This window comes from Ornithorhynchus anatinus, chromosome 3 (assembly GCF_004115215.2).
Source record: "Ornithorhynchus anatinus isolate Pmale09 chromosome 3, mOrnAna1.pri.v4, whole genome shotgun sequence".
NCBI lineage: Eukaryota > Metazoa > Chordata > Mammalia > Monotremata > Ornithorhynchidae > Ornithorhynchus > Ornithorhynchus anatinus.
This window is the reverse complement of record NC_041730.1, coordinates 103952408-104096586: the sequence shown is the minus strand read 5'-3', so window position 1 is coordinate 104096586 and position 144179 is coordinate 103952408.

The following is a 144179-nucleotide window of genomic DNA, read 5'->3' as shown; positions in this document are numbered from 1 at the left end:
ACCAAGCTTCCTTACAATTTAAAAGGCTATAGAGTTGAGGAGGTATCCAGCCTTCTAAATGGCCATGAGACTTTCAATAACCAGTATTACTATCACAACTATTTACTGAGCTAAGCTTCCAGGCAGCCTTTTTTGATTGTATTCCATCAGTTAAAAGCACTGCTTTACAGGGTCATCCAGAGGCCACTTGCTCTGATTGGTTGCCAAAGACAGAATCTGTTTGCTGAGATTTCACTCAACAGAAACTGTTCCCTTCAAGGACACCAGTGATCTCCTTCTTGACAATTCCAATGGCCTCTACTTCATCCTAATCCCTCCCGACCTCTCAACTGCCTTTGACACTGTCAACCATCCCCATCTCTTTGAAACATTATCCAACCTTGGCTTCACTGACACTGTCCTCTCTTGAGTCTCCTCCTATCCCTCAGATCAGTCTCTTTCGCGGGCTGCTCCTCTGCCTCCCACCTCCTAAATATGGGACTCAATCAAGCTTCAACTACCATCTTGATATAGATGGTGCCCAAATCTATAACTCCATCTCTGGTCTCTCACCTTCTCTGCATGCTTGCTTTTCCTCCCACTTTCATGACATCTGTACTTGAATGTCCCTCTGACACCTCAAACTTAACATGTCCAAAACAGAACTCCTCATCTTTCCACCCAAACCCTGCCCTACCTCTGACCTTTCCATCATTGTATATAGCACCACTACCCTCTATATTGCACAAACTCATCTTGTCTTATGCTGTCGAGTTGCTTTCTACCCATAGAGATTCCATGGACAGATCTCTCCCAGCAAGCCCCACCTCCACTTGCAGTCGTTCTGATAGTATATCCATAGAGTTTTCTTGGTAAATAACCGGAAGTGGTTTACCATTGCCTTCTTCCGCACAGAAAACTGTCTCCACCCTCGACTCTCTTCCATGCCACTGCTGCCCTGCACAGATGAGTTTTGATTTGTAGCAGATTGCTTTGCACTTTGCTAGCTACTATCCAAGCTAGGAATGGAATGGGTATGCCTCTGCTTGATTCTCCTTCCCATAGCCAAGACTGGTAGAGTACTGGAAACTCTCCAGATGTATCCTGTGAAAGGCACAAGCTCAATACCTTAGCATTATCCTCAACTCATCTCTCTCATTCAACCCACATATTCAATCTGTCACCAAATCCTATCAGATCAACTTTCACACTAAAGTCCACCCTTTCCTCTCCATCCAAACTGGTACCAAGGTAATCCAAACACTTATCCTATCCCACCCTGATTATTATATCAGCCTCTTTGTTAAGCTCCCTGCCTATCTCTCCCCCCTCCACTTCATACTTCACACCGTTTCCTTAATCATTTTCTACAACATTCAGTCCGTATTTCCACATTCTTCAAGAACCTCCAGTGATTTCTCATCCACCTACACATTCAACAGAAACTCTTTACCAACAGCTTTAAAGCACTAAATCACCTTGTCCCCTCCTACTTTACCTCATGCCTTCCTATCACAACCCAGCCTGACCAATCCTACTACTCTAAATGCCAGCCTCCTCACTCTACCTTGATCTCATCTATTTCATCTCGAACCTCTTGCCCATGTCCATGTCCTATTCTCCTCACCTTCACGACCCTATTGAAATAATAATGTTGGTATTTGTTAAGTGCTTACTATGTGCAGAGCGCTGTTTTAAGCACTGGGGTAGACACAGGGGAATCAGGTTGTCCCACGTGGGGTTCACAGTCTTCATCCCCATTTTACAGATGAGGTAACTGAGGCACAGAGAAGTTAAGTGACTTGCCCACAATCACCCAGCTGACAAGTGGCAGAGCTGGGATTCAAACTCATGACCTCTGACTCCAAAGCCCGTGCTCTTTCCACTGAGCCACGCTGCTTCTCCAGGTAGCCTTCCCTGGATAAGGAAACAATGGGAGTGTCCTAGTCAGCCAGTCAGTCAATTGCATGTATTTAGTGCTTACAGTGTGCATAACACTGTACTAAGCACTTGGTAAAATACAATATAACAATATAACAGAAGCATTGCTTGCCTACAGTGAGGAGGTTTGATCATGTCTACTAACTCTTGTTTACTCTCCTATGTGCTTAGTAATGTGCTATGAACAGAGGAAGATCCTTGATAAATGCTATTCATTGAGGGTCCTAATGGAATCCAAAGTAGATTTTTTAGTATGGAAAGGAACCTAATCACTTTTAAAGTCAGAGGAAAAGGAGTGAGTGACTGAGGGAGAGAAAAACGTTGAGGGAACGGGAGCAGAGGTAAAAGGACATTTTGAAAGCAGATGAGAGGTCTCCTCTAGAGAGAGACAGATGGAAAAGAGAGAGAGAGAGTGCATGAAAAGGCAGGAAGATTGGAATTTTGGGAGGCTTGCCCCTTATTGTTTCAGTGTTGTTAATTAGTCCTTGAGTAACCTAGACTTAACCATTCACGTTTTGTGGAAAACTTCAGAGAGGGGAATGAACCAAGTTAAAAAAAAACCTGGCAGGCAAAGAATGGAGAAAAAGATTGCCCTGGATTCAAAGCATTCTCTGATTAGCAAGAAATTAGGTTTTTGAAGAATTGTCACCCAAGAAGGGTGATAGAATATCTGCCCATTAAGGAACTGAAGTCTACATTGGGCAACATCCTTGAAGGCAGATTAAAAGAAGCAGTCCTGCACTGTCAGAAAATTGGCTTGGGAATCTCAGTGATTTTTCCACCCCAGTTTTTACTATTCATCTTATTCAATTTTCAACCCAGTATGACCAATCCCTCAAACTAAATTATGTAAAAAGATACTAGCTAGTAATTTTTCCATTTCTTTCCATTTCTTTCCTTACTTCTTTTACTGACTATGGCTAGATAAAGCTTTGGCTCCTTTTGCCATCTTTGATTAAACCTTATGTTCTCTGAAATAGTATTCAGGTGTTCATTCCAACATCCTATTGAACTTTCAATTCCCTATAAAAGAAGGATGTTCAGCCAGATCAAATATATGAAAACTATAAACAAAATCACTTGTTGACTTTGATTTGATCAATATCTTTGATTTAACATTTTAATAATGCCAATTAAGAGCTAAACCAAAAATCTAGTTTGCCTGGAAATTCCTTAATTCACAAAAAAGAGGAGCCTCAACCTTAAGCATTTTCTAACAAAGTTGTGTTTCTAATATGGGTTTTTTTCTTTGCTGTTTGACCTTTTGTTTCCAGTGTTTGTGGTTTCATCATCTTTGGTTTCATTTTAGGGCAATGTATTAGGGCTCTGGGTGTCTGTTTACTGGAAACCCTAGCCCTGAAGAATTTAATCTTGCTTTGTAAGCATTTCAGGATATGCAAAAGGTTTACAGTTGAATGGAATAATTAGCAAAGAATTGTAATTTTCAACTAAAATCTAGAAAGAAGCTTGAGTAGTTAAAAAGGAAACAAGGGTCTTCAGTATTTCAATATGTTAAATTTGGGGTTCATCTTGTGTTCAAGTACAAAATAAGCCATAATATAAAAATGGGGGGTGATTGTTATTTAAAAGTGTATTCAACACTAGGAACTACAAAACCAAATTAAACCTGATCTCTCTCCTGGTGAATTAACCATCTTAATAGTCAGGCAAAACATAAACAAGAAGAAGGTTAGCATCTGCTCTAAGGAAATACACTCATTTCTGCCATAAAGCAGGTTGTCCCTGTGCATTTTGATCAGAATATTGTTAGGGAAATTAGGCAACATTTTTCCAATAAAGTGAACCTATTTAGATTCAGCATGGAGTTGATTCAGAAGAAACACGCATGTAGTCTTGTCTTATGCTGTCAAGTCATTTCTGACCCATAGCGACTCCATGGACACGACTCTCTCAGACTGCCCCACCTCCATCTGGATCAGTTCTGGTAGTGTATCCATAGAGTTTTCTTGGTAAAAAGACTGAAGTAGTTTACCATTGCTTTCTTCCGTGCAGTAAACTTGAATCTCCACCCTCAACTCTCTCTCATGCTGCTGCTGCCTAGCAAAGGTGAGTTTTGACTTGTAGCAGATTGACTTCCACTTGCTACCCACTGCCCAAGATTGAAACAGAAAGGGTATGCCTCTGCTTGACTCACCCTCCCATAGCAGAGACTGTTAGAATACTGGAAACTCTCCAGTTGTGATCCTGAGAGGGGACATGTAGAGTCAGGTACAGGAAAATACTACGATACATATTTTTCTTAACATGGTGTTTAGCATAACAACCCCCTTGTTACACAAGTGTATGTGCACATACATAGCAATAAGAAGTCATTTCTTGAGGCTTGTTACCGGCGTGTGTGTTTATGTATATATTCACGAATCATTTTCTGTAATGCTAAAAAATAGAGTGAAGGTAAGGAGAAGCTAGAGAAGTGGTTAAATGCATTTCTAGGTTAGAGCTTTGTTCTATATATTGTGTTCCAAAAAGATATAACAAGTTCTTTCACCACACATTCTCATCTCAGTATCTAACCAATCTATATTTTGACTATATATTAGGCTGCTAGTGTGGGTGAGACACCAAACACTATACTTATCATTCACTTACCCCAGAACTTCAAATGCCAAACCATATTTGTGGCGTTGGGTGAGGAGATAAAATTGGAAGGAGCAGGAGGATGGCAATGACAGTTACAGGCAGTGTCACAGGAGTGAATGAATCACAAAAACCAGGATGTTGAAATCAGGACAGTTATGGGCAGAAATGGAGAAGGACAATTGAACTGCAACAAGAATAAGATCAATGAATCAATTATATTTCCTGAGCACTTATTGTGTGACGAGAACCGTGTTAAGTGCTTGGGAGAGTACGATATAATAGAGTTGGTAGACATGTTCTTTAACCACAATAAACTTACAGTCTTGAAGGGATACAAACATTAATAGAAGTACATAATGGATATGTACATAAGTGCTGTAAGGCTGAGAGAGGGGGTGAATAAAGGGTGTAAATCCTAGTGCAAGGGTATCACAGAAAGGAGTGGGAGAAGGGGAAATGAAGACTTAGTTGGGGAAGAACTCTTGGAGGAGATATGCTTTTAATAAGGCTTTGAAGGTGGGGAAAAGGAAAGAAAGGTGTTCCAGGCCAAAGGTAGGATGTGGGCAAGACATCGACGGCAAGATAGACAAAATCAAGGCACAGTGAGTAGGTTGGCATCACAGAAGTGAAGTGTGTGGGTAGGTTGTAGTAGGAAGTCAGGCAAGTAAGGTGGGAGAAGAGCAAGGCGATTCAGTGCTTTAAATCCGATGGTAAGAAGTTTTTATTTGATGTGGAGGTGGAGAGGCCACCGTAGGACGTTCTTGAGGAGTGGGGAAACATGGACTGAACGTTTTTGTAGAAAATTTATCCTGGCAGCAGAGTAAAGTATGGACTGGAATTGGGAGAGACAGGAGGCAGAGAGATCAACAAAGAGGCTGATGCAATCAAGGTAATCACGGTGGTATAGGATAACCTGGTGGCAGTTTGGATGGGGAGGGAAAGATGGATTTTAGCAATGTTTTTGAACAGCAGGATTTTGTAACAGATTGAATAGGTGGGTCTAATGAGAGATGAATCAAGGATAATGCCAAGGTTATGGGCTAGTGTGACAGGGAAGATGGTGGTGCTGTCTGTAGTGATTGCAAAGTCGAGGGAGGACAGCATTTGGGTGGGAGATGAGCTCTGTGATGAAGAGTTCTGTTTTAGGCTTGTTAGGTTTGAACTGTCAGTGGGACATCCAAGAAGAGATGTCCTGAAGGCAGAAGGAAATGCAAGACTGGAGAGAAAGCGATAGATCAGGGTTGGAGATGTACTTTTGAGAATCATCTACATCAAGATGGTTGCTAAAGCCATGGGGTTGAATGAGTTCTCCAAGGAAATGGGTGTAGATGGAGAATAGACGGCGAGCCAAAACTGAGCTTTGAGGGACTTCCATAGTTAGGGGGTTAGAGGCAGGTGAGGAGACATCATCTCCAGAAAGAGTGTCAAAACCATGGTCACAGAATAGGAAAAGGTGTTCTGGGGAACAATCAAAAACAACAATCACAGGGTGAGAAGACGGTCCTCATCCTGGAATGATCAGATAGGGGGTTTGCTGGAAATAAGAGGTATTAATAATAATAATAACAATGTTGGTATTTGTTAAGCGCTTACTATGTGCAGAGCACTGTTCTAAGCACTGGGGTAGATACAGGATAATCAGGTTGTCCCACGTGAGGCTCACAGTCTTAATCCCCATTTTACAGATGAGGGAACTGAGGTCCAGAGAAGTTGACTTGCCCACAGTCAAACAGCTGATGAGTGGTGGAGCCGGGATTCAAACCCATTACCTATGACTCCCAAGTCCATGCTCTTTCCACTGAGCCACTCTGGCATCCCTACCAGTCCCCTCCCGACCCCCCTGAGTTCAGTAGACACCACCATTTTACACACCAAGTCCCACTTTTACCCCATCCATTGCCCCATGTCCCTCCTCAGTTCTGACCATCTCTTAGGGACCATCTGGGTCATTCATTCATTCAAATATATTTATTAAGCGTTTATTGTGTGCAGAGCACTGTACTAAGTACTTGGAAAGGTACAATACAGCAATAAAGAGGAGGAATTCGCACCCACAATGGTCTCACAGTCTACAGGGGCGTATTTTGGGGTTTCCCCTGGTTGAGAATCTATGAGATCTGTGTGATAGTCTGTGCAGTGTGTGTGAGAAATCATGGTTAGTTCAGCTGTTGTTCAGAAGTTGGGAACTATAGTTTCCACTTGCCCCTTTTTTCTGGTTGCACTTGATCTGTAAAGAGCCCTGGAATATCAACACCTCTGTGAAGGGGAAGGGGAAACACTTGGAAATTTCAAAAGTAACCAGCAGAAGGCAAACCTTATGTTGGAGGGATATACATACATTTATATATGTATATGTATGTGCATATATATTTATATACACACACACACACATATATATATATATTTAGTCACCTTGTTCTCCTCTGAACCAGAGTTTTCAAAGCCTCACAGGGCCCTTCACTGGAGCCAGTGAGATGGAAAATCCTATTTCCCATCACTCCATCTTACAGACTCATAGCCCAACTCAGGAATCATGAGTTCCAGAAACTCTTTGAGTCAAAAAAGCATGGTAATGCTTGGCATCATCATAAAATGATTGGGCAACTTTAAAAACTTCTAGTATTTCTAAAATGTTTTAATAGTTTAGAAATATAATTAAATTACTTATTTCTAACAGTCTTGGAATTATTTACAATCCATACCCTTTAAATGCCACATTTTTAATTCATGTCCTTGACTTATGAACATGACTAGGATAGAAGAGAAGGTTAATTGTGTGCTATGATTATCTGAACTGAAGTCAATAAAAGTGGTGGGGAGAAATAAATCTATATTGCAGTTAAACGTTATGAATTATCTTTTCAAATACCATTTTAATTTTCTTTTTCTAATATTTATATATTAAAAACAATCAAATTTTCAAGGAACAAGATGACTATGAATTCCTTGGAAGTGTGTCTATAGGTCTGCTATATATATGACACACAGATATAGGACACGTATATCATGTGTACACGTGTAGCATATATGTATGCATATATGTGTATATGTGTGTGTGTATATAAAAACCCATGCATACGCATACCTCTATGTAGTAAGTACTTACTAAATACCACTGATTGACTGACTGGGTATTTAATCGATCTTCCTAAAGCTATTTAGGGTAATGTTTCAGTGAAGTCTCCTTGGGCTATGTAAATGTACAAAATAATACAACCCCTCAGGAAATAAGCTATTTTTAGATCTAGATGGAAAGTGAGGTTGACCTTGAGTTCATAAAATTACCCATTTTTCACTGACTTTAACCTTTCTTTAGTCTTGTTACCTTGGAGATATTCTCAAGATGGTAGACTCACTATTGAGTGGGTTGATTTTCCAGGTGCTCTTGGCTCTGTCTTCCATTGGATATTATTCACTTTTCCAAAACTGAAGTTATTTCAAAAAATGAAATAACAGAATTATTTATCAATTTGAAGCTTTGTTTCAATTACCATTCTGGAAATACTTCTCAGTCTTTCAAAACACAACTGCATTATGCACCAACTGAAGAACTCACAATCCCCCTTATTTCCACTGGATTACTTTAGCTAGACAATAAGGAGAGGCTGAGTCTAGCAGAGTTTAGAGTAGTAACACATAAACCACTTTGCAAGAGTTTCGGTTATGTGTGACCTTGAGTCTACGGCAAGCAGCCTGAACTGCCCAAACACTCTCCCATCCACTCAGGTATTCATTTTCTTCCAGAGCTTCACTCTTTTTTGCCCTCTCCTTTGTCAGTCCAACAACTGAATTCATCTTTGCTTCCACCCCTCTTTAAGATGCTATGTTTCAAGATGTTCCCTTTCAAAAGTTATGGGGAAATAAAATACTTTGAGTCAAGCCGTTTGTTTAAACTTCTCTGTAAACTTCTCAGAGGTGTTAAAAAGTCATTGCTTTTGGACATGAACTGCTTTATTTCATTTTTATATCATTACATTCCTTTTATTAATTCTCAAACTTCCCTTAGTCTTACTCATATGTCTGTTAGGTACCATTTTAACTGATGAGAACATGCCATATCCAGTGGCCTATTAATTTATTGGACTTTTATCCTCTGCTATTTTCAATTCATTTGTTATCTCCTTTTTGTGGGGAGACGGGTAACAAAACTGCTTCTTTTATGCTGTGCATAGCTGCAGGTTGTACCATCTATCTCTGCCTCATCCCTATGATATAGGGATGAAATAATATGTACAAGATGCTGCTGGTTAGGAAAAAAATATTTCTGAAAGGAATAGATGAGCTCTCTTTAGGAAGTTTCCAATTTCCAAGGAGATAACAGGTAGAGATGTGGATGGTGGAATTGAATGAAAGTAGCAGACCTGGAAACAGAAATCAATCAATCAATCAGTCATATTTAAAGGTAAAATCCAGAGTGAAAGAAAGGTAAATTCATTCATCTACTGCTACCCAAGTCTCAGTCTTAAATAGAAGAGAATCTGAGAAGGTTGGAGAATATATTCAAAATAACATGAAGCTCTCCTAATGGAACAAACGATGGTATATCTGCACCTTGGGTTTTCTAATAAAGCTTAACACTGCATGAAGAAAGAGTACATAGCTTTAAAGAATGTGTTTCCTTTATATTCCTTTTTTTTTTCTGCTTTATGTAATGCTTTCGGTTGTAATTTGCTGATAATTGGAATTATATTTTTAAACATTCTTCCAAGGTAAAATGAAATGAACTGCTTGCTAAAAAAATGTTTTCTAGATTTGTAAACATGCTATCGGATTTGCCAACATTTTAGCAAAAAAAAATACCCTTAGTTAATTAAATTAAAACATTTATGAAGTCTTGAAGAAAGCACCAGGTACTACAATCTATCTGTGACATAACTTCATTCCTGAAAGCAGCTTTAGAGGATGACAACACTGAACAAAGTAAGAGGAGCTGGCAATTTTCTAGTAAATGTAGATAATGCAATGGAAAAGACACCATCAACTCTACCTCAACCAGCTATGCCATAGAACCTGTAGATTTTGCAGGACCTCCTAAGGCAGCAAGTTTGTTGGATGGCTGCAAGAGGCCAAGTCTTTTTGTTGTAACAAACGTTTTTCTAAGGTTTACAAAAATGGTGCAGAAATCTTGGCATTACTCCTTAACCAGTTACTGAATTTGTCAGGCTGTAGAGATCATCTCCATTGACGGGGAATATGTTATATTGTACTCTCCCAAGTGCTTAGTACAGTGGTCTGCAAAGTAATCAATCAATAAATACGACTGATTAACCATGCCTCCTTTCACTGGCTCACTCTCCCTTCTGCATCATCTATGTACTTGGATCTGTGACTTTTGTGCATTTGTTAGTCTCTCCATCCCCAACCCCACAGCATTTATGTACTTATCTTTGAATCACATATTATAAAAAACTCGTTTATTCATATTAATGTCTGATCCCCCTCTAAGCCCCCGTTACGCCGGTTATAGAGAGGGAACTAACTTGTATGCTAATTCTGTCGTATTGTACTTTCCCAAGCACTTATTACAGTGCTCTGTATGTAATAAATGCTTAATAAATACCACTGATTGATATATAACCCTATTGCAATTCTTAGAATCTCTGTATATGTAAATGCTATATCTCTCTCCCTCCCTCGTTAATTGCAGATACAAGTTATAAACTTAAATTGATCCTTGCCCTTGAATTTTAAACTCTCTAGGAATTTCGTTCCATAAAATTTCACTTGAATTTTCCACCTAACAATCATTTTAACTGAAATCACTAAAGAAATCACATTATTATTTCTCACCTTAGATTGGGGTAGCTAAATTTCTGTTTGTTTACTTTCCATTTGAATTTACCCTAATTCTAGCCTTAAAATTCTTAGCGGCAGAAGTCTTGTTCTCCAAGTCAGTGGACATGAGTAGGTTATCACAGATGGGTTAAGGAACTCTGTAGTGATGTGAAACTCATCCATTCAAAAAGAAGCTTGTTTATCTCTCTAGCAAAATAAATACCCTCTAGCTGTAATGAGGTTACTAGGTGGAAAACAAAACTCAAAATGGGGTCTTGGAGAAGAACCTTTCCCATACCTTAAAGGTTGTTCTACAAATTAAAATAATAAATCATCCTTTGACAGGAACCCATTTGAAACAAGTGCTTTCAGACTGTGGTAATGAACTGAGCAATGTGAGCTCTTTATCCTCTTTTCATACTGTGATTAAACCAGAGGACATCATGTAAACTGCCCAAAGATCTAACATTTTAAAATACTGTAATGGTCGTTTCAAACCATTAACCTCAATGTTAGCCAAACTTTTGATCTTAGTTTTCTCTAAACTAGGGCAATTGTTTCCAGGAGACAAGATTGTGAGGTTCTGAAAACCACTGAACCAGCTATCCAAGCAACATATTTTAGTGAAATGTTCAGGGAAACCCTCACCTTACAGGCAGTGGGGGGTGGGATTCAGAAGGGTGGAGGAGGTTAATTCATTTGATTTCCTGAAGATTAAAATGCCAACCCTCTATAGGAGGGACTTGCCTTCATAAAATGCTACTGTGCATGCCTGCTGTGGATGGTTAGCTTCAGTCCTCACATAGAAGATTGGCAGGGAGGGAGAAAGAACATAAGGATAACCGGGACTAAATCAGAAAAGAACAAGGCCAGTTGGAAGGCATTCTCAGCAGGAAATAGACTTGGTTTCTTAGACCAGACGTTCATTCATTTCACTCCATTCCCTCCTGCCTTCTCACTCTCCTTCCTCGAGCTTTGTCCTGATGCTTTACAATCAGTCATATTTATTGAGCACTTACCATTTGCAGAGTGCTGTACTAAGCACTTGGGAGAGTACAATACAATAGGGTGGGTAGACACAGTCCCTCCCCACAATGAGCTCACAGTCCCTATTAATACCCTAAAGTTCACAGCACATGGAGCACTCATGAATTGACCTTGTAAAAAGTAAGGCAGTAAGAGAAGTATAGTCTGTTGTAAGTTCTCTGTGGGAAGAGTACGCATCTACCAACTCTGTTATATTGTACTCTCCCAAATGCTTAGTACAGTGCTCTGCACGCATTAAGTGTTCAATAAACATGACTGATTGATTTAATCCGTGTTGGTTCTTCCTTGTTTTTACTAGAGGCCATGTAGATGATTAATATGAAGTAAAACAAAGTCTTGCTGGATACTTTTGCCCCATGGAAACACAACTTAATGAAAGCATCCAGACGTCTACTGAGAATGTCTTAAACAAGTACCAATATTATTAATAATTATGGTAATAATTATGGTATTTATTAAGCACTTACTATGTGCCAGGCAGTGTACTAAGCTCTGGGGTGGATATAAGAAAATTGGGTTGGACACAGTCCCTATCCCACGTGGAGCTCACAGTCTCAAACCCCATTTTACAGATGAGGTAATTGAGGCACAGAGTGCCCAAGTCACACAGCAGACAAGTGGCAGAGCTGGGATTAGAACCCATGATGTTCTGACTCCCAGGCCTGTGCTCTATCCACTATACCATGCTTAAGCTACTTCTGTATGCAGAGCACTGGAAGAAAATACATGGGTAAGAATTAGATATGCTCCCTGACTTCAAGGGGCTCACAGTCTAAGAATAAGGGGAAGATAGGGGAAAGGCAATAGAAATAAGGACTGGTGAAACACAAAATCAATATAAAAGACAAAAACTGTGATATACATGTACGCAGGAAGAGCCTCATAAAGACAGGACTGTATCCAACCTGTTTATCTTTCATCTACTACAATCCTTAAAAGAGTGCTTGGCATAAAGGTAAGCACTTAACAAATACCATAATAAATAATAATGAATGAAGAATTGAGTATTGTAGCTAGGGGAGGAGGGTTTCAGGCTTCTAATGGCTCGAAGTCCAGCAGTCACAACCTTAACATCATTCTCTGCACACAGTAAGTGCTCAATAATTACGATTGAATGAATGAATTCTCAAAGTTGAAACTGTTTCTACTACTTCCTCACTGCCTCCACTGACTAGAAAAGCAAGAGCTGACAGAAGTCCCTCTACACAACAAGCTTCTTGTAGACAGGGAACATGTCTACCAACTCTGGTTACAGTGTACTCTCTCTCCTAAACACTAAGTACAGTGCTTTTCACAGAGTAAACACTCAATGAATACAGCTAATTGGTCGATTGACTGTCAGAATAGCCTGGATAGGGTGGGACTCTTTCCCCCTCAGCAGTCCATGGTACAGAGACTGGAACATTACCATGCTTCTGAGTTAACCTTGTATTTAAACATTCCCCTTTGTTTTGGCTTTGTTACATGCTCAGAGGGAGACAATGCCAAAGCAAAGGGAATTATTTCAATCTGAATTTACATCAGCCATTTAAAGGATCAAAGCCACTTTAAGATTTTAGCTCTGGGAATAGCGACACATTCAAACCTGGGAAGGCTTAAACCCCAAATTTTCATATGCCTAGGGAAGTCTGATCAGGGGATGCCTGGGGATACTGAGTCCAGGCTCTAAAAATCTAGCTTTTTGCAGACTGGGTTTGGCTCTCCTGCTCTTGACACTTGCCTTTTACTGAGACTTTACTATGCATTTACTTTCTCCATGAAGAAGGCAAAGAATATTCTGTTCCCTTATGTTCCTTCAAAAACAAGTATCTGCTTTTAAAACATGAAATAGTTGGAGCCTTTCATGGTTTAATTATGTAAAAATAGCAGCAGGAGTGAATTTGACAGTGTAGGATCCCTTTTAGCAACAAAGAAACCAAATGAGGCAAGTTCTCAATTTTAGAATGACATTTTACTTGGTCAGGGGAGATATGGCAGACTGTCCACCAGATGATAAAAAGTTGACCCATAAGAAAGCAGCTAGCAAAGCAATCTCTCTTAGACTGTAGCCCACGTGGGGCAAGGGTGGCATCTGATTTGATCATCTTGTATGCCAGCACTTAACACAGTGCTTGGCACATACCAAATAATTAATAAATATTATTATTAGATTCATTCATTCAATCATAAAGCTCTCCATCACTTTGCCCCTTCTTACCTAACCTCCCTTCTCTCTTTCTACATCCCTGCCTGCATACTCCACTCTTCCGATGCTAACCTTCTCACCGTGCCTCGTTCTCTCCTGTCCCACTGTCCACCCCTGGCCCACATTCTACCTCTGGCCTGGAATGCCCTCCCTCCTCAAATCCACCTAACAATCACACTTCCTCCCTTCATAGCCCTACTGAAGGCTCACCTCCTCCAAGAGGCTTTCCCAGGCTAAGTCCCCCTTTTTTCTCAGCTCCCCTACCACTCCACGTCACCTCAACTTGCTCCCTTTGCTCTTCCCCACCTCCCCGCCCCACAGTATTTGTGTATATTCTAGATATACATATATATTATAGATTATATATACATATAATATTATATATTATATATACATTGTGTATGTATAGAATTCTACTTATTTATATTGAAGACTGTTTACTTATTTTGATGTGTATATATCTATAATTCTATTTATTTATATTAATACCTATTTACTTGTTTTGATGCCTGTTTTCCCCTGTGGGCAGGGATCGTCTCTCTTTATTGCTGAATTGTACTTTCCAAGCACTTAATACAATGTTCTGCATACAGTAAGTACTCAATAAATACGATTGAATGAATGAATGAATGAATGAATGAGTGCTTACTATGTGCAAAGAATTGTACTAAGTGCTTGGGAGAGTACTCTACAACAAAAAACATAGTCCCTGCCAACAACAAGTTCACAGTCTAGAGGTGAGCTTTTTTTTAATCAAACTGCTTAACGGCTGTATCGTACTTCTCAGTAGCTGGGGTTTGTCCATTGTAGTGTGAGTGACCAGCAGTGTCACACAGCCATCTTAACATGGAATCAGAATCTGACAATCAAATCATTCATATAATCATAATATTTCTAAAGTTTCTACCATGTGCTAAGCATTGCACAAATCATTGGGGTGGAGTCAAGATAATCAGGACAGACAGTCTGTTCTGGGGTAATTATAATGAAATTGGATACAGTTCCTTTCCCATGTGAGGCATATAATCTAAGGACAAGTGCTCACAGTATATTTTGAGATTTAAATAGCAAATTTAAGAGCACCTGTAAATGGATAGGTCCTAGCAACATGTAAGGTGCTTGCCTTTCTATATGAAATTTTTCTACATTTTCTCTTGGATCCATTTGATTCCTATTATGAAATTTCTTCCTTTATTTTACCCTTAACCAGGAACTCTTGTCTCCTGGCAAACAATAATCTTGAGTCAACAAATGCATACTATGTCCTCCATTCAAGATTCTTGTGTCCCTTTGGTCAGTTCTTAGATGAAAACACAACCATATTAAAAACTTGCAGAAAAGTCTTGCAAAAAATATAATTTGCAATGATTATTGGCTAATATTAATTTGGAAGTGATCTTTCCTTCAAAGGTTTGGTTCGGGGAAACAGTCTCATGCCACTGGATCAAAGGGTAATTATTATTTCTAAATATTTTGTACTTACGAAACTTATAACGTATAAATTAGGGAAAGAAACCAGGGAAGAAAATGCTATTCATATCATCAGGTCATAGACTACAAATGTTTTTCAGCCCCCAGAATGGTAACTTCAAATTTTAGTAGCATTACCTAGTGGATAGAGCATGGCTTGGGAGTCAGAAGCACCTGGCTTCTAATTCTTCCTCTGCCTCTTGTCGGCTGTGTGACCTAGGGCAAGTCACTTAACTTCTCTGTGCCTCAGTTACCTCATCTGTAAAACAGGAATTAAGACTGTGAGCTTAATGTGGGACAGGAAGTGGGCCCAACCCAATTTGCTTGTATCCACCCCAGCACTTAGTACAGTGAAGGGCACATAGTAACCGCTTAATAAATACCACAGATATTATGTAAGACCCATTTCAACATTTAAATTCTCACACAGCAAGCATCATGCCCTCATTAAGCTCAGGAGGTGTTGAATGGCTATGACTGTGATAAGGATGATGAAGTATCTACATATGAAAAATTGAAGTGATAAATGACAGGGATACTGTCACAAACGGTGACAATCTATCAAATGCATTTACTGAGCACTTACTGTACTAAGAACTTGAAGGAGTACAATAGACTTGGTAAACATGACCCCAGCTTAGGGTCAATACAACAGTGCCAAATCCGGACTAATCAATCAGTGTTATTTTTTGAGCACTTACTGTGTGCAGAGGACTGTACTGAGTGCTTGGAAAAGTGCACGGTAATTGCAGATCCAATTCCTGCCCACAAAGACCTTTCAGTCTAGAAGGAGAGACAAACATTTTAATAAACTGCATACAGGGGAAATAGTTCATTATAAGGATATTTACAGAAGTGCTAAGGGGCTGGGGTGAATATCAAAGTGCTTAAGTGGTACACAGCCAAATGTATAGTCGATGCAGAAGGGTGGGAGGGTAGGGGAAATGTAAGCTAAAGTTTGGAGGAGATGTGATTTTAAGAGGGTTTTGAATGCAAAAAACACATGTAATGGTTGACTGTAGTAATGTATTTTTAACTGAGTCAAATCATAATGTAAAGAACATGTAGCAGGGATAAGAACAATTTAAAAGGTTTCTTGGACCATCTTTTCTGAATCAAAATGATAAAAATGGCAGTAGTTTTAGAAATGGTATTTATTGAGTGCCTATTCAAAGCATTGCACCATATAAAGTAATTTGGAAGTCCAACAGAAAGACAGATCATGGCCAAACGCTAAACACTGGCCTGGATAATTCAGACCAAAGATGTGCTCTTGAGGTGTTTTCCAGTAATATGATTCTATAGCCGTCAGATTTTCAATTCAAAAACTCCCTTCTTCATTTGAAGCAAAACTGGTAGTATTTAATAGTGGTATCACATGATGTACAGCATAACAGACTTACAGGAAGGTTGTGTATTTTCAGGGGAAATATAATGAATCTTCAGACTCTCTTGCACCATGATATTTCCATTGTTTTAAGCAACTGTTTAAGTAAATAGGCTATTTTTAATAAAGGATAATTTACTGGAGAAATAACTTGGGTTCAATCAATCAGTGGTAATTATTGAGTGCTTACTAAGTACAGAATACTATACTGAACACTTGGAAGAGTACAATACAACAGATTTAGTCCCTGCCCTCAAGGAGTTTACAGTCTAGAGGGGGAGACAGACATTAAAATAATTACTGACATATATAAGTGCTACAGGGCTCAGGGCCGGGGGGGGTGGCGGATGTCAAGTGCTTAAAGGGTACCGATTTAAATTTATACGGGAGAGGGAGTAGGGGGGTAGAGGGCTTAATCAGGGAAGGCCTCTTGGAGAAGTGATTTTAATAAAGCTTCTAACGTGGGGAGAGTTGTGTTCTGTCAGAAATGAAGCGGGAGGGAGCTCCAGGCCAGAGAGAAGACATAGACAAGGGATCAGCAGTAAGGTAGATGTGATTGAGGTACGATGAGTAGGTCAACATTAGAATAGGAAACTGAGCATGCAGGGCAGTAGTAGCAAATCAGATAGAAGGGAGCGAGCTGTTTGAGTACTCAAAAACCAATGGTAAAAAGATGGATGGCCAAACACTGGAGGTTCTTGAAGAGTGGGGAAATGAGCTGAACATCTTTTTAGAAAATTGATCCAGGCAGCAAAATTAAGTGTAGACCATGCAGTAGGGAGAGACAGGAGGTAGGGAGGTCAGCAAGGAGGCTTATGCAGTAGTTAAGGCAAGATACAAATATTTGGATCAGGATAGTAGCAGTTTGGATGGAGAAGAAATGGCACTATTTCGGTGATGTGGTGAAGGTAGAACTGACAGGATTTGGTGCCAAAATGACTATGAAGTTTGAATTAAAATGATGAGACCATATTATTTGAGGGTCCATCATCAGACCATGTGCCATAAATCTCTGGGCTATTCCTAACCTTAAAAAATAAACAAATTCAATTTCACTTTTTAAATGGAGAGAGGCAAAAGTATTGTGCCTTTAATTTCATCAGGATTGAGAAAGCTATTCTTTGTCCCTTGGGCATCCCAAATGAAGAGATATGTAATTTACATAACACAGCTTAAATATTTAGAAATTTCAGATTAACTCTAAATTTGCTTCTAGGATGTTCAGAGTAAATCATAAATCCCCTGCGTCTATACTGCTAACAATTTACGTTGCCAAACCTTTAAAATGAACAAACTATAAATCCCAACGTTGTGGATTGAGGCCTTCATGATTTCTGGCAGGGGTCCAGGTGGTCTGAGCAGCTCCTTTCACCACACTTATGGCCTTTCAATGTGAATGAGTGTCCATTTAAAATGGTTTTGTCCTGATGAAAAGATGCAGGGACATTTGGATTACCTTGTAGGTAGTTTTGAATATTAATGGCATGCGGGATTATCGGTTCATTGTTAAAATTCACAAAAAATTACCTGGAAAATAATGTTGTCAAATGCTATCAAAATTTTCTTTGGAATGTAAAAATCATGGGTGGTAATGAGTGAGCAGTGGGATATATCTCCACATTGAAAGTTTTAACACACAAGAGGCGGGCCCAGAATGTGGGAGGAAATACAGACCTCTTTCCTATAAACTGACCATTTCTTCATGGCCCTGGCTATGACTCTTCCCTAGTGGGCCAGCTGCAGTGCCTCTGATCTCTTCCAGGAGAAAAATCCAGACTGACTCAATCAGCATAAAAGAGTCCAGTGAGCCTGAAAACAAGCCTCATTGATCTTCTAAACAAGAGCTGATCTGCTTAATGGAATAAGATTCCACAATTTGAATTTAGGGCAAATAGCTCCTTTCAATGCTAGTAATTTGCAATTTATCTCCCAATATAATATTGTGTCAAGCTGTTAGGAGACTGTTAGAATGCTGTCTGAAGCTTTGGCTTCAAAGCTCTCCATCACCTTCCCCCCTCTACCTCGCCTCCCTCCTCTCCTTCTACAGCCCAGCCCACACACTCCACTCCTCTCCGCTAACCTCCTCACTGTGCTTCGTTCTTGCCTGTCCTGCCGTCGACCCCTGGCCCATGTCCTACCTCTGGCCTGGAATTCTCACCCTCCTCACATCCTCCAAACTAGCTCTCTTCCCCTCTTCAAAGCCCTACTGAGAGCTCACTTCCTCCAGGAGGCCTTCCCAGACTGAGCCCTTCCTTTTCCTCTGCTCTTCCTCCCTCCCCATCGCCCCTACTCCCTCCCTCTGCTCTAGCCCCTTCCTCTCCCCACAGCACTTCTCTATTTTTGTACATATTTATCATTCTATTTTATTAATGATGTGTATATATCTATAATTCTATCTAATTTGATGTTATCTATTTTGATACCTGTCTTCTTGTTTTGTTTTCTGTCTCCCCCTTCTAGACTGTGAGCCCATTGTTGTACTTAGTACAGTGCTCTGCACACAGTAAGGGCTCAATAAATATAATTGGATGAATGAGACAAGACTGCACTGGGAATCTGGATAAACCTCTCCTTTCCCAGTCCTTGGAAATAAACAGAGAATCATTTACAAATCCCCTCTGGGGGAAGATTGTAGAGAAAATTGGGGGTATCTCAAACTTATGAGGCACAGAGGTCCTGATACAGCAATTACTTCTACATCAGAAGCTCTAATTCTAATGTTGACTAGGAGAAATTTGAATGTTCCTTGGACATGCGATAAATTATTTTTTCTCAAATCTTCAGTGCTGCTGGAAATATTCAAGGGAGAATCACTAAATAATCATCTAAATTCCCACTAAATACCATTTAGGAGGAGTCATGAAAGTGGCCTGGATTTATGGCGTCACATTCACCAAAACCCCAGACCCTGCAGAGGATCACCTACATGACCAATAAAGAAGATGGCATTATGCATAGCATTGAATGATGAGGTTGTCTCAGGGCCACCAGCTACAGTGGTAGCAGAGATCTGGCAGCTGAGAAATACCTCATTTTGCCATACGTTTCCAGTCAGGCAACCAGGATCCAGTGGCCTATTGTCTAGTTGCCATTAAGAGCTAGATACATCATCTTGGGCTGCCTCATGATGGCCATTTTGGGAAGCACTAAGACAACACCATCATATTGCCCCAAGCAGACCTTGTTGGTAAAGTCAATAGAGGGCACAATTCTGGGAGGTAGCTGGGACTTCTCCTTAGCCTGAGGTCCCAAGGCTGCAACTCTGTTAATGTGTTTCCTGGTTATTTAGCACATTTCTTTATGTCACTGTGATTTTATTGCAGAGTTGGGACTACTTTTAGAAAAGCAGAAAGTTGCCAAAGGAAATAGTCAAAAATCACCAAAGGAATAGTCAAAAACATGGCTTAGCAGCAAGAGCATGGGCTGGGGAATCAGAAGTTATGGATTTGAATCCTGGCTCCACCACTTACCAGCTTTGTGACTTTGGACAAGTCACTTTAGAGAAGCAGCGTGGCTCAGTGGAAAGGGCACAGGTTGGGAGTCAGAGGTCATGGGTTCGAATCCCAGATATGCCACTTGTCAGTTGTGTGACTGTGGGCAAGTCACTTCACTTCTTCTGTGCCTCAGTTACCTCATCTGTAAAATGGGGATTAAGACTGTGGTCCTCATGTGGGACAACCTGATTACCCTGTATCTACCCCAGCGCTTAGAACAGTGCTTTGCACATAGTAAGCACTTAACAAATACCAACATTATTATTAGCTTCTCTGTGCCTCAGTTACCTCATCTGTAAAATAGGGATTAAGACTGTGAGCCCCACGTGGGACAACCTGATTACCCTGTATCTACCCCAGCGCTTAGAACAGTGCTTGGCACATAATAAGCACTTAACAAATATCATCATCATATCACCAGTAAGAGAGTCTTAATATGTCCATGATTTTACACTGACAACTATGTTCGGTCAAATTACCAGAGAAGCAAAAAGATGAAGGTGATATTTAAAAGAACACCTAATTAAGTTCTCATATAGGACACGTTATTAAAATGTAGCATGAAAGGGGACAAAATGCCCTATTGAGAAGTATGTGAGAAAATTCAGTATATTTGAAATATTTCAAAAGTGTATTGGAGCTTATTTTATTTAGTCCTCGTTTATTCAGTAGCACTGAAGGTCTCTGGGACTCCTCATCTATCATTCTGATACTCATGGGAAAGTAATAATACTCTCTTCAATGCAGATCAAATGACTTTTCCCACACAAAGTCCAAGTGTGTGTATGCATGTCTATCATTTTGACCCAGAGATTGGGCCTTTTGACAATGTTCTATTTTAGCACAAAACAATGCAAGGTGAAAGGAATTAGATTCCTTCTTTTCCCCAATTTTTTGAGCAAAAACAACTACATCTCAGAATCCTAAAATATCTTATAGCTTGGATGACAGGGATAGATGTAAGGCATCTGCAAAGGAATTCTACCTCCTAAACGTGGCTCTTCCAGCCAAGGGCTCCCAATAAACTAGAAATAGGAGGCAGGGGAAAATAGAGGAGAGAAAGGATGGGGAGATAACTGGGAAGAAAGAAGGGTAAGGATATAGTAACTTAGACAGAGGAGATTGGGAAGAGCTGAGGAGTGGAAAAGGACAAGGGTTTTATCATTTTGATGGGCAAGAGACCTACAGAGGAAGCATTTACTTTTAATCTCTTAGCAAACAAAATCACCCCATGATTCAACCACCCAAGGATACAATCTGAATTATCAGGCACAGACTTTAATTTGTAATATGCAACCATTCATGAAAAAGCATTTTCAAGTAACAAAACTTAGTTCTATCATTAGGTATGCCTGCATTCACTCTCTCTGTAAAATGTATGCAGAGTCTAAAATTCTGTTATTCATATGCCCCACATCTGTCCCAACCTTGGGTTTCAGCTTTTGTAGTCACATTTACATTATTATCTTTTCTCTCCCATCAGATTTCAGGTTCATTTAAGGAAAGGGCTACATCTTCCTGTCTTCTTTCATGATTCTCCAAGCACCAAGAACAGTAAGCCACCCTAACTAGAACCTCTAATATGAATATAGCTCCTGTTCCTCACCATCTGCTCTCTGACCCACTTTCCTAGTCATGATAAGGGATACCCATCCCCAGCTCCATGTGGTGAGCTGTGTTGGTGATGACCTGTGTGTGTGGACATTTCCAAGTGCTCTGAGATTCCACACAAGCCAGGCTTGTTGTCCAGGTAGTATAAGCTTCAGTAGCCCACTGGAAGTGTCACAGACCCAGAACCAAGGCACTGACTGCAGGGTCACCCATCTCCAGCTCCACCCTAACTGAGCAGAACCCTCTCCACCATGTTGACCGAAAACTCCCCAAAGACCACAGGTGGAAGTCATTCTTGCTCCCTAACACTTCATAGTCAAGCACTCTGCTCTTTTTAAGGAAAAAAGTAGATAAGGAAATTTATTGTCATTTACATGCCTGAAGGCAGGGGCTGGGGTAAATGTTGGCCATTATAAATTGCTCATTTATCATAACATCTGATTAACATTTTGTAGAACAAAATGCACCAAATGGGAGTGGAACCCTTTCCAGGCCTCGTAATTCAGGAATATACTTAACTACCATATCAGTGAGGCCATGACGTGTGTTGACACACTCTCCTCACAGTCCTCCCTACTTCTAGTCTCTTCCCTCCCCAATCAATCCTTCACTCTGCTGCCCAAATCATTTGCACAAGAAATTCTTCTGCACGCATCTGCCCTTTCTTCAAAAAGTCCAGTGGTTGCCCATTCCCCTCTGAATCGAACAGAGTTGTCTGATCTCTGAATTCAAGGCGTTTATTCGGCTTTCCCCCTCTACTTATCCTTTCTCCTTTCCTGTTATATCTCAAATTACATGCTTTGTCCCTCTCAAACAAACCTACTCACTATGCCTCCTTCCCATCTCTCTCTTAGCTAAACTCCTGCTCACACTCTTACTCCTGCCCTCACATCAGGCAAATCTCTGTTCTCCCCATCTTCAAGACTTCATGAAATCACATCTCCAGGAGGTTTTCCCTGTTTAATCTCTCATCTCCCATTCTATATCCCCTCTACTGACACTTCAGCCCTCTTGGGGCCACCTAAGCACTTGGGTGCTCACTCCTTATCACCTGAAGCATTTATGTACATATCTTTAAACTCTACTGCTTCCACTTCTGTGAATTTTTTTTTTAGTGTCTATGTCTCCCCTATTACATCCTAAACTCCTTGAGGGCAGGGATCATGTCTACTAACTCTATTGTATCTTATTCTAGAAAGCACTTAGTACAGTTCTCTGCACAAGGTAAGCACTCAAACTCTACTGATTGATTGATGAAATGTTGCTTTCTAAGGACTACCCTCAACTGAAGAAATCACAGTTTTTGCATTCTTTGAATTTATACAAAAAGGGGAACTCTAAATTGCAATAAAAGTGTCTAGAAAAAATAGACAAAGTATTGGATTTCTAACATTCTCATAAAGTACATAGGGTAATAATATCTCATCTCAGGGTTTGCAGTCGTTACAATCTGGGAATCTTCTAAGACTATATGCCATTATAAAGTGTATATAGTATGCATTTTTTAGTATTTAATACTTGGCTGACCTTAGGTAACATCAAAATTTGCATTCAGTTTAACACTGGCATCAACTAAACTTGATTCAGCACCTCTGAGACTGATGGTTAAACTTCCAGTTAAGCTTTTCATTTTTTGTACTGTGACCTATTTTATGAAGAACTGATAATATCTCTATGAGTATATTTTCTCTCTCATGCCCTTCTTCCTCATCTAGGCTGCCCATGAAATTCCCTGGGATTTCAATGTGCATAATGTTGATTAAACCTGCTGTGGGAACCTGCATTAGAATAAAAATCACTCTTGATCTTCTAATCAGTGATGTTCAGAATTTGCTTTGTAACCTTTAGTTTAAAGTTTAAACAGATTTTCATGAGGTGGGTCCTGTAAATAATAACTCATGATCATATAGGTATGGATTTAAACATGGTGATTTTTCCCTTGGACTATTGAATTCAAATACTGTTAGTAGAATCTGTCCTGCTATTTTTTTTCTCCTCAGACCTTAGCTTCATGGCTCAACCAGGATAGTAAGAAACACAAAACCCCAGCTCAAATGAGCTACCCACAATATGTCCTTTTGCAGGCTGAATGGCTAGGTCAGAATAATAATTATGGTATAATAATTATGGCATTTGCTAAGCACTTACTATGTGCCAAGCCCTGTTCTAAGTGCTGGAGTAGATACAGGGTAATTAGGTTGTCCCATGTGGGGCCCAAAATCTTGATTCCCATTTTACAAATGAGGTAAGTGAGGCACAGAGAAGTTAAGTGGCTTGCACAAGATTACATAGCAGACAAGTGGCAGAGCTAGGATTAAAACCCACGTTCTGACTCCCAAGCCCGTGCTCCTTCTACTAAGATATGCTGCTTCTCTATTATATTAGGGCTACTATCCTTATATATTTCCATTTCTCTCTGCACCTTTTGGCTTGCCCTTGGAGCTTCTCAAGCCAGAACATCAATTTGTCAGTCCACAGAATTTCCACCCAAGAGTTGGTTTGGGCAGTGTTTGGGGTGGACATTCCAAGGATAGTGAAAGGCCTGTGCTCCTTCCATTAGGCCACACTTCTCCAATTCCTTACCTGCTCTATCCTGCCAACCAGGGCCAGAGTTTCTACTTCAGCACACCAAGTGTGCTACATTCCAAAGGAAGGAAAGGGAAACCAGCTAGTGGATTTCTCCCTCTTGCTCACCCACCATGGAGTCACTACAAATAAACATACCTCAGAGACTCACAAACACAACCAGATATAGGGACAGACACAAAGAAGCTGATACCCAAAATCATATCTTCATGGGGAACAGCTACAGTGAAAGGAAAACATTAACCAGTCATGTCACCATAGATTCTAGCTGACAAGAAATTCTGGCACAGAGATTACAGGATCTGGTGTGGAAAACAGGTCAGTCAGTGACCAGGTAATGGCAGCTGTTTGGGGTAGAGTAATCCACTGCAGAATAAGAATGTAATGGAGGCAGGAAAAAGCAAATAAAAATGCAAGTATCCCCACTCTACAAATGTCTTGCTAATTTTTGGCAATAGCTTCTGACAATTCTATATCGGGTTTTCCAGCCAGCAAGTAGCAATGGAGAGATGGCCATGGCCAGCACGGCTCTAGTTAGATTTTTAAGACTGAGGCTGCCTTGCTGATATATCTTGAATGGGAAGTGGCATGGCCTAGTGAAAAGAGCATGGACCTGGATTCTAATCCCACCACCGCCACTTGTCTACCATCTCTATGTGGATGATTCCTAAATCTACATCTCCAGTCCTGATGTCTCTGCTTCTTTGTAGTCTCACATTTCCTCCTCCCTTTAGAACACCTCTTCGATGATTATCTTGGATGGTAACTTTACCTGATTATCTAGTATCTACCCCTGTGCTTAGTACAGTGCCTGGCACAAAGTAGGTGCTTAACAAATACCATAAGAAAGCTTTGTTGGGGGAATAGGCTGAGAAATGAACTGAGAAATAATTCACACTAAAGATAATGATCAACTCTTTTATGGTATTTTTTACTATGTACCAAGCACTGTACTGAGTGCTGGGGTAAATATTAGCTAATCAACTTGGACACCATACATGTCCCACATAGGACTCACAATCTTACTCCCCATTTTACAGATGAGGTAACTGAGGCACAGAGAAGTGAAATGACTGGTCCAAAGTCACAGAGCAGAAGACATGGCTGAGCAGGAACTAGAACCCAGGTCCTTGTGACGCTCAGGTCCTTGCTCTATCCATCAGGCCATGCTGCTTGCCCAAGATACTCTTTTGCCTTTAGGGTAGCTTTAGTATGGAGAAATTTACCACATGAACCTTTGAGATCATGGTCTAGTGGAAAGAGCACAGGACTATGACCTCGTAAAGGCACAACTATTCTGTGATTCAGTTTTTTCATCTGTAAAAGAGGGATTCAATATCCGTTTCCCTCCTGCTTGGGCAATAAACCCATGTAGAATTAGGGACTGATTCCAACCTGATTATCTTGTATCAACCCCATTGCTTATTCCATAGTTTGACAATCAATCAGTCAATCTTATTTATTGAATGCTTACTTTATGCATAACAATTTACTAAACACTTGAGAAAGTACAATACAAAAGAGTTGGTAGAATTGTTCCCTGCACACAAAGAGCTCATAGTCTAGAAAGGGATACAAATATTTATATATAAATAAGTTATAAATTTGTACATAAATGCTGTGTGGCTGGGGGAGTGAAGTATGGACTGGAGTGGGGGGAAATGGAAAGCGGGGAAGTCAGCAAGGAGGCTGATGTAATAATCAAGGAGGGATAAGTGCTTGGATTAATGTGGTAGCAGTTTGGATGGAGCGGACAGGGTGGAATTTAGCAATGCTGTGAAGAAGGTCGAACCTGCAGAATTTGGTGACAGTTTGAATAGGTAGATTGAATGAGAAAAATGTATCAAGGATAATGTGTCAAGGATAGGTTTGTGAGGGAAGATGAGGAGTTCAGTAAGGTCTTAAAAAAATCACAATTATCATTATTAATATTCTGGTGGGCTCTGGGAGAGTGGGACAGTGGCACATCACAACCAAAATGATGTTTCACTTTCCTGACTTCCCTTAGTCTGTCTTCAGGAGAATATGGCTCCACCCTCAAATGGGTTGAGCTTTTTCACTTATTGAATAATAATAATAAAGATGATGATGGTATTTGTTAAGTGCCTATTATGTGCCAAGCAGTGTTCTAAGCACTAGGGTAGATACAAGTTAATCAGGTTGGTCACAGTCCCTGTCCCATATGGGGCTCACAGTCTTAATAATAATAATAATAATGTTGGTATTTGTTAAGCGCTTACTATGTTCCAAGCACTGTTCTAAGCACTGGGGTAAACACAGGGGAATCAGGTTGTCCCACGTGGGGCTCACAGTCTTAATCACCATTTTACAGATGAGGTAACTGAGGCACAGAGACATGAAGTGACTTGCCCTAGGTCACACAGCTGACAAGTGGCTGTCTGTCTCCCCCTTTTAGACTGTGAGCCCATTGTTGGGCAGGGATTGTCTCTGTTGCTGATTTGTACAATCTAAGCATTTAGTACAGTACTCTGCACACAGAAGGGCTCAATAAATACTAATGAATGAATGCATGAATGAATGAATGAATGAATGACTAGTCTTCTCCCAACTGTCCCAATGACTGGGAAGGAGGGTGAAGTTCATCCTCAGACTCTAACAGATAGGCTCCCCTAGAAAAAAATTTCTAGATTTGGGGGTTGAACGGGACTACATCTGATGTCATGCAAAACATTCCCAAAGCAGTTATGCATATCTGCAATTTTTTTTATTTATATTGATGTCTGTTTACTTGAAGTGATGTCTGTCTCCCCGACCCCTGCCTTCGTCTCCTCCCGCCTCAGACTGTGAGTTAGTTGTGGGCAGGGAGTGTCTCTCTTTATTGCTATATTGGAAGTTCCCAAGTGCTTAGTACAGTGCTCTGCAGAGAGTAAGCACTCAATAAATATGATTGAATAAATAAATGAATTCTAACTGCATGTAGCAACATAATGGCATTGCTAACTACAGGGAGAAGAGATAGACTTTTTCCTGCCTCTAAACCATGAATTGTTTGAAGCCAACGCTTCTCATAGCCATGCAAAGCTAATTCTTTCCACCAGTATGCACTTGTTTTTTTATTATAAATTATTGCTTCTTTTTGTGTTTGCTGATATTTAATGGCTGTGTTTATTTCCTACATTGGCATATTTTCAAAGAGGAGGATGCACTGTGTTACCCTTTCATTTTTCATTCCAGGACATCATTAATCAGAGTGTCTGTCTCAGCAGCATGGAAATTAGTCTCTCTTCCCCAAGTTCTAAAATATAGATGATATTTTCCTTTCATATTAAAAACCACAGGGAGGAATTTTGCTTTATGTAGAAACCTGTTTGTAATTTAGAATGATTTATAACAATTAATATAAATGATTTAATTCATGTTTACAAGAGTATAAATGGACATGCTAATTAATATGTGCCAATTATTTGCAGAGAACCTAATTATTTCCATATCCATAATCTTTCTTTGATCTTTCAAACACTTGTAAAATTAAGCACTCAACTTCCTTTTAAAACAAATAAAGCAAAACATTTCCAAAGAGTTCAGGTTCAAGGAAATTAAACTTTAATATGAAATGCATTTCCATTTCATACTAGCTATTCCAACTAAAGTAAAATTATTAGTCAAAGAGCTGCATGAAAAGTGCTTAAGGGCCCAAAATGTTTCTCGCAAGGAAAAAACTGTATTTTGAATTTCTAATAGAAAAATAAGTATACACAAACACAATAGACTATTTCACTCTATGTGCTTGGTTTCTTTTCTAATGTGACTCTTCAGGGGCACCGAGAGCTAGTAATGGATTAAAGAGGTAATAATCACAGCACTCTCAAAAATGGAAATGCTTAAAGAAACGTAGAGCTGAAGTGTAATAAAAATATTGGAAATGAGAAATTCAGCCCCCTATTTCTGATTACCTGGGTAACCCTTTGTGATCACATAACTGTCCCTCTCTCCATCCTTAACAGGGAGTGGTTCTGCTTGGCACACTAAAGAAGAAGGAGAAGAGAGGACTGGTACTATTTGGGTGCCATTGTTATTGCTCGGATTCCTCCTTTTACATGCTGCAGGCTCCTTTGGTGACAGAATGTAAGCTTGCTGTGAGGTGGGAATGTGTTTTTTGTTATATTGTACTCTCCCAAGCGATTAATACAGTGCTCTGCACACAGTAAAAGGTGCCCCCGCTTTCCCGCCTCTACAAGATAAAGACCTGGACCTCACAGAGACTGGAACTACCATTCAACTAACTGTGCATCCCACTTCTCAGACCATTTTAATCATTGTCACCTCTGAGCCACCCTGAACACTCAGTGGTCAGACAGGATCACAATCTGGTTCAGGGGCACACTCAGCCCCAACAGCAATGAGGCAATGCTCATCACAACAGCTTTACCAGTTAGGATATGTGAGGAGATTGCATTATAGGAAGTTTACCCAGCAGATGAAATTGGGGGAGAATAAGTAGAGGGTGGAGAACAGATATTTTAAGTTTAAATTTCAGGTGCAGCATAGCTGTGGAGAACTAGGGGATATCAGCAGATAGATTGGCTTGAAACGATAACTGGCATTCTGAAAGAGTGAGTTTCTGAGAGGGAATGTGTTGAGATGATACAGCATGACATTGCAGACAGCTAATGAAACAGCACAGGTATGGAAGGGATTTCATTCATTCATTCAATCATATTTATTGAGCACTTACTATGAGCAGAGCACTGTACTAAGCACTTGGAATGTAAAGTTCGGCAACAGATAGAAACAATCCCTGCCCAACAACGGGCTCACAGTCTAAATGCATGTAGTCTATCACCTATATATGACTAAGATAGATAAGAGAATGTCTACAAATTATTTCACGGGCACTTTCTACGAAAGGTACCAAATTCCTTTCCTGTGTGTTCCTATGGACACAAGCCACTCAACTGTTGTCCTTTTCACCAAATGATTTTGCCAGATGAATGTGGGGCATCAGAACCAATTGATGATGCTAAGTGCATACCTGTCATCCTTAAAGGACTGAGGACTCTCACCCAAGTTTAAATGAATACAAGGTGTCCTCCCTTCCTAGAACAACCACCAAAAAGGCACCAGGCCATTAAAAAGCAAACACTTAATATAAAATGGAAAAACCATATTTCTCAGATATTGGATCCCTCTTTCTTTTCTGTATAGGAAATCCTCAAATGAATTTTGGATTAGGATGAATTTCAACTACAAAGTTTTTAAACGTACACCCTCTTTCAGCTTTTCAACAGTAGCCTCCTAGTGTTGGTGATGGGAGTGCAGGCAGTGCAGAGCTGAAGCAAACAGTAGCCATAGGAAAAAAGGGAAACAATTTTAGAAGTCAAGATGGGGAAATAAAAGAGAAGAAAATATATAACAGGCCTCTAGCGGCCCAGAGTAGGACAGCACAGGCCTGGGAGTTAGCAGACCTGGGTTCTAATCCTGGTTCTGCCACTTGCCTACTGTGTAGACTTGGGCAAATCACTTAACTCCTTTGGGCCTCAGTTTCCTTATCTGTAAAATGGGGATTAAATATCTGCTCTCCCTTCTAGACTTTGAGCCCAATATAGGACAGGGATTGTGTATGATCTGATTGGATTCTATATATCCCAGCATTAAGTACAGTGCTTGACACTTAATAAATGCTTAACAAAACCACAATTATCATCTCTTCAAATAAAAAAAAAAATGTTGGTATTTGTTAAGCGCTTACTATGTGCAGAGCACTGTTCTAAGCGCTGGGGTAGACACAGGGGAATCAGGTTGTCCCACGTGGGGCTCACAGTCTTCATCCCCATTTTACAGATGAGGTAACTGAGGCACAGAGCAGTTAAGTGACTTGCCCACAGTCACACAGCTGCCAAGTGGCAGAGCTGGGATTCGAACCCATGACCTCTGACTCCAAAGACCATGCTCTTTCCATTGAGCCACACTGCTTCTCCAATACACTAATATAGCTCTACTACTATCTATAATTGATTGAGTACACAATTCAGGTTATCTGAGTTTAGTTCAGGAATCAATTCTCCATTTATAGCATTGTTTCCAGGAGAGAAGTTTGTCCAACTTACATTCAACTTTAGACATAGTTTTCAGTATCCAGTTGTGTCCTAAATATGGATTTTATATATTTTCTCTCCTTCAGCATTCAAATATCAAGCAAAAAATTTATAAGTGAATACTTGGAACATCACTTCTAGGAATCTTATCCACAGTTTCTGTTATGAGAGTAGAACAAAAGACTTATTCTGAGTTTACTAAGAGGTTTGTGGAAGTTTTCCCTCCAAAAAATCATTTGAAGAGATCCATTTAAGTAGTTTGAATGAGAGTAATAAAATAGCTCTATCAACTAGCTGTCCATCTCTTAATACTATTAATAATAACAGTAGCACTCATTAAGCACTTATTATATGCTTAGTACAGTGCTCTGCAGACAGTAAGCACTCAATAAATATGATTGAATGAACAAATGAATGTGTCAACCACTGTTCTAAGCATTGGAATAGATGAAAGATAAGCAGGTTGGACACACTCTCTGTCCCACAGTTTAAATAGGAGGGAGTAGGATTGAATCCCCATTTTACAGATGAGGAAACTGAGGCACAGATAAGTTAAGTGACTTGCCCTAGGTCTCACAGTAGGCTAGTGGCAGAGCCAGGATTAGAATCTAGGTATCTAGGTCATTCTGCTTCCCCATTATCTGGATAAGAAGGCTGAGAAGTGACCTAATCTTCCAGGGGTATGTAAAGGTCAGCAGGCTAACAAAATGGTAGGAAAAGGAGAGTAAGAAAAGAGAGGGCTATAGAGGTGACCAACCTTTCCCAAAGAGTCACACACAAACCACAGTAAGTTGAGAGACTATTCAGACCTCTCCCTCCCTAGAAAGATCGTTCATGGATCAGCCATCTGCAGATAACAGTGTGTCTTCTCCATCCTTCACAGAAGCAAAGGGTAGACTAAATGGCCTGGATCTCCTGCCTGTCTGGTAAGCTTTTAATCCTCAGGTTGAGGGTTTTGGTTTTACATATCAGCTTCTATTCCTAAACTATCTAATTATTTCATCAGAATAGCCAGGGAGACTTTAGGTAATTTATTTCATTAACAAAGATGAGGCCTTATCATTAAGCACAAAAGGTGTTAAGTATGAATAAAATTAATAAAAAGCTAGCCCTATTTTAGGTCAAAAGTCCCTGTTGGATTTCTTTGAAAAAGCACTCCCATTTTCTTTGGTTAAATTTATCAGATTATTTGCTTCATAAGCCTTTAGCAAAGAGCTCAATTATCTCATAGGTGTTTCTCAGCCTTGAAAATTTAGAAGGATTCTCTCCCCTAAACACATAGGAAGGATAATTACACTACATATAATTTACCCAGCCCAACCATTTAAGACAGCTTGGGTTTCCCCCTAGAGTAGATTTCCTGGAATTTTGTAATTACTCCAAATGAACAATTTTCCTTCATTCCACTAGAGAGACGTATCCAAACGTCTTCCAAGAGCTCACTATCACCATTATCTTTCCTATAATCATCATAAATTTCGGGGTTTTTTAAGACTTTCACCCATTATTTTTAGTCCCATGTCAACACAACTTGTTCTTAATTCAAAACTGATTGTTTTAAAATGTATCATGGATTGAATAAGAACCCCTGAATACTCAAGGCAAATACAAAAACCTTTTTTTAAAAAAAATCTCTGTTCTAGACATAAGTGAATTACTGTTTGGAGTAATAATCATGAAAATGCATTGAACTGCATCCTAACTCAATCAATGTGTACAGGACACTATATTAAGTTTGGGAGACTATATGATAATCACCATTGCCAGCCCTCAGAGAGGTAATCATCATCACCATTGGTGGTTAATTAAGCACTTCCTCTGTGCAGAGCACTGTACTAAGCACCTGGGAGAGTATACTACAACAGTGTTGGTAGACCCATTTCCTGCCCACAATGAGCTTACAATCTAAAGGAGGATACAGACATTAATATAAATAAATAATTTATAATATATAATAATAATAATAATGTTGGTATTTGTTAAGCGCTTACTATGTGCAGAGCACTGTTCTAAGCGCTGGGGTAGATACAGGGTAATCAGGTTGTCCCACGTGAGGCTCACAGTCTTCATCCCCACTTTACAGATGAGGTAACTGAGGCACAGAGAAGTTAAGTGACTTGCCCAGAGTCACACAGCTGACAAGTGGCAGAGCCAGGATTCAAACTCATGACCTCTGACTCCCAAGCCCGTGCTCTTTCCACTGAGCCACGCTGCTTCTCTATTATATTATACTTATGCTTATGCTTATGCTTATATTTATGAGTAATTACATTTATGAGTAAATAATTTATAATATATACAATTTAGTTCCAATCCTGTTGTTCCCACCACCCCAATGTATATGTCTGAATTGGTAACTACCTTTGAAAAGAGTAGATGCAAATATTTCAGGTGTCAGAGGAAAAAAAAACCACAGCCATATAAACCTCCCTCCACCTTTCCACTCACCTTACCCTTCTAAACTCACCAGCAACAATTTGCAAGAAGATACACAGTTTGAAGGAAACTCATTTTCAGTGAATTCTGGCCATAAGACATCTCATGTGTTGAAAGGATTGTTGAATTTAGGAGTGGAACAACAATAAATAGATCCGATGTTATCTTTAATTCTAGAAATACACAGCTGTGGTTCCTGGCTTGCCTTATCTTTTATACAGCCACACTCTGCTTTATCTACAAAACATTTTAAATGAAATTTCCTGGAAATACAGTTGGTTGATATAGATATAATGTGGGAAGCCAAGAAGCTGAACACTGATGCCAGTTTCTGGGAACAAGATGGGAGAATTGCCCATGTGAGGTGAATCCACTAGCTTCCTTCCCACAGCTTTTAGGACAGGATTGGAGCCAGAGCCAGCTGAAAGTAGAACTGCCAAGACGGTAGATAGACAGTCCCTGCATTTTGACGGGCTTACAGTCTAATCGGGGGAGACAGGCAGACAAGAACAATGGCAATAAATAGAGTCAAGGGGAAGAACATCTCATAAAAATATGGAACACTTCATGAATTTGCGTATCATGTTAAATGGGGATTTAAATACCCATTTCCCTCCTACTGGGAGACCCATCAGGACAGGGGTTGTATCTGGCCAGATCAACTTGTATCTACCCTAGCACTTAGAACAGTGCATGACACATGATAAATGCTTAACGAATACCCTAAAAAAATAATAATAATAATTGACATCCTTCTATATCTGTCCAAGTCAACAGGATTGGATGGCAATGACCTGGTGCTTTGTTAAAATAATATCACAGCATTTTATGGAAATTCAGTTGAATGGGTTATGGCCTTGTCCTCAGGATGAAATATGATTGTACTTGAATCTATATGTAAAAATGTGTGCTCAAACGATGGTTGATATTGTTGACTTCAAAATGCATCCTCTGCTATCAAAGTAAATTACCCAATCTGTTGCTAAATAGAGTGTATGGATTATTTCCCCTTTTGACTCAAATTTTTTTCACAGTTCCTCTTTTTCCTCAGTTACTGGGCACCCACGGGTGGAGCCACTTCACTAGGGGTCCACATATTTATGGTATCAATCAGTGTATTTACTGAACACTTACTGTGGGCAGAGCTCTGCACTAAATGGTTGGGAGAGTAATAATAATAATTATTATGGTATTTGTTAAGCACTTACTATACGTGCCAGGGACTATACTACACACTGGGGTGGATACAAGCAAATTGGGTTGGACACAGTCCCTGTCCCGCAGAGAGAAGTGAAGTGATTTGCCCAAGGTCATACGGCAGACCAGTGGCAGAGCCTGAATTAGAACCCATGACCTTGTGACTCCCAGGCCCATCCACTACGCCTTAATGCTTCCCATCTAGTGGGGGGGCAAGGAGGGAGTACAGAGTTCCAGGCCAGAGGGAGGACATGGGCAAGGGGTCAGCATAGGAGGTGAGGAAAGGTTAGGGTAGCTGGTTGGGGGGTGGAATACTTGGGGAGAAATATACTATTCTGGAAGCTCACTGTGGGCAGGGAACGTGTCTATGAACTCTGTTATACTGGATTCTCACAAACACTTAGTTCAATGTTCAGTGCACAGAAAGAGCTCAATAAATACGATTGATTGAAAGCTTCTCTCTAGACTGTAAGCTTGTTATGGGCAGGGAATGTGTCCACAAACTCTGTAGTACTATGCTCTCCCAACTGTTTAGTACAGAGCTTGGCACACAGTAAGAGCTCAATAAATGTCATTGATTTTAAGCTCATGTCTAGACCTTGAGCCCGTTGTGGGCAGGAAATGTGTCTGCCGACTCTGTTGTGTTGTATTCTCCCAAGCACTTATTGCAGTGCTCTGCACACAGTAGCTCAATAAATACCACTAATTGATTGATTATGTTGTTATGTTGTACTCTCCCAAGTGCTTAGTACAGTGCTCTGCACACAGTAAGTGCTCAATAAATACCATCGACTGGGAGTTGGGAGAAAGGATCTCTGCCCACAAAGAGTTTATGGTCTAGAGGGAGGAAAAGACATTAAAATAAATTACATATAAGGGAAGTAAACATGAATAAGGATATGCACATTAGTGGTGTAAAAGCGAGGGTTGGAGAAGCAGCTTTATATATTATATTATATATTAGAGAAGCATCACAGCCTAATGGAAAGAGCACAGATCTGAGAGTCAGAAGACCTGGATTCTAATTCCACCTCTGTCACTTGCCCGCTGTATGGTCTTGGGCAAGTCACTTTACTTCTCTGTGCCTCAGTTTCCTCTTCTGTATAATGAGGATTAAATATGTGTTCTCTCGGGTCCATGCTTTATCCACTAGGCCATGCTACTGCCTGTTAAATTTTATGTATTTCATAAATACTATAAAGTTGAATTTTATAATTTCTAGGAAACAATTTTGAAGCTCTTTGAATTCTGTCATAATGATTTTATGTATCTATGTGTGTAAATCTGCATAATATTATTGAATGCCTGTGCCAGGTTTATATTTTGAATGACAGCAGGGAGAAAGGTGGACCTGAAGTGGGGATTTGATGGGGGATATGGATTTAGAGAAAGAGATAGAGAGGCCAGCATCTACTCCGGTACTTAGATCAGTGCTTGGCACATAGTATGCTCTTAACAAGTACCATAATTATATATATACATATTTATAAATACTTTTACATTTATAATGTATTTTGCTAATCTTTCAAAGTGCTCAGTGTCTCTGTAGGATAGAAACAGATATTCTAACTTACATTTTACAGCTAGAGAATCAGAGACAGGAGTAGGTCTGCAACCGCAGACTGCAAGATCCTTGTAGACAGGGAATATTTCTTCCAATTCTCTTGCATTGTACTCTCCCAAGTGCTTAGTGCAGTACTCTGCATACAGTAAGTACTAAATAAATGTCATTAATACCTGTAGGCAGTAGGCTTGTTGAGGGCAGGAAATGAGTTTACCAACTCTGTTGCAAACTGTACTGTATTCCCCCAACTCCTTACTACAGTGCTCTGCTCACAGTAATCATTCAGTAAATACCATCGATGACGACTGGTTAATTGATTGATGATTTTACCACCTCACATTATCTCCCTTGAGGCTGTTTCCTTTTAGGTCCAGCCCAGAGCTATGTGGTCATATAAATGAACTGGATTCTTAAGCCACAGTATGTAGCATTTAAACTACAGAGGGGTGTAAGAAATCCAGGGAACAGAATGAACTGGGACATGAAGGGGTTGCATTAATCAGAAGATAATTATATGCATTATGCTTTAGGGCCAATCTGCTGCTGATTGTGAACGAAGATATTTTATGGGAGGATTTTTTAAGCTGAATGTGGAGAACATCACAATTCTCCTGAAATGACTGAAAGTAGTGATTTTAATCTCAAATAGCTTCTTTGTAAGGCCCATTTCCATCTCACAATAAGTGCTAGCAATTCTGTGAAAATCTTCCATTTTTATTTACCGCATCTTGAACAAGCAAATACTCCCTATATTTTCCCAGAATTTAATGATGAGGAAAAACTGCCATTGTAAACATTAAAAAGTACAGATTTCCAAGCTCAGTGAGCTCCCTCTTTCCAGCAGATAATTTATTGTAATGCAGATATGCTCAATCATCTATGGGCTTCCACAATTCCATCACAGCATAACACAACACAAAGTAACTGAGACTGTGTGATCACTGTAAAAGACATGTTAGAACTCCTGTTGGACCCCAAAGGAGCTAAATGTAAAATCTCCAGGAAGTGGGGTCATTCTCTTGCCCCTTGTTCCAATTCTTTTCACCCCCTCTTGCAAGTCAGGTATCAGTGGGGCACTGGAATCAAATGAACTCTCACTGCAAGCTGTTAGGGGAAGCTTGGGACAAGGAGAGGAAAGATAGAGCTGTTGTTACTCCAGTAATAATAACAGTAATTGTCATATTTGTTAAGTGTTTCCTATATGCCAAGCACTGGACTAAGTGTTGGGGTGGATACAAGATAAGCAGTCACCTCTACTACCCCCCAGCCTGCACAATTCTCTCCTCTAATATCAACCTACTCATTGTGCCTCACTCTCATCTCTCGCTGTTCATTCAATCACAGTAGTATTCATTTAGCACTTACTGTGTGCAAAGCACTGCACTGAGCACTTGGGAGAGTACAACGCAACAAAGCTATAGACACTATTCCTGCCTATAAGGAGCTTACAGTCTAGAGGGGCAGACAGACCTTAAAATAAATGAGTGGTAGACGAACTGGTGGTGTATACTGATTTGTACATAAACACTGCGGAGGTGAGGATGGTGTAAATACCATGGGTTTAAAGCGTACAGCAGATTCATTTGTATAAGCAGTGCAGAAGGAAAGTGAGTAGGGGAAATAAGGATTTTAGTTGAGAAAGGTTTCTTGGAGGAGATGTGATTTTAGAATGGCTTTGAAGGTACAGAGAGTGGTGGTCTATCAAATATGAAAGGGAGGAAGTTCCAGACCAGAGGGAGGATGTGGGCAAGGGGTCAGTGGTGGGACTGATGAAATTACAGAAAGTAGCTTGGTATTAGAAGAGTAACCTGTCCAAGCTGTGTTGTAGTAGAAGATCAGTGATATAAAGTAGAAGGGTGTAAGCTGACTGACTACTTTAAAGTCGATTGTAAGGTGTTTAATGTGGAGGTGGCTGGATAATAAGTGGAGGGTTTTGAGGAGTGGGGTGACATGGGGTGAACGAATTTTTAAAGAAAATGATCCAGGCAGCAGAATGAAATATGGACTGGGGTGGGCAGAGACACGAGAAAGGGAGGTTAATGAGGAGGCTGAGGCAATAGTCAAGGCAGGAAATGGTAAGTGCTTGAATCAACATGGTAGCAGTTTGGAGCAAGGATTCTAGAGATATTGTGAAGGTAGAAATGACAAGATGTGGTGATAAAGTGAACACATATGTTGTACAAGACAGACGAGACAAGCTCAAGGGCTTGTGGGACTGGGGGGATGGTAGGGTTGTTTACAGTGATGGAAAAGTCAGAGGGTGGACGTGTTTTGGTTGGGAAGATGAGGAATCCTGTTTGGGTTATGTTAAGTTTGATGTTTCAGTGGGACATCCAATAGAGATGTCCTGAAGGCAGAGAATATGCAAGACTGCAGAGAAGGAAAGAGGTCAAGGCCGGAGAGGTAGATTTGGGAATCACCTGGGTAGAGATGTTAGTTGAAGCCATTGTCCAAGGGGAGGGGGTGTATATGAATAGAAGGGAACCCCAAATTAAGTCTGAGGGTCTCGTACTGTTAGAGAGTGGGAAGGAGAAGAGGAGCTGGTGAAAACAATCATTCATACTGTGTGCAGCTCACTGTGCTAGGCACTTGGGAGAGTAGATTATAACAATATAACAGACACATTCTCTGCCCACAATGAGTTTGCAGTCTAGAGGGGGAGACAGATATTAATATAAATAAATTATGGATATGTACATAAGTGCTGTGGGGCTGGGGGTGAGAGTGAACAAAGCGAACAAGTCAGGGTGACACAGAAGGGAGTGGAAGAAAAGAAAAAGAGGGCTTAGTCATGGAAAGCCTCTTGATGGAGATATGCCTTCAATAAGGCTTTGAAGATGGGGAGTGTAATTATCTGTCATTTTTGAAGAAATGAGATGTTCCAGACCAAAGGGAAGATGTAAGCAAGAGGTCAGCAGCAAGATAAAAGTGATCGAGGTACAGTGAATAGATTGGCATTAGAAAAGCAAAGTGTGTGGGCTGGGTTGTAGTAGGTAAGTAGTGAGGTGAGGCAAGGTGACTGAGTGCTTTAAAGCCAACGGTAAGGAATTTCTGTTTGATGCAGTGGTGGATGTGCAACCGATGGAGGTTCTTGAGAAGTGGGGAAACATGGATTGAACATTTTTGTAGAAAAATGATCCAGGGAGCAGAGTGAAATATGGACTGAACTGGGGAGAGACAGAAGGTAGGAAGATGAGCAAGGAGGCTGATAGAGTAATTAAGGCAGGACTGAATAAGGATTAATGTAGCAGCAGTTTGGATTGAGAGGAAAGGATGGATTTTAATGATGAGGAGGTTGAGAAGGCAGGATTTAGTGATAGATTGAATATGTGGGTTGAATGAGAGAAAGGAGTCAGGAATAATGCCAAGGTTATAGGCTTGTGACACAGGAAGGATGGTGGTGCTGTCTACAGTGATGGGAAAATGAGTAGGAGGACAAAGTTTGGGTGGGAAGATTAGGGTTTATGTTTTGAATATGTTAAGTTTGAGATGATGGCAGGATATCCAAGTAGAGATGTCCTGAAGGCAGGAGGAAATGTGAAACTGCAGAGGGAGAATGATCAGGCTGGAGATTTGGATTTTGGAGTCATCCACATAGAGGTGGTAGTTGAAGAGATGTGAGCAAATGAGTTCTCCAAGGGAGTGGGAGTGGAGAATTGAAGGGGACCCAGAACTTAACCTTGAGGGAACCCCTCATTTAGGGGGTGCAAGGCAGAGGAGAAGCCTGTTGAAAGAGAAGGAAAATGAGCAGCCAGAGAGATATGAGGAGAATCAGGAGGAGATAGTGTCAGTGAAGCAGTGATAGAATAATGTTTCCAGTAGAAAGGGGTGGTTAGTGTCAAAGGCTCAGAGGTTGAGGAGGATTAGGATGGAGTAGAGACTGTCAGAAAGAGATTGATAGTACAAATATAATTATTATTTATTATTATTATCATTATTAAATGGAAAGAGAGATAGGAAGAGAACCATGAGAGGACAGTGTCAGTGAAGCCAAGGGTTGCAGACTGTGGTGTAAGAACAGTGAAGGAGTATGAGGAAGATCAAATTGGTTCAGAAATTTGGAAGTGAGGCTCAGTGGGCATAGGTGGAGTCAGTGGTAGAAGCAGATGGTGTGGGCTTCAAAGGATGGGATAATTGGGAGAAATAATGCAAAAGCAGCATTGGGGCCACTTCCCTTTTCCCAGTGAGTCTCACCAAGTGAGAGAAGATGAGGCCTCCTGGGGAGAGAGAAACCAGGAAGAGAGTGTAAACTGGGGAGAGACAAGTTTCAGTGATGGGGACGAGGTGCACTGACTGGATCAGGAACAGGTCAAAAATGAAGGGAAGCTTACTCATGAAGGATTGGGGCTGTTGGATGGGGAAAGGGGATGGTGGTGCAAGGGTTGGGAAGGGGTTGGGTAGGAGTGAAAAGATGGGAGCTGGCATGGGAGGAGAGGAGACAAAGGGGGGTGCTGGAAAAGAAGGACAGGGATGGAGTGATTGGAAAGAGAGGATTGAGAAGTGCATAGGTCAAAGTGATTTAAGGTACAATTTAATGCAGTTTCTTCCATTAGATGGGAAAAAATACACCCAGCAGCTTCCAGCCAGGATGATCTTTCAGAGTGAATGTTGATGAAATAGGAGTTTGTGTGTAAAATCCTAGGCTGAGTTATCAGTTGTGCATTGTACTCAGGCAGGATGAGGTCCCAGGCAAGCATAAGGAGATCCAAGAGAGGTCAGAGCTGATGAAGAACCACTAGTGTTCCCACCCTGGTAAGCAGCAGGTGATCTCTAGGCTAAGGCAAGATTTCACAGCTTGTCACGGCCATAAGTCTGCCTCACATATCTAATAGACCATCTACTTTCTCCTTCTTTCAAAGCCCTACTAAAATCATATCTTCTCCAGGAAGCCTTTCTTGACTAATAGTTCATCTCCCTAACTCTATGTTCCTTCCCCACTGCATCCTCATACACTTAGTTCTCACCCCTTAAGCACTTATGTACTCACTCCTCCCCTTCCTCCTACCACACTTATGAATTTATCTTTATACTGGGTGGCATTCCTGCCTGTAATTTACTTTCATTTCTGTCATTCTTGCTAGACTGTAAAATCCTTGTGGGCAGGAATTGTGTCTACTTGCTCTCTTGTAGTCTCCCAAGGGCTTAGTATATTGTTCTGCACAGTGTAATCACTCCTGAAAGGCCATTAATTGATTGATGGATGAGAGAAGCACTGAACCATGTTATTCAGTCACTGCACTCAGGTCCAGATTTGCTTGGACAGTAGGGTTGCTGAAAATGACACTCCAATGTCATTTTCCCACCCAAGCTTGGGGACCATACCACTCACTATCCTAAATACCTCTTCAACCTCCCCTTTCCCCAATAGAATGAGGATTAAATAGCACCCACCATACCTCTCTGAGATATTGCCACTGTAGTATGTAGTCTCCTGACACTTGGTTATTTAAATGCCCCAAATGACAAAGTCATAATAAGTTTCATATCCTTAAGGAATTCCTGCACAGTAGATTCTTCCTAAGGCACTTGCAAGTGATTAATCTGAAACATCTACTCTGAGTTATAGCCTAATAGCCTATTTGAAAATTTTTTTCATTTTATCCCTAGTCTTCCTGACTTCCAGCTTATTGAGAGTAATCATCTTTTGTTGTTCTATAAAGAATTTCCAACTCACAATCTGTTTACCGCCCAGCCCAGTCACACCAAACCCTGGTGGTAGTCAAAGTGCAGAAACTCCTCAAGAGAATAAGTATAGAGCAAGAAGAGATGAGTAGGACAGAGCCTTGAGGGACACACACAGTGAGAGTGAGAGGTGGAAGATGAGGCAGCAAAATAAGTCTTTGGAATACACCCCAGCACTTAATTGCTTAATACCATAATAATTTAAATTTATATCATAGTAATAACTCATTATATTTTTCAAAACAGGGCTTGTATATTTAGCAGTAATAGTGGTATGGCACAGGGACTGGGCATGATCTGATTATCTTCTATCTACTCCAGTGTTTAGTACAGTGTTAGGCATATTGGGCATTTACACACCTTTTTTTCTTTTGAAGTGCTTACTTTGTGCTGAGCAATGTACTAACCACTGGAGAAAAAATTACAGCAGTGAAAATTAGCCATGGTTCCTAGCTATCAAGAGGCTCATTATAAACTTCTAAGGGAGGAGTGGGGGACGGGCATTAGATACAGAAGGAAGGACGAGACTGTGTAAACACAAGGCAGCCGCATTAGGGATAGGGCACTGTGCCTGGAGGAGCAGAGTTTTGGATGCCCAGCTGTTCAGGGTCCAACAGTCAGGGTTACAGACCCAACCCCGTGACAGCCACAGTCTTTCTCAGGTTCTGAAGGTTGCAAGGCCTCATGCTGTTGCTGCTTCCTCACCATTCCAGCTGTTGAACGAGGGGTCAGTGGGAGTCCCCAGGGAATGGGAGGAGGTGGAGTGGGGGTTCCCAAGCAATATATCAGAATTTATTTTCCACCCATTCAAAATAAGTTCTGAAAATATCTCCTCAAAAGAGGTTTAGAAAAATCCATCTATGAAGTGCATTGGAAGTACACTCACCGAATTGTAGACTTGACAAAAGTGTAAAATTGGACCTGCAAAGTACCTGAAAGGGAAATATCTTAAAATTGAGCTTTATTCTCCTGATTGTTGCTTTTTTTCCCTCCACCAGACACTCCCATAGAAATATGGTCTCCTATGTGTTTGATGGCCCTATCAAACTTTCTAGAATTCTGCTAGTATCCAGTTTTGCTGGTAACAGTATATTTGTAATGGAGAAAAAAATTGGAATTGACATTTGAGAAATAAATATATTCCAGTCAAGGTGTTGTTATGCATTTAGTTAGGATTCTGCTATTTATAAAAGTGCTGTTTAGGTAATGATAATTTAATTCTATAAACACCAAACTTGAAGAGAAAGTTTAACTGTCACTTTTTGAAATGAGAGAAAATAATGGTTTGGGTGGACAGGGACTGTGACTGTTATTGAAGTATCATACTCTCCCAAGTGCTTAGTATTGTGCTCCGCACACAGTAAGCTCTCAATAAATAAATATTATTGAATGCATTTCCTCTGGAATACTTTTCAGACTTATTATGGGAGTGACATCACAAAAGGCTCTTTTCTTGACTCTTCTGAATCCTTAGAATAGCAGTACTATCTTTGACATTTTGGAAGATTGTAATTTAACAAAAGACTTTTTGTCTTAAATATGTTGTTTTAACGAGTTATGAAAATTCCCATTTTTTGAACCTAGTCAACTTTGAGCAAAAAGATGATAAAACTTCAGAGATTTTTCTCCCTAATATCTGCTCCTGAAATCCCCTGCTCCAAATGAGCTCATAAAAAAAAAGGACAAAAAACAGGAAGGTTTAGGAAAGAAAGCCATAGGCAACAAGAAAAAAGGGATTTGGTAATAGAAGGAGCATTTAAGAAAAAGAGGAGAGATCCTTGTGTGCTTTAATTCTGTCCTCTCTTCTGCCTGGCAAAATTATTGCTACATCCTTATTGTCACCCATGCCCATAACCCTCACCAGTTGTTCCAGATTTTTAACTCCCTCCTCCAACCCCTTGTTCCCCCACCTCCCTCAACCCTTGCCCTTAATCACCTGGCTACCTACTTTATTGAAAAAATTGAACTATCAGGCATTATTTCCCTAAAATCTCTCCTGCTCCTCTACAGTCCCTCCTTTCTCCTGCTCCTTTCTCAACTTTCCACTCTTCCATCCTTCCCAGCAGTATCTCAAGAGATCTCCTGCCTTCTCTCAAAATCCACCCCCTCCACCCATACAGACGACCCAATCCCTTTGCACCCTATCAAAACACTTGCTACTTCCCTCCCTGACTGCTATCTTCAACAGTTCACTCTCCGATGGCTTCTTCCACAACTGCTTTCAAACACACTCATTTGTTCATTATCCTTAAAAAAATTCTTCCCTTGACCCCACAGCTCCCTCCAGTTATCGCCTCTTCTCCCTACTACCATTCCTCTCCAAACTTCTTGAGCTACTTGTCTACACCCACAGTCTCAAATTCCTCTCCTCCAACTCTCTCAACTTTCAATCTGGCTTCTGTCCACAGAAATTGTCCTCTCAAAGGTCACAGTGATCTCCTGCTTGACAAATCCAATGGTCTCTTGTCCTGTCTTATGTATGCTGTTGAGTCCTTCCCGACCCACAGCAACACCACAGACACATCTCTCCCAGAACGCCCTGCTCTCAATCTGCAATCATTCTGGTAGTGTTTCCATAGTTTTCTTGCTAAAAATATGGAAGTGGTTTACCACTGCCTCCTTCCATGCAGTACACTTGAGTCTCCGCCCTCGATGCTCTCCTGTGCCGCTGCTGCCCAGCACAGGTGACTTTTGACTTTTAGCAATAATAATAATAATAATTATGTTGGTATTTGTTAAGCGCTTACTATGTGCAGAGCACTGTTCTAAGCGCTGGGGTAGATTTACAGGGTAATCAGGTTGTCCCACGTGAGGCTCACAGTCTTCATCCCCATTTTACAGATGAGGTAACTGAAGCACAGAGAAGTTAAGTGACTTGCCCACAGTCAAACAGCTGACAAGTGCCAGAGGTGGGATTCAAACCCCTTACCTCTGACTCCCAAGCCCCTGCTCTTTCCACTGAGCCACGCAGATTGCCTTCCACTAGCTAGCCACAGCCCAAGCTAGGAATGGAATGTATAGGCCTCTGCTTGACTCTCCCTCATAGTCAAGACTAGTAGAGTACCGGAAACTCTCCAGGTGTGACCCTGAGAGGAACCAATGGTCTCTACTCCATCCTAACCTTACTCAATCTCTCAGCTGCATTCAACCACCGCTTCTCCTGGAAACATTATCTGACCTCAGCTTCATTGACACTGTCCTCTCCAGGTTCTCATCCTATCTCTCTGGACATTCATTCACAGTCTCTTTAGGGTGTTCTTCCTTTGCCTCCCATCCCCTAACTGTGGGTCCCTCAAGGTTCAGTTCTGCGTCCCCTTCTATTCTCCATCTACACCCACTCCCTTAGACAACGCATTCACTCCCATGGTTTCAACTACCTCCTCTAGTCTTGTCTTATGCCTTCGAGTCATTTCTCACCCATAGCGACACTATGGACACATCTCTCCCAGAACACCCCACTCTCCATCTGCAATCATTCTGGTAGTATATCCATAGAGTTTTCTTGGTAAAACTATGAAATTGGCTTACCATTGCTGCCTTCTGTGCAGTAAACTTGAGTCTCCACCCTCGACTCTCTCCCAAGACACTCTGCCCAGCATGGATGAGTTTTGACTGGTGGCAGATTGCCTTCCACTCGCTAGCCACAGTCCAAGCTAGGATGGCATGGGTAGGCCTTCGCTTGACTTTCCCTCCCATAGCCGAGACTGGTAGAGTACTGGAAACTCTCCAGGTGCAACCCTGAGAGGGACCTCTTCTACATAGGTGATTTCCAAATCTACATCTCCAGCCCTGATCTCTATCTGGGCACTCTCGCATTTCCTCCTGCCTTCAAAACATATCTACTTCCCTGTCTAAGCCCTCTTTTACTTTACTTCCACTCCCTTCTGAATTGCCTTAACTTGCTCCCTTTATTCACCACCCCACCCCCAGCCCCACAGCACTTAGGTACATATCTGTAATTTATTTATTTATATTAATGTCTGTCTCTCACTGTGGACTCTAAGCTTGCTGTGGGAAGCCAATGTGTCTGCTATATTATTGCTTTGTACTCTTCCAAAAGCTGATTACAATTGATTGATTGAGAGCTTTAGATTTGTAACATCATTATACATGATGTTAAGAAATGACAGCAAATGTTGTACGTTGAGTTACAAATATTGAAAGCCTCCCTAAAGTCTTTTTTTGTTGAACTACTTGTTTTGTGCTATTTTTAAGTTTTGTATTGTATATGTGTCATATTTCCTACAACTGTACTGGTGATTGGATATTCCATTTATATGCTTTTAGAAATGCTTTTAGCCAGGGCAATTTTTTTATGGTATTTGTTAAGCTATGTGCCAGGTACTGTACTAAGAGCTGGGGTACAAGTTAATTGGGTTGGACACAGTCCATATCCTATATGGGGCCCACAGTCTTACTTCCAATTTTATAGATGAGGTAACTGAGGCACAGAGAAGTTAAATGACTTGCCCAAGGTCACCAACAGATAAGTGTCCAAGCTAGGAGTAGAATCCAAGTCCTCTGATTCCCACGTTCATAATCTTTCCACCTGGCTACGCTGCTTCTCAGTTCTGAAGGAACAAAATTTTCCAAATAACAATAGTTCAGAAATTATTGGATTTCTCCCTCATGAATTGGTCAATCAGTCAATGATATTTATTGACCACTTACTGTGTGCAAAACACTGTATTAAATTCTTGAGAGAGTATACTACAGCTGAGTCGGTTCAGTAGAACAGCTTTGATTGTTGGCAAAAGATTTGTCATATCTCCTCCCTTAGAATACTAAATATTCAGAACCTTAAATATTCAGTACTGGATATGCTAAATGCCCTTAAAAAATCTTTTCTTCAGTGTAAGTAACTGTTCATATGTAGCAAAACTCTTCAACCAAGTGACTTTGCATGTTCTTTAGGAACACAGCTCCTATCAAATTTTAAAAGAAACAGTCTACAGAGAGGAGTACTGAAGAAAAAACTTTGTACTGAGCTAATATGAAGTATGAAGCAGTGTGGCCTAGTGGAAAGATTACAGGCTTGGAGAGCCAGAGAATTTGGGTTCTAATTTCAACTTCACCACTTTTCTGCTGTGACCTTGGATAAGTCACTTAACTTCTCTCAGTTTCTTCATCTATAAAGTGCGTATTCAAAACCTGTTCATCTTTCCTCTTGGACTGTGAGCCCCAAATGGGATAGGGTGTGTGTCTGACCCGAATGCCCTGTCTCCATCCCAGTGCTTAGTACAGTAGTTGGCACATCATAAGCACTTAAAACAAATATTGCACTTATTATTTATGATTACTAGTGACTTCCTTACCCGAACCTCCAAACAAGAAGCATAAATCATCTTTATCGATACCCCCAATATATGAAGGACTTGAATGCCAATTTCATTCATTCATTCAATAGTATTTATTGAGCGCTTACTATGTGCAGAGCATTCATTCAGTCTCCTTTGCAGGCTCCTCCTCCTCCCCCTCTCATCCTCTAACTGTTGGGGTTCCTCAAGAGTCCGTTCTTGGCCCTCTTCTGTTCTCCATCTACACTCACTCCCTTGGTGAACTCATTCGCTCTCACGGCTTCAACTATCATCTCTATGCAGATGACACACAAATCTACATCTCCGCCCCTGTTCTCTCCCCCTCCCTTCAGGCTTGTATCTCCTCCTGCCTCCAGGACGTCTCTACCTGGATGGCTGCCCACCACCTAAAACTCAACATGTCCAAAACTGAGCTCCTTATCTTCCCTCCCAAGCCCTGTCCTCTTCCTGACTTCCCTATTACTGCGGAAAATAATAATAATGTTGGTATTTGTTAAACGCTTACTATGTGCAGAGCACTGTTCTAAGCACTGGGGTACATACAGGGTAATCAGGTTGTCCCACGTGAGGCTCACAGTCTTCATCCCCATTTTAAAGATGAGGTACCTGAGGCACAGAGAAGTTAAGTGACTTGCCCACAGTCACACAGCTGACAAGTGGCAGAGCCAGGAATCGAACCCATGACCTCTGACTCCCAAGCCCATGCTCTTTCCATTGAGCCACGCTGCTTCCCTAACCTTCCCGTCTCTCAAGCCCGCAACCTCAGTGTCATCTTTGACTCGGCTCTCTCATTCACCCCATACATCCAATCCGTCACCAAGACCTGCCAGTCTCACCTTTATATTATCGCCAAGATCCGTCCTTTCCTCTCCACCCAAAGTCAGGAAGAGGACAGGGCTTGGGAGGGAAGATAAGGAGCTCAGTTTTGGACATGTTGAGTTTTAGGTGGCGGGCAGACATCCAGGTAGAGACGTCCTGGAGGCAGGAGGAGATACGAGCCTGAAGGGAGGGGGAGAGGACGGGGCAGAGATGTAGATTTGTGTGTCATCTGCATAGAGATGATAGTTGAAGTTGGAGCAAATGAGTTCACCAAGGAAGTGAGTGTAGATGGAGAACAGAAGAGGGCCAAGAATTGACCCTTGAGGAACCCCAACAGTTAGAGGATGGGAGAGGGAGGAGGAGCCTGCAAAGGAGACCGAGAATGAACGGCCAGAAAGATAAGAGGAGAACCAGGAGAGGATGGAGTCTACTGAAGCCATGGCAAGATAAGGTGTGAAGGAGAAGGGTATGGTCTATGGTGTCAAAGGAGGTCAAGGAGGATTTAGGATAGAGTAGGAGCCATTGGATTTGGCAGAAGGAGGTCATGGGTGACTTTGAGAGAGCAGTCTCGGTTTCTGTTTCAAACACTGCCTCCTTCTCCACTTCCCATGTTCTTTACATTTGTCTAATCTTCCTGTCTACCTGTAATCCCTTGGTCATACTCATATTTCATTTAACCAATTACAGTCTCCTTTTTGTCAACTTCTTAGCTTCCATCTCTCTGTCCTCCCATTGCTTCTCAGTTCTACTGGTGTCAAAATGACCACTCTTTCAGACAATTTAGGGAAAACACTTACCTCTTCAAAGTCTCCCAGTGACTCCCTATTATTAACTGCAAGGTGAAACTCCTTGATAGTAACATTTTACAAGCCCTGGTCTGTCTATGATATCCTATATCTTTCCTTTTTGAATCTCCCTCTACTGCTCCAACTCCTTTATTAACCATTTGTAAAGGTAACCAAAAATTAGGGGCAGTGGGAAGGGACAGTACATATGTACTTCTACACAAATGCATAAACACACAACACTAATTCCTTTTCTTCTATTGTTGCTTGTGTTGCAACAGCCACTCACACTGGCAAAGCAGATTAAACCCTAGATGTTTATGGTCTGGCAACAGTTCTTGCAACTTGGCAACAGCCCAAGTGTGGGCAACTCTGCTAATGTGCTGGTCTCCTTTCCTGTCCAAACTCCACCATCTTCCCCAGATCTCTAGCCTATAACTTTGGTATTATCATTGATTCCTCTTTCAACACCAATATTTAGCTGGTCCTTTTGGTTCTTACTTCACAACATTTCCAGTGTCCACCCATTTCTCTTCATCCAAGCAGTCACAACACTGGTCCAAATACTTGTCATATCCCAGTTGAATACTTCATTATTCTCATTGGTGATCTATCAGACTCAAATCTCTGCCCTTTCCATTCCACATGTCACTCTGTTGCCCTGATCTTTTTTCAAAAATGTCATTCTTCTGAAAACCTCATATGGTTACTTAGTCTACTCAGCATCAAGCAGAAACCCCTGGGATATTGCTTCAGTAGACTAGTCTTTCAAACACCAGTTCTAAGAGGACATATAAGACCACATATAAGGCAATGCTGAGAAGCAGCATGTTTAGTGAAAAGAGCCCGGGCTTGGGAGTCAGAGGTCATGGGTTCTAATCCCACCTCCGCCACTTGTCAGCTGTGTGACTTTGGGCAAGCCACATAACTTCTCTGCGCCTCAGTTACCTCATCTGTAAAATGGGGATGAAGACTGTGAGCCCCACGTGGACAACCTGATTTCCCTGTTATCTACCTCAGAGCTTAGAACGGTGCTGGCACATAGTAAAGCGCTTAACAAATACCACAATTATTATTACCACATCCAGTCTAGAGGGAAGACCTCCTTGTAGATAAATAGAATATAAAAGTCTCACAATTTATTGAAGTGAGTTGGAATGTTGACAAATGGAGTCCAGGATTCAAAGATCTTTCCCAATTGAGGGCATTGCCTCATTTCATCATATTTGCAAGCATCCCTTTCTTTTCCTGTGAACGTGTGAAAAAACATCCCCAGACACATCCCAAAACTGCTGTAAATTAAAGTGCTATGAAATCTTTCTACCAGCAAGATAAATATAAAGGTCTTGAAACACCCATAGCAGGATCCAGACCAAAAAAGTGCCATCAACTCATTGTTATTATTATTATTTGCTGAGTGATTCTTTGTGTCAAATATTGTTCTAAACACTGGGTAGATACACACTAATCAGATTGGGCATAATCCATGTCCCTTATGGGGCTCACAGTCTTAATTCCCATTTTACAGTTGAGAAAACTGAGGCAATAAGAAAGAAGTAAAGTGAGTTTCCCAAAGTCAGACAGCAGACAAGTGGTGAGCCAGGATTAGAACCCAGGTTCCTGCTGCTTCCTTTCTAGAAAGCACCGATAGTGTTCAATGGCATGAAGTGAATCCAGATGAATTTTTGTGGCTCCAAAGTCCCTCCAAATAAACTACCAAAGTTGAATGTTTAATTTTTCACTATCTTAAATAAAATGAAAAACTTTTGGATTTCCATCCCTCCATCCTCAAGCCTCAAGGCTTTTTAAAATGGGATGTTTGCTTTAATGAAGGCTGCAAGCTACAATATTTCCCTTAATGTCCTTTTCTCTTGGTGTTGGGTATGTTTATAATTATTCTTTTGGAAGAAAAATTGCATCCAAAATGCTGAGCTAGAATTTTTTTGTCATCATATTAGCAAGTTGTTTCCCAGAGAAGATTAGTCTAGGGTATTCAGGAAAATCTAAACCTATTATTTAATATCAAAGCCTAGAGCAAGAGATATACTTTATGCACGCATCTTCAATAATGCAAAACTGATGTATGTTGTTCATTAGCAGGAGTGAAAATCAGGCCATACATATTTATTAATAATGCAATAATAATAACTAAAATATAAACATGGAGACTTCTAAACAATTTCCATGGGCAAGTATTTGTGGCTTTCAGGGCAGTAGACTGTGAGTCTGGAGTTGTAATAAGATGGCAGAACTTGCCCAGTTTTTCTTGAAGAGATGTCCCTGATCCAGATCTTGGAGGAAAAGGAAATCTGTATCCTTAGGGCTCGCCAGTGCTGTTTTTACTCTCGAGCTCTCCTATTGGCCGTCTCCCTCTTCCCTATCTGCTCTCTGCCCATTCCAAGACAATTTCTGATCCTCCCTCCCCTGATCCACTTTTCCCCACTCTTACCTTCACTAAATCCCATTGTACTCACTGTACCTCGATATCGTCTATCTCATCATCCCTCTGGCCTGGAACTCCTTCCCCTTCATTTCTGACAACCACCACTCTCCCATCTTCAGAGCCCTTCTAAATCACATCTCCCTCCGCAGAGGACTTCCCTGTAGGCCCTCATTTCCCTCTATGTCCTCTGTTCTGCATTACCTATGACTTTACTCTTTTAAGCACTCGATATTCACCCCACCCTTAGCCCCATGGTACTTTCATTCATTCACTCAATCCTATTTAATGAATACTTACTGTGTACAGAGCACAGACTGTGAGTTTGTTGTGGGAAGGGACTGTCTCTCATTATTGCTATATTTACTTTCCCAAGCGTTTAGTACTGTGCTCTGCACACAGTAAGTGCTCAATAATATAACTGAATGACTGAATGACTGAATGAATGAATGTACTAAGTGGTGGGACAATACAAACAATAAACAGACATATTCCCTGTCCAAAGGAGCTTACAGTCTAGAGTTGGGATCAGACAGATGTTAATATAAATACTAAATAAATATACATAAGTGCTATGGGACTGGGAGGGGGGAAGAACAAAGGGAGCCAGTCAAGACAATGCAGAAGGGAGTGGGAGAAAAGGGGGGCTTAGTCAGGGAAGGTCTCTTGGAGGAGATGTGCCTTCAAAAAGGCTTTGATGGGGGGAGAGTAACTGTCTGACAGGTTTGAGGGAGGAGGATGATCCTGGCCAGAGGTAGGACGTAGGCCAGGGGTCATCGGGACGATAGATGAGATCGAGGCACACTGAGAAGGAATGTGAGGGCTGGGTTGTATTAGGAGAGTAGTGAGGTGAGGTAGGAGGGGGCAAGGAGATTGAGTGCTTTGAAGCCAATGGTGAGGAGTTAGTAAGCACTTGAACTCACTGTTCAAATCAAAATGTGTCTCTGCCCTATTTAAACTATGAGCCCATGTGGGACAGGACTGTGTCTGACCTGATTGACTTGTATCTTTACCTCAGCACTTAGAACAGTGCTTGACACATAGTGAGTGCTTAAATGGCTTAAATGCTAGAGTAGCAGCATGGTGCAGTGGAATAACCATGGGCCTGGGAGTCAGCAGGTCATGTGTTCTAATCCCAGTTCCGCAACTTGTATGCTGTGTTACCATGGGTAAGTCATTTCACTTCTCTGTGCCTCAGTTACCTCATCTGTAAAAAATGGGAATTAAGAGTGTGAGCCCTTTTTGGAACAAGGACTGTGTCCAACTCGATTTGCTTCTATCCACCCCAGCGATTAGTACAATCCCTGGCACATAGTAAGTGCTTAACAAATACCATTATTATTATTATCATTAATGCCAAAACTGTAATAATATCCAGAGTATATTCAGTGTGTTCATGTATACTATACAATATAGTATACTATACATATACTAAACTTGCATAGGAAGCACTTTTTCCCCTGTGACATTCTGAATCAAGACTCAGTGATTGGGCAAAATGATCTCTCATGGACTTTTGCAGCTCTAAGATTCTACAGTATTTGTCTAACAAAACCCTTTGCCCAACAAAAATTCCTTTAGTTGCAGCAATCTGATATACTTTAAATATGCTTTTTAAAGATCCTGCTTAAAGAGGTTCTGTTGAAACAAAGACTTCAGTTTTATTATAAAAAGGTTTCACTGTACTGAGTGTTCAGTCTAGATCAACTTTTTTTCCTTCCGTTCTTTTACTACTCACTACTAATTACAAAAGGTAAAGGCCAATAACTTCTGAATTCTTATGAAGAATGTCCTCGAAAGCCAATTTCTGGACAGCCATATGAAGAAAAAACAACTCTGTCAATAAAGACAACCAATGTTGAAATGGAAATTCCTAATTCACTTCCTCCATCTCAAGGTAGTCTTTTTCAGAAACTTGGAAGTAAATCCAGAATCACCTTCATACTTGGATGAGATTTCACTTAATTCCAACAAAAGTACCCAGTTTGATAATGAATCAGTGAACAGTATTGAACGCTTACTATGTGCAGAACCATTAAGAAAGTATAATTCAACCAGAATTGGTAGACATGATCCCTGCTCATAAGAAGGGCATGGTTTGTAACTTTGCAGCTTCGGAATAAAAGGCAGACCTCAGCCAAATAACATTTGCTCATGCTTTCTTTTCCCATCTTAAAGGGCAGGAACTTCTGTCAAAATGTGCTGCCTTGCTTACTGTAGTGGGAGATGAACAGGAAAAGAAAACATTATAAACAGTTCCAAAGTGCTCCCCTTTCAGAGTCACTCAGTCTTCACAGAAAGATGTTTTCACAGCAGTTGGAGTTGCAACGTTGATGAAAGGTCTGTGGAAAAGGCAATTGTGATTTTTACTTTGAATTAAGCCAGGCTCTGGTTGAATTTCATCTTAGTAAGGTTGGACACTAAATTGTAGTGGTTGTTCCCCTGAGGCAGGGCAGGAAGAAGCAGAGAAGAGGCAGCAGTATAGAGGTGAGAGGACAAAGGAGGAATGAAAATAGGCTGGCACAGAATAAGAAGGAAACTGAACACCCTGTGTTGGAAGATTAGATGGGGGCAAGAGGAAGGTAATCACACAAGCCTGGTGGCAAGAAGGACAGATTCTGTTCACTGTCTCTCCCCTTCCCTATCACCTCCCACCTGGAACAGTATGGTTCATTAACAAGATACCGCCATGGTTGCCCAGGGCCACCAAACCAAGTGAGCCAAAGGCTGGATGAGAAGTGACCCAAAAGTCCATTTCAGTGAGCACTCTGGAGCATGCAAATATTAGTCCCACAAGTTTCCAGCCCCTTCCAATCTTGCCAGTTCACTTGTTATGGGAGGCAGGGGGGCAGGGGCAGAGGCATTGTATCCCACACCCACCCCATCCCTCAGCCAGCTGGACAGAGAACCAAACCAAGCCACCGTCCCATCTCTTCAGGACAAGGAGGCAAAGCCAGGAAAAATTTACCCCACAGTTACTGCCATTCATAATACATCCATGCTTTCTTGAAACACATGACAACTGTATCATGTGTGTACTGCTATTCTCCCTATGCTTTAATTATATATTATAAATTATTTATTGATTTATAATGATGTCTGTCTCCCCCTCTAGACTGTAAGCTTGTTATGGGCAGGAAACTTGTCTGCTAAGTCTGTTGTACTGTACTCTCCCAGTATTTAGTAATATGCTTCGCACTTAGTAAGTGCTCAAAAAATATCCCAAGTGCTCTGCACATAGTAAGTGCTCAATAAGCACCACTGATTGATTGAGGCAGTATTCAAGGCTGGTTATGATAAGTGCTTAGATCAAGATAGTAGCAGTTTGGGTGGGGAGGAAAAGGTGGATTTTTAGCAATTCTGTGAATGTAGAACTGGTAGATTTGGTGCAGTCCACTGACATCCCCTGCAACCCTCCCTTTTCTTTTTATATTCCCCTTGGTCCTCCAGGGTAGGCACTCCTAGGATTAACCAGGTTGCTGAGAAGCAGCATGGCCTAGTAGACAGAGTATGGGCCTGGGAGTCAGAAGGATCTGGTTTCTAATCCCAAACTCCACACATACTTGCTGTGTGACCTTGGCAAGTCACTTCACTTCTGTGCCTCAGCTACTACATCTGTAAAATGGGGATTAAGATTGTGAGCCCCATGTGGGACGTTGGACACTGATTAGCTTGTATCTGCCCCAGTGCTTAATTCAGTGCCTGGCACATAGTAAGTGCTTAATAAGTACTATAAAGAGACATCCCCTCTCCATGGTGCCCAGTTGGCTGCTGCTGAAGAAATGCAGGACCTGGCAGGGAGGTGATAGCCTGATTTCAGGGCAGTTTCAGTAAAGTACTATGTATCGTTATTTTTTTCTAGAGAGGTAGAAAAGAGGGAAATCAATTAATTAGTATTATTTAACACTTATTGTGTGCAGAGCACTGTACTAAGCATTTGGGAGAGTACAATACAATAAAGCTAGTAGACAGGATCCCTGCCCTCAAGAATTTTACAGTCTAGTGGAAGGACAGGTGAGAGAGGAGTCAGATTAGGAGTCTGGAGTGTAAAACTGTTCAGACCAGGGAAGAGCAGAAAAGAATGGTGTGAGGAGAGGAAAGGGTGAGAAGGCATTTGATTTTCCCACAGAAATTGGATATATTATTTTATTTTGATTTTTTTGGGGTGGAGGAATTCATGGACTCTGGGCTATGTGATCATTCAGAGTAAGTATAATCATCCAAACTAAAGGTACGCCAACAGAGAAAGGAGAGGTAGAAGAAGGGCTGGTTTGGGGAGGGAAGATAAGAATTTCAGTTTGGGACATGTGGAGTTTGATGGGGAAGGAAGAAATGGAAGTCCCTAAAAAGCCTGGTTCATTCTTGATCAAGAGCAAAGGAGCAGCTAATTCCTTTCTGAAGGCAGAATCCCAGACTTACACTTTGGCTCTAGTGGCCACAACTGTTTCTGCCATGTTAAGTTTACTGTTTGTGTGCTGCCAATAGAGTGTCCCAACAGTGGAATTTGCTGCCATCATCTCATATCTCTTAGGCGAAGGCTTTTGAAAGTCACAGAAAGCATTCAGAATTGAGCTAAGGGGTTCTGCCCTCTGTGAATCCGACAGCTGCAAATGGGAGAGCATGCTGAATATTCAGCCCTGTCTTTTGATCAGTAAAGGAAGGGTATATATTGAGCACTTATTATGTGCAGAGGACTATACTAAGCACCATGCTACCTAGTGTCTCCCATTTAGTATTTCTTCCACTCACTGACTACACTGGCATGCTCTTGGTTAAGGCATAGATAACCAGTCTTAGTTCTGAGATTGGCGTATCAGAAATTTTAAAGCAGATCTGGGAATAAGCACACAATCCCTGATTTTTGTATTTGTTCTCAGTCTAAATCCAGTGGTTCCCAAGCCCCTTGAAGTATTGCTGAATTTCCCTTAGCCATTCCCCTGTAGCCCTGAGGAGTACTTACCTGTTTCAGATATTTCCAGGAACATTTGTAAAATTCTACCTATTTGTGTAAAGAGCTAACTTGATCTGAACCCTCACCAGCTGACAGAGAAATAGAGTTACATGCAGAGGAGTATACTCCACAGTGGTGATTTGTAAATTTCAACTATGGAGTACCCAGAACTTTTTATCTTTGCCAGAGGGGAAAACAAAGGATTAGACTAAGTGACCCCTCTGAGACTAAATTTCTTCTATAAAAACAATGGTGTGACTCCCCTGAGTCATATGCCAGAGGTATACGGGGAAGGAGTGGTGAATAAACAAAACGAAGCCCAGATGAGCTGCAGTAAATATATCTAAATTAGCACAGGAGAGATTAGCACAGGAGAGAGCCAATATATGGCTTTCTTGATCCTCAGGCAATAGGATACCTCAGAGAGTCTCCATAGTTGGTGATCCTCAGAAAAGATGATTTAGTTGTTCACCTGCCTGAAGAGAGAGACAGTTCAAATTTCCCCAATTCCCTCACAGCTCTTTTGGTTACATGAATTAATATTCACTGAACAGCTTAAACAACTCTCCTTTTTCCAACCCTCCCCAAAATGCCTGGGGGGCAAATATGTATGAGGGAAAAAAATTGAAATGCATATCTTCTGCAAATCTTGTCTTGACCCTATTGATTGGGGATTTCCCTCTGGTATAATCATCACAAGCATACAAGGAAAAGTTTGCTTGGACAGCAATTTAGTCACGTGATGTGTGCCACCTGGAGTTCTTAAAAATGCACCAAACACCTTTGGTATCAAGATACTAGATGACCAAATGATTTTTGAAGTTGGTCCAGAAATCGACTTGAAGTGGCTAAGACTAGGTTCCACTGAATTAATAATTTAGTACTCCAACTAGTAGAGACAACTTTTTCATCCAAAGCACATATAGAAAAATAAGCATGACTAAGAGTGCTCCAGGGTAAAGAAGGATCTGCTCCTCCAAATTTTTAAATGAAGCATTATTGGGTCCTAGATGTTAAATTAGGAACCTCAATCAGGTCTAGAAATAGAGTCTCTTTGTCACTGAAGGTTTTCAAGAGTTGAAAAATTATTAGACCTGAAAGAGCATTTATATTTATCAACTTGGCTGTCTGGAGGAAAACGAACTCGCAGTTCTGTCAGAAACTGTCTACTTTGGGATGTGTGATTAGTTTCTAAGTAGTGGAGTTGAATTGACAGTCATCCTTCCAGTTCACTGACTCCCAGACCTAAGAATTGTTCATTGGCTAGAGATTACAGCAGGCTTCTGTACCTCAACTGTGGGAGTATCCACTACTTTTCAGAAAAGGAAAGAAAAAAACCCTCCCATCTGATTACATGATCTGAATGAAAATTCATTTTTGCCTGGAAATGGATGTTGAACTTAGCCCTGGGTCTGAGAAATTCGGGGGAAACAGTTCATGGTTGACCAGGAACAAAATCCTTACTTTTCACTTGTGAGAGATACACTTGTAAGAGAGTAACTCTCTCACCCTTCACATGAACAAGACTTTGTCCCATTATCATCCTGGATATGACAGTTCCTGCTGTCTTCAGCAGGATGTAAAAAGTAAGAAGTCTATCAGGCCTGAGAATCGAAATATAATCCTGTTTCAATGTTAATATCATCAATGGAATTTATTCAGTGCTTACTACTAGAGGCACTGTACTAAGTTCTTGGGAGAGTACAATAAAGCAAAACATAAACTCTGCCTCAGGGAGCTTGCAATCTAGCAGTGGAGTTACAATCTACAGTCAACATTAATTTTCCTTGTTATTCCCAACTGGAAAAATGCCTCCTAAATGCTCCAAACTACAAAAAGACTCTACAAAAAGTAGTAGAGAATCTGAGCACAATGGGCCTGGGAATCAGAGGACTCATCTTTGGTCTCATGTATAACCTTGGGCAAGTCATTTAACATGCATTAGTTTCCTCATCTTTAACATGGCTATTAAATCCTACTGCCTCCTGTTTAGACTCTGAGCTCCCTGCGAGACACTGTGTCCAACCTGATAATCTTATATCTACCCCAACAGTAATACAGTGCTTAACACATAGAAGGTGCTTACTAAGTGCTATAAAAAAAGCCCTACACAATATCTTAAGGCTGTTCAGGTGTCCATGTTGGGCACTAGAAGGTTGAAGTACAAATACCATGTGAGCCTCAACATAAGCTCCAGAGACAAGATGGGTAATTGGATTTTAGGAGGGAGAACATCATAATGGTTTTCCATAAAGATAACTGGGAAATAATGGAGTAGAGGGTAAGAAGGAAGAAGTCAGAAAATAGGACTTGACAATAACAAAATGAACCCATACTTCTTAAACCTCCCATTATAGCACAAGAACTCTGATAGTTATCAGTTGTTTCATATTAAGCAAGGGACCACAAATCAGATGAGGAAATGGCTATGGGAAGCAGCATGGCTCAGTGGAAAGAGCACGGGCTTGGGCGTGTGAGGTCATGGGTTCAAATCCCTGCTCTGCCACTTGTCAGCTGTGTACCTGTCGGCAAGACATTTAACTACTCTGTGCCTCAGTTCCCTCATCTGTAAAATGGGGATGAAGACGGTGAGCCTCTTGTGGGACAACCTGATTACCTTGTATCTACCTCAGTGCTAGAACAGTGCTCTGCACATAGTAAGCGCTTAACAAATACCAACATTATTATTATTAACCTCATCTGCAAAATGGAGATTAAGACTATGAGGCCCAGGTGGGACAACCTGATCACTTTGTATCTACCCCAGTGCTTAGAACTGTGCTCAGCACACAGTAAGCACTTAAAAATACCATTGTTATTATTATTACATGAGCATATTTGAAAGCAGTGTGGAAGATGCCATTGGAAAGCGAACATTTGAAAATGCCGAACAGGGAGGGAAGAAGGGAGGAAACAATTACTTTGATAAGGCAAGAAGGTATGGGTCAGAGGCATAGATGGAGGGGTAGATTTTGATAGTAGGCAGGATATCTCCTCTTAAGAAACTGCTTACGGAAGAATGGATGAGTCAGAAAAGGAGCAGGAATGGAGAGGAATTAAGAGGCACAGGGAAGATTTTAGAGAAATCACACCTGGTGGTTTCAATTTTATCAATGAAGTGTGGGGCCAGGTCTTTAGGGACAAGAGATGTGGGGCTTTGAGGAAGGAGTTACTCTGAAACAGCTGTCATGGGCAGTGGGCATGGGGGTCAAGAAGGATGAAAAAATAATGCTGTGTGTGTGAGAAAGCTGAATTAAAGCAAATGAGAATGAATTTGATATAGACAAGGTAGGCCTGGTGTTTAAATTACCACCAGCAGTGCTCCACAGCTTGAGCACCGGAGAGGAATAATCATATTAAGGAGGTGATCCAGGGTTGCAGGTGACACAAGATCAACAGAGGAACAGGGGATTGATTTATGATAATGATTTCTTTACCTTCTATCATGTCAATTAAATTCCAAAGTTCCAATGCAGACTTCACACCAATGGGGTTTAAAAGAAAGTTTGTAATTTTAGCCTTGAATTCCATTGTCTTTCATCTTATATGGGTTCCTTTTTTAAAATGGTATTTGATAATTGGTAATTTGGATGATACAAGTTAATCAGGTTGGACTCAGTCCCTTTCGCACGTCGGGCTCACAGTCTAGGTATTCTTTCTTTGTAGATTCAATAGGCACAATTGTTTTCATATTTTCCATTTTATACGTCTAGAATGGATTTGAGCCATGTTTAAATTAGACATAATCATTCCTACTAGATTTCATTTCTATAAAAGTATAAAAATATTTGTACAGCTGAAAGAACAATAAATGGTACTTTAGTTCTAGAATGTATTATGTAAGAACAAATGTCTTAATCAAGGAAATAAGTATTAAATACTATTGGTTCATTGAGACATATTTAATAATTAAAATTAATCCTATATCAAAACATTTGAATTAGTTCTTTTCACATGGATAATAAAGTCATATGGACCCTCACAACAAATTCATCTAGTTTCACAGAATTTTAAGACCATATAAAATGCCGTGCTAAATCCGATCAATAGAATAATGATAATGATGATGGTATTTGTTAAATGTTTGCTATGTGCCAGGCACTTTACTAAGCTTTGGGATGCATACAAACAAATCAAGATGGACACAGTCGCTGTCCCATGTGGAGCTCAGAGTCTCAATCCCCACTTTACAGATGAAGTAACTGAGGCACAGAGAAGTGAAATGAGTTGCCCAAGGTAACAAAGCAAACAAGTGGAAGAGCAGGGTTTAGAACCCATGACCTTCTGACTCCCAGGTTCATACTCTATCCACTATGTCAGGTTACTGTTTCTGACAACAACCATAGGATGCTTTAGTAACAGGGTGATGGTTCCCCTCATTGACACCCACCCTCATTTTTAGACAGTTATCATCCAAATCCCTAACTTCTGCATCTAATAAGCTAGCATGGATCGCAAATCTCCTTGGCATTTAACACTTCAGAATTTAGGCATATTCTCACATCGGCCTAATCTATATTTCCTTATTCATCTTTCCTATCAACAGCTACACTATTATTAGTTTATATCTCTAAGTCCCTCCTCTTACACTTTACTCCTTTACTCTTTAAAGGGAGGCCCATGCCTCTTATCAGTTGTACCTTCCCAATCATTTAATACACTGCCCTGTGTAAAGTAAATGGTCAATAAATACCACTGGTTGACTGCCTATGAAACCATCAAGATCTTTCTTGAGATTAAGTTCTCCAACTTTTCCTCTCTAATCACCATTATAAATCTCTTGTTCATGGATTAAGTTGCATCCTTCTCACACCTATCGATATTTTCTGCTCTCAAGATTTCCTGAGGTAGCAGTATGTAAGTTTACAAGTCAAATCTGATGTTTCCTATTTAATCAGTCAAGCACCTGCTAACACCATATCTCCCTATTAGACAAAAAGAAGGATGATAGTCATCTAGGTGATTTATGGAGCTTTTAGAGCAGTGGGTCCTATTCTATCCTGCTAATAGGAGTGGAGAAGTGGAAAAGTGGCAGTTTCACAACAATACTGAGGGTCTGTGGGCAGGCACTGTATAAGGTCGATAGGTAGCCTGCAAACTTGGGCAAAACTGTTGCCCAGGAGAGGTTATAAAATCAGACTTCTCAGCAGCAGTCCCTACTACTTTTTCAGCAAGACAAAATGAGGGACTTTTCTCTCTAACCAAGAATAACTCATTTCTCCATTGAGGACACCAAATATTTGGTTCTTTTCCATTCACATTTTATGGCTGTTCACTCAAGTATCCAAGTGTCAAGTTCAACCTAGTGGTTAATCAATAAAAGGAGAAATGAAGTAAAGCAATAAGAACTTCCAGAGTCTCTAAACCCAGGCAAATTGCCCCAGGCCCCGGGCCAAAACTAAGACAATTGTTTTGTTGTGGACCGTTTGCAACCCCTCTTCACCTCAAACAACAATAACTGTTTTCAACCAACCTCTTTGACAGTCCCATTCCAGGTTTGAAATAATATGCTTCTAGTGCTCCCTCTGTTCCCAAGCAGAGCCCTGATTTTCTTCTGATTCTTCACAAGTCAGTAATGTTCAGGGATTTGTAGGAAAGTGGAAGAAACTTGTTGACCACCTAGAGAAGCAGCGTGGCTCAGTGGAAAGAGCACGGGCTTTGGAGTCAGAGGTCATGAGTTCGAATTCCAGCTCTGCCACTTGTCAGCTGTGTGACTGTGGGCAAGTCACTTAACTTCTCTGTGCCTCAGTTACCTCATCTGTAAAATGGGGATTTAGACTGTGAGCCCCACGTGGGACAACCTGATTCCCGTGTGTCTACCCCAGCACTTAGAACAGTGCTCTGCATATAGTAAGCACTTAACAAATACCAACATTATTATTATTAAATGACACAGTAAAAATGAAACTGATGATGTGACATTTGACACTGGAGTACCATCAAATCCTAAGCGGAAACATATTTTTCCCTCTCTGGTCCTCAGGCTTGCTCTGCCAAGCAGTCCCCTAAAGAGAATTTCACCAACTTCACCCAGTGATGAGGTACAGGTTAATTAGATCATGACTGCAAAGAAATATCTCCAGGAAGAGCTCTAAATGAATGAAAAGCATTGTAATACTGGGAGTTTAATCACAGACCCACTCATCTCTTGAACTCAAAGGTTATCTACCCAATGTCTAAAATTAAATGCAGCACACTCAGTTACCTGAAAAAAGTTCAACCCATTCAGCCCAAAGTTCCCTACTCCTCAAAAATCTACAATTGGTACTCAGCCACCTTCATATCAAACAGAACCTCCTTACGATCAGCTTTAAGACACTCAATCAGCTCTATTCATTCATGCATTAGTATTTATTGAGCACTTACTATGTGCAGAGCACTGTGCAAAGCGCTTGGAATATACAATTCGGCAACAGATAGAGCTCTTCCACTTCTACCTCACCTCACTGATCTCCTCCTTCATTCTAATTGGTCCACTTTGCTCCTCTAACATTAAGCACTGTACCTGGATCAAGTCTATATTGCCACCAACCCCTTGTCAAAGTCCTCTTGCCTGAAACTCTCTCCCCTTCCATATACGACAGATCACTATTCCCCCCCACCTTCAAAGCCCTATTAAATCACATGTCCTTCAAGATGCCTTCCCCGACTAAGCCCTCACTTCCCCTACTCCCTCTTCCTTCTGCATCACCCCTGCACTTGGATCTGTACCTTTCAAGTACTTGATAGTCACCCTACCCTCAGTCCCACAAAACTTGAGAAGCAGCATGATGTAGTAGATAAAGTGCAGGCCCGGAAGTCAGAAGGTCATGTGTTCTAATCCCATTCCACCACTTATTTGTTGTGTGACCTTAGGTAAGTCACTTTACTTCTCTGGGCCTCCGTTACCTCATGTATAAAAAATGAGGATTAAGAGTGTGAGCCCAATATGGGACAGGGACTGTGTCCAAACTTGTATCTATCCCAGTGCTTAGAACAGTGCTTGGCACATAGTGTTTAACAAATACAAAAATTATTATTATTATTTACACATGCATCCTTAAACATCACCAGTTCCCCTATCTGTATTTTTATTTCAGTGATTTCCCCCTCTAGAGGGCAGGTATCATGTCTACAAACTCTATTATACTGTACTATCACAGTCCTTAGTAATAACTGTAGTAATAATTACTGACTATATGCCAAGCACTGTACTAAGTGCTGGGGTAGATACAATTCATTCATTCAATCATATTTATTGAGCAGTTACTGTGTGAAGAGCACCGTACTAAGCACATGGAAAGTACAATTCAGCAACAGTAGAAACAATCCCTATCCAACAACGGGCTCACAGTCTAGAAACATTTGAATCAGTTCTTACACTGGGATCACAGCTTAAGTAGGGCATAGGACAGGTATTGAATCCCCATTTTGCAAGTGAGAGAATTGAGGAACAGATAAGTGACTTGACCAGGGTCACATAACAGTTGCGGTAGAGCCAGGATTAGAACCTAGATCCTTTGACTCCAAAGGTTGTGCTCTTTCTGCTAGGCCATGCTGCTTCCCCTAAGCACAGTGAGTGCTCAATAAATACCACTGTTTGCTCCTCTAGACTGTAAGCCCATTGTACAGTGGTCTACACACAGTAGAAAATAAATACCACTGATTGATCAGTTGAGTTCATGGGCAGGGAACATGTCTACCAGTGACAACTAAATTGCTGTGCAAACTGTTTCTTCATTATCTTCCAGTTAAAATGACAAGGTTTATTAAGTTACAAATACCTTAAATAATAATGATAATAACAATGGTATTTTTAAATGCTATGTATCTAGCACTGAGGCAGACACAAGGTAATCAGAGAAGACACAGCCCTTGTGCCATCTGAGGCTTTCAATCTAAGGTGAAACAACTGGTGACTTTTCTCCCTTTTACAGATGAGGAAACAGGCACAGAGAGGTTGGGTGACTTACCCTAGGTCACACAGTAGGCAAGTGAAGCAACATGGCCTAGTGGATAGAATATGGGCCTGGGACTCAGAAGGATCTAGGTTCTAACCCTGACTTCCCTACTTGTCTGCTGTGTGACACCAGGCAAGTCACTTAATTTCTCTTTGCCTCAGTGACCTCATTGGTGAAATGGGGATTAAGACTGTGAGCACTGTGTGTCCCATGCAGGACATGAACTCTCTCCAATCTGATTAGCTTGTATCTACCCCAGTGCTTAGTACAGTGCCTGGTACTCTACGTGGAGGAGTTGGGGACAGAACCTGAGCCTCCTGACTCCCAGGCCTATGCTCTTTCCATATTGTCAGCCAGCCTCTGAATATAAGAAGGTTTGAGTTTAAAATCTAGCCCATATTGTGGCATAATCAATCAGTGGTATTTATTAAGTGATTACCATGCATTAAACAATGTAACAAGTACTCACTCTTTCCTTATCAAAAAGTTGATAATCCAGCACTAACGTTTTAGGAGAGGGGAGGGTACCCCACTGCATGTATATTACATAATAGACAACTGGAGATGAAAGCCAGGTGATTGCTTTCATTAACCTTTCATTCCTATAAAAGGGCAAAATCAATAACAAATTCATTCAGCCAAGTGAAAGGCAATTCAAGCAATCTCACATGGGATTTCATTTCCACTTTTTTTCCTCCTACAAATTCTAATAAAAAGTAATATCATCAGGCCAAACCTCAGGCAAATATAAAACAAAAGATACTGTCAGCCTTTCAGTGGTATTGAGTGAAATCACCGCTTCAAAGCTGGATAATTACCTGACTGAAAATTTGGTTTCCTCCTAATCATACTCCAGCTTCACAACAGTGGTTTATTGGCATCTCCAAGAAACATTTCTAATAATAATAATGTTGGTATTTTTTAAGTGCTTATTATGTGCCAAGCACTGTTCTAAATGCTGGAGTAGATACAAGGTAACCAGGTTGACCTATGTTGGGCTCACAGTCTTCATCCCCATTTTTCAGATGAGGTAAGTGAGGCAAAGAGAAGTTAAGTGACTTTCCCAAGGTCACACACCTGACAAGTGGAGGATCCGGGATTAGAACCCATGACCCATTGTCTTTCCACTAAGCCACGCTGCTTTTCTAAACAACTGTAGAGCAATAATTTACGAGGTATGTACTTTTTGATTAAGATCTTATTCTAAATGTGTCAGAGAAGCTATTTATTCAACAATCACTTCAACTTATATGTTGTCTTTTATCTGAAGAGTGCAAAGAGGAAAAGTGCTTTATCTTCACCCCATTTTACAGATGGGAATGCAGAATTTAATAATTTGTTCCAAAACATATGATTAGAAGTGCCCAGCTTTTTCTGTTCCCCTTTCATGGGCCAACAGTGTATATGTGCTGTTTAGTACAGTGTCCCGCACCAATGTCATGCTTGGTAAATGCTACTTCTATTAAACTATGTTTGACTTTCTATGGGCTATACAAGATCCAGGTTGAATTGAATATGCAGTTCGATTCTTGCCTCCAAAAGAGTTAGCAATCCCTCTGAATTTAACATCATCTGCAGATTTGACAAGTACTCAATTTCTTAAAGTCATCAATTTAAATACCAAAAGAACCAGCCTGAGGGCCAATCCCTGTAAAACACCACTTGATGTACCTCAATTTGATACCAAGCCACTAATATTAAGCATCTTTCAAGTTTTGAAGTGTTTATTATCTCTAGGAGGGAAGGTTGGGAACTGGCAATCAATCAATCAATGATATTTATTGAGTTCTTACTCTGTGCAGAACACTGCACCAAGCACTTGGGTGAGTACATTACAATTTAATTAGGAGACAAGTTCCCTGCCCCTAATGAGTTTATAATCTGTAGGGGGGAGATAAACATTAATATAAATAAATCATGTATTGTATATAATTTAAAGATATGTACATAAGTATTCTGGGATTGAGGTGATTATCAAATGTCCAGAGGTCATCCATCCAATTGCATAGATAGTACAGAAAGGAGAGGGAGCTGAGGAAAAGAGGGTTTAACTGGGGAAAGCCCCTTGGAGGAGATGTGACCTTAATAATGCTTTGAAGGTGGAGAGAGTGGTGGTCTGGAACATATGGATGTGGAGGGAGTTCTAGCCTAGGGGAAGAAAGTGGGAAAGGGGTCACTGGCAAGATAGACAAGATTGGAGCCCAGTGAGTAAGATAGCTCTAGAGGAGCAGAGGCAGTGAGGCTAGGTAAAATGAGGTGAGCTGATTGAATGCTTTAAAGCGGAATCAATCAACAGCCCTAGACAGCAGCTGACATGGACATATTTTATTAAGCATTCATCTGTATGTCCAATTCTCTGTTCATCCTCATGTCCTGATGTAGATGGCACCACCATCCTGTCTCACAAGCCCATAACCTTGGCATCACCCTTAACTCCTCTCTCTCATTCGACCCACATATTCAATCCATCACTAAATCCTGTCGTTCCCACCTTCATAACATCGTTAAAATTCACCCTTTCCTCTCCATCCAAACTAACATCACATGAACCCAATCACTCATCCTATCCTGCCTGGATAACTGCATCAACCTTCTTGCTGACCACCCAACCTCCTGTTTCTCCCCGTCCAGTCCGTACTTCACTTTGCTGCCCTGATCATTTTTCTACAGAAATAATAATGATGGTATTTGTTAAGTACTTACTATGTGCCAGGCACTGTGCTAAACCGTGGAATAATAATGGTATTCGTTAAGCACTTACTGCATACCATCTACGGCCATACCACCCTGAACGTGCCCGATCTCATCTGATCTCAGAAGCTAAGCAGAGTAGGGCCTGGTTAGTATTGAGAAGCAGCGTAGCTTAGTGGAAATAGCACGGGTTTGGGAGTCAGAGGTCAGGGGTTCTAATCCCAGGTCTGCCACTTCTCAGCTGTGTGACTTCGGACAAGTCTCTTAACTTCTCTGTGCCTCAGTTACCTCATCTGTAAAATGGGAATTAAGACTGGGAGCCCCACGTGGGATAATCTGATTACCTCCTATCTACCCCAGTGCTTAGAACAGTGTTTGGCACATAGTAAGTACTTAACATATACCATCATTATTATATACAAGGCACCATACTAAGTGCTGGGATGGATACAAACAAATCGAGTTGGACATGGTCCTTGTCCCACATGGAGCTCACGGTCTCAATGAGGTTACCTCAGATGAGGTAACTGAGGCCCAGAGATGTGAAGTGACTTGCCCAAGGTCACACAACAGACTAGAGAAGCAGAATGGTGCTGTGGATAGAGTATGGGCCTGGGAGTCAGGTCATGGGTTCTAATCCCAGCTCTGTCACTTGTCTGTTATGTGACCTTGGGCAAGTCACTTGACTTTGCAGCCTCAGTTACCTCATCTGTAAAATGGGGATTGAGAATGTGAGCTTCACGTGGGACAGGGACTGTGTCCAACCCGATTTGTTTGTATCCACCCCAGAGCTTAGTATAGTGCCTGGCACATAGTAAGTACTTAATGAATACCACTTTAAAAAAAAAGTGGTGGAGCAGGAATTAGAACCCATGACCTTCTGACTCCCAGGCTTGTGCTCTATCTACTCTGTCATACTGCTTCACACATGCAGTCAAGATATGTCGCCCTACTCCTCAAAAAACTCCAGAGGTTGTCCATCCACCTCCACACCAAACAAAAACTCCTCACCATTAGCTCTAAAACACTATCACCTTGCCCCCTCCTACCTCACCTCACTACTCTCTTACTACAACCCAGCATGCACACTTGGCTCCTCTAAGGTTAACCTTCTCACTGTGCCTTAGTCTGATCTATCTTGCCGCCAGCCCTTCACCCATATCCTGCCTCTAGCTTGGGAACACTCTCCCTCCTCAAATCTGACAGAAAATTACTCTCCCTCTTACTGATGGCATATCTTCTCCAAGAGGCCTTCCCTAACTAAGCCCCTCCTTTCCTCTTCTCCCACTCCCTTCTGCATTACCCTCACTTGTTTCCTTTATTCATCCCCCCTCTCAGCCCCACAGCACTTATGTAGATATTTCTAATTTTTCATTTATATTAATTTCTCTCCCACTCTAGACTGTAAGCTCACTGTGGGCAGGGAATGTGTCTGTTTATTGTTTCATTGTACTATCCCAAGCCCTCAGTACAGTGCTTTGCATACAGTAAGTGCTCAAAAATACAACTGAATGAATGAATGTGCTTGTGACAGCAGTAATCATGGTATTTATTGAGAGCCTCCTGAATGCAGCATACTGTACTAAGCTCTTTGGGAAGCATAAGAGCAGCATAAGACACATTTTTTGCCCACAAAGAACTTAGTCTCATGGGGAAGGCAGAGAAATATTTAGTCAGTGGGAACAAAATAAAATATAATATTCAATTGAATATAACACAAACACATACATACCTACACATTGTCATAATGCCAATAGACAGGAATAAATAAATATTTAGGTACAAGAAGCAGCTGAAGGGTGGATAAGACTTGGGTATTAATTTCCTGGGGAAGCCTGTTGGAAAAGTGGGATTTGAGGAGGGCTTTGAAGGTGTGGAAGGCAGATCTCCAGAAGATTTTACAGGGGAAAAGAACATCTAGACCTTGGGAACAACATGAAGAAAAGGTTGGAGATGGGCAGACAAGAGGGAGGTATAATCAGGAGGTGGGTCAGTGTGGGGCAGGAACCAAAAAGTGGGTGGGGTGAACAAATAGATAAGGTGGAAAGAGCTAGTGGAGACCCTTGATGCTACTGGCTTTGCTTGGTGCAAAGAACCATCCAGGGGATAATAACTTATTAAATGGAAATAGACTCAAACTATGAGCCTCATGGAGGACAGTATCTGCACTCAACCTAATAAACTTGTATCTACCCCAGTGCTTAGAACCATGTTCGACACATATTAAGGGCTTAACAGATACCATTTTTTTTAAAAAAAGTGAGATGGTCCACCACTGAAGGGCTTTGAAAAGAGGGGAGATGTGGACTGAGCTACACTTCAGTACGATGTGGGCACCAAGGTGGAGTATGAGCTGAAGAAAGGAGAGACTGGAGGCAAGAAGACATGTAAGGAAGCAGATACAATAGTCCAGTTATGATGTGCTGAGTGCTGGGACCAGGGTAATGGTTATCTGGTAGAGAGGAAGGGGCAGATCTGTTAGATATTTGATGAGAGTCAGCAGATTTAGGAGTAGATTGTAAACTCCTTGAGTGCAGGGATTGGGTCTACCAATTCTACTGTATTAATTCTCTCAAGTGCTTAGTAAAGTGCTCTGCACCCGTCTCAATAAACACTAACAATCGGTAGATTGGATGTGAAAACAGAATGACAGTGAAGACTCAGGGTTAATATTTGGGTAACAGGGAGTATGATGGATATCAGTGGAGATGAGAAAGTTGAAAGTTGGGAGGAAGGGAGACTTTCTGAGGGAAGATGAGAAGTTCAGTTTGGGAATTTTTTATGGTATGTGTTAAGTGCTTACTATGGTTAAAGCATTGGTCTACGCACTGGCGTAGATACAAGTTTTAAGAGGTTGGACCCAATCCCTGTCCCACATAGGGCTCACTAGCTAAGTAGGTGGGAGTAGGATTTAATTCCCTTTTGACAGTGAGGAAATTGATGCATGGAGAAGTTAAGTGATTTGCTAAAGGTCACACTAGACAAGTGGTGGAGTCCGGATTCAAGCCCAACTCTTCTGACTCTCAGGCCTGTGCTCTTTCTACCAAACCACACTGCTGCTTCTTAAGGAATGTTGGGTTTAAAGGGGCTGGCAGGCTATCCAAGTGGAACTATCATTTAAGTAAGACAAGATGTGGGATTGAGCAACAGGGGAGAGATAAAGCTAGAGACATATATTGTAAATTTCTTGAAGGCAAGGATTACATCTGCTATCTCTGACATACTCTTCCAAGAATTTATAACAGGGCACAGATTGTCATCAATAAATGCTATTGATTGATTTGCATAGATAGTAACTGAAACTATGTGAGAGGAAAAGTTTCCCAAGAGAACATCTTGCTTCCTCCTCCTTGTTGCTCTTTCTTTTGCTATCTGCAGATAATTTTTGCGTCCCCATTAAACTGTAACCTCCTTGAGGACTGGCATTGTGTATCTTGCTACTGCTGTCTTCCCTCAAGTGCTTAGTACAGTGCTAAGCATTCAGTTGTTGCTCAATACATATCATAGATTGCCAATCAGACAAACTCCAGAGACATAAAAGGTGGCATGCCAGAAAAAGACTTTGGCTGCACACTGTCAGCCTAATTCTTTACAGACTTTCCTGGTTGAACTGAGTTAAAACATACAAATACCAAATCCCACTTTCATTAGCATCAGGCAGAAGTCATTAGAGCAGTTCATAAATGTGGATGGTGCCAAAAATTTCCACTTGGCATTAGTTTTCCCCATGCAGATCCTTCACTGTTTCTTTTGCATTCAGACCAACTCTACCTGGCATAATTAAGACAATGAGAGGGGGGAAAGGGAATTTAATGCAGCATGTAATTATTTTTGAACTGAGGAACATTTCTGTTCAATAAATTATTATCCCCTGGATGGTTCTTCAAAGTCATATTTTGTAGCTGCTGATGAATCAGCATCTCCTGCTGAATACGGCTCCCATACACCCATATTTGAGATAAAGGTACTCCCAGGGTCAGAACAAGATTCAAATTTGGAGGCCTCTCTAAAAAGCTATGTACATTTCAGCACTGAGCCTCAGAATTTAATTTAGAGTTTTTGAATCTGAAAAGACACAGTCACTGATATGGATTAATTTGGTTGCTAATATTTCATTTGTGATTTTTTAAATCAACTTATTTACCCAGTAAGGCCATGCTATTTATTGAGGATTGTGCTAGACACTTAGAGAAGCATACTTTGACATGTAGAAGCAGCATGGCTCAGTGGAAAGAGCGTGGGCTTCGGAGTCAGAGGTCATGGGTTCAACTCCCAGCTCTGTCACTTGTCAGCTGTGTGACTGTGAGCAAGTCACTTAAATTCTCTGTGCCTCAGTTACCTCATCTGTAAAATGGGGATTAACTGTGAGCTTCACGTGGGACAACCTGATTACCCTGTATCTACCCAGCGCTTAGAACAGTGCTCTGCACATAGTAAGCGCTTAACAAATACCAACATTATTATTATTAATCCTGCTTCTGCCACTTGTCAGCTATGTGACTTTAAGCAAGTCACTTAACTTCTCTGGGCCTCAGTTCCCTCATCTGTAAAAAGGGGATGAATTCTGTGGGCCCGACGTGGGACACCCTGCTTACCTTATATCTAGCCCAGCCCTTAGAACTTTGCTTTGCACATAGTAAGCGCTTAGCAAATGCCATCATTATTATGTAAAGCAGCAAGACAGGGAGGCCTCAAGGAATGAGCACTAGACTGTGAGATAGGAGACCTAGGGGTCTCATCCCTCCTCTGACCTTGACTAGCTGTATGCCCTTGCACAAATCTCTTAAATTTTCTGGGCCTCAGTTTCCTTGTCTTTAAAATAGGAATAAGATACCTACACACCTTGAGCCCCAAATGGTACAGGGAGAGGGTCTGATCTGATTAACCTGTATCTATTTTGGTGTTCAGAACAGCGCTTTGTCAAATTGTAAGCAACGATGTTATTATTAGCTAGTCTCTCCAGCTGCTCCTTCTCCCTCCATCTGCTGCCAATTTTAGGTCCATCTCACTCTTCACTTAAGCATGGCCAAATGCATGGTTAAACCTATACTCCCATTTCCCAGTACACTGACAAGCAGCTTGGCCTATGGGAAACAGTGCAGGCTTGGGAGTCAGAGGACCTGGGTTCAAATCCCAGCTACACCATTTATTTGCTGTGTGAGCTTGGGCAAGTCACTTAATTTCCACTTTACAGATAACTGAGGCACAGAGAAGTTAAGATGGAGAGCCCCATGTTGGACATGGACTATGTCCAAGCTGATTAGCTTGTGTCTAACCCAGCACTTAGCATAGAGCCTGGCATATAGTAAACTGTTAACAAATACCATAAAAAAGATCTTTAAAAAAAAACTTCCCTTAATCTCTGAAGCAAAACTCTCCTAGTGGCCACTCTGAAGGTGCTCTGTCTGGAATGTTCAGTCACGGCATTGTTTCAGGCAAGAGACAAACAAGTAGACAATTCACAAGGCCAGTATATGTATGTCCTTTTGCAGACAGGCTGAATGTGTTGAGATTGGCAAGTTTCAGAGCACACCAAAATTCTACAAAGGTATGTGGTGTCCATCCTCTCCTATGGTTATGAGCCCTGGATTACCCAGAGAAGACACATCTGATTTTTGAGCAGTTTAATCTGCTTCATCTATAAGTCACATGCAACCTCAAATCTAAACAGGATCATTAATAATGAGATCCTAGTTTGCAGTCTGGCCACCAGTAGCAAAGCAATAGCAGTTATGAGTGGTTACACAGTGGTCACTCAGCAGAACACAAATGATGTTACCTAGCTCGGAATTGTTCAGAAACAAAGCCAGCACACAGACTAGCCTGGTGCTCAGTGAAAACAGCAGATGCTTTTCTTGAAATGAAGTTGTGTCCTTGTTATCAGATTGTCCCCTTCAAAAACAGGGCCAGGTGTTGCAAATACCAAATGCAGCCATACAACTATTTTTATGCACTCACAGCATGAGGAACTGCACAGGTCTTTTCACCCATGTATACTGTACTCTCCCAGGTATTTAGTACAGTGCTTTGCACACAGTAAGCACTCAATAAATGCAACTGAATGAATGAACTGTATCTGAACCACAGATTGTTAACTATGAGTAATATCTTCAGACATGAAGGATGTGTTTGTGCATATGCATGTGTGTGTGTATGAGAGAGAGCGAGAGAATATGAATAAGAGTGGGAGAGAGAGGGAATGGAAAAATACATTAGAGTTGAAAGATTTAATCTGAGTATGAACAACTTCCTACTAATCAGAAGCATCAGACCTGGAATAGTTTCCCAGAGGAAGTTAAAGTCCCATTATATACATCCATAATTGAACTAAGAGCTCATAAAAGTTGACTTGGTACCATTAATGATTATCATACTGTATATTAAAGTGTGAGAACCACATTTTTAATATCAGGAAACATGTTACTTGAGTTCCAGTCAATGTAAAAACAAAAAAGATAGTCTTTATTATTTTATATGAAATATTAATGGAAAATATTTAACTTGTTTTATACACTAACTACATGACACATTCGTGTTTGAGGAATTAAAAGCTGTCATTCATTCATTCATATTTATTGAGTACTTACTATGTGCAGGGCACTGTAAAGCACTTGGAAAGTGCAATAAAGAGAGACAATTTCTGCCCACAACGGGCTCACAGTGTAGATGGGGAGAGACAGACATCAAAACAAGTAAACAGGCATCAATATCAATAGAATAATAATAATAATGATGGCATTTGTTAAATGCTTACTATGTGCAAAGCACTGTTCTAAAGGCTGGGGGGATGCAAGGTGATCAGGTTGTCCCACATGGGGCTCACAGTCTTAATCTCCATTTTACAGATGAGGTAACTGAGGCACAGAGAAGTGCAGTGACTTGCTCAAGGTCACACAGCTGACAAGTGGCAGAGCTGGGATTAGAACCCATGACCTCTGACTCCCAAGCCCAGGCTCTTTCCACTGAGCCACACTGCTTCTCTGATTATATCTATAGCATATATTATAGATATGTACACATCAAAACATGTAAATAGAAACGACTATATAGAATTATAGATATGCACATAATATATAAACAAGTGCTGTGGGGCAAGGAGAGGGGGTAAAAGCAAAGGGAGTGAATTGGGGAGATACAGAAGGGTGGGGGAACAGAGGAAAAGGGGGGTTTCTGGGAAGGCCTCTTGGAGGAGGTGAGCCTTCATAGGACTCTGTAGGGGAAGTGTGATTGACCTATTTGAGGAGGGTGGGCATTCCTGGCAGAGATAGGACGTGGGTCAGGGGTCGAGGGTGGGACAGGCAAGAACGAGGCACAGTGAGTAGGTTAGCACCAGAGGAGCGGAATGTGCAGACTGGGATGCAGAAGGAGAGAAGGGAGGTGAGGTAGGAGGGGGCAAGGATGGACAGCTTTGAGGCCAATAATGAGGAGTTTCAATAAGGAGGTTGATTTTTGAGGAGGGGGGTGACATGCCCAGAACATTTTTGTAGAACGATAATCCAGACAGCAGAGTGAAGTATGGACTCAAGTGAGGAGAGACAGGAGTTTGGGAGGTCAGAAAGGAGGCTGATGCAGTAATCCTGTCGGGATAGGATAAGTGATTGTACTAACATGGTAGCAGTTTGGATGGAGAGGAAAAGGCAGATCTTGGTGATGTTGTGAAGGTGAGACTGGCAAGCTTTGGTAATGGATTGGATATATGGGGTGAATGAGAGAGCAGAATCAAGGATGACACCAAAACACAAAAGTTGCAGACTTGTGAGATGGTAAGGATGGTTGTACCATCCATGGTGATGGGAAAGTTAGGGAAAGGACAGGGTTTGGGAGGGAATATAAGGAGCTCTGTCTTGGACATGCTGAGTTTTAGGTGATGGGAGGACATCCAAGTAGAGATGTCCTGAAGGCAGGAGATGCAAGCTGGAGGGAGGGAGAGACACTGTGTGTGCTTTTTTAAATCCTCTCTTTTAGAGTTTGGTTTCAAACCTAGGTTTTTCCTTTTTTTGCCCCTTATCAAAATTCATATGTATAAAAGCAATGCCAAGTTCTAGAACTGACAGTGAGAAATTTCTCAAACTGAAGATTCATTAGAAAAATATGAGATGCAGCTGGACGCGATTAGAATTATACAGTCTCCTTGTTAAAATAAATTCCAATGAACTGCACTGGATAACACTTTAAAGCCTGTAGTTCTTTTTGAAAACTTACCTAGAAGAAAATATCATCTTTCTTCCTAGAATTTCCACAGACCAGTACAGTACAAATGGCAAAAAATGTGAAGCTACTTGAGTTTCAGTGATTGACTTTCTCTACTGAAATTCAACTGGGCAATCCACAGGGTATCAATCACAGGGCCTCTTATAATGCATGTCTTCCCTTTAGATGGCATTGAGAACTAAAGCTAGATGTTAGAGCTCAGCAATCAGAAAGAAGGGTCTATATATAAACATATAACACATATGTATATATATATATATATATACACATATGTGTATATAAACAGACCCTTCTTAATATATATATTAAGCCACAAGTGTAGTCTTGGATCAGTTCAATTCCTCAAAATTCGCATTTTCTCTAAATTGCTAATGCCTTTTTCCTTCATTCCTTTGTATTCCTATTCATATATGTATGGATATAATTAACAATATATATCATTACTGCATGTCATTGCAAAGAAGAGCATTTAATACCTCCTGCTCTGTCCAGAAACCATTTCAAGCCACTCAGAGAAGTTGAGAGGTATTTCAAAAGATATAGGAATGTTGAAAATAAGAGGGAACATGCAAACAATTTAGCAAGAACAGTGCCTGGAAGATAGTAAGCGCTTAACAAATATCATAAACAATGAGGAAAATATATTATAATAAATCAAACATGGAGCCCAAGATTTCAGTTAGGATCTGACCTGTGATTCATTCATTCATTCATTCAATCATATCTATTGAGTGCTTACGGTGACTAAGGTAATTAGTGACCCATTTCATACTTCCATTGTGCCAGGTTTCTTTCTATGATGCTGCTGGTTCTTTGCTTCCCATGCAGAAACTACCTTCAAACAGTGCCATCTCAAGGATATCATGGAGTCCAAGTGACTAATCTCACTGCTCCCTGCTTATTTTCTAGCGGGGGTACCACCTTTCTTCCCACAAGGCTTGCTGGGAGAGGAGATTCGTTTGGCACAAGTCCACTGCTGTAGCGCATTATGGAAGCACAGAGGAAGGGAGAGGCCTAGGAATAGTCAACTCTGAATCAGTGGAGAAGTAGCATGGCCTAGTGGAAAGAGCAGGGTCCTGAGAGTGAGAGGACCTGGGTTCTAATCCCAGTTCCACTAAATTCATTCATTCCTTCAATAGTATTTATTGAGTGCTTACTATGTGCAGAGCACTGTACTAAGTGCTTGGAATGAACAAGTCGGCAACAGATAGAGACAGTCCCTGCCGTTTGACGGGCTTACAGTCTAATAGGGGGAGACAGACAGACAAGAACAATGGCAATAAATAGAGTCAAGGGGAAGAACATCTCGTAAAAACAATGGCAACTAAATAGAATCAAGGCGATGTACATTTCATTAACAAAATAAATAGGGTAATGAAAATATATACAGTTGAGCAGACGAGTACAGTGCTGAGGGGATGGGAAGGGAGAGGGGCAGGAGCAGAGGGAAATGGGGGGATAAGAGAGTTAAGCTGCGGAGAGGTGAAGGGGGGGCGGTAGAGGGAATAGAGGGAGAAGGGAAGCTCAGTCTGGGAAGGCCTCTTGGAGGAGTTGAGTTTTAAGTAGGGTTTTGAAGAGGGGAAGAGAATTAGTTTGGCAGAGGTGAGGAGGGAGGGCGTTCCAGGACCGCGGGAGGACGTGGCCCAGGGATCGACAGCCGGATAGTCGAGACCGAGGAACGGTGAGGAGGTGGGCGGCAGAGGAGCGGAGGATGCGGGGTGGGCAGTAGAAAGAAAGAAGGGAGTAGAGGTAGGAAGGGGCAAGGTGATGTAGAGTCTTGAAGCCTAGAGTGAGGAGTTTTTGTTGGGCAAGTCTCTCAATTTCTCTGTGCCTCAGTTCTCCTGTTCTCCCTCTAGCTTAGACTGTGAGCCCCATGCAGCATAGGGACTGTGTCCAACCTAATCCACTGGTTTCTATCTCAGCACTTAGAACAGTGCTCGACACATGGTAAGCACTTAACAAATACCAGTAAAAAAAAGTGGCAACTAAAACAGCTTCTTGATTCATGAGCCCCCTTTCTACAACAATGGCACTGACGAGTCAGGTCTCATATGTTACTTCTGCCCATTTCCCAGCCAGCATCACTCAAGCAGTAGCAAGTAGCAGGAAAGTAGCAGCATAGTGTAGTGGATAGAGCATGGGCCTGGGAGTCAGAAGGTCACGGGTTCTAATTCTGGCTCCACTACATGTCTGCTGTGTGACCTTAGGCAAGTCACTTCACTTCTCTGGGCCTCAATTGGCTCATCTGGAAAGTGGGGATTGAGACTATGAGCCCCACATGGGAGAGGGACTGTATCCAACACAATTTGCTTGTATCCTCCCCAGCGCTTAGTACAGTGCCTGGCACATAGTAAGCAATTAACAAATACTATAATTATTATTATTATCAAGCCACAGGTAGTACCTTAATAATAATGATGGTATTTGTTAAGCGCTTACTATGTGCCAGCCACTTTTCTAAGTGCTGGAGCACTGTTCTAACATTTCAGGGCAACAGCCCCACTTTACCTCCTTTTCTCTCTTGGGGAAATCTTTCCTTTTTGGGGAAATCTAGTCTGCTAGAGGAGAGAATTAGATTGCTGAATTCCAGACTGAACAGTGGCCCTAGTAGAGAAATATATGTAGCTCTTACGGTCTAGGTGGCCAGCACACAGGTGCTAAAGAGCACATGCCGTCCCAGCTCAGATGTCAGCAGGTCTCCCCAACACAACCTTACTCTAGAGAACTGAAAGAGGAAGCAGCTTCATTACATCTATTCCTGCCACAGTGCACCCTGACCATCTCTCTTCATTGTCCCAATAAGGCAGGATAAAGCCACTATTCAAATCTATTTTGGCATCATTTAGATTTGTTCTGGGCCTTTATGTGCCTATTTGATAGCTGGAATAATCAACTCTATTAGAGCAATTGTCATAATTATGCTACTGAATTAAAAACAAAAGACAAATATGGAAACCCTACCAAAACAAAATGCATCTGCATTGCAAGTGGATTTTTTATTTTACTAGAAACAGTGTAGTCTAATGGATAGAGTATGGATCTGGGAATTAGGAGGATCTGGGTTCTAATTCTGGCTCTGCCACTTGACTGCTGTGTGAACTCAGACAAGTCACTTAACTTCTCTGTGCCTCAGTTACCTCATATGTATAATGGAGATTAATACTGTGAACCCCATGTGGTAGAGGGGCTGTGTCCAACCCAATTTGCTTGTGTCTATCCCAGTGCTTAGTATGGTGCCTGGCACATAGTAAGCACTTAACAAATGCCACAGTTATCATTATCATTATTTTGTCATCATCTCCACATTCAGCAGGGATTCTTCTCTGAAAGCCTTCTTAATCAGAGGAAGGAGAAAGATTGGAAGGTTTGAAGCTTCTGCACTAATGTCAACCGACTTCTCCCAAACTCATGGACTAGGAGAAATGGACTCAGGGCTTTCACTGACACATGCCACAGTACAATATTAATTTCACATTTGACTTCTTTGCCACAACTATCAGTGCAGACTTGTTCCAGTGTCCTCAGAATTTAAAGCTTAAACTTTTTATAGGAAACAAGTAGTATCATTAATTCAGAACTCAACACTGAAGCTGTAAATTGTATGTAGTTTAGGCAGACAATATGTTACAAACGCCCACCACGGGGTTCCTTCCAGACCCCCAAGAGCACAAATGAATGTTTGTAATCCCATTTATCAATTTTTTTTTTCTGATTTCAGATGCTGTGTTTGTTTCTTTGGCGGTGTCCATCACCCCACTGAATTGACTGGTAAATTGATTTCTCTAAAGAGACAAGCCTGAGGTAGCCCTCAATTAACTTGTCAAATTATTCAGAGCATCAACTGTGGCACAAAAGCACTATTTCCTAAAGAATAATCTAGGTTTTACATCAGACAGTTTTGAAACTGCCTGAAGCAACCTGACAAAGGCATCATCCTTAAATGTCAAGCTCCAGGGCTCCCATCCGATTAATTGCTAACCTTGGGTTTCCCAAATCGTAGTTCTGCATATAACAACTGTGCTGTTGAATGCTTCCAAAAAGCCCCTCCAATTCTTACCACTTTACAACCACCATCATCAATTCCATTTATTGAGTGCCAGTGGTGTTCAGAGCACTGTACTGGGTGCTTCAACAGTAGTGACATATCTTAACTAGACCCACCCACTTAAATAGACCACTGTGCTCTAGTCGAATAGAACAATCAATCTTTGGTGAGAGCTGAGTCACTGCAAAACATCTTGTCAAAGGTCCTTGTCAAAGGCTAGGGTGTCATAGGCAGCGTTTATTCAATCCTTCTTTTAGTTGCATATATTGTCACTTACTGTGTGCAAACGACTGAGAAGCAGCATGGCTTGGCGGAAAGAACACAGACTTGGGAGTCAGAGGTTGTGGGTTGTAATCCCTGCTCTGCCACTTGTCAACTGTGTGACTTTGGGCAAGTCACTTCACTTCTCTGTGCTTTAGTTACCTCACCTGTAAAATGGGGTTTATGACTGTGAGCCCCACATGGGACAACCTAATTACTTTGTATCTATCCCAGCGCTTAGAACAGTGCTTGGCACATGGTAAGCACTTAAATACTATCATTATTACTATTATTATTACGAAGTGCTTTAGAAAAGTACACTATAACAACAGACACCTTCCCTACCCACATCGAGTTCACAGTCTAGAGGGGGCATGACCTAGTAGTGGAAAGAGCAGAGGATTGGGAATCAGTAAAAGCAGATTCAAGTCCCAGTTCCCCTAATGACAGGCCTTAGACAAGCCACTTAACCTTTCTGGGTCAGTTTCTTTATCTGTACAATGAGAATCAGATAGAACCGCATGAGCCCTATGAGTGATGGGGAGGGGTTTGATCTCCTAACCTTGAAACTACTCCAGTACTTAGAACACAGTAAGTACTTATCAAAGGCCAAAATAATAATAACTATATATTATATAATTATTATATTATTTGTATTATTACTGTGGGAGAGGATAGGGGAAACCACATTTTCCAGTAGGCAAAGGGGATGACAATAGTATTTTTTGAGCTCATACTGTGCAGAGCACTGTACTAAGAGCTTGGTACAACAGAATTAGTAGGCATGATCCCTGCCCTCAAGGTTCTTACTATCTAGCCATACTTCACAGCACTAAGGGGGTCACTCTGGTCAGAGTCTGCCTCCCAGAGTTTTCTTGGAGGTACAGAGCCAAGACCTGATTTTATGTCCTCTCTGATCTTAGGACTGGCCCCCTAGAGCTCCCAGTTTTGGCCTGGGACATGTTGTGAATCATGGCCTCTAACCATTCTTGTGGAAAATATTAATCAAGGAAATAAAGCCTGGTTTTCTGGTGTTTTGGTTACTTTATAGAGTGTAATTTAAATCTTAATTCTTCCTTTCACCCCAGATAACCCAGCTGAAACCAGGATCTCAATGGTTGCACCCTTAGCTTTTAAAGTAGAATCTACAAATTCATAACCAGCCAACCTACAGTGATAATAATAATAATAATAGTGTTTGTTAAGTGCTTACTGAGTATCAAGCACTGTTCTAGGCATTGGAGTAAATATGAGCTAACTGGGTTGGACACAGTCCCTGTCCCACATGGGGCTCACAGTCTTAATCCTCATTTTACAGATGAGGTAACAAAGGCACAAAGTTAAGTGAGTTGTCTGAGGTCACACAACAGGCAAGTGGCAGAGCCAGGATTGGAACCCAAGTCCTTCTAATTCCCAGGCCCATGCTCTATCCACTTGGCCATGGAATAATTATAATTTGTTAAGCACTTACTGTAGATACAAGATAATGAGATCGGATACAGTGTCTAGTCCACACACGGCTCCCAGTCTAAGGGTAATGGAGAGCAAATACTTAATCCCCTTTTTATAGATGAGGAAACTGTTGCACCATGAAATCAAATGACTTACCCAAGATCACACAGCAGGAAAGTGGCAAAGTTGGAATTATAACCCAGGTCTCTTGACTCCAGGCCCATACCTTTTCCACTAGGCTAGAGTCTAGACTCAAAAGTCAGAATGTGCACCCTTTTTAGGATATGCTATAACATACGCCTACTATTGTCAAGGAGCATATACTCTCCATCTACCATTAGAGTCAACAAAGACATCCCTTTTTAAAATTAAAACAGACTAATTCTATCCCTATGCAGGGGGAAGAATCAAGCTCAGAAATAAACAGTGGTAATTTATTTGTCAATAATGCTTTCTCTGAGTTTTGTAAAAAGTACCCAGTTTTTCCACAAGAGTGTTTTCACTATGGGCTTCGACTAGAGCTCAAAGGTATCATTAGAGACCATTCTTTCAACAATACAGTCCTGTCTAGAAATAGCCAGATATGATATTGGGGAAAGAGAGTTGTGTCATGCTGCAGTATTTGGACTCTCAATGAGGTTTTTCTCTGGATTCTGTGAAAACATGATCCCCACCCCCATACTCTCAAAGAACTAGATAGAGTTTTATAATACTGGGTTCAATTCCCCTCTTCCAAAGGTAGCTTAAGAATGATTATACCTTAGTAACATAAATAAATAATAATCATAGTTATGGTACTTCCTAAGCCATAAGTACCAATCAATCATATTCATTAAGTGCTTAATATATGCAGAGCACTGAACTAAACACTTGGGAGAGTACAATACAACAGAATGAGCAGACACATTCCCTGTCCATAATGAGCTTACAGTCTAGAGGAGGAGATGGACATTAATATGAATAAATAAATATAATATAAAATTTATAGATACATACAGAAATATTGTGGGATTGAGGGTGGGGTGAATATCAAATGCCCAAAGGTCACAGACTGAGGAGCATAGATGACACAGAAGAGATAGCAAGTAGGGGAAAAGAGGTCTTATTCAGGGAAAGCCTCTTGGAGGAGATGTGACTTTACTAATGTTATTAAGGTGGAGAGAATGGTGGTCTGGCATATATGGAGGGGATGGAGTTTCAGGTTAGGGAGAGGATGTGGAAAAGGGGCCAGCATCAAGATAGAAACAATGGGGCACAGTGAGTGAGCTGGTATCAGAGGAGCAGATTGTGCAGGCTGGGCTCTAATAGGAGATTAGTGAGGTGAGGAACCATTGGGGCAAGCTGATTTAGTGTTTTAAAGCCAATGGTAAGGAGTTTCTGTTTGATGCAGGTGTGGATGGGCAGCCATTGGAGGTTCTTGAGAAGTGGGGAGAAATGGACTGAACATTTTCATGACAAATGACTCATGCTGCAGATTGAAGTATGGATTCGAGTGGGGAAAGACAGGAGGCCAGAAAGTCAGCAAGGAGACAGATGCAGTAGTCAAGGAAGGATAGGATAAGTGCTTGGATAAGCATGATAGCAGTTTGGATGGAGAAGAAAGGGTGGATTAAGCGCTGCATTAAACACTGAGGTAGAACCAATGTAATCAGATCAAACACAGTCCCTGTTTCTACATGAGGCTCACAATCTAAGGATAAGAGAAATAGGTATTTAATCCTCATTTAAAAGATGAGGGAACTGAGGCACAGAAAAGTCAAGTCAATTGTCCAAGGTCAGACAGCAGGCAAATGGCAGAGGTAGGATTAAAACCCAGGGGTCTTGACTCCCACTTCTTTCCACTAGGCCATGTTGCTTCTCACATAAAGCAATAACCTAATTGTCATCCCCCATCACATGATTCAAGGATGCCATCCTTTCTAGGGAGGGAAGAGGGCAGTAAACATAAGAAGCCAAAAGACGCCATGGGAAATTCTCCTTAGCACTGTCTTCTCCTTCTTCACCTTCTCCTCCTCCTTCTCCTTCCCCACCTGTGTATCATCTAAGCCACATCATGTGAGCCGAAGCTCACACTGACAGGGAGTGGACAAGTATCACTGGATTCAATTCTCTACTCACTAACTCACAATCTCAGATATTGCTAAACGTTAGAATTTTTAGAATGTAATTTAATGGAGCTGCTTCAGGAAAGAGATCTGTGGGGTACAGAGACAAATGAGAACTTGTTAGGCAGAAAATTTAGTTAAACTAAAAATCACAGTTGCTGGTTCTTTAGAAGAAAACCTTGATTTGCTCCCCAAATCTTATCTTTTTCACTTTATCATCCCATCAACACCCACGTAAGTATTTTTTAAGACCCTAAAAATGCAAAGCTTGTCAAAAGATTGTCAAAATCATTATCAACTTTCAATGTTGATTGATTCAAAAGTTCTATTCTGCCTTTTCGGAAGTCTGTAGGGAACTCTGAACAGTATTCTCTAAATCTGTTATCGGAGAGAGTCTACCATGCTCCAACAGAGGTACCTAAACAACACCATCATAGCTAATATGCAGATAATCCTTGACAATCTAAAAAATAGCCTGCTTTTTACATGACAAACTAGATAGTTCATTGGCATTATCCTTGACTCCTCTCTCTCAGTCAACTCACATATTCAATCTAACACTATATCTTGTTGGTTCAACCTTCACAACATCACTAAAATCTCCATCCAAATTTCTACCATGTTGATCGAAGAACTTATCCTATCTTGCCCTGATTCCTGTATCAGCCTCCTTGATGAGCTCCCTGCCTTCTGTCTCTCCCCACTCCAGTCCATACTTCACTCTATTGCCCAAATCATTTTTCTACAAAAATGATCAGTCCATGTGTCTCCACTCCTCAAGAATCTCCAGTGGTTGCATACCTGCATCAAACAGAAACTCCTTACTATCAGCTTTAAAGCACTCAGTCACCTTGCCCTCTCCTACCTCACCTTGCTACTCACCTCTACAACCCAGCATGCACACTTCATTCTTCTAATGTCAACGTACCCTCTGTACCTCCATCTCATATAACTCATCCATATCATGTCTCTGGCCTGGAATGTCCTCTCTTTTAATATCTGTCAAAAAATTACTCTCTGCATCTTCAAGGCCTGATTAAAAGCACATCTCCAAGAGTTCTTCCCTAAGCCCTCATTTCCTCTTTTCCCACTCCCTTCTGCATCACCCTGACTTGCTCCCTTTATTCGCCACTCCTGCCATCAACCTCACAAGATTTATGTACATATTCCTAATTTATTTATTTATATTAATGTCCATCTTCCCCTGTAGACTGTAAGCACATAGTGGGCAGGGAATGTGTCTATTATATTGTTGTGTTGTACTCTTCCAAGTGCTTTGTACAGTGTTCTGCACACATGAAGCATAGTTTAGTGGATAAGAGCATGAGCCTGGGAGTCAGAAGGACCTGGGTTCTAATCCCAGCTTCGCCACATGTCTGCTGTATGATCTTGGTTAAGTCACTTAAGTTCTCTGGGCCTCATTTATCTCCTCTGTAAAATGGAGATTAAAAGTGTGAGCCCCATATGGGACAGAGACTATGTCCTACCTGATTAACTTGTAATTGCCCCAGCACCTATAACAGTGCTTGGTATAACGTAAGTGCTTAACTAGTACCATAATTCTAATTATTGTTATTACTATTATAGTAAGCACTCAATAAATATGATTGATTGATAATTCCCAGCAATTTTGTTGTGATTCTACAGAATAACCCCATTGTAAGCTATTGTTTATGCACCTGACTGAACTTCCTTAATATAGTTGGATTTTCCTTCCAGACAGTCTGGGTAAACTCAGGTATTTCAGAAGCACTAAAAGCAAAGTTCTTCTCAGCTGTTTAGCTCAAAGTCTCATTATTAGTTTACCCCCTTCTTACTATCTCTCATTTCCACCTTCCTGTTTACTCACACCCCTTCCTTCATCTTACATCAGTGTCTCCTTCCACTCTGTATTATGCCACCAGCAACTACCATTCAGTCTCCATTCAATCAACACAACCCAGGTTAATTTTCTTGCTTGCCCAAAGGCAAGATCCAGACCACAGAAAGGGGAGTCAGTTCCATTGTCTCAGCTGACTGCCTAACCATCACTCGGGCAGTGAATGCATTACCATTCTCAGAACCCAGTGAAGACTGTGCAGTTTATAATACTCCCAGCAGGCAAAAAAATAATCGGCTTTAAAGATAAACCCAATAGTCTCCTTCCTTTTTTTGTACCCTAGATTACCTCTTGAAATATCTACCAAGCTGATTTTTTTCTTGTCTAAAGTAATTTCCGCATCAGTAGGGAAAATTACATGCTTCCTTGTGAATCCTGTCGCTGATTTCCACAACTCTTCCCTGAATAATTAACTTGAAAAATTGGGGTTAATCCTGTGGTCTGTGAGAATAGCAGCATAGCTGCCTGAATCGACCCCTGGGTTTTTGCAGATATAGATTACACACTGAGTTACGAGAGGGATAGATTTGCTGTTTCAGAATCAGAATAGCTACATGCCAGCCAAACTTCATCTTAAACTTAAGGAAAAGTGAAAAATCTTTAGAACTATTCAGCTTTCCTCTACAGAGTCCCCTTTTGTTATTGAAGTGAATCACAACCTCAATTTACTCACTTTTGTGCAGGTGTCGATCCAAAGAATTGAAATCATTGCCATGTGGGTGGCCACCTCTAAAGACTGTGATTGGCTTGGAAATGGCAAATGGTCCCAAATAGCAATATGCTAGAAGAGCTGGGCATGTAGGGATGTAGAAAAAGATGCACTTCAGGTACCACAGCTCCACTTCCCATTCAAGTGAAATTATAGAGGCCCAATTAGCTTCCCTCTCCCTCCATCCCTCCTCCCTGCCAGGGTTTAGTTCCTCCTTTTATGGAGTGGGATGATGAGCCAAATTCATGGGAGGGTAAATCTGTGACCACCCAGCTGTGATCATCCCAACCCACCACCCTCAAGGCTGATGATCAGGGTGCCAGTGCCAACCCTCACAAAAACCAGGTGCTCCTCTGCCTACTTCAAAGGGCACATTACATTTCATCAGCTACCCATTTCTAGGTAACAATGTAAAGGGAACCTTTTGAGGAAGCTCCAGGACCTATGTCTTTCCAGGGGGATCCTGATCCCTCTCTTGGCTCCAATCCACCAAAGATATTTATCAAGTACTTACTGTGTGCAAGACACTGTGCTAAGTTCTTGGAAAAATACAGTTGGAGTTGAAAGGCATGATCCCTGTCCACAAAGATCTTATAATCTAGAAGGGAAGACAGACATTAAAATAAATTATGGTTAGGTACATAAATGCTGTGGGGTTGAGGACTGAAAGTGGGGCGAATATCAAGTACTTTAAGATACAGATCCAAGTGCATAGGTGACACAGAAGGGGGAGTGAGTAGGGGAAATGAGGTCTTAGCAGGGGAAAGCCTCTTGGAGTAGATCAGGGCTTTGAAAGTGGGGAGAGTGGTGCTCTGTCATATATGAAGCAGGAGAGCTCCGTGTCAGAGGGAGGATGGAGGCAAGAGGTCAGCAACACTTCCAGTTCCCTGTTCACATAAGCCATGAGACTCAACGGCAGGAAGTAGAGGTAGAAAAGGGAAAGGCATTTAAAGTGAAAATACCAGACAGAAAAGATTGCTGGATCTCTATCAGACAGGGGGCAGACCAGCAGACACTAAACTCTCCAGTATAAAAGCAAACAAATGGCCACATTGCTGTTGGTAACCACAAAGTTCTTGTTTGCAGTCATGGCAGCTCTGGTGGTGGTAGGGGTCTAAGGAACCCAAGACGAAATGAAGTAGCCAGATGCAGGGAAAGGTAAGTCTCTAACTCTTTGTGGGTTCCTGGGCATGTCACAGCCAGGCAAAGCAGGAGCAGTTTTACACAGAGGTGGGGAAGAGAGATATGAGAAGTGGAATCTTCCCTTATATTTGAAAATGACTTCCCTGGTGGATACAACTGAAGCCTGCATATAACTATCTCAACCATTCCACTCTGTGACCAGCTTTGCTTCCTGCAGAACCTAATATTTTATAATATGCCTCAATTTCAAACCTTCCTCCAATTTCTGCCCAAGGAGAGCAGTCTCACTCCTGATTGTACCATGCCCAGCTGGATAAACCCTAGAACCAACTCTACCAAGTGGTGCTTATACAAGTCTTTAAAATTAGGTTCTCCCCATTTTTGCTTGCATATATATATATTTCAAAATGCACGTGTACATAAGTATATGGCCATAATCAAAGGTGACCACATTGGCAGCAAAGATAGTGAAATTCTAATCAAATGTGCTTGAATGAAGGGACACTTACATGACCAACAATGGTTGGAGTTGAGTTAGACTGAAAGCTCATTATGGACAGGCAATGCGTCTATTAATTCTGTTGTATTGAACACACCCAAGTGCTTAGTACTGAGCTCTGCACATAGTAAGTGCTCAATAAATACCACTGATTGATTTATTAGGGGTACACTTTTATTTACATGCAAGCATTCCTGCAGAAAAGGAGCTGGAAGATGGGGAGCAGAAACTGTCCTGCAACAGGAACAAAAATATATTTTGTGTTGCACCCCAATAACTCTCTTGCTCTTGTCCATATCTCCTTTTGAGTTTTTCTCTTCTTCTTGCCTCTCCTGCTCCAATTGCAGATCAATGGCCCCACTCCCTGGAAACCCTACTTCCCACAAAGGAAGGAGCCCATTTTGACTTGAGAAAATTGTATTCATGTCCTCTGATAACACTAAATCAATTCAGATTGCCCGCAAATAACACTGTCCTGATCAGAATTTGGCTTTGAGACAAAAGAAGAGACCTGTTTATGTCACTACTGGAGTGACAGCATCATACTGTGGTTTCTGCTCCTGTGAGAGTTCTTTTTAAAACTAATAAACTCCAAAGCTCTGAATAGCAGGACCATTTTGGGGTTGTTCAGTGGGATGCATGATTGCTGACAGCCCTTCAAAAGCACAAATAAAATCAAATTTGGGAGAGCTGCAGTGTGAGCAGAATCATACCTTGGCCTTTAGAGATAAGAGTGCTTATGCTATTAAAACTCTGTACAGCATTGATAATATCAGCAAGGAACACCCCATCACTTTTTTGGTCACTGTAATTTTCTATGACTACCTCCAAAAGTTATAAGTTTCTAATTTCAAGAGTAGTAAATAATTTCTTAACTTTTCATCAGGGCTCTGAAAGGCCCTCCTCCTCTTTACCCTGTTCCATCAAAAAGGAAAAGTCTGCTCTCCAAGTTTTGTTTGCATTTCACATCTATAAATTTGCTACTTGTCTGGTATGTGACCTTGAGCATGTCACTTAACTTTTGTGCCTCAGTTACCTCATCTGTAAAATGGGCATTAAGACTGGGAGCCCCTTGTGCAACATGGACTGTGCCCAACCTGATTACCCTCTATCTACCCCAGGGCTTAGAACAGTAACTGCAGCATGGATTAGTGGAACGAGCACGGGCTTGGGAGTCAGAGGTTGAGTTCTACTTTCGGTTCCATCACTTATCAGCTGTGTGACTTTGGGCAAGTCACTTAACTTCTCTGTGCCTCAGTTACCTCATCTGTAAAATGGGGATTATGACTGTGAGCCCTACGTGGGGCACCCTGATTACCCTGTATCTACCCCAGCACTTAGAACAGTGCTTGGCACACAGTAAGCACTTAACAAATGTCACCATTATCATTATTATTATTAAAATGGGGATTAAGACTGTAAACCCTATGTGGGATAACCTGATTACCTTGTATCTACCCCAGTGCTTGGCACATAGTAAGCACTTAACAAATACCAACATTATTATTATTATTGTTATATAGTATGCATTTAACAAATACCATTTAAAAAAGACATCATTCATTCAGAAATAAACTGAAACATACAGAATATTACAAAAATTCCCTTTAGGATTCCTAACTACTGTTCAGAGAGCCACATTCTCCCAATGTTGGAAGTTCTCTTTGTGAATTGCAGTCATTTACAATTGAGCAAATTACTGTTGTGCTGAGCAAGCTGTCACCCTAATGTACTAAGAGAACTGATGGAGCTTCCAAAGTTGCCAAACATATCGGGGGAGTAGCTTTGGCACTTGAAGTCTCTGCCTTCTTATATTCACAAGTATTAAGGGCATTCCTACTCTACATTGGGCCAATGCACTAGGGTTTATGAGCAAAAGTGCCCAAACACCAAAGGGGTAATCAGTGTGATGACATTTAATTGGGCAGAAACTTCAATACATTTTTTGTATCAGGCTCCCTGCCAGCCTTCCTAGGCCATTGTGAATAACTAAGTGCCTTTATGTACTGGCCCTGTTAGATTATGTTCATTCACTCATGCATGGAATCGTATCAAGAGACTTAAATTAAGCTTTTCCCATCTGCATGGAGTTTCACCACTTGGAAATAAGCTGCAGAAAGATTTCATAAACCTGAGTTGACAAAGAAGTGGCAGGTGAGTTTCACCCAGAGCAAGTGTAAGGTAGTGCAGGTCGGGGCTGATTGTGGTTAAATTTGCCCAAATTATGTGACAATGGGATCCCAGAAGTAAGACCTAAATCGGGAAAGAAATCTATCAATCAGTGTCAACTTTTTTTAAATCATTGACAGAAGGGCTGCAGCAGCCAAAGAGGCCAACAAATCCTGAAATTATCAGAAAGAGAATTTTTAAAATGCAGGCTTTTATTACTCAATAAAGCCATGTTAAATCTAAACCTGGAATTTTGAACATTGTTCTGTTCTTAAAAAGAACATTACAGACCTGGAGAAGTTAGAGGGAAGGACAGCTGAGTTGAGCAAGGGGATGAAGCAACTGCCATATAAGGGGGGGGGGCTTAAAATATTAGGACTCAGTCTGCTGAAGGCAAAGCTGACAGAATGTGTCTGTTACACTGTTATATTGAACTCTCCCAAGTGCTTAGTATAGTGCTTTGCACAAGTAAGTGCTCAATAAATATGATTGACTGAGTGATAGGATACCTGATGGAGGTTGATAAAGCAGGCTCAGTGGAGAAGCAGCATGGCTCAGTGGAAAGAGCACGGGCTTTGGAGTCAGAGGTCATGGGTTCAAATCCCAGCTCTGCTACTTGTCAGCTGTGTGACTGTGGGCAAGTCACTTCAATTCAATAGTATTTCAATTCAATAGTATTTATTGAGCACTTACTATGTGCAGAGCACTGTACTAAGCGCTTGACTTAACTTCTCTGTGCCTCAGTTACCTCATCTGTAAAATGGGGATTAAGACTGTGATCCCCACGTGGGACAACCTGATTCCCTTGTGTCTACCCCAGCGCTTAGAACAGTGCTCTGCACATAGTAAGCGCTTAACAAATACTAACATTATTAAAGGACTTAGGAAGGGCAACAATTTCTCCCCATATCTCACAACATCAGGATGGATATGAATTGATCCTGGAAGCTTTAGGTTCAAAATGGGCAGAGTCCCTCAAAGTAGGTGATTAGCATATGTAACTTGTCCCCTCCTACCTTACTTCACTGATCTACTTCAGCCCAGCCTGGCACTTCTAACCTCTAGCTCCAACTTGTTCGGTACACCTCAACTACCTCTATCTCACCTCTGACCCCGTCCCTTATCCTCCCTCTGTCCTGAAATGCCCTTCCTAGGCCAGTATGAGTAACTAAGTGCATTTATGTACTAAGTGCATTATGTACTGCCATATAAGCTAAACCACCTCTCTCCCTACCTTCAAAGCCTTAAGGTCACATGCACCCCAAGAGACCCTCCCTGATTAACCCCTCTTTTCCCCAGCTCTCTCCCTTCTGCATTATCTATACACTTGCATCTGAACCCTTTGATCACTTGATATTCATCCCATCCTCAGTTCCACAGCACTTGTAGAAATATCTGTAGTTCATTTATATTTATGTCTGTCCCCGGCCTCTAAACTGTAATCTTACTGTGGTCAGGGAACTTATCTACCAACTCTGCTGTATTGTACAGTGCTCTGCAACAGTAAATATTCAATAAATATCATTGATTGATTTATGTACCTCATTGCCACAGCTGGTTCAAGAACACCTTAGATAAATTCATTGGTTAGAGATGGATAATAGGGTAGAAGAGGGAAAAGTTAGATAATTTGGTTGAGAGTTCCATAGGTGATTGGTTTATGGGTCATAGGAAAAAGCTGAAGCTATAAGATTCACCTTAATCACCAAACACACCTTAGTGTCGGAAGAGAATCCTGGATAGGATGAACCTTTGACCCAGTATAGCATTTCTTATATTTTCATAAGCATTTCTTATATTTTATATTTATATTATCTTTCTAAAGACTGAAATCATCTTCAGGAGGAAATTGTCCTGCAGAACCAACATCCTAGTCTATCTTGTAATTTAAGAGTTAAAGTCCAGTGAATATAAGAACTGCCATACTAGATCAAACTAGTGGTCCTTCCAGCCGAGCATTCTAAGACTGTGGCACAAAAATACACTTGAAAAAATAATGTGATATCCTCCTTTTCCTATATTACATGTGTAAAGCATTAACAGTTTCCCCCCTTAATAACACAAATTTCTCTTTGGTCTTCCATTCAATATCCTGGATTCCTAACTTCCCACTCAAAAATGTGCTACTACTAAGTCTCTTCTACTTGTTCCTAGTTAAGAGCAAATATTATTCTTAAAGCCTTTGGTAGTGGAAATGTACAGAGGGTGTCATTGCAGGGAGTTGCTACTAGGCAGTATTGCTTTTTCCTAAAGTTGAAAATATCTTGTACACCTTATGATGTTGTCAAACGGCATGTTAAAAAAAGTGAAACACCATTCTACAGTTCCTATTTTATGGGCCATAGGGAAGCAATGATCTAAAAGAGGAGAGTGCCAACCATCTTTCTCTATGCCTTCTAAGGCCTACTAAAAATCATATTTCCTCCAGGAAGCTTTCCCTAAACATCCTCTCAACTCCCCACCCTAATGTCTATGTAACCTATGTATTTTGACACTCACCCCACCCACAGCACTTATGTACATATCCTTATACTGTTGCTTGTTTTACCTGTAATTTATTTTACCTGTATTTCTCATTAGACTTTAAGACCCTTGAGGGCAGGAATCATTTCTACATAAAAAGGGAAGGAAAGCACTTGACAAATATACCCATGGTCTTCAGTGATTTTCATCTAATGGGAGCAGCTTTGCTTCTTCAGTATTGTTGCTTGTTCATAAACCTTGAAATCTCTGTGGATGGGAAAACAACGTGTGTAAATTACTTAAACTATGCCTAAATGGATTATGGCTGTCTCTGGACACTATCTTACTGTCCTCCACCCAGTTGAAGGGGTTGGATTATGACATGGTTATGAGCTGTATCCCCTAGTTGGTTCTTGCAGATGAGAATTTGATTAATTTGGAAAATAGGCCAATTATATGATGCAATATGATGCAGTTGTTGGATGAGGGGTAGGGGCACTGAAGCTTTATTAAAATGTCTCTCCCCACCCATTCCCAGGTAATGCTGAAATCACAGTGTGGAACACAGAGGGAGAGAGAGAGAGAACTTTTCAATAAATCTAAATCAGTTTCCTTCCTTGTCTCTAACATCTTCCACTTGTGGGGTGGGGGTTAGGACCTACTGTAAGCCCGTCAAACGGCAGGGACTGTCTCTATCTGTTGCCGACTTGTTCATCCCAAGTGCTTAGTACAGTGCTCTGCACATAGTAAGCGCTCAATAAATACTATTGAATGAATGACCACCACTGCCATGCAGGCATCCACCCCGGCTCATTGAGGTGCAGAACTGCAGAGGGGTATAAAGAAGAGGTGGAGAGAGTGGCTCCAAGCCAGGCTCAGCAGAATTTCCCACCTCCCTCTTCCTCAGTTCCACCTTGTCGATAGGCCAGCAACTAAATAGTTTAAATCACTAAGACAACAAATTAGGCAGCAACATAGAGCAGCAGCTCATCTGCTCCTCTTGGATGGTTTCTTCAGATAAACAGGTTGTAGTTCACAGTAATGGTACTCCTTCATGGAAGCCCTTGAATTATAATGAAGATAGTTTTCCATATCACAAATAGAGCGTGATTTAGTCTGAGCCTTAGTTAACCTGATCAGGAATTTAGCATTGAGTTGTTTTGTTCAAACCACAAAAGGGCCGCTTTCAAATACTAAAGACAGAGATATGTACTTCCCTCAGGTCCTGTGTGTCTTACAGGGGAAAGGCCTGGGCCCTAGGAGAGGAAAAAGGCCTGGGCCCTGGGAGAAGTAGAGACTTATTCACCAAGGTGTAAACCAGAGAATGTGGCTAAGCAAGCCCAATGAGGGAGGGTCTTTTAAAAATCTCTGATCTACTCAGCAATTAGTACAGTGCATGGTACATAGTAAGCACTTAAATACCACTAAAAAAGAAAGGATAAAGTATCTCCCGCTTATATATGGCACAATGTATGCAGCACGTGCTTAAACTGTGAGTGCCATGGGGAACAGGAACTGTATCCAACCTGATTAACTTGCATCTACCCCAGTGCTTGACACATAGTATGTCCTTAAATCTCATCTATCATTCAGTCAATGGTATTTGTTAAACATTTACTGTGTGCAGACCCTTGTACTAAGAATTTGCAAGAGCATAATACAATAGAAGTGAGACATGTTCCCTGCTCGCAAGGAGCTTAAAGTCTAGAAGATGATCTTACACTCTAGTAATAATCATGATAATAATAATCAATGCTTGAACAAAACCCCAGAGTATGGCATCAGTCTTTGCTACTGGAGGGTATGGGGAATCGATTGATTCAGCAGCTGCTCTTCTCCCATTACAATAGGATCTGACAGATCTCTGAATGTCACATACATAGTCTTTGCTCACCACTGAAAGAGGAAAAGAGGGATCAGGGTAGCTATCAATCAATCGGTGGTACTGAGAGCCTTACTGTGCATAATGCACTGTGCTCACAGCTATGTATGAAGGAAAACTGAGCAGATACCTCCTTGAGATTCCTTTCAGATCCCAGAATTCAAAAGGGTCATGGGAGTTATATGCAAGGATTGGAAGGGTGAAAACTATACCTTTATACAGATCTTTGGGATGTTAAGTTTTATGTGTGTGTTCTTAAAAACTAGGTTAGAAAAACTGCTTCAGATTTCTTAAATCTGAAGCAGTTTTAAGAATCAAGAAAGCTATCCCCAATCTATAGTGTTTGAAGAAATGTGTGCATGAGAGAACTGAGCATACCATGCCTAAGATTTGGGATTATTATGTCTTATTTTATTTGCTAAGAATGTGAACCTCTCTCAAGGTCCAGTTTGAGACATGACTATGGGAGGGAGAGTCAAACAGAGGCATATCCATTCCATTCCTAGCTTGGTTAGTGGCTAGCAACTGGAAGGCAATCTGCTACAAGTCAAAACTCACCTGTGCTGGGCAGCAGCGGCATGGGGGAGAGTCAAGGGCAGAGACACAAGTGTACTGTGTGGAAGGAGGCAATGGTAAACTGCTTCCATATTTTTACCAAAAAAACTCTATGGATACACTCCAAGAACAATTACAGATGGAGGTGGGGCATTCTGGGAATGATGTGCCCATGGCATCGCTGTGGGTCAGACATGACTCAGTGGCATAAGACCGGACAAGAAGAATGTGAAATCATTTTAGGCAAATGGGCATTTGGGTGATGTGATTGCCTGTGACTTTTGATGGAAGTCTAGCAGAATTGCTAGTTGATATTACGTACAATGTATTTCTCCAAATATGTCATACAAAAGTGATCCACATAATAAATTAGAGATGGTAGTCTAACTTGAACTTTTCCAGAAGTTTTCTGAAAGCTCAGGGTATTGTTTCTTCAAGAGAAAAATATTCTTAACATGACTAAAAAGAAAAGGCCAACTCAAATTAATTCCTTTAAAACAATGTCCATAGATGTGCCTTTCAATTCCTGGAGAATGGCATATCTTTGTAAATTTAGAATGCAAGTTTGTGGCATTCCAAAAGTAGTTTTTCCAGTGCCTTTCACCACATACAAAAAAAGATCTGAGAGCCAATGATTGTCAGTTCAAATCCCAGGGGTAATTCTAAAGAGTTTGGAAGGGAGGAATAGGAGAAGTTGGTAAGCTAGTTGGCAGTGGCTGAGGCAGGATACTATTTGAAAATTCTTCCTCTTCCAGTCTCTATTGTTCCTTTTCTAGTTTAGGGGTTTGTTCTCCTGCTAGAAACATTGGTAATAGTAACATGGGTAAAGGAATTCCATTCTGGAGAATTCCAGCAGGAATTTTTAAAAAGGCCTGTATATAAAGTAAAAAGCATGCTCAGTAGTAATACTCAGTTCCCAGTGTTCTTAGACTGCAAATAGAAATGGCAACAATCACAGTACAATAACTACCACTGCTCATCAGAAACCTCTGTACTTTTTCTTCATTCTAGGTCAAGTAATGTGCATGAAATAGAGCAAGTAACTACAGTATCATATTGATATCATCTCATTAGGCCTTAATATTGATCCAGAAGTGCCATTCAAAATAACTAACCTGAGAAAATTTTCTGCCAAGAATCTAACCTCCAACCAACTTCTTTACACAGATCTGGATCAGGTAAACTTAAACCAGAGTGGGAAAAATTTCTGTGCTCCATTTTTTTTCATCGCATTAGCATGGTCCCAATTGCAAGTTGGCTTGCAGACAATCAGTCATATTTATTGAGTGCTTATTGTGTGCAGATCACTCTACTAAGCACTTGGAAGAGTACAATATAACAGACACATTCCCTCACACAAATAGCTTACAGTCTATAGGGGGAGGCAGACAGACCCAAAAAAAAGTAAATTATGGATGTGTTCATACTTGCTGTGGAGCTGGGAGGGGGGATGCCACACAAGGGAGCAGAAGAAAAGGAAAGAGAGCTTACTCAGGGAAGCCCTCTTGGAGGAGATGTGCCTTCAATCAATAAAGCTTTGAAGGGTGGGAGAGTAATCTCTGTTGGACATGAAAAAGGAGGGTTTTGCAGGCCAGAGACATGATATAAGCGAGAGGTTGGTGGCTAAATATACAAGATAAAGGTACAGTGAGTAGGTTGTCTTTAGAGGAGCAAAGTGTTGGACTGGGTTGTAGTGGGAGAGTAGTGAGGTGAGGTAGGAGGGACAAGGTGATTGAGTGCTTTAAAGCCCATGGTAAGGAGTTTCTGTTTGATGTGGATGGGAAACCACTAAAGTTTCTTGAGGAGTGGGGAAAAATGCACTGAATGTTTTTGTAAGAAGAAATTATCTGGGCAGCTGAGTGAAGTATAATGATAATAATAATAATAATGTTGGTATTTGTTAAGCGCTTACTATGTGCAGAGCACTGTTCTAAGCGCTGGGGGAGATACAGGGTAATCAGGTTGTCGCACGTGAGGCTCACAGTTAATCCCCATTTTACAGATGAGGTAACTGAGGCACAGAGAAGTTAAGTGACTTGCCCACAGATACACAGCTGACAAGTGGCAGATCTGGGAGTCGAGCCCATGACCTCTGACTCCGAAGCCCAGGCTCTTTCCACTGAGCCACGCTGACTGGAGTGGGGAGAAACAAGAGGCAGGGAGGTCACCAAGGAGATTGATATAGTAAATGGAGCAAGATAGGATAAGTGTTTGGATTAACATGGTAGCAGTTGCAAAATGGACCTTGGATACTCTACTTTCTTGTTATAATTCACTGTGCCAGGGTTGAGATTGGGCTCATATAAATGGGTCAGGATCTCCTTACTCACTTTTGCCTATGTGACTCATGACCACATAAAACTGAGCATTGCTGCTTTTAGATGTAGTATTCCCTGAGCTCCTAACACCCCTACAATCAACTGCCTGCACTCTGGGAACTTCCCTGACAGCACTCAGGCTGTCAGTAAGGTCAAGGGAAACTCATTTTATTCTTTCATGATCTCCCTCCTGCCAGGGACTTCTTTCCTTTTCATATGAATTGTACATTCCAAGTGCTTAGTACAGTGCTCTGCACACAGTAAATGCTCAATAAATACAACTGAATGAATATGAACTCGCCCTATCAAAACACTTGCCCCCTACCTTCTTCCCCCGACCGCCATTTTCAACCGTTCATTTTCTATTAGCTCCTTCCCTCACTGCTTTCAAACATGCTCATGTGTCTCACACACCACACAGTACTGAAGGAACTAAATGAATGAATAAAAAACAACAGATTGGTAGACACATTCCCTGCCCACAAGCTTCTTGAGGAATAAGGAGATGAAGACTGAACTTTTTTTAGAAAAATCATTTCAACTGCAGAGCGCAGTATAGACTAGAGTGGGGAGAGACAGGAGGCAGGGAGGTTAGTGAGGAGGCTGATACAGTTGTCAAGGTGAGATAGAATTAGTGTTTGGATCAGAGTATTAGCAATTTCATTGGAGAGGAAAGGGTTGATTTTAGTGATGATGTTACTGCCAGAAAGAACTGCCAGGATTTGGTGATAGATTGAATAGGTGGGTAGAATGAGAATGATGAGGTGAGGGATAATGCACACTTGTGAGACAAGGAGGATAGTGGTGCTGTCTACAATTACGGTAACGTCAAGGAGAGAACAGATCAAGGAGAGAACACTTTGGATGGGAAAATGAGGAGTTATATTTTGGATGTGTTAAGTTTGAAGTGTTGGCAGCACATCCAAGTCCTCAAGGCAGGAGGAAATGTGAGACTGCAGAGAAGGAGAGAGGTCAGAGCTGGAGAAGCAGATTTGGGAATCATCTGCTTGAAGGTGCTAGTTAAAGCCAAGGGAGTGGATGAGTTCTCAGAGGAAGTGTGTGAAGATGGAGAACAGAAGGGGAACTGAGCCTGTGAGACTCCCAAAGTTAGAGGGAAGGGGGGCAGAGGAAGAGGCTGTGAAAGAGTCTGAAAATGAGCAGCCAGAGAGGTATGAGGAGAACCAAAACAGGACAGTGACAGTAAAGCCAAGGTTAGATAATATTTCCAGAATATTGCCTCCAATCTACTACCTTATCTCATTGTTTTCCTATTACAACTCAGCCCACACACTTCGCTCCTCTAACACCAACCTACTCACTCTACCTTGATCTCATCTATCTCGCCTCTGACTCTCACTTATGCCCTCTCTCTGGCCTGTAACACCCTCCTTCTTCATATAATTGTGGTATTTGTTAAACATTTACTGGATGCCAGGCACTGTATTAAGTGCTGGTGTGGGTATATGCAAATCAGGTTGGAAACAGTCCCTGTCCCAAATGGAGTTCCCGGTCTCAATCTCCATTTTACAGATGAGGTAACTGAGGCACAGAGTAGTGAACTTACTTGCCCAAGGCCACACAGCAGACAAGTGGTGGAGCTGGGTTTAGAATCCACAACCTTCTGACTCCCAGGCCCATCCACCAGACTGTATTCTCTCCAACCTCAAAGCCTTATTGAAGGCACATCTCTTCCAAGAGATCTTTCCTGACTAAACCCTCATTTCCTCTTCCCCCACTGTCTTCTGCATTGCCCTTGCACTTGGATTTGCACCTTTTATTCACCCCTTCCTCAGTCCCACAGAATGCACATAACATTCATAATTTATTTGTATTACTGTCTGCCTTCCTCTCTAGACCATAAGCTTGCTATGGGCAGGGAATATGTTTACCAACTCGGTTATATTGTACTCTCCAAGCACTTAGTACAGTGCTCTGCACAAAGTCCTCAATAAATATGATTGTTTTACTGAGAAGGAGTAGTTCACAGTGTAAAAGGCAATGAGGGGTTGATGAGGAGTAGGATGGAATCATTGGATGTGGTAAGAAGGATCTTCTTCCTCTCCTAATCACTGGTGAACTTTGAGAGGTATGTTTCTGCAGAATGAAGAGGGAAGAAGCCAGATTGGAGAGGGTCAGGAAGAGACTTGGAGGAGAGGAAGTGGAGACAGCAGGTAGAGACAACTCACTCAAGGAGTTTGGAGAGGAAATGTAGGAGAGAAATGGGGCAATAACTGGAGGGAGCCATGGGGAAGAAGCCTTTAAAAAGTGAGCAGTTGAAGATAATGGACAGAGAGGAGAAAAAGGAAGGCCACATGTTTTGAAAAGTTGCAAAGCAATGAGCTCAGAGGCACAGGTGGAGAGGGTATATTTTGAGATTCCGCTAGGAAAGATGGGAGTGACAAAGAGGGGGCAAGTGGAGGAAGGAACTGTAAAGGAGCAGGGAGATTTTAGAGTGATCAGGGCTGTTGCTTTCAATTTTATCAATAAAGTATATTGCCAGCTCATTTGGGGCAAGAGACTCTTTGCGGGGAGGAAGGGGGAGAGAAGGAGTTGGAGGAGGGAGTTAAACATCTGAAATAACTGGTGAGGACAAAAGACATGAGAGTCAATATAGATAAATAATGCTGTCAAGTGGAGAAGTCAGAGTTTATGCAGGTGAAAATGAATCAATACCGACTATTTACTGAGCACTCACTATGTGCAGAGCACTAGGAGAGTACAACAGAGTGAGTAGGTACAATCTCTAGCAATAATGATCACAGCTTCCTGCTTCCTATGCAACAAGCTGAAGCACCTGATTTGGAATAGTAGCAAGTAGTAGCTGGATTTGAGAGATAATATCTAACAATGGAGTACATTTCATCCACACTAAAGTTCCGAGTTCTTTGCCATTCCTAATCTTGATTATGGTGCACTCAATCTTAACTTCCCAGCTAACCAGGCACTAAATTTTGCCGATTTACCATTGTCTTCATGTACTTTGGTTTTATTATTCCACCATTTACTCCCCAACTAAATGAAGGGCATCATTACCTCCTTGGCTGAACAGGAGAGTTAAAATATTTTCATGGTAGTGCTCTCATCTGAACTCAGAGATGAAGATTCACTGATGATAATAAAATGGTTCAAATCGCTTGCCCCAAGATAGTTCTTGAGATCTCATAAAAAATATGAGGAATTGTTCTGTATTTCTGGGCTTCTCTGGCAGAGAACCTAGGCATCTTTTGAGTCTCTTCTCATCTATGATCCTACATGAATCAAACACTGTAAAACTGTCCCACATTTTGAACTCTATTATATTCCTTTGAATTCATCTTTCGACAGTGTCTCGGCAAATCAAGTGGGTGCAGAGAGAGGGAAAAGAAGCGACATGGACACATTCAATTTAGGTATTATGTTTACTTTCAACTCCTAATGTTGGAGGTTGCATACCAGTGGTGCCCTGAATTTTAAATAGAATGCTATGGTTCAATATAATAATGTACAAAAGTTGAAAATCCTTCCTAATTAACATTTTGGAAAGGTTCCTTTTTTAATAAATTTTGAGAGAAATGAAAGGCTATTTATTGAACACTACATTAAGTTGGAGAAACAAAAATTGTATACCTGCCTCTAAGGTATTTTAGCTTCCATGAATCCATATTTTTATTATCACTCTGGAGGCCTTCCTAGACTGAGCCCTCCCTTTCCCTCTGCGCTCTTCCTCCCCTCCCCACTACCCCCTTCCCTCCCCACAGCACTTGTATATATTTGTACATATTTATTGCTCTATTTATTTTATTAATGGATCTATTAATGGTTTTATTTATCTATTTTGATGGTAGTGATGCCTGACTACTTGTTTTGTTTTGTTGTCTGTCTCCCCCTTCTAGACTGTGAGCCCATTGTTGGGTAGTGATTGTCTCTATCTGTTGCCGAAGTGTACTTTCCAAGCACTTAGTACAGTGCTCTGCACACAGTAAGCACTCAATAAATACAATTGAATGAATGAAAGGTAAACAGTTTAAAGTGGCATACTGAAATGTCTTTTCAAAGTTTGAAAGGAAGTTGTCTCTGCTGTTACCTTAGGCCCAGAGTAGCCATGATCCAAAATGGGTAGCCAAGCTATCTTCTTTCCCCAACCTGAGGCTCAGCAATCAATAGTGTTAATTAGATAACTACTACATGTGGAGTACTGTACTAAGTACTTGGGAGAGTACAACAGAATTAGTAGATCTCATCCCTGCCATCAGGAAATTAGCTGGGGAGGCAGACACTAAAATATAGAAAGAGAAAAATGATCAAGTATGTGTTCCCATGGTAAAGATAATCTAAAGTGGCAGTAGTATTGGGATGGGAAAATGATGTAGAGTCATGATAGATTAATTGTGGAAAGACTCCTGGAGGAGAGCTAATTTCAGAAAGGCTTTGAAGACACTACAACCCAAACAGCACACTCCATACATTCTGTTCCTTTAATGTCAACCTAGTCACTTACTCCCCGTACCTCAATCTCGCTTATCCCACTCCTCACTTGTTGTTCACATCCTCCCTAGGGTCCAGAACTCCCTCCCTCTCATTTCTGACAGACCACCATTCTCCCCACTTTCAAACTCCTACTAAATACATCTTCTCCAATAGGTCTTTCCTAAGCCCTAAATTCCCCTGTCAACTCTCCTCTCTGCATCACCAGTGAGCTAGACTGTGCACCCTGATATTCTGATATTCAGTCCAGTCCAATGGCACTTTATTTTAATGTCTGTCTCCCCCAGTAAACTGCAAACTCTTTATGGACAGGGATCACATCTACCAACTCTTTTGTATTGCATTTTCCCTAGTACTTAAAACAGTGCTCTGCACACAATAAATGTTTAATGAATACCATTGATTGAACAGTTGTCTGCCAGGTGTAAAGAGGAGGGAGTGCCAGGCAAGAGGGAATGAGCAAGAGTTTGGAGGTAGAAGAGATGACAAGAGGGCACAGTGATTAGTTTGGCTTGAAAGGAGCAAAGAGCAACCTGGAGTGGAGTGAGAGAAGAGACTGGATGAGAGAGAGAGAGAGAGTGAGCTAGCTGTTGGGCAGGGGTTGGTCTAATTAAAAAAAAAGGAATAGACATTTGAATAGTGAGGACATATGTTCAAAATGATATTTTATAAAACTGATCCAGACAGCAAAGTGAAGTAAGACAAGGATGCTAAAGTAGCCAAGCCAGAATATGATGGGTGCTTTGTTCAGTATGGTGGTAGTTTGGATAGAGAGGAAGGAGCAGATTCTGAAAATATTAGGGGGGTTCTGAAAACAGACTTAATATTGAGACTCAAAGAAAGAGAGTCAAGGACAATGCAATAGTTACAGATTTGAGGAAAGGGTGGCATGGGGAAGCAGTGAGAAAGGAGGATGGGGATGTGATGGGCCAAGGTGGAATGGGGAAGATCATACTGAAGTCCCAGAATTTCAAGGCCCGTGGCTTCCAGGCTCTGCTCTGAGTGACTACAGCTTCCAAATGTTCTAAATGAAGGCACCAGTGGCAGAGACATCCACTGTGCAAGAGGCTCCTGTTATGATGTGCAGACGGAAGGCGGTTGCCACTGATATACATGAGCTCCAAATTTCCTTTTTCCTCTTTACAAAATAAAGGACCTAGCTGAAACATGATTGAGTCTGCAAACATCTCACAGGGACTGGAGGACATTTGACTCATCCACTTGTGGGTTCAATTAACTATCTTATTCCCTCAGTGTGAAACTGATTTCCATGATCATCAGGAAGATAGGGACTTGGGTTTTAATGCCAAAGTTAGACCTTGAATATTGGTGCTAATTAATTCACATTTAATATTTTGAAAGATTAGAATCTGTTGCAGTGGAAATAGATGCAGCTGGGTTGTTCTTCATTAACAGGAGACCAGGAGAAATTCAGAAATAACTTGAAATCAAAACCACCCTGTTGGTATTGCCACCTTATTTATTCAGTCCTTTTAATGTGTGAATCTGACAAAATTCCCTCACAGAATGAGCCAAAATCAGAGCTATTTGTAGTGATTACCAACTTCCAAAGAACCACTTTCCCTCTATGCGCAGTTTGTGTATACCATCAAGTTTACCTGAGAGAAGAAAATTCCCAGTTCATTAACAGGTGTATATAAAGCACAAGAAGCATCATAGCTCAGTGGAAAGAGCACGGGCTTGGGAGTCAGAGAATGTGGGTTCTAATCCTGGCTCTGTCACTTGTCTGCTGAGTGACCTTGGGCAAGTTACTTAACCTCTCTGGGCCTCAGTTACCTCATCTGTAAAATGGGGATTAAGGCTGTGAGCCCCATGTGGGACAACCTTATTACCTTGTATCTACCCCAGTGCTTAAAACAGTGCTTGGCACATAGTACGTCCTATTTACCTCAGCACTTAGAACAGTGTTTGGCACATAGTAAGTACTTAACAAATACCATTATTATTATTATAAAGCAGAGATTTCTCTCTCTTGAAGCACCAGAAGCCATCTTGGACATTTCCTGGAAGCCGAGAAGCTCCTCCTTTTTGAATGATCACCTTATTCATTCATTCAATTCATTCATTCATTCAATAGTATTTATTGAGCGCTTACTATGTGCAGAGCACGGTACTAAGCGCTTGGAATGAACAAGTCAGCAACAGGTAGAGACAGTCCCTGCCATTTGACAGGCTTACAGTCTAATCGGGGGAGACAGACAGACAAGAACAATGGCAATAAATAGAGTCAAGGGGAAGAACATCTGGTAAAAACAATGGCAACTAAATAGAATCAAGGTGATGTACATTTCATTAGCAAAATAAATAGGGGAATGAAAATATATACAGTTGAGCAGATGAGTACAGTGCTGAGGGAATGGGAAGGTAGAGAGGGAGGAGCAGAGGGAAATGGGGTGAAAAGAGGGTTAAGCTGCGGAGAGGTGAAGGGGAGGGGGTAGAGGGAGTAGAGGGAGAAGGGGAGCTCGGTCTGGGAAGGCCTCTTGGAGGAGGTGAGTTTTAAGTAGGGTTTTGAAGAGGGGAAGAGAATTAGTTTGGCAGAGGTGAGGAGGGAGGGCGTTCCAGGACCGCGGGAGGACGTGACCCAGGGGTCGACGGCGGGATAGGCGAGACCGAGGGACGGTGAGGAGGTGGGCGGCAGAGGAGCGGAGCGTGCGGGGTGGGTGGTAGAAAGAGAGAAGGGAGGAGAGGTAGGAAGGGGCAAGGTGATGTAGAAGTGAGGAGTTTTTGTTTGGAGCGGAGGTTGATAGGCAACCACTGGAGTTGTTTAAGAAGGGGAGTGACATGTCCAGAGCATTTCTGCAGGAAGATGAGCTGGGCAGTGGAGTGAAGAATAGACTGGAGCGGGACGAGAGAGGAGGAGGTGAGATCAGAGAGAAGGCTGACACAGTAGTCTAGCCGGGATATAACGAGAGCCTGTAGCAGTAAGGTAGCTGTTTGGGTGGAGAGGAAAGGGTGGATCTTGGCGATATTGTAAAGGTGAAACCTGCAGGTCTTGGTAACGGATAGGATGTGTGGGGTGAACGAGAGAGACCAGTCAAGGATGACACCGAGATTGCGGGCCTGAGAGACGGGAAGGATGGTCATGCCATCCACGGTGATAGAGAAGTCTGGGAGAGGACCGGGTTTGGGAGGGAAGATGAGGAGCTCAGTCTTGCTCATGTTGAGTTTTAGGTGGTGGGCCAACATCCAGGTGGAGACATCCTGGAGGCAGGAGGAGATGCGAGCCTGAAGGGAGGGGGAGAGGACGGGGCAGAGGTGTAGATCTGGATGTCATCTGCGTAGAGATGGTAGTCAAAGCCATGAAAGCGAATGAGTTCACCAAGGGAGTGAGTATAAATGGAGAACAGAAGAGGGCCAAGAACTGACCCTTGAGGAACTCCAACAGTTAAAGGATGGGAGGGGGAGGAAGCGCCCGCGAAGGAGACCGAGAATGACTGGCCAGAGAGATAAGAGGAGAACCAGGAGAGGACGGAGTCCATGAAGCCAAGGTGAGATAAGGTATGGAGGAGGAGGGGATGGTCGACAGTGTCAAAGGCAGCAGAGAGGTCAAGGAGGATTAGAATGGAGTAGGAGCCATTGGATTTGGCAAGAAGGAGGTCATGGGTGACCTTAGAGAGAGCAGTCTCGGTAGAGTGGAGGGGACGGAAGCCAGATTGCAGGGGGTCCAGGAGAGAATGGGAGTTAAGGAATTCTAAGCAGCAATTGTAAACAACTCGTTCTAGGATTTTGGAAAGGAAGGGTAGCAGGGAGATAGGGTGATAACTGGAAGGGGAAGTGGGGTCGAGAGCGGGTTTTTTTAGGATGGGGGAGACGTGAGCATGTTTGAAGGCAGAGGGGAAGGAGCCATTGGAGATTGAGTGGTTAAAAATAGAAGTTAAGGAAGGGAGGAGGGCAGGGGCGATGGTTTTAATAAGGTGAGAGGGAATGGGGTCGGAGGCACAGGTGGAGGGGGTGGCACCTGCGAGGAGGGAGGAGATCTCCTCTGAGGATACTGCAGGGAAAGATGGAAAAGTAGGGGAGAGGGTTGGTGGCGGGGAGGGGAGAGGCGGAGGGGTGACTTTGGGGAGCTCAGACCTGATTGTGTTGATTTTTGTGATGAAGTAGGTGGCCAGATCATTGGGAATGAGAGATGGGGGAGGGGGAGGAACAGGGGGCCTAAGGAGAGAGTTAAAGGTCCGGAACAATCGGCGGGGGTGACGGGCATGGGTGTCGATGAGGGAGGAGAAGAAGTTTTGCCTGGCGGAGGAGAGGGCAGAGTTAAGGCAGGAAAGGATAAATTTGAAGTGTGTGAGGTCAGCTTGGTGCTTGGACTTTCGCCAGTAGCTCTCAGCAGCTCGAGCATAGGAGCGTAGGAGGCGGACAGGCAAGGTGATCCAGGGCTGTGGGTTAGTGGAGCGAGAGCGGCGGAGGGAAAGGGAGGTGAGAGAGTTGAAATGAGTAGAAAGGGTAGAGTTGAGAGCGGAGACCTGATCATCGAGAGTGGGAAGTGAGGACAGGGTGGCGAGGTGAGGAGAGATGCTTTTGGAAAGACGGATGGGATCAAGAGAGCGGAGATCTCTGTAGCAAAGATTTGCAGGGGGAGGGAGTGTGAGAGATGAGGCAGGTGAGAAGGTTATGGTCAGAGAGAGGGATTTCAGAGTTGGTGAGGGAGGAGATAGTGCAGCGGTAGGAGATGACGAGATCGAGGGTGTGACCGAGTCGGTGAGTGGGCACGGTATGGTGGAGCAGGAGGTCGGCAGAGTCGAGGAGGGATAGCAGGCGGGCGGCAGAGGAGTCATCGGGTACATCCATATGGATGATGAAGACTCCGAGGATCAGAGTGGGCAGAGAGCAGGAAAGAAGGAAGGTGAGAAAGGGGTCTAGGTGGTTGAAGAAGTCGGAGGTGGGACCGAGAGGGCGGTAGATGACAGCGACAAGTATCTGGAGGGGGTGGTAGAAGCGAATGATATGGGCTTCGAAGGAAGGGAAGGAGAGGGAGGGGGGAGGAGGGATAGTGCGGAAGCGGCAATGGGGTGAGAGGAGGAAGCCTTATGTATAATAAGTGTGTATGAGAGGAAGAAGCCTTATGTATAATAAGTGTGATATTTCTTAAGCACTTACTATGTGACAAGCACTGTACTAAGACAGGGGTAGGTCAGACACACTTCATGTCACACACAGGGCTCACCATCTAAGTGGGAGGGAGAACAACCACTGGTTCCCTACTTTATAGATAAAGAGGCCCAGATTAGTTAAGTGACTTGCCTAAGGTCACACAGCAGGCCAGTGAGAGATCCAGAATAGAAACCAGGCCCATGCTCTTTCCATCAGGCCCCACTATTTCTGTGTTCACCTTGAAGCTGTATCCAAGAAGATTCTAATTCTCAATTCTTTGCACTCTTACTTAAGGCTTTCAAATATTAAACTTTTTTGGAAAAGAACTCTCTCCCTTGAAAGAAAGCGGCCCTTCAGTCCTATGATACCAGTCACTTCTCTGACTGTTTTTGTCTCCCTGGGAGACCTAGTGGGATGGGTTATGAATGACAGCAAAAGAGATCAGATAGCCCTACTCTGCCACCAAAGAAAGATCTTACTTACTGCTCGTTTCCTATTTCCCAACATTCAGTTTTAAATATCGATGAGAGTGTCACACTTTGTTAAATTGAAATAATGATATTTTGTCAGTTAAAGTAATGCTTCAGGGAGATATCTATAGCTTGTCAAAGATCTTCAAGAGATCACAGTCTCCTTCCATCTCTCTGGAACATAATTCCACCTTCCTGGTAAAGGATAATAATAATAATAATTATGTGCTTATTATGTGCCAAGCACTGTTCTAAACACTGGGATAGAAATAGAATAATCAGGTTGTCCCATGTGGGGCTCACAGTTTTAAACCCCATTTTACATATGAGGCAATTGAGACAATTAAGTGGCTTGCCCAAGGTCACGCAGCAGACAAGTGGTGGAACCGGGATGAGAATCCACGTTCTCTGACTCCCAAGTCTGGGCTCTTTCCACTGAGCCATGCTGCTTCTCTATGTGTATCACTTGGACAACCAGCCAATTGCATGGTGTGAAATACCAAGAACTGCACAGGACAGGGCAGGGAATATGTCCACAGCTGATGGCTGGCTTGGTGGCACCATTCTTTTTTTATGGTATTGGTTAAGCACCTACTATGCGCCAACTATGCTCAACGCTGGGGAAGATTAATCAGTCATATTTATTGAGTGCTTAGTACAGTGCTCATTACATAGTAAACACTTGGGAAAGTATTATACAACAGAATTAGCAGAAACACTCCCTGTCCATAACGAGCTTACAGTCTAGACAGGGAGACAGACATTAATATGAATAAAGAATTTATAATATATAATTTTATATATATATAGAAGTGCCATGGGCTTGGAGATGGGGTGAATATCAAGTGTCCTAGGTCACAGATCAAAGTGCATAGATGAGACAGAAGGAAAAATGAGTCAGGGAAAAGAGCGTTCAAACAGGGAAAGTCTCTTGGAGGAGATGTGACTTTAATAACGTTATTAAGGTGGAGAGAGTGGTGGTCTGGCATATACATGGAGGAGGATGGAGTTTCAGCTTTGGGAAGGATGTGGAAAAGCAGTTGGAGGTGAGATAGATGAGATTGAGCACAGTGAGTAAGCTGGCACTAGAGGAATAGAGTGTGCAGGTTGGGCTGTAGTAGGAAATGTGAGGTGAAGTACAATAGGGCAAGCTGACTGAGTGTTTTAAAACCAATGGTAAGGAGTTTCTATTTGATGAGAAGATGAATGGGTAGCCATTGGAGGTTCTTGAGGAGTGGGGATACATGAACTGAACATTTTTGTTGATAAATGATTCATGCAGCACAGTATGGAGTATGGAGCAGTTTGGATTGGAGTGGGGAAGGACAGGAGGCTAGGTTGTCATTGATGAGACGGATGCAATAGTCAAGGCGGGATAGAATAAGTAATTGGATCAGCATGGTAACAGTTTGAAAGGGGAGGAAGAGCATATTTTAGCAGTGTTGTGAAGGTAGAACTGACAGGATTTGGTAACAGATTGAATATATGTGGGTAGAATGAGAGTGATGAGTATAGAACAACTCCAAGGTCACGGGCTTGGGAGGTAGGGAGGATAGTGGTGTTGTCTACAGTAATGGGAAAGACAGGAAGAGGACAGGACAAACCAAGGGCAAATAGGACAAGGATGGAAAGATAAGGAATTCAGTTTTGGGCATGTCTAATTTGAGGTGTCAGCAGCTCATCCAAGTAGATATGTCTTGAAGGCAGAAGGAAATGCAAGAAAGAGAGAGGTCAGGGGTGGAAATGTAGATTTGAGAATCATCTCCATAGAGATGGTAATTGAAGCCATGGGAGCAAATGAGTTCCCCATGGGAGTAGGTGTAGAGGGAGAAGAGAAGGGGACCAAGAACTGAGCCTTGAGGTACCCCCTCCTGACAGAGGATGAGAGACAGAGGTGGAGCCAGCAAAAGAGACTGAGAAGGAGTGGTCAGAGAGATAGGAGGAGAGCCAAAAGAGGACAGTGTCAGTGAATACAAGATAGGTTAGTTTCAAGATGAAGGGTGTGGTATACAGTGTCAGTTGCAGTTGAGAGGTCTAGAAGGATTGGTATGGACTAGAGCTGGTCAGATTTGATGAGAAGAAGATCATTGGTTACCTTAGAGAGGGCTGTTTCTGTGGAGTGAAGGAGGTGATAGCCAGATTGGAGGAGATCTACGAGAGAACTGAAGAATGGGAAGTGGAGACCACAGGTGTAAACAACTCTCTCAAAAGGTTTGGAGGGATATGGTAGGAGGATGATGGGGAGATAACTGGAAGAGCCATAGGGTCAAGGAAGGGTTTTTTTTAGTATGGGGATACATAAGCATGTATGAAAGCAATGGGGAAGAAGCCATTAGAAAGTGAAAAGTTGAAGGAAGAAGAAAGGGGTTGAGTGCTTTAAACAGGTATGAAGGGATGGGGTCAGAAGCACAGGTGGAAGGGGTAGATTTAGAGAGGAGGTGAGAGATTTTATTAGATACAAGCTAATCAGGTTGGACACAGTCCATGTCCCACATGGGCACAAAGTCTTAATCCCCCTTTTACAGATGAGGTAACTGAAGCATAGAGAGGTTAAATGACTTGCCCAAAGTCTTATAGCAGACAAGAGGCAGAGCCAGGATTAGAACCCAGGTCCTCTGACTCCAAGGCCGAAGCTGTTTCCACTAAGCCAACCTGCTTCTCATTTCTCATAACAGGGCTGCCAAGCAGACGTTAGCAGTCAAAATAATCACAGTCCAAGGACAGAGATTCATCTTCCCCTGCCTTCTCCTCCCATTATTACAAAAGAAATAATGTCTTTGTGGATTACTAAATTTTGCCATCAAGGTAGTGAGTGCAACAGCTTTGGCAGAATACTCAGTGAAATATCCCACTGTACGGTGTAACTGTTTACATATGCCTCAGAGCCATATCAGGGGACCAGGAAGTCAAAATGCTCCACCCAGTGTCAGCCCACAGGAATCAGTGATACTTACTGAACACTAAGAGCTTGGGAAAGTAGAGTGCAATAGAATTGGTAGACCTAAGGAATAAAGTTGTTATGAATAATAGGTATTTACTGAGGACTTACTGTGTGCAAAGCCTATATGGATGCAATTAAAATTGTCTAATGGGCTTTATCAGCAGGTGCAAATACCATTGGCTTGTTTTTTTCCAGCAGCAAATCCTCAAAACTGAAGAAAGTATTTTCACCTATGGCTGAATCACATATCTGAAGCTAAGTTTTGAGGAAGGCTAGAAGAATTACAAATCTGATGTTTGTTATGAGCTCTGTATGCATCAAGCACTGTTCTAAGCACTGGGAGAGATACAAAGTAATCAGTTTGGACACAGTCTCTGTCCCACACGACTGAATACAAAAACACATTCAACAGGTAGGAGAATTCCCATTTTCTTCACCACTTGAGCCACAAAAAGCCTGAGGCCTATTTTCTGATACTGTCCCCAACATGAATGAACACCTGGGAATAGCTTTAATAATAATAATAATGTTGGTATTTGTTAAGCACTTACTATGTGCAGAGCACTGTTCTAAGCGCTGGGGTTGACACAAGGGAATCAGGTTGTCCCACGTGGGGCTCACAGTCTTAATCCCCATTTTACAGATGAGGTAACTGAGGCACGGAGAAGTGAAGTGACTCGCCCACAGTCACACAGCTAACAAGTGGCAGAGCTGGGATTCGAACCCATGACCTCTGACTCCAAAGCCCATGCTCTTTCCACTGAGCCACGCTGCTTCTCCAAGCTTTACCTCCTTAACCACTGAAACAAAACTCTTGGTTAAGTGAAAAGGTGCAGACAGACGTTATTCTAGTCAGGGGCCCAGGCACAAATAATGAGGTCATGGAAAATAGTCGTTAGTAGCAAGTGAGTGGTTAGAGCACATAGCTTCACTGAGCAGAACGTCAAGGACAGTGGATCAACAAGATACCCAAGAAGCTGCTGCATGGCAATCATATGACAGGGCACGCCCCATCTTTCAGAACATAATGAAGTGTTTAAAGACATCATACAGCAAAGTGTCAAGCAATGCTAAAATGCAGTAAACTGGAGGGCAACCACTACAGCTATTGGGCCAGTTCGGCTGGCAGCAATTAGAATAGGCATGATTCTCCATGAAGAGGAAAGAGCACAGGGCTGTGAGTCAGAAGATCTGTTTCCAAATCCCAGCTCCTCCACTGACCTATGGGCCCTTGGATAAGTCATTTAACTTGCATGGGCCTCAGTTTCCTCATCCAAAAATGAGATACAATAGATTGTCCAAGCGCTTAGTAAAGTGCTCTGCACACATTATGTTCAATAAATACAATTGTATTAATGAATGGTGAGTCCCATGTGGGTTAGGGCCAGTGTCCGATCTGATTATTATGTACCTATCCCAGAAGTTAGTACAGTGTTTGATGTATAGTAAGCACTTAAATAGTACCATTATTATTGAGCTCTTAATAAATGTCATTATTGCTACAAACACTGGGATGCCAAGAGACAGAAAAAGAGATAGACTCCCCCCACTCCCACCCACTTTAGTATAGCAAGGAATTATCTTTAATGGGCAATCTAGAAGGAGGTTTAAGTCATATATCAAATTTATTAATCTCTTTCTCACATATGACTAAGATCTAATTTTGATTATTTCTTTATATATCCTTCTTTTTCAGCATTCATTCCCCACCTATTTTGACCTCATACTCTGGGCCTAAAGCTGGCCATGAGAATTTTATTCACTCATTCAGTCATAATTATTGAGCACTTACTGTGTGCAGAGCACTGTACTAAGCACTTGGAAAGTACAATACAGCAATAAAGAGAGACAATCCCTGCCCATAGTGGTCTTAGAATTGTGTAAGAGTAAGGCTGAAACAAAGCACAGCAATTGTTCAGGCTGGGTCCTCACAGTGAATTTCAGAATGAAAACTTGAGCCAATGAAACTGCACTCGTATGAGAATGAAACATCATGAAAGGTCGATGGAACTGTCAGAAAGAGGTATTAGCACATCCTCACTAGCCCATACTAGCCCACTCTTGGCCCTGATTTTTCTTGGCCAGACCCACTCAGAGAGAAAAACAAGCCAGCTTCTTTAATGTGTGATTTTCCTGGCTCTGCCATCATCCTAGCAGATGCCATGTAAGGGATTAGTTTATCTCTGATATTAAATGTTTATTCAATCTAATCCACTAAACACGAAGAAAAACTAAAGGAGATTTCTTTGAAATTTCTTTCAAAACACAGTCACTCTGATACATCTGTACCCCTCTGCCATCTGGCAATAAAGCCCATTATAAATCTGATCACACAATCCTAACAAATCTGTCATCCACTCTTGGCATACAGGCGATAATATGATAATTATATTGTTGAACAGACGGGCCCATGAATTCAAAGATTTCCCAATAAATCATTTGGAAAAGTGACCAATAGGTGTAAAATAGTATTCCTTGCCTTGCCAGATCACAGACGAACATGGATAAATTTAGGTTAGGGTGCCGGTTTCCTTCCTCTCCTCCAAGTTCTAGCAAGGATTCATCTGATATCTAACTAATATTTGTGGTGTTTCTTAAGTGTTTACTATGGGCCAAGTACTGTACTAAGGACTGCAGTAGCTATAAGATAATCAAATTGGACTATTCGATATCACAGCATCTTCAGCCTCAATTTAAGACCTGAAGAGTGGCTCATTAGTGAAAAGAGTATCTGGAACTCAGTAGAGAGGCAGCGTGGCTTAGTGGAAAGAGCATGGGCTTGGGAGTCAGAGGTCATGAGTTCGAATCCCAGCTCTGTCACTTGTCAGCTGTGTGACTATGGGCAAGTCACTTAACTTCTCTGTGCCTCAGTTACCTCATCTGTAAAATGGGGATTAACTGTGAGCCTCACGTGGGACAACCTGATGACCCTGTATTTCCCCCAGTGCTTAGAACAGTGCTCTGCACATAGTAAGCGCTTAACAAATACCAACATTATTTGACAGGGATTGTGGCTCAGTGGAAAGAGCCTGGGCTTGGGAGTCGGAGGTCACGAGTTTGAATCCCGGCTCTGCCACTTGTCAGCTGTGTGACTGTGGGCAAGTCACTTAGCTTCTCTGGCCTCAGTTACCTCATCTGTAAAATGGGGATGAAGACTGTGAGCCCCACGTAGGACAACCTGATTATCCTGTATCTACTCAGTGCTTAGAACAGTGCTCTGCACATAGTAAGCGCTTAACAAATACCAACATTATTATTAATCCCAGCTCCACCACTTGTCACTTTGGGCAAGTCATTAACTTCTCTGTGCCTCAGTACCCTCATCTGTAAAATGGGGATTAAGACTGTGAGCCCCAAGTGGGACATGCTGATTACCTTGTATCTCCCCAGGGCTTAAAACAGTGCTTGGCACATAGTAAGCTCTTAACAAATACCATCATTATTATCATTATTAAATAATAATAATAAAAATATTTGTTATAGACTTATTATGAGTCAGAGTACGAAACCCTGAGCTAGATACAAGATCATCAGGTTGGACACAGTCCCTGTCCCACATGAGACTTGCCAGGGATGAGATGGCCTTGAACTAGACCTTGGAGGAAAAGAAAACTAGTGCCCCTTAGGGATCATCAGTGCTCTCCCATTGGCCGTCTCCCTCTTCCCTATAATCTTTCTGCCCATTCCAAGACAATCGCTTCTTTCCCTCGACTCTCCTACCCCTGATCCCTGGCTTGCATTTTCACCCACTCTGGCTTTACCAAATCTCATTGTATTCACTGACAGTCTCATCTACTTCACTGCCAACCCAATGCCCATATCTTCCCTCTGCCCTGAAACTCCCTCCTCCTTCATATCCCACGGCTTCAACTATCATCTCTAGGCAGATGTCACATAAATCTACTACTTCTCCCCTGTTATCTCCCCCTCCCTTCAGGCTCGTATCTCCTCCTGCCTCCAGGACATCTCCACCTAGATGTCTGCCCGCCACCTAAAACTCAACATGTCCAAAACTGAGCTCCTTATCTTCCCTCCCAAGCCCTGTCCTCTTCCTGACTTCCCTGTCACTGTGGATGGTACAACCATCCTTCCCGTCTCTCAAGACTACAACCTTGGTGTCATCCTTGACTCAGCTCTCTCATTCACCCAACACATCCACAGCATCACCAAGGCCTGCTGCTCTCACCTTTATAATATCGCCAAGATCCGCCCTTTCCTCTCCACCCAAACGGCTATCTGACTGCTACAGGCTCTCATAATATCCCGGCTGGATTATTGTGTCAGCCTTCTCTCTGATCTCCCTTCCTGCTGTCTCTCCCCGCTCCAGTCTATTCTTCATTCCGCTGCCCGGCTCATCTTCCTGCAGAAATGCTCTGGGCATGTCATTCCTCTCCTTAAAAACCTCCAGTGGTTGCCTATCAACCTCCGCATGAAACAAAAACTTCTCACTCTAGGCTTCAAGGCTCTCCATCACCTTGCCCCTTCCTACCTCTCCTCCCTTCTCTCTTTCTATTGCCCACCCCATGGGCTCCATTCCTCTGCCGCCCACCTCCTCACCATCTCCCATTCTCGCCTATCCTGCCATCAACCCCTGGTCCACATCCTCCCATTGTCCTGGAATGCCCTCCCTCCTCACCTCCACCAAGCTCTCTTATCCTCTTCAAAGCCCTACTGAGAGCTTACCTCCTCCAAGAGGCCTTCCCAGACTGAGCTTGCCCTTTTCCCTCTTCTGCCTCTCTGCCCCCCCTTCACCTCCCCTCAGCTAAGCCCTCTTTCCCTCTGCTCCTCCTTCTCTCCCATCCCCTCCCCTCAGCACTGTGCTCATCTGCTCATTTGTATATATTTTTATTACCCTATTTATTTTGTTAATGAGATGTACATCCCCTTGATTCTATTTATTGCTATTGTTTTTCTCTGTCTTTCTACCCCTATTAGACTGTAAGCCCATCAGTGTGGAGGGATGGTCTCTATCTGTTGCCAAATTGTACATTCCAGGCACTCAGTACAGTGCTATGCACATAGTAAGCACTCAATAAATACTATTGAATGAATGAATGAATATCCAACAGACCACTACTCTCCCCTCCTTCAAAGCCATCATAAAAATACATCTCCTCTAAGAGTTCTTCCAGGACTAAGCCCTCATTTTTTCCTCTAAATTATCCCACTTTGCATCATTTATGCACTATACTCCTTAAGCACTTGATATTCACCCCACCCATAGATAGCACCCCCCCTTTTCCTCTGCTCTCCCTCCCCATCACCCCCACTCACTCCCTCTGCTCTACCCCCTCCCTGCCACACAGAACTTGTGTAGATAGATGTACATATTTATAATTCTATTTATTATGTGTACATATCTGTAATCCTATTAATTTATATTAATGCTACTGATGCCTGTTTGTTTTGATGTCTGTCTCCCCCCTTCTAGATTGTGAGCCCATTGTGAGCAGGGATTATCTCTATTTGTTGCTGAATCGTACTTTCCAAGCACTTAGTACAGTGCTCTACACACAGTAAGCTCTCAATAGATGTGACTGAATGAATGAATGAATGTACACATTCAATCATATTTATTGAGCACTTACTAGGTGCAGAGCACTGTAATAAGCGCTTGGAATGTACAATTCTGCAACAGATAGAGACAATCGCTGACCAACAATGGGCTCACAGTCTAAACCAAGGAGACAGCAAAGCAAAACAGAATGAAACAAAATAAGTAGTCACATCCTTGTACCATGACATTTCCCCTATCTGTAATTTATTTCCATGTATTTCTCTCCCTTTAATAATAATTACTATAGTCTTTGCTAAGTGCTTACTATGTGCCAAGCACTGTTCGAAGTGCTGGTATAGATATAGGGTAATCAGGTTGTCCCATGTGAGGCTCACAGTCTTAATCCCCATTTTCCAGATGAGGTACAGAGAAGTGAAGTGACTTGACCAAGGTCACATAGCAGACAAGTGGCAGAGTCAGAATTGGAACCCAAGTCCTCTGACTCTCAAGCTCAGGATCTTGACACTAGGCTACACTGCTTCTCCTTGACTGCTTCTCCTTGACTGCTCAACGGCAGAAGGGATCAATGGGTTCTACCTACTCTATCATATTGTTCTCTCTCCCAAGGACCTTAGTACAGTGTTCCACCTGTACAGCTCTACATATAATAAATGCTCAGTAAATACCGACAAATGAATAATAGCACTGGTGATGAAAACAACCCATGCAGGTCAGGATAGAAGAGTCATTCATTCAGTCATATTTATTCATTCATTCAATAGTATTTATTGAGCGCTTACTATGTGCAGAGCACGGTACTAAGCGCTTGGCATGAACAGGTCGGCAACAGATAGAGACAGTCCCTGCCGTTTGACGGGCTTACAGTCTAATTGGGGGAGACGGACAGACAAGAACAATGGCAATAAATAGAGTCAAGGGGAAGAACATCTCGTAAAAACAATGGCAACTAAATAGAATCAAGGCGATGTACATTTCATTAACAAAATAAATAGGGGAATGAAAATATATACAGTTGAGCGGACGAGTACAGCGCTGAGGGGATGGGAAGGGAGAGGGGGAGGAGCAGAGGGAGATGGGGGGAAAAGAGGGTTAAGCTGTGGAGAGGTGAAGGGGAGGGGGTAGAGGGAGTAGAGGGAGAAGAGGAGCTCAGTCTGGGAAAGCCTCTCGGAGGAGGTGAGTTTTAAGTAGGGTTTTGAAGAGGGGAAGAGAATCAGTTTGGCGGAGGTGAGGAGGAAGGGCGTTCCAGGACCGCGGGAGGACGTGGCCCAGGGGTCGACGGCGGGATGGGCGAGACCGAGGGACGGTGAGGAGGTGGACGGCAGAGGAGCGGAGCATGCGGGGTGGGCGGTAGAAAGAGAGAAGGGAGGAGAGGTAGGAAAGGGCAAGGTGATGTAGACCCTTGAAGCCTAGAGTGAGGAGTTTTTGTTTGGAGCGGAGGTTGATAGGCAACCACTGGAGTTGTTTAAGAAGGGGAGTGACATGCCCAGATCGTTTCTGCAGGAAGATGAGCCAGGCAGCGGAGTGAAGAATAGACTGGAGCGGGGCGAGAGAGGAGGAAGGGAGATCAGAGAGAAGGCTGACACAGTAGTCTAGCCGGGATATAACGAAGCCCGTAACAGTAAGGTAGCCGTTTGGGTGGAGAGGAAAGGGCGGATCTTGGCGATGTTGTAGAGGTGAAACCGGCAGGTCTTGGTAACGGATAGGATGTGTGGGGTGAACGAGAGAGACGAGTCAAGGATGACACCGAGATTGCGGGCCTGAGAGACGGGAAGGATGGTCGTGCCATCCACGCTGATAGGGAAGTCTGGGAGAGGACCGGGTTTGGGAGGGAAGATGAGGAGCTCAGTCTTGCTCATGTTGAGCTTTAGGTGGCGGGCCGACATCCAGGTGGAGACATCCTGGAGGCAGGAGGAGATGAGAGCCCGAAGGGAGGGGGAGAGGACAGGGGCGGAGATGTAGATCTGCATGTCATCTGCATAGAGTATGGTAGTCAAAGCCGTGAGAGCGGATGAGTTCACCAAGGGAGTGAGTGTAAATGGAGAACAGAAGAGGGCCAAGAACTGACCCTTGAGGAACTCCAACATTTATTATTGAGCACTTAATGTGTGCAGAGCATGTACTAAGCGCTTGGAAAGTACAACTCGGCAACAAATAGAGACAATCCCTACCCAACAATGGGTTTACAATCTAGAAGATCAGATCCCACAGTGAGTTACGGGAACATAACATTTTAATATTCTCAGCCATCCAGATACCAGTGCCCAAACATCTTTAAGCTATGATGGAGGGACCAGAATGGGGTTACACATCCATATGTGCTCAGTGATGTGTTGGTGACTGACTGACCTGGGGAGAGGGTATTCAACTAAGATTAGAAGTTAACTGGTTGATATGGTTGAGTGCTATTTGTCTCCAGCCAGATAATTATAAATGATTAGGAGAAAAGGCACCTAACATATTTTGTTAACCATCACATTGGTAGATGGCATTACTTCTAATAACGGCTATCCCAAATGCAGCATTCTCATTAAGACAGACCACTGTCTAATCGCTGCATACCAGATGGCCTGTCTGCTGATGCTGCTGCTTCTGTTTTCCTGCAGCTTACAGTTTCGCCACAACTTCTACAGTTTATGCTTTGGGGTGTCTTTAAAACATTTGCTCTGAATGTCCTGTTTGCAGCTTGCTGGATTCGAGCTCATCATTCAGCTGCAGTTGACAGTCACTCCACTTACCTGTCAGTTGAATCGCTGGAATCATTTACTATGATTTTCTCTTATTAAGGACATCAGAGAATGGGATGTTGAGCAAAGGGGGAAATCCCTAACCTATATAGAATTAAAAAGGGATGAAGATAGAATTTTTGGACATCTTTTTTTGCCATTTGTTTGGGCCCCGTAGAATAGGCATTAGTTGAAAACTTTATGAAATGCATCGAGAATTCACTAAGTGATATATATTATGAACAAAAGCTGTCTCAGTCCCCTTCAGTAATGTCTTACTAATTTGATTATTTATCCTAATTTTGCAAAATGAACTGTTATTACTTCTCACAGATCTTGATGTCTTTCCAGTGGATGAAAATAGTTTTTGATTGAATTTCCTGTTGATTAGAGATGATCGTTATATTAATGAGTTTCATTTAATTCACATTGAGCTTAGTGTTTAGATGATGAGGCACATCATTAATAGTAATTGCCAAAGTTGATTGATTTCTAATGGAATCCTATTAATTGCTAGATTATGGTATTTATGCCCATGCCATTATTTAAATATGCATTTCATTCAAAGTAAAAGTGACTTACTACATAATGTAGTAGTGAAGGCAAACAATACTTCTTGGGTATTTAGAGACTTCAAAGTCATTTGGGTCAACTGAAGAGACACATGTAAGTGAGGAAATTTTTATATCCCTTGGGATATAAAAATTCAGAAAAAGTCATAATTAAGAACTATTTCTCTGCATATTACAAACAGATTATCTAGAAATGCAGTTCAATCTATTCTTCCTGGGCTATGTGGTGCATCTCTAACCTTCTGAAGTACAGTACAAAGATTTTTTGCTTTAAAAATCTCCCATTAGTTTTAGTCTACTCTTGTGTTTTGATCTGATGGTCATAACAATGGAACCGTTTCATATTTTAGAGAAATTGACCAGAAATAAGTGACAGTTCCTTCTCTAGGGCATTATGCAGTGTTCAGAGCAAACAATTAAATAGCAGTATTTGTAGAGTCCTTACTCTGTGCAGAGGATGCTATTAAGTGCTTGAGAGAGTACAGTAGGGTTAATAGTTTTGATCCCTACCTTCGGTGAGTTTATAAACTAGTGAAGTAGATAACATTAAAGTATATTGTAGGTAGGAGGAAGAATGGAAACAAGTGCCATGGTGGGGGATGTTGAACAGGTATGAGCTTAAGTAATATGCTTTTCACCAACCCAAAGCACCACTATTATAAGTAGAGTGGGGAGCATAACCTAGTTGAAAGAGCATGGGAATAGGATTCAGGAGACATAGATTCTAGTCCTAACTTTGCTACTCACCTGCATTGTAAACTTGCAAGACGTTTAAATTTTCTATGCTTCAAATACTTCATCTGTAAATTGATGATAAAAGCCCTGCTCTCTCTTCCTCTGAAACTGTGAGACCCATATGGGAGCCTGACTGTATCCAACCTGATGGTCCTGTCCCAATGCTTGACACAAAGCCAAGTTCTTAATAAAACAGTGATAATAATAATAATAAATTCCTTCCCTTGTGACAAAAAGTACTACTGGGTATCTTCTTCTCTGTGCTGGTGTTATCTACAGTCCTCCCTCTTTCTTTTTGCCTTTGCTCAGATGGCAGCAGTCGCATCAACCCCACCCCCCCATATATCTGGGATAACAGAACAGATACCCACCTCACTCACTATCCAGTGCTATGTACCTCTGTCTTTATTGGTTTGGGTCCTGGAGTACTAGAGGTCATTACTACTGGTTATGCTATAAGCCCCAACACTAGCAATAAGGATATTAAAATGGGCAGAATTACACACTTCTCAAAATATTTAAATATCAATTTATCATTCCCCGAGACCTGGATGACTAGAAACAGAAAAAGGATAGAGTATTATGTCATCTTGCTAGGTGTTAGCTAAAACATGTGGTAGTAACTACATAAAAAATCTAGTCTTCTACCCAAGAGAGTACAAGAGCAAGACCCATGACTTGCATCTTCTATATCTCATTTGATGAAGACTCAATGGTGCTTCTTCTTTAAGCTGCATTCATCGGAACAGCAGCTCTAGGACGCTGACATATTGGAATGTTTATAAGGTCAGCAGTTGGAGAGTGGTTCTGGATTAAGCCTCCTCAGAATTTGGATCTTACAGCCTCAGAGAGAAATAATGGCTTCAGCATTTACATGATCGAAAGAATAATGGATTCCAACTGACTAGTAGAGGTTTCACAGAGCAACTTGAATTGGCCCACACCATTAATTACATATGTTTTAAGATGTTAATGTAAATATATACAGTGATATAGAGCATTTACTTTGAATAATAATTTTAGTTATCTCAGCTTCCTCATCTGTAAAATCAGCCAGTCAATTGTACTTATTGAGTGCTTACTATGTGCAGAGCACTGTATTAAGGGCTCTAGAGTACAATATAACAGACACATTTCCTGCCCATAATGAGTTTACAATATGCAGGGGATTAAATACCCATTATCCCTCCCCCTTACACTCTAAGGGACTTTGAATGATCTGAAAATATTATACCCATCCAGAGCTTAGTAAAGTGCCTATCTCATACCTTAAATACCAAAATTAAAATTGTAAGATCATTATCAGTTTGGAAATCTAGACTTTTCAGACAAGTGATGCTAAGTAGGAATTTCTCATAAATGAAGGCATGTAAAGGAAAAGGGAAAGACTGTCATCCATAGTTTGTATTTGCCTGAGCCTTGCTTAGCTTCCTTCCTGGAAAGGTTCACAAGGAAATCAATTTGCATTAGATGAATCACTAAGACAACTCAGACAAATACATCCATTGTTGCCAGAGAGAAAATAATAAATGCATTTTTATGTGCAAGGTCTTTATAATCCAATTCACCAAGATCCTTAGGTTTGTCCATAATGCAATGGTTGATTAAGAGTTAAAGGTACCCCCCTTTCCAAATCAAAGTTGTAGTGAAGGAGGTCTATGTGATACAGAGTTTTGGCTAACCCATTCTATACTGTCATGCTTTAAGATATATGAAGATCTGCAAGTTTGCATCAAAACACACCAGAAGTGAAGCCATCAATTTTTATATTGATGGCCTATCTCCAAAATCTTCCCCTCATTTTCCCAGCTCACTTTCATCCCCATATCTACCCTTTCACCCATCTCGCAAGAGGACATATGCGTTCAGTAAATATCATTCATTGATCCTTCTTTCAAAATTTGCCCCTCTCCACTTTACAATAATAATAATTGTGGTATCTGTTAAATGCTTACTTTGTTCCAAGCACTGTACTAAGCACTGGGGTTGATAGACAATACTCAGGTTCCATATGGGAAGTGCAATCCAAATGGGAGGGAGAACGTATATAAAACAGGTTTATAATATAAAATCCTCATTTTGCAGATGAGAGAACTGACGCACAGAGAAGTGACTTGTCCAAAGTCACACAGGAGACAGGTGGTAGATCAGAGATTAGAACCCAGGTCCCCTGATTCCAGACCTGTGCTCTTTCCAATAAGTTACAATGCTTCTCGGTTCCATATGCACCTCTAATTTCACCCCTTCTCACCTTCTGAAAACACTTGGGCCCAGTCTTCAACTATTCACCCTATTGCTTCCTTTCCCTGCACCTTTAAAAACATTCACGTCCCACCTATCCTCAAAAAACCTTCTCTGGATCCCTTGCTTCCACCTAACTTTGCCATGACAGTTGACAATACCATCATCCTCCATATCTTGTCTTGCCCTTGATCTTTCACACTTCATATCCATTCTGTAACCAAATCCTATTGGTTCTTCCTGCACAGCATTTACAAAACCCCATTACTTCCTGTCCACCCAACCACCAACACACTGATTCTGGCACTTGTAATAGCCCAGCTTTGTTATAGTATCATCCTCCTTGCTGATCTCTCTGCCTCCAGTTTCTCCTCTCTCCAATCTGTTTCACTCTGGTGCCCAGATCCTCTTTCTAAAACGTTGTTTGACAGTTGTATTCCCACTCCTCAAAAGCCTTTGGTGGTTGATCATTCCTCTCCATCAAGCAGAAACTTCTGAACATTGGCTCTAAAGCACTCTATTGGCTTTCTCCCTCTTCTCAGACCACTCTTCTCCCACTACACCCTATCTCAAATTCATTATTGCTTTCTCACTAACCTACTAAAACTACTTCATTCTTGTTTCTCCATTACCAACCTCTTGCTCACCCTTACCCTGTTGCCTAGATCTCCCACCATGACTTCATTTTTGACAGACCACGGCTTTCCTAATCTTCAAAGTTCTTCTGAGGTTCATTCTCCTCCAGGATGAAATCTTTAGTCCATCAAAGGTGTTTATTGAGATCTCACTGTTTTCTGAGCACTGTACTGAGTGTTTGGTAGAGAACAGTACAATAGTGTTGGTATATATGTTCTCTGTCCACAAGGATCTTAGAGTCTAGGGGAGGAGACAGACATTAATATAAATAATAATCATCATCCCCATTTGTTAAGTGCTTACTATGTGCCAGACACTGTACTAAGTGCTGCAGTGTATACAAGCCAATTCGGTTGGACACAGTCCCTGTTCCACATGGGGCTCACAGTCTCAATCCCCATTTTACAGATAAGGTCACTGAGGTACAGAGAAGTTCATTCATTCATTCATTCAATAGTATTTATTGAGCGCTTACTATGTGCAGAGCACTGTACTAAGCACTTGGAATGTACAATTCAGCAACAGATAGAGACAATCCCTGCCCAATAACGGGCTCACAGTCTAAATGGGGGAGACAGAGAGCAAAGCAAAACAGAACAAAACAAAACAAGTAGTCTGGTTTAAATATCATCAAGATAAATAGAATCATAGATATATATACATCATTAACAAAATAAACAGAGTAATAAATAATATATACAAATATGCACAGGGCTGAGGGGAGGGGAAGGGGGAAGAGAGAGGGAGGGAGTAGGGGTGAAGGGGAGGGGAGGAGGAGGAGAGGGAAAGGGAGGGCTCAGTCTAGGAAGGCCTCCTGGAGGAGGTGAGCTCCCAATAGGGCTTTGAAGAGGGGAAGAGAGTTAGTTTGGTGGATGTGAGTAGGGAGGGCATTCCAGAAAAGCGGTAGGATGTGGGCCAGGGGTTGACAGGGGGACAGGCAAGAATGGGGGACTGTGAGGACATGAGCAACAGAGGAGCAGAGTGTATGAGATGGGCAGTAGAAAGAGAGAAGGGAGGTGAAGTAGGAGGGGGCAAAGTGATGGAGAGCTTTGAAGCCAAGAGTGAGAAAGTTTTGTTTCTTGTGAAGGTTGATAGGCAACCACTGGAGGTTTTTGAGGAGGGGAGTAACATGCCCAGATTGTTTCTGTACGAGGATGATCCAGGCAGCAGAATGAAGAATAGACTGGAGAGGGGAGAGACAGGAGGAAGGGAAATCAGAAAGGAGGCTAACGCAATAATCCAGTCAGGAAGTGACTTGTCAAAGGACACAAAGTGGCAAAGGCAGAATTAGAACCCTTGATCTTCTGACTCCCAGACCCATGCTCTACCCACTATGTCATGCTGCTTCCCAAATAGATAATAGATAAATAATGGATATGTACATGAACCCTGTGGGGCTGAGAGCGGTTTGAATATCAAGTTCTTAAAGGGTACCGACCTAAATGCAGAGGTGACACAGAAGGGAGAGGGAGAAGGGACAGGGAGAGGGAGTAAGGGAAATGAAAGCTTAGTTGGGGAAGTCCTCTTGAATGAAACATGACTTTAATAAGGCTTGGAAGGTAGGTAGGGCAGTGGGCAGTAGGATATGAAAGAGGAGGAAGTTTTGGGCCAGAGAGAACACATGGGAAATGGGTCAGCAGAGAGATAGATGAGATCAAGGCACAGTAGCATTAGAGGAGCAAAATGACTGGGTTGAGTTGTAATAGGAAATTAGTGAAGCAAAGATAAGAGGAGGTGAACTGATTGAATACTTTAAAGCTGATGTCAAGGAGTTTCTGTTTGATGTGGAAGTGGGTGAGTACATACAGGAGGTTCTTGAGGAGTGGGGAGATGTGGGCTGAACTTTTTTTTAGAAAAATGATCCATGTAGCAGAGAGAGAAGTAAGGCTTGGAGTCGAGAGAGAAGGAGGCAGAGAGATCAGTAATGAGACTGTAATAATAATAATAATGTTGGTATTTGTTAAGCGCTTACTATGTGCAGAGCACTGTTCTAAGCGCTGGGGTAGATACAGGGTAATCAGGTTGTCCCACATGAGGCTCACATTTAATCCCCATTTTACAGATGAGGTAACTGAGGCACAGAGAAGTTAAATGACTTGCCCGCAATCATACAGCTGACAAGTGGCACAGCCGGGATACGAACCCATGACCTCTGACTCCCAAGCCCAGGCTCTTTCCACTGAGCCACGCTGCTTCTCAAGTCAAGGTGGGATAGGATAAATCCTTGGATCAGTATAGTAGCAATTTGGATAGAGAGGAAAGGGGAGATTTTAGCATTGTGGAAAAGATAGAACACAATAGAACACAATTTGGTGATAATCAATCAATCACAGATTGATCATGTGGGTTGAATGTTCATCCCCCCTCCCAGCCCCAAAGCACTTATGAACATGTCTGTAGATTGTTTATTCTACTGAGTCCCCCAGTCTAGACTGTAAGCTCACTGTGGGCAGGGAATGCATCTGTTTATTGTTGTATTGTACCCTTCCAAGCACTGAGTACAGTGCTCTGCAAAGAGTAAGTGCTCAGTAAATATGATTGAATGAGTGAACGAATAAATGATCCTCAACCGCATTAATTCATTCAATCATATTTACTGAGCACTTAGTCTGTGCAAAGCACTGTACTCAGTGCTTGGGAGGGTACAATTCAGCAACAAATAAAGACACTACCTGCCCACAATTGTTAATTTGGAATTTGTTAAGCTCTTACTATGTGCCAAGCTCTGTTCTAAGATCTGGGGTAGATAGAAGGTAATCAGGTTGCCTAAGTGGGGTTCTTAATCCCCATTTTACAGATGAGGTCACTGAGGCACAGAGAAGTTAAGTGTCTTGCCCAAGGTCACATAGCAGCCACTTAGTTTAGAACCCATGTCTTCCAATTCCCAAGCCAGGGCTCTTTCCACTAAGCCATGCTGCTTCTCTACTTCTCCATAATGTCAACATTACAGGCTTGTGAGAAGGGAGGACAATGGGATTGTCTATAGTGATGGGAAGGACAGGAGGAGGGCAGTATTTGGGTGGGATGATGTGGAGTTCTGTTTTGGACATGTTAAATTTGTGGTGTCAGTAGGACATCCAAGTAGAGATGTCCTAAAGGCAGGAGGAAATACAAGACTGCAGAGAAAAGGAGAGGTTAGTGCTGGAGAGGTATACCTCCCCAAATTATTTGTAATTTATTTATATGTTTGTTCCCTCCATTAGGTGTAAGATCCTTAAGGGCAGGGATTGTATCTTCTAATTCTTCTGTACTCTCCTGAGAGCTTAGTATAGTGCTCAATAAATGATATTGATGATAATGATTTTAATAATTTTAATAATAAGCTCTTGCTATAGGACAAGCACTGCAGTTGTTGCTAGATTTTCAGGTTGGACACAATCCCTGCTCCATATGGAGCTCACAGACTAAGTAGAAGGGAGGACAGGTATTGAATTCCCATTTTACAGATGAGGAAACTGAGGCACAAGTTACTTTCCCCAGAAACACACAACAGGCAAATGGCAGAACTGGGAATAGAAGTAAGGTACCTTGATTTCCAGGTTCCTGCTCTTTCCATTAGGTCATGCATCTGTAAGACAAATGAACTACTCTACACCTGCATATAAATGCTAATTTAATAACTTTTTAAATTTTTTCCAAAACAGTGGAAGTAACCATTTGTTAAGCAACTGGGTGCAAACTGGGGATAAATTACTCAAGTGAGAATTAGACTTGCCTAAAAAGTGTCAATTTACTAATCTCAGGACAAAGACTCCTCAAGATACATGCTGAAGTTTAAGAACTAAGTTTTTAAATTAAAAGGCTAATTTTTAAGTAAGTGTAATCCAATGTTCCAAGACTTGCATTATACTTACAAGCAACAGCAGATTTGTTTTATCTATCTTGAAGAAGGAAGAATTAAACTTTAGATCTACCATGACTTAAGAGCCTCCTCAAAAAATAAAGTATTAATGTTCAACTACTAATGTATTAAATCACAATTCAAACTTGTATTCGGGGCATCATAAATAAACCATTTTATAAATGGCCTTCTCTGTTATAGTACAGCATTTTTTTACATGGAGATTTGAAGCTTGAGGATTCAAGAGAGTTAAACTTAGAATTCCCTTGCTTGGAAATAAAGCTTATAGGCAAACGAAAATATTTCTTTCCTCCTAAGCAAGCGTTCAATGTATTTCTACCTGCAGGCAGTGCCTCACAAAATTGCTCTAATCTAGTGGTTTCATGTTTCTTTCCAATGTATCTATTATATTAAGCAATTTAACTTGGCCTCTGCAATCCTTTTGTAAGTAGCTGTGAAAGCCATTAAATGGCTTCTTATTACACTGCTTGTAACATTTCCCATTTTCAGAGGGGAGATACTTCTAGAAAAATATAATCTTCTAGAAAAATATAATCTGGCCAATTTAAACTGAATAATTTTTTATTGCTTTTTTATGCTGATAATTTAAAAATAAACAGTACATTGATCTCCCTCACTCACTAGTAACTCTGACTCTAATTGTACTTAGTGAAAGAAATGGGCTAAGGGAGATTGGACCACAAAATATGAAGTATAATGACTCACTTTTCCGAGGTAGGCAAGACAAGAAGTCATTTATCTACAAATTAATTTTATTTGGGAAGGAACAAATCACACAGAGAGCCGCTCAAAGTGGGCCCCTGTTCATCAGCTCACTCAATGCAAATCTTTCTAGTCATAGATGTAATAATGGGATTAACTGATTGCACCCCTGGGACAATGCACTGCTCTAGATCTTGGAAAAGAACAGCCAAAGCCCAGACATATCCTCTGTCCACAAGGAGCTTACATTCTGTTGGGACAACGCACATCGAAATATTTACAAATAGAATAATTGAATATGCACACACGTACTGATTATATATATAATTAAGTGTTAGAAGTGGAATGGCTGTTGAATTGAGATGACTCAGAGGATGAAATTAATCTGGGAGGGATTTTTGGAGAGGAGGTTTTAGGAGGGCTCTGAATATGGAGAGGGTTATGATTTGTCAGATTGGGAAGCATAAGGAGGAAGTTCAGGGCCTGGGGAATGGCAGTGGGAGTAACAAGAGCCCAATATAGTTAGGTTTTCTTGAGAAAAAAAAGAGAAAAGGCTCTAGGGAAGTGGGTGCAGAGAGCCAAAATGTAAAAATGAAGGGTAGGAGCAGCGCCTCAATGTAGAACGGGAGGAGTTTTTAGTTGGTATGGAGGGATATGGAAAGTCAGTGGAGGCTTACAGGGGAATGACCTACGTTCCTCAGCATGGAGTATATCCTCTTGGTCTAGACCTGCTCTTCTTTTGATTATGATATACAGTTGAAATAATAATGATTATGGTATATGTTAAGTGCTTACTATGTACCAGGCACTTTATACCAGGAATTTTGACTAACTTGGCCAAAAACATTGCCAGTTCTACTTTGATCAATTTGGGGGAAGTTTCTCCTTAGGACATGGGAAAAGGTTAGAAACTGATGTCATGTTCCTTAATTAGATTCAACCTAAAAGGAAAAAAGTGAGTCAACTTTTCTATCCTGAGTGTCTAGGCCTGTAGAAGGTACCATCAACATCTGGGACCTATTGGTCAATTATCCAGGAAACAGCCTTCTCCAGCTATTTTATAATAATGGTCCTTTTCCTTGCCAGTATTTCCGCAGAATTGTTCAGTTTGGTTGCAAAGAGCCTTGTCCAGGGGTATTAGAGTATGGGTTTCGGTTGTTTCCAGGTCAGTGCTTCAGTATATATTTATAAATGACACGAGTTGTATCATCCAGACCTCACATCCCTGCACAGATAGTTAAGGACATTTGCTACCTTACTCGGGGTAGAACAATGATACAAGGATTTTTCAGCCTACTTCTCAATGTACTCTTGTAGTTATCATGTTCACCTGAACATATCCTTGCTGATTAGGTATCTGTCAGCCCTATCTCCCACATTAAACTGAAAGAGGGATTGAGAGCAGAAGTATATACCCAAAGCATTCATTGTTTAACACCCCAAGGAGACCCAGTAGATACTAGTTACTTGAAGATGATGGGGAGTTTTTAGTCATTCTCCCTAAAATAAAGCAGTTCTTTCTCTCCCCCTCTAGGCTATTGTGCATAGGCAGGGTCTACCAACTCTGTTATACTGTACTCTCCCAAGGACTAAGCATGGTACTCTGCATACAGTAAGCTCTCAGTCAATACCACTGCTTGCTTGATTTCAATTCCTCTCTATTAGTAATTCCCAAAGACTTCAAACATGTGTCACACCTAAAGAACAAAGGTATGGTCACATCGCAGAACAAAACTATTTAATATATTTTACCTTGACAGATGAATCAACAGGAGACCAAACCAAGATAAACTTATTCACCCTTGCCAGGCAAGGAAAAATACCATTTTCATTCACTACCAGTAGACCTACCCTAGATGCTGATGAAAAGTAGGTGGGAGTAAGCACATTTCTAAAGCTGTATTCATTTTCCCTTCCTATTACATTCCCTAAGAATCACACTCAAAAATAGGAAGACATATTTAGCCAAATAAGGACTCTTCTTGCCATCCCTTCTTAAAATAGCATAGCACAGTTGTACATGAATAGTCAACTTACAATTTTTTTAAACTAGGCTTTACTCATTTTCAAATGTTTTTATAAGACAGTGTGTGTGCATTTTCTACTCCTTAAAGAAAATGTTAAAATGGTGTCAAGTAATTGTTGACAGAATGTCACACAAACTTCCTTCATATGGTGCTATGTTTTATCAGACTTTATGGGAAGTCAACAAAAGCTAAGTGGGAACAGAAATAAATTCTTCATATATATATTACAGTACAGCAACAAACCCCCATACTTCATTTTCTTTAGATTTCCTTCTTGGCAAGAAAAACTGGTAATGGATTTTTGAAAGAAAACTATGATAAGTTTGATTCGGTTTTTAAGTTTTGTTTGGTTTCAATGAGAAAATTGTAAAATGATACATTAATGCCTGGCCCAAAAATACCATCAATTCAGAAGCTGTAGCACTTTGTGCTTCTGAAAAGTTGCAACTCTTTCAAATGAAGTGTAACAGCAGTAATTGTGTTTCTCTGAGTGCACTCCATGGCAAATGGTGCATGAATCAATACAAGATGAGACTTGTACACCATTTATCTCTTTGTATGATCCAAGAGAAATACAATTGCATAATTACATTATCCACAGCCTGTCAAGAAAGCTGAATGACTAGAACTCATCAGTTTGTAGAGATAAACATGAAAGCAGAATACCAAACGTTCACATTTCCTATGTTTGCACTTTAAAATAGAATGGGGATAGGTTCGTTAAAAGGTGAGTACCAAGAACAAGGGAAGTAAAATGTCAAGCAAAGAAAGCCCTAAGGGCCAAAGGGACTAAATATTTGCCTCTCCACTCCTTTAATAGTCTTTTGAAAACCCACTTCCTTCAGTTTCCTAATTCATGCCCCCTTCAGGCTACAACAGTGAAAAGGGCATAATAGGAGATGGGAAAAGCAGCAGGGCAACCAAAACAGAAGCAGCATGGCATAGTGGATAGAGCACAGGCCTGGGAGTCAAAAGGTCATGGGTTCTAATCCCAGTTCCACCATTTGTCTGCTAAGTGGCCTTGGACAAGTCACTTCACTTATCTATGCCTCAATCACCTCATCTGTAAAATGGGGATTAAGACTGTGAGCCCCATGAGGGACAGGGATTGTGTCCAACCCGGTTTGCTTATATCTACCCCAGTGCTTAGTTTAGTACATGGCAAATAGTAGGTGCTTAACAAATACCATTATTATTATTATTACATTACAAAGTCCTGAAAATTCAGAAATTCCTCAGGGCAATGTATCAAAGTATTCCTTTAAAATTCATACTTCAGCTCCACCCCTTTTTCTGCCCCAAATGTGTTCTTAGGAGGCAGAGGAGGGGTAAAGGGGGAAAGAAGAGGAGGGGAGAAAAGGCATACTTCACCAGGTTTCAAATCAACTTCACCCTCAACTATCAATCCCCAGGGTCAAGCTAGGAGAATTATTCCCCAGGCTTGAGCTAGGAGAATTACCCATAATTCTGACATCACCAGCAGCATTATCAAGGAGACATTAAAGCTCACAGACTGAAATTGAATGTTGCCCAAGAATGGAGAGTGAGGTCTCCACACCTTATCTCACCTTGGCTTCATGGAATCCATCCTCTCCCAGTTCTCCTCTTATCGTTCTGGCTGTTCATTCTCAGTCTCCTTCGCAGGCTCCTCCTCCCCCTCTCATCCTTTAACTGTTGGGGTTCGTCAAGGGTCATTTCTTGGCCCTCTTCTTTTCTCCATCTACACTTACTCCCTTGGTGAACTCATTCGCTCCCACGGTTTCAACTATCATCTCTATGCAGATGACACACAAATCTACATCTCCGCCCCATCCTCTCCCCCTCCCTCCAGGCTCGTATCTCCTCCTGCCTCCAGGACGTCTCTACCTGGATGTCTGCCCGCCACCTAAAACTCAACATGTCCAAAACTGAGCTCCTTATCTGCCCCCCAAGCCCGGTCCTCTTCCTGACTTCCCTATCACTGTGGATAGTACAACCATCCTTCCCATCTCTCAAGCCTGCAACCTTGGTGTCATCCTTGACTCAGCTCTCTCATTCACCCCACACATCCAATCTGTCACCAAGACCTGCCAGTCTCACCTTTATAATATCGCCAAGATCCGCCCTTTCCTCTCCACCCAAACAGGCTCTCATAATATCCCAGCTGGATTACTGTGTTAGCCTTCTCTCTGATCTCCCTTCCTGCTGTCTCTACCCGCTCCAGTCTATTCTTCATTCCACTGCCCGGATCATCTTCCTGAGGAAACGCTCTGGGCATGTCACTCCCCTTCTTAAAAACCTCCAGTGGTTGCCTATCAACTTCCACACAAAACAAAAACTTCTGACTCTAGGCTTCAAGGCTCTCCATCACCTTGCCCCCTCCTACCTCTCCTCCCTTCTCTCTTTCTACTGCCCACCCCGTAAGCTCTGCTCCTCTGCTGCCCACCTCCTCACCGTCTCCCGTTCTCGCCTATCCCGCCATCGATCCCTTGCCCACATCCTCCTGCTGTCCTGGAATGCCCTCCTGCCTCACCTTCGCCAAACTAACTCTCTTCTCCTCTTCAAAGCCCTACTGAGAGCTCACCTCCTCCAAGAGGCCTTACCAGACTGAGTTTACCCTTTTCCCTCTGCTCCCTCTGCTGCCTCTCTGCCCCCCCCCTTTACCTCCCCTCAGCTAAACCCCCTTTCCCCACCTTTCCCTCTGCTCCTTCCTTTTTCCCTTCCCCTCTCCTCAGCACTGTGCTCATCTGCTCATTCGTATATATTTTTATTACCCTATTTGTTTTGTTAATGAGATGAACATCCCTTTGATTCTATTTATTGCTATTGTTTTTGTCTGTCTTTCTACCCCGATTAAACTGTGAGCCCATCATTGGGCAGGGATGGTCTCTATCTGTTGCCGAATTGTACATTCCAAGCGCTTAGTACAGTGCTCTGCACATAATAAGCACTCAATAAATACTATTGAATGAATTATTATGGTATTTGTTAAATGCTTACTATGTGCTAGGCACTGTACTAAATCCCGGGGTAGATACAAGTAAATTGGGTTGGACACAGACCCTGTTCCAAGTGGGGCTCACGCACTCAACCCCATTTTACAGATGAGGTAATTGAGGCACAGAAAAGTGAAATGACTTACCTAAACTCACATAGCAGACAAGTGGCAGAGCCAGGATGAGAACCCATGACCTTCTGACTCCCAGGACTATGCTCTAACCACTAAGCCAGCAGGTGCTGTTCTAAGAATCTGAAAACCAAGAGAGACCTCATGAAGTCATTTAATCCAGCCCCTTGCCTCTAAGCAGGAGAATCTTTAAGCCAATGAGAGCAGATGGCAATCTATTCCTTTCTCAATATCTTCTGGCTTTGAAATGCCCTAACCTTCCTCAAGGCACAATCCAGGGTTCAGCCATTCTGACAGTCAGGAAATGCTCTTGCCTCAAACGAAACCCTTGGCTAAACTTTGATCTCATTTCATCTTCTTGGTCTTCTGGAACCACCCTTCATATACTTCAATCAATTGATCATATTTATTGAGCACTTATTGTGTGAAGAGCACTGTATTAAGTGCTTGGAAGAGTATACTATAACAGGTTTGGTAAACACATTCCCTGCCTACAATAAGCTTACAGTCTACAGGGGGAGACAGACATTAATATAATTAAATTATGGATATGTATCATTAGTGCTATGGGGCTGAGGTTGGGATGAATGAAGGGTACGAATCCAAATGCTAAGGTGATACAGAATTGGGAAAGTCACTTCACTTCCTTGTGCCTCAGTTACCTCATTTGTAAAATGGGGATTAAGAGCCCTCTGTGGGACAAGGACTGTGTCCAGGCCAGTTTGCTTGTATTCCCCTCAACAGCACTTAGTACAGTTCCACATAGTAAGCACTTAACAAATACCTCAATTATTATTATTAGAGGAAGTCAGTTATTTTAAAATAACCCAGGAAGGAGATTCTGGGCCATGGCATTTAGGGCAAAAACGCAGTTTGGGAGAAGAAACAAATTGAAAAGGCAACCTATTAATTATTTCTTGAGTCACAGGAGTCTTCTGAAAGTGAGAAGACTCCTGTTTTATTTTGGAAGATGCATGACTCCCCTGTGCTAAGTGCTTGGGAAAAAAGAAAAGGGCTGGTAAGCAGGTTTCCAACCCTCAAGGAGCCTACAATCAAGCAGGAGAGACATACAATGATATCAATAAATAGGAGAAAGCAATAGAGTAAAGCACTTAGGTGCTTAGATGGCACAGAAGTGCCAAAGTGACAAGTACAGAAATGAGAGAGACATAAGGTGGGGAAAAAAAGAGATTAGTCAGGAAAGACACCTGAAGAAGTTTGTAGTTCCAGGAGGTTTTGAATATAGAGAAGGCAGTGTCCATCAGAGAGAATGAGAAAGAGGTCAGTGTTGGGGAAGATCAGAAAGCACAATAGGTATATTGCTTTAAGAGGAACAAGGAGTGAATCCTGGGGTGTAATGGGAGAAGAGAGTGGGTCAGTAGGAGAGAAAGAGCCAAATGAGTGCCTTAAATCCAATGGTCAGGGGTTTCTGCTAGATGCTGAGTGGGGTGGATATCCATTGGAGGTCTTTGAGAAGTGAGGAGATGTATAGAACCGGGCAACATAGTGAAATATGAACTGAAGAGAGGAGAGACTGGATGTAGGGAAATTAGTAAGAAACTCAATATAATGCTCAAGCTGAGATAATGATAAGTGCCTGGACCAGCATGGTTGCCTTTTGGAGACAAGGGAGCTGATTCTGGAAACGTTAAGGAAAAGAAATTGACAGGTTTGGGTTGCAGTCTGAATATGGAGGTTGAATGAGAGGGAGGAGCTGAGGATAATTTCAAGGTTATGGACTTGAGATCAGGCAGGTGGTAGTGTTTTAACTATGATAGGGCCTACACACGACAGAGAGACAGAGAGGGAAGATGAGAGTTCATTTATGGTTCACTTTTAGTCATGTTGACCTGGAGGTGTTGACAGAACAAATGTTCTGAAGGCAGAAAGAACTGTGAGATAGCCTAGAAGGGGAGACATTGGGATCAGCGAGGCAGCTTTGTAAATTATCAGCATAAACATGACTGTTAAAGTCTTGGGAGCAGATGAGCTCCCCATGAGAGTGAGGATGAATTGAGAAGAAAAGGAGATCTGGAACAGAGCTTTGAGAGATGCACACAGTTAGGGAGTGAAATAAATCACAGTAAGGCATTATTCTGAACCTTCCCCAACCATACGAAGGGGGATACTCCATTTTCCTTACTGGTCTACCACAGAAATTGGTAGGTTTCATTCAATCGAATTTACTGAGTGTTTAGTGTGTGCACAGCACTGTACTAAGCACTTGGGGGAGTAAAATACAACAGACACATTTCTTGCCCACGATGAGTTTACAGGCCACACCTCTTTATAGACAGTGATATTTGAAGGGACTTGTTAGTTTCTGTCTAGATGCAATGAACTCACACACTAAATAGATCATGAACAATAAAAAAAACCCAACTCTGTCAGTCTTGGTTTTCAATTTCCAACTCTAACACCCTCCTGTCTCCCATCGCACTTTCAAAAAAAAAAAAAAAAGATAATTGGTGGCTATCTAAACTAGCAGAAAAGCTCTAAGTCAGATGAGTTCTGGATCTGAATGGCCATTAATGCAGCCCACTCCTCAAACTCCTCCTGCATGCTGTTAGGGGGCTTCTACCCTTCACACACTTCTTTATGCTGTTCTGGTCTGCTGCCTGCTGAGTCTATTTCTCCTTGTTCTACCTGCAGAATCAAATAAAAAATAGAAGCCTGCAAAGCACATTTCAGATTATCCTGCTTTGTTGTTTCCTAACAACAATATTTCCAAAGATGTAGGATGGTGTCACTCAGCAATAAATGTCTCCTGCAGGCATAAACATTGGGGTTACAGGTCTCCATGTTGATGAGAGTGGGAGATGTTTATTGCCTCATACATCCTCTGGTGTTGTGGGATTATCCCTTAAATATCTGACCTGTTTGAAAATGATTCTGCAGCTTTTCCTAGCTACAGGTGGTTATTTTTATCAACAGAATAGACTGTAGTTACATAACATGAAAGAAGGAAAAGAGTCTTATGCTGAGGCATTAACTTAGTTTTATTACCAGCCCTGAAGGAAGTATACAAATGAAAGACTCAAAAAAAAAAAAGGGAGTAAGGAAAATCCATTTCAACATGTGAGTGAAAGTCCACATGATTTCCCAGTAAAATATCTGCTAGCTGTTTTCTCGGTTATTATTAGTATTCTTGCTAAATACTTCCCTGTTATATTGCAATGAATGCTATAAGTCAGACCGATTTTGTTCTTTTCCTCCCCCTCACAGTCCTAAGTACATCACAGAGAAAGGTTTGATCTAGTTTACTTTACTCACTGCATACCAAGTAGGAGAGATGGCATGATAGAATAACCTTGTCTTGATTTGTTATTATTGATGCAACAGAGAATTTCTTTAGTTGAAAATGGTTTCGAGCCACTGGTCTTCCTAAAGGTCTGTAGTGTGCCAATGATTAAAGCTCATCATAAGAGAGTCTGATATTTAAATGGATCCGTTGAAACTGTTCTGGGTACAAAAGTAACTGTCATTTGAAACACCGGAAGTGAGAGCCATCTCGGGACTAATCTCCAGTCTAAATAAAAGGATGTGGTGGTGCTCTGGGTGAGAAAGTGTAGGCACTGGACAGCCAGTTGGGAATTTTCCTGGGGCCAGACTTTTCAGAGACTGCCTCCTCCAGTCACCTGAACAGTTATCTCATACTCTGCTACTCATTTCATCCACAAACAGCCTTGCAGTACCCGAAGTTCAGGGTGTTTCTGGAAGGGTGAAAAGAAACAAACATAGATGTGAGGAGTCCCCACACTCTATCTTTGACTGTCGTGGGGAGACCTGGTTAGATGGGATATCAGCAGTCACTTGGGACTCCTAGGTGCTGAGTACAGTTCTCTGCACACAGTAAATACTTAACAAATACTATCAGTTCTACTACTGGTCTCATCCCAGAGGGGAGCAGTAATGGATCATTCATCAGATTCTGAGTTTTATCCAACTTTTCAAACTAAAAGAAAAAAAGTGATTGATTTTGATCCCCATTTGATTTCAGAGCTGGTTTGGCTGGGCAGCTACTTTGGAGAGTACAACAGAGTTGGTAAACACATTTCCTGCCCACAACAAGCTTACAGTCCTCTAAAGCCAACCTACTCACTGTACCTCAATCTCATCTATCTCAACACTGATCCTTTGCCCAAGTCCTTCCCTTCCCTTATCATATACGGCATACCACCACTCTCCTCACGATCAAAGCCAATTTAAAATCACATCTCCTCCTAGATATTTTCCCCAGAGAAGCCCTTATTTCCCTTACTCCCTCTCCATTTTACATTGCCCTTGCAACTTGGATTTTCACCCTTTAAGCACTTGATATTCATCCCACCGTCGACCCCACATCATTTATGTACAGCTACATGAATTATCTTCATGTCAATCTCCCTTTTTTTAGTGTAAGATCCTTCTGGCAGGGAATATGTCTACTCGCCCTGGCCCTTAGTACAGTTCTCCTTATAAGGTAAATGCTCAGTAACTACCATTGATTGATTGTTTAATGTCCTCCCTACCACATCACCCATGCACTTGAATGCTTCCTAAACACCTAGCACCATCCCTTCTCAGCACACCACCTATAAACTCACTTGTAAGTAATCCCTTTAGACTGTAAGCCCCTTTAGGGTAGGAATCGCACCTACTACCTTAGAACAGTTCTCCACACTTAGAACAGTCCTTGGCATATAGTAAGCACTTAAATACCATTATTATTGTAGTCTCCCAAGTGCTTTTTAGAGTGCTCCGCACACAGTAATATCCCCATATTAATTGATCGATCACTTCTAGTTCAGTTCAAACTGTTGGAAGTTTTGCTGTGTTTGTTGTTTTTCCAAAGTAAAACATCTTCTGTAGCGTGGGTCCCAGGGTTGGAAGGTCAGCATGGGGGCTATTGGTGAGACTGGTTTTATCCTGCATTCACAGTGGTAGCCCATTTAATTTCCAATGTGCTGCTTATGTGAGCATATAGTAAGAGGTCTGCAAAGGCTGCCAAGTTTATCAATTTAAAGAATAAAATACAAACTCTCCATGCTCTTAGAGTGACAGGATGATGCATTTCCTGCTCTGCCAGCCTTGTAGCAGAGGGGGTGAAACTGCAATCACAAGATATGGCCGTACTAAGTTTAAAAATTGGGGGTATTGATTGAAAGAAGACTATCATTTACTAATGGGAAGAGAAGGAGTCAGTGAGGAAACAAAGCTGTTCATTTTCCAGTGAAGTGACTTGGCACACACCAGCTTCTCGATACCTCCGGAACTATCTAAATTCATGAAACCTTAAATGGATGTGGCTCAAAACAAGTGTTTGCCTGAGGCTTATTCGAACATGTTTATTCATTTATTCCAACTCCCTCAGAGAGAGCTGCAACTGAACTCAGACCCGCAAAGTAATGAGAAGGTGGGCAGCATTTTAGAATACATAAAGCAATGCTTTTCCTTTTATCCTGGAATATTTTATGGTATTTATTAAGCACTTACTATATGCCAAACACAGAGGAAGATACAAAATAATCAGACAGGGTACAATCCCTATCCTATATGAAGGCTCACAATCTAATAGAGGAAGAAGAGATATTTTCTGCCCATTCTGCAGATGAGGAAACAGAGTCACAGAGAAGTGACTAGCCTGGTCACCCAACAGGCAAGTGGCAGAACTGGAACTAAAACCTGGATCTCCTGACCCCCTGGTCCTGTTCTCTTTCCTCTAGACCACTCTTTGAATATACAAGAAAAACTGGAGATGACAAAAAAATTGGGATAAGCATGAATTTGAAAGATGTTTATGATCAGTAACCACTCACATATTCTGGATTATATGCCCCTTGAGGAAAGAGACCAGGTCTTCTACATTTATTGTCTTCCCAAGAAAAAACTAAAGGTTTAATGTTTCACACGTACTAGGTGCTGTATAACAATGAGCAACAGAAATGAAGTGGGGAGAGGGTTAGGAGGGACCATAAGGTGAGAGACAGAGAAGAGACCTTTGTAATTCTTCTGGATTGTAGCCAATCCATCTGGTCTTCATACCCATAGATGAGAAACTACTTCAGATCCTGAAGCCATGGTCATCAGGTATTCCTGATGCAATTGCAATATTGTCCTTACACATTCCACTGATGAGAAAAGTTTTCCACCTCCAAATGGGGGCCAGTTTTATATATCCCAAATCAACCTTCACAACATAGCATGGAACCAATAAGAGGGTTTTGCAAAATGATCAACTTCATAGTGAGCAACAATCCAGAAACTGGGTTAATTTGGACACAAAATAGAACTCTGGAATCCAAATTAGTTAAATGTGAAGCAGCGTAGCCAAAGAGAAGCAGTGTGGCTTAGAGGAAAGAGCACGGACCTGGAAGTCAGAGAACATGGGTTCTAATCCGGCTCTGCCACTTGTCAGCTGTGTGACTTTAGGCAAGTCATTTAACTTCTCTGTGCCTCAGTTATCTCATCTGTAAAATGGGGATTAAGACTGAGCCCCACTTGGGACAACCTGATTACCTTGTATCTACCCCAGCACTTAGAACAGGGTTCGGTACATAGTTAGCGCTTAAAAAATATTTTTTTTTATTTAAAAAAAGTCAATGGCCTTGGTATCAGAACTTCATTAATTAGAGTGAATACTAGGGGATGAAACCAAAAAGATTCTGAGAACAAAGAGTCACTGTAAAGAAGCAGTCTCCATCTTACATATACATGGTTAGGTTCCCTTCCTTCTGAATGCAGCCATTTATTTTAGATTACAGGGGTTTATAGCCTTCAGATCTAAACAGAAACCGACAAACAACAATATATGGTCTGAAAAAAAAAAGACTACTTTTATTTAGAATTGAGAAAATAAAATTGAGTATCAACCAATTTTGAGAAGCAGCGTGGCTCAGTGGAAAGAGCATGGGCTTTGGAGTCAGGGCTCATGAGTTCGAATCCCAGCTCTGCCACTTGTCGGCTGTGTGACTGTGGGCAAGTCACTTAACTTCTCTGTGCCTCAGTTCCCTCATCTGTAAAATGGGGATGACTGTGAGCCCCACGTGGGACAACCTGATTCCCCTATGTCTACCCCAGCGCTTAGAACAGTGCTCGGCACATAGTAAGCATTTAACAAATACCAACATTATTATTATTATTATTAACCAATTCTGTTGCATAGTACTCTCCCAAGCACTTAGTACAGTGCTCTGCACACAGTAAGTGCTCAATAAATATAATTAATGAAAGGGACTGAAAAGCACAATACAAATATTTATCCAGGTGCTCTCTTTGGGGACTAAGGCACAACCAAGAAAGAGGCTTCTTAGACCAAAGATCCTTGGAAACAACTCAACCCCAAATCTCCATCCATCTTCTAGGATGGGATTTCCCTCCCCAAGTGGGTCAGCACTTATGGGTGCTGGGTGGGGGAAGGGGAGGCATGCATGGGGTTGTGGGAAATTGGGATGAGGTGCTAGATTCAGACACTGAGAGGCACCTACGATGCCTTAGTGCAATCAATATTTGAATGACTCTGGTTCAGCAGGGAGACAGGTGAACTCCAGTAGAGCACCAGGGTAGGAGGGTCAGAGTAGAAAGTGTGAGTCCAAATTGCAAATTTTGTTTTTTTAAGTCCCTTCATATGTTTTTATAACTGTCCAGTGAAAGTATCCAGCATGCTAAATCGATGGGAACGCTGATCCACACAAAAATCCTAAGGAGATGGAATTCCAAAGTGAATTTGACATAGACACTACCAGTAACCAGTCTTCCTAACTCTGCCCTCTTTGGTATATCCTACAAGAACTTCTGGTCATCTTCTTAAGATGCAGAACTCCACATCTCAAAAACATCTGGTGGCTATTTCATTTTTTTCTGCCTTGACCAAACCACTGAATTTAGGACTCTCCACAAGTGGCCTTCCTCTTACTTACCTTCTCTTCTCTCCTACTACACCCCAATCTTCAGTCTTTACTATCCCGAGCTACCCTGACTGTAAAAATAATCATGATGGCATTTAAGTGCTTCCCATGTCCAAGCATTGTACTAATTTTGGGGAGAATACAAGATAACCAGACAGACACAGTGCATGTCCCACATAGGGTTCACAGTTTAAGTAGGAGGTAGAACTGATATCGAATCCCCATTTTTCAGATGAGGAAGCTGAGACACAGAGTAGATAAGTGATTTGCCCAAGGTCACAGAGCAGGTGAGTGGCAGAGCCTGAGTTAAAACCTAGGTCCCCTGACTTCCAGACAACTGTTCTTTCTGCTAGACCACCTCATTCACATCTTTGTTTCCAACCCAGCACTTAGGTCTTTCCCTTCACAGTTGGCCAAATCTTGACCTTCCCCTCATTTAAAAAAAAAAAAAAACAACCTCTTCCTAGGGGCATCTCCCCTTTCTAGTCTCATTATCATATCCAATCACCTTAGCAAACATTTAGATGGGTTTTTTTTTTAATTTCAATACATACTTCTGATTTTATAGCCTTTATCTCAGGTCTTACATATTTCACCTATTGTTTGTTTGAAATCTGTTCCCACTGGTCTCTCACCTTAGATTGCAAGCAGCAGAGAGGGCAGGGACTTTCTTACTTCAGTAGTTTAGTCCCAAGCATCTAACACGTTGCTCTGCACACAAAAGGTGCTCAATAAATGATACTGATGAACTACACTGTCACCAGCAGCCAAAAGCAGAGCAGAAGTCACTTACTCCTCCACTTGGTTATCCCTCCGTCAAGGAGGTAGGGATTATTTCCCATTAAGACACTAAACGCCAAATGATGGTTTTCTAGTTGCTCAACTGATCTACTATCTGCAGAACACTCAGTGTCAGTCAGTAAGTCAAATACCTCAGCTTGCTTCAAATGGACTGTGATGCTTTTGAACTATTTTATGATCATTATCTCATTGCTCTGGAGTTTAATGAGCCTGCTTTTCTCTCCAGAAAGGTAGGGTGTTCTTTCTGGGAGGTATTTTCTATTTATAGATGAAAGAGAATGCAAAGATAAAGACACATCCAAATTAGGTAGGCATCCAGTGAGAGCAGAGGGGAAAAATGGCTTCCTCTTTCTATCCCCCATTTTCTGGAAAGCAAAGAAACCGCCCAAGGGACTAGGGCTGGACAGATCCTCCCAACCTTGGCAATGGGCACTCTATAACTAATAACTCAAGAGGGGGGAGGATGACAAGCTTGATATTTTTTCCAATTAACAGAACTGCTGCTCCGCAAGAAATACATACTGACCTCATCCTAAACAACAAGCGAGCTTTGGCCACTATAGAGTCAGGGCTTCTTCTGACAGGATTCCAATCTATTACTTGCCAACATACTCACTGTATCCTAGTCTCCTCTATCTTGCTGCCAACATAGGTATTTGTTAAGCGCTTACTATGTGCAGAGCACTGTTCTAAGCACTGGGGTAGACAAAGGAGAATCAGGTCGTCCCACGTGGGGCTCACAGTCTTTATCCCCATTTTACAGATGAGGTAACTGAGGCATAGAGAAGTGAAGTGACTTGCCCACAGTCACACAGCTGGCAAGTGGCAGAGCCAGGATTTGAACTCATTACCTCTGACTCCAAAGCCCATGCTCTTTCCACTGAGCCATGCCCACATCCTGCCTCTGGCCTGGAATGCCCTCCCTTTTCATATCTGACAGACAATCACACTCCCCACCTTCAGTGCCATATTGAAGATGCATCTCATCCAAGAGGCCTTCCCTGACTAAGCCCTCTTTCCTTCTTTTCCCACTCCCTTGTCTGCTGCCCTGACTTGCTCCCTTTATTTGCCACCTACCCAAGCCCAGCAGCATTTATGTGCATATCTGCACTTTAAATTAATGCCCATCTTCCCCTCTAGACTGTAAAGCTGACTGTGGGCAGGAAATGTTTCTCTAATACTGTTGCATTGTACTCTCCCAAGCACTTGGTACAGTGCTCTGCAAACGGCACTCAAATACAATTGACTGTGTTCACAGGAAAAAGATGTAGGAAGTCTGTGTCATGGGGCTTTCTTATATATTTGGATTCAAGGTGTAAATAGGTAGCCCATAATTACAGGTTGGAGGCTCTAGACTGTAAGCTCACTGTGGGCAGGGAATGTGAGAGTTTATCATCATATTGTACTCTCCAAGTGGTTAGTACAATGTTCTGCACACAGTAAGCACTCAATAAATACAATTGAATGAATGAAATTTGGCATCATAAAGGATATTTACTGAGCACCTACCTTTGCAGTGCCCTGTGTGAAGACTGGAAGGTGTAACTATGGCTAATAAAAATAATAATGTTGGTATTTGTTAAGTGCTTATTATGTGCAGAGCACTGTTCTAAGGGCTGGGGTAGATACAGGGTAATCAGGTTGTCCCACATGATGCTCACAGTCTCAATCCCCATTTTACAGATGAGGTAACTGAGGCACAGAGAAGTTAAGTGACTTGTCCACAGTCACACAGCTGACAAGTGGCAGAGCCGGGATTCGAACCCATGACATCTGACTCCCAAGTCCGTGCTCTTTCCACTGAGCTATGCTGCTTCTTCTAGAAAGGCTACAAAAGTCTAAGCATAAAAGGAAGCAGTCTGTGTCCACCTCCACAGTTAACCCAGGAGCTTCCTTCCTCCCCTCCCGCACCACCACCTCACTCCCTGATTTCTCCCTTTTAATCTGCCCCATTTCACCCAGCCAAGAAAGCTCAAAAGAATTTGCAAGGACCCAAATGCCTGGTCTCATAACAAGGCTCCTGTAGGAAAGATCACTCATGTTCAATTAAGAAGAGGAGCTAATATTCCACTTAAGTGACAATATCCTAAGGCACTTTCCTTAATGCATAGTACCCATTTTTTCACATATTATCAGAATGACCCACAAAATAATTTTTTGGTGTAGCTCCATTTCACTTAGCTGTAGCTTGGAAGTCAAATAATTCTTCAAGGAGCTATTAAGACAAAAATTATATTTCTCTGGGTCACATAAATGCTGTATACCACAGGGATATAGTTTCACCTATCACAATTTCAGACCATTTTCCTTTTCTTTTGTGAAGAGGTAAGGGATTTTGTAAGTCCACTGCATATAATGTGGCATATACCAAGTTAATACTGTACACTAGGGCCAACTATTTTCTACTCCTTCCATTTTCCCTCCACTAAAGACAAACTTCAACTGCCACAGCCCCAGGCGGATTGCAATAGCTTGCACACTTGATCACTGGTGTATAGTCATCTTTATAAAAAATTGATTTTGTGACCATCTTGCTTATTAGATTTCCTCCACTCAGATCTCAGCCACCATCCCTGTTGTTAGAGAACTGGAGAAGAGAGTGCCACCCCAAGATCCTGCCTAAATAACACAACTCTGATCATCTTCAGAGGAAGCAGAGAGTCAAGTACTGAGCAGAGAGAATCAGACACTGGGGTTCAAGTGTGCTGTGAAAATTGATTTGGCTGTTATCAGCTGGAGTCACATAAACAGATGTTCCCTCCATCTCCCTCAACCCAGGCCAGACAATCGGGAAGGTTGTTGGATAGTTGTTCTGCACGGTACAGAGTCTAATGACACTCAAAGCATCCCAGGTCCCCATTCTAAGAGGAGAAGGAAAATATCTGGAAGAATCTCCATGCTGTTGAAAATTATGTTTTGTCCAAGAAAGAGGCTAACAGAAAATGGACAGAAAGCATGGGCATGGAAAATGCTCGGCAGGGCCTTCAGTTCTCACAGCTGGCAGTGCACAGGGCTTGCCAAGAGCAGAATTCCAGAAACCAAGATGTGGGGGTAACAGATATCTTGCCCTATCCCTCACTTTGTTGTTTATGAAACTGTAGCACAGGTTAGAAAGAACTCTCTGAAGTTTAGTATGGAGCATAGGTCTGGGAGTCAGAGGACCTGCATTCTAATCCTAGCTCTGCCAATTGCTTGATGTATGACCTTGGGCAACTCATTTAATATTTCTGTGCTTAAGTTTCCTCAACTGTAAAATGGAGATTAATCATTGGCATTTGAGAATTTAAAGGGTGCAGTTCTCCCTGTTCTCCCACCTTCTTAGACTGTGAACACCAAGTGGGACCGGGACTGTGTCAAACCTGATTAACTTGTATCTACCCCAGCATTTAGAACAGTGTTTTGCACAAAGTAAGCGCTTAACAAATATCATTTGAAAATAGTATAATGTTACAACAAGAAAGAAAAAGAATTTACAGGATCTCCTTCCTTGGGATCCACACTCATCTGACTGGGATAATTTAGATTAGCAGGTTGTGGCTCTCTTGGCCCTTGGAATACTTGTTCATAAGATTTTGGAACAGAAGTTACAATTCAGCCCAAACTTCCCAAATCTCCCCAATGATCCATTTCATCAATGTCCTCAAAAATAAATGGCACAAAATTCAACATAAAACTCATTATCTCTCCTAATATACAGCATAATTTTAAAATAAAGTACAGTCATTTAAATCCATCTCTCAAGGAGAAAACCATCTCCATTATCCCACTTCTAGAGCATTCTGCCATATGAGACTTGGGTCCTTTGAACAGCATGATGATTTTAGCAGAAGCCTCATTCAGGAAAAGCTGTACTGTCAGTGATTTATGAGTAGGAGAGTTACTCCTGAAAAATGGAGAGGAATCTGGCATAATTGGAAACAGTAGTAGCTTCATTTAGGACAGGGACTGTTACAGTCTGTTATATTCTATCAACTCAGTGCTTGGCACAATATTTGGCACCTAGTAAGTGCTTAACAAATGCCACAGTTATCAGAAGGCCAAAAAATGATGTCTTCAGATTGGGATAACAGCAGTAAGATCTGTTTCTCTTAAAAGATAAATTGCTCTTTCATTGCCTCATGGCCTAGAAAAATGATTGAAAGTAATGGAGGGAATTCTAAAACACTTCAAAAAATGGTATTTTAATGAAGAAAAAAGAGTTTATTTTTAAGACACCTGAGAAACTGTCATGATAATTTATATCAAAAACATTAAATGTTAACTCTTGTTCATGACATTTGCCTTAGAGGTTAAATAGAAGAAAAGACCCTGCAGGATTCTTCTTGCACCCACTTTATTTTTTTAATGGTATTGGTTAAGCATTTTATATGTGTCAGTCACTATACTAAGAACTGGGGTAGGTACAATTTAATCAGCTTGGAGACAGTCCCTGTCTCACTTAGGGCTCATGGTCTTAACCCCCATTTCACAGGTGAGGTAACTGAGGTATAGAGAAATTAAGCAACTTGCCCAGTGGCACACAGCAGAAAAATGGCAGAGCAGCAATTAGAACCCCAATCCTCTGACTCCCAAACTCTTTTCATGAGGTCATAATGCTTCGCAACTTCAAAGTTATAGAAATTCCCACATTCTTAATGTAAGCTTTCTATTATTTGGTTCACTTTTATAGGAGATGAGTGTTCGTTTACTTTTTCCTCCTCTACGTTACTCTGTGTCAATTGAATGTGGTCTGAA